Source organism: Acomys minous, assembly GCF_964271855.1.
Source record: "Acomys minous genome assembly, chromosome: 12".
In the NCBI taxonomy this organism is placed as follows: domain Eukaryota; kingdom Metazoa; phylum Chordata; class Mammalia; order Rodentia; family Muridae; genus Acomys; species Acomys minous.
The window spans coordinates 91,580,336-91,719,798 of record NC_140493.1 but is presented as its reverse complement, the minus strand read 5'-3'; the positions used below and the strand labels follow the sequence as shown (position 1 = coordinate 91,719,798).

The window sequence follows — 139,463 nt, the reverse complement described above, 5'->3', positions numbered from 1 at the left end:
GAAAGAAGTGACAGAGCATGGCCTCCAAGGACAACTGTAGTGGAAGTTTTGGTTTCTTTAAAAACCCAGTTATGTTATGTTTTTGTTTTAATCCCAAGTGTGGGATATGGGGCTGCCTTAGCTTATCCAGAGCTGATAATGGCCCCTCAAGGCTCAAAGAGGGGTGTGGTCTTCGCCAGCTACAGTCAGTTGAATTCTGAGGACTTGGAGTGGGAATAAATAACAGAGCAAAAGGGATGTTTTGAAGGAGGACGGTTTGAGGAGACACTCGGAGGAGGAGGAGGAGGAAGGCTGCCGGTTCATTTGCTGGTTTGCTGGTTTGCTGGTTAGCTGGACTGCTGGATATCCTGAGACTTGAGATTGGTACTACCCCCCAAAAAAACCTGATGGCCCTAACAAGCAGAAAGTAGCTAAAGAGATCTCCGCCCCCTGTCCTCACGAACCTTCTTTCTCTCCTACCAAGTATTGCTGGGGGTGCGGGGAGGGCTGGGATAGGCAGGTTGGTGGAAAGGAGGTAAAGGTATAAGAAAACCAAAATAAAATAGTTTTTTTTTAAGTAGCGCCTACAGACAACCCTAACTCCTAATATTACCCAACCTAACCCTAACTCTTTCCAAGGTTAAATCTAATCCTAACCCTGACTTAAACCCCGTGTGAAGCTAGCTCAGCAGCAGGAGGGAGGTGAAGATAGGAGAAGGCGATGGAAGTGAATGTGGGCAAGTACATAATATGTAGGTATCAAAATGCTGCTGTGCTACGCTTTAGTCTCAGGGAACGTCAGATGCTTACAAGGTTATACTATGAGGAAAGATGAGGGCTGTCTAAAAATTACCAGTGATTTCATAGATTCTCCTACTGAGGTTCCAATGGCTGGGATTGCAGGGACTAGCATCAAGTTCCAAATCACAGTCTTTCCCTCCCCCCCCCTCCCCCGCCACTGTCCCTGTGGGATATTCTCCAATCTCCACTTAGCAACGGAAGTCTAAAAGGCTTAGTGAAATCCCTCTTCTCACTGGCAAGAGATGCAGGTAGCACAGCATCCATCCTAGTCATTTGGACTGCTGTGACACACAATATTTAGGCCAGGGGCAGGGAGTATAAATGACAGAACTGTATTTTTCACAGTTCTGCCGGGTGTCTGTGCAGGGCCTGCTTTCTGGCCAGGTGGCAGAGGATGGAAGCCTCTCCCTGAGGCCTCTGTTCTATAGCACATGATGCTGTTTGCAAGGGCTCTGCCCTCAGCGCCTCCAAAACACCCCACCTCTCGATGCCACCACACTGGTGATTAGGTTTTAATATGCATGCTTGGGGAGAGCATGAACTTCCGGGCCACAATAATGACCTCGTGAGCCTCCAGCTTCTACCATGAGATCCTAATTCCCGACCCAGTACAGGTGAGACCCTCTCTCCTCAGCAAGACACAAGGTGAGAACGTATCCTTGAGGGACCTAAGGAGAGGCAGGGAGAAGAGACAATACAGGACACAGACATGGGATGGAGCTAAGAGATCAAAAAGCAAGAGAGAGACATATTGTTTACAGTTATGTCGAAGTCTAAACTTTTTCAAGTTTAAGTTCTTGCTGTATATGCAGTTGTTTTGTAGAAGCTAAGAGTTCAGGAAATGTGATATATGCTGAATTGTCCGAGCGCTCTCTTGGAGTTCCCAGAAGTGTGCTCTATTTTTCCTCCTGTGTATGTCTTAAAAGTTTAACAAGTACATGTGTTAGTCTAATAATCAAGTACTAAACGGATTTTAGTCACTTAAACAAATGTGTTTGATGCGCAGAGGAGTGGAAACCACCTAGAAAAACCCCCTTAAGGATGCAAAGCAAGGCTCCTTTTGGCTTGGTGAGAGCGCCACCTGCTGGAATCTCAGAGAGGGGATTTTTTTTTTTTAGAGTTTTGTTTTTTTTATTATTAATTTATTCTTGTTACATCTCAATGGTTATCCCATCCTTTGTATCCTCCCATTCTTCCCTCCCTCCCATTTTCCCCTTATTCCCCTCCCCTATGACTGTTCCTGAGGGGGATTACTTCCCCCTGTATATGCTCATAGGGAATCAAGTCTCTTCTTGGTAACCTGCTGTCCTTCCTCTGAGTGCCACCAGGTCTCCCCCAGAGAACTCAAATTTCAGAGAGGGGATTTTTAAAGGCTCCCTCCTTTGTTCCAGTCATTTGAGATTAGTATATTAGCTTATTTCAGGTCTAGAGAGGGGAAGAGTAGCAAGGGGAGGAGGAAGAAGGGGTTCTCTCCTTTATCAACTTAGTCACTTAAGATTGTCTTATTTAACTAGTAATCACTCCACAGCAGGCCTAGCAGACAGTTTCCTGTGACGTAAAATGATGTTAGTAATTAATGTTTAGAATGTCAGACAGGCAATCTGACCTTCTTGACCGCTTCAAAATGTACTAAAATATCAAATAAACTGAAAATGTATTCATATAGCTAAGTAAATGAACTTTTTTTGGAGTAAATGTTTCTTAAATGTTTGACATGAATATAAGATGAAATTTTAATTAAGATTAGTATCATGGGCTAGAGAGTTGGCTCAGTCAATAAAGTATTTGCCATTAAACATGAGGACCTGAGCCCAAATGCCAGAATTTCAGAGACTGAGACATGTGGGTTTTTGGGGCTCCCTGGTCAGCGATCCTACCATCAGAATCAGATAAGGCCATTTCCACACAAGAGTTCTGTGAGCAGTGAACCCTTTGAAAACTGTAGGATGACGGTCCTACGGCAGCTGTCCTCATACTGAAGGAGAGAGACACACACATAAATACCCTGTGACCAATAAAACAGGCTGAGGGCAACCTTAGTGCACTCAAGCACTTAGCTCTTGTGATATTAGGGCTCACAATATAACCCAAAGTCATGGATAAATCCCCAGCTTAACAGGCATAAAATGGTATGTCTGAACATTTCAGAATAGATATTAAACCTTCATAGAAAGCAGAAGCACAGGCATAAAGCATTTCAGAAATAATTTCTGTACTCGGGTCTTGCTTAAAATTCACTGTGAATTTTAGTTGCTAAAAGATGTCACTATTGGGGGGGGAGAAGGGGGGTGCTGGAGAGATGGCTCAGTGGTTAAGAGCACCACCTGCTCTTCCAAAGGTCCTGAGTTCAATTCCCAGCAACCACATCTTGGTTCACGACTAACGGGTGTGCATGCAGGCAGAACACTGTATTCATAATAATAAATAAATCTTTTTTTAATGGGTATATGATATTTTAAAAATGATGTCATTGTTGATGATGTTATGTTCCATATATGGTGTGTGTGTGTGTTTGTGTGTGCGTGTGTGTGTGTGTGTGTGTGTGTGTGTGTGTGTGTGTGTGTTGCTACACAGGTCAGAGGTTGGTGTCAGGCGTCTTCCTTTATCATTCTCTGTCTCCTGTGTACCATATGGAAGCATCACCTGCCAATAAGAAGCTGATGGCATATTATAGCTGAAGCAGGAAATAGGAGGTGAGCATTCCAACAGAGAGAGATGAACTCTGGGATAGAGCCAGAGGTGGGAGACTCATCCCAGACTCCGAGGAAGACAGATGCTTGAAGCTGAGGAAACGTAGCCAGCCATGTCACATGCATAGAATAAAAGGGCAATATTGGTTATGAGGTAGTCTGGGAATGAGCTAAAGCTTATGGCCTAGACACAATTCACAATAATAAAGTTTCAGAATTGCTATTTCAGGATCTTGGACAGGCAAGGAAAACCCAAGGTTACATCTGTCTGCCTTATTTATTTTTATATTTATTATTACTATTTTTTGAGACAAGGTCACTTCACTGAACCAGGAGCTAGCCATTTGGGCTTACAAATACATGATGCTACATCCAGCCTTGTTTTTTTGTTTGTTTGTTTGTTTGTTTTCATCATAGGTGCTGGGGACCAAATTCGGGTCCTCACACTTACGAAGCAAGCACTTGCTCACTAAGCCACCACCCCCCCCCCCAGCCCTCTGCATACATGCTTTCACCCTTGAAATCATGGAAACAAACACATGACTCAGAAGCAGACCTTTGTTTAATGAAAACAATTCACAAAGGGCAGCAGGCTCTGACCCGGAAAGTAGACGGTTCTTCAGACTGCCTTGAGTGAGTAATTGTTTTCCCGAGCAGCTACCCCACTTGGGATGGCTCACCATGAGTATGGTGGTATGCATACTCATAGGAGGTGAGCATTTTGGAGCTGTGGGAGAACACTATAAGCACAGGGCCATGAGCACAGGACACTATGACACTATGACAAGCTGGTCAGTCTGTTCATTGGGACTCACCTCCTACAGTTACATATGCATGAAGTTTCTACCGAGGAAAGTATATCTGTTTTGAAGAATTTCATTTACTGGGAATAATTATGAGCTCTTAGTAACTTAGGGGTACAATTTCACTCTTCAAGTGATCAGAGCTACAAATATAACTTCTAAGCCATTTCGAGTGGAAACTGTGGGGTTTGGGGGTTTTGTTTGGTTGGTTGGTTGGTTGGTTGGTTGGTTTTTTTGAGACATGGTTTCTCTATGTAGCCTTGCCTGTCCTGGACTCACCTTATAGACCAGGCTGGCCTCGAACTCACAGCAATTCGCCTGCCTCTGCCTCCCGAGTGCTGAGATTAAAGGTGTGCGCCACCACAGCCTGGCCCTGGAAACTGTACTTTTAAGCAACATCCAGTTGGTATGGTTTTTATGTAGTATTGTATATTCCTTTATCCGCATATTGATTCAACAGATTTATCTACCATCGCATATCTGTAAGTATGCACGTATTCTGTTGACGATGGTGTCGATCTGTATGACCCAAATGCAAATACAGGATGCAGCACCATCCATTGCTTTCCTTATCAAATTGGTCCAGATGGTGTAAGGCATCATTGTTGCTCATTGGCAGGTGTCACAGTTCCACACATAATACACACAGTCGCTTAACAAAGGTATGAGGAGGAGGAGGAGGAGGAGGCGCATCATATGGAAAGTCTGACATTCTTCACTCCTTTTTTTATTGGTTTCAAAAGGAGCAACTCATACTATTAAACAGATATTCCCCGGGGCATGTTTTTTTAATGGTGTAACACTCTTAAATGTTTTTTTTATTACAGTTTACATTATAGGTAAGTTCTTCCAGGACACTTTATGTCTGGGGCGGGGGGCATCTATTCTAAGCCACCTATGTCCTGATTCTGGATGACAGAGTGATTTTGATGTTAAAATGTCCTGCCTTATCTAAAAGCAGCTGGGTAAGCTGGCAGATAAATTTTTATCAGTTTGGGGGGGAAAAAAAACATAGGCAGTCAGCATCCAACCAAGAGATAACCCATGGACAAAGTCTGTGGAAGTCCATTCACATGAATGAGAATTCACCAGCCTGGTTAGATATATATAAAATAATAATAATAATAGTAATAATAATAATAATAATAATAATAATAATAATAATAATCAAAATGAAAACACAACAATGGCATCTAGCTTCCCTGTTTCTGGTTGTTCAGAGGTTGGGGGATCAGCGAAAGTCTTCCAGGGCAGTGTAACTGGAGGAAAAGTTGACTCAGTTTCCCACTGGAGTCCTCGGTGGCAGGGCTCTCCCCCTCACCCCCGCCCATGTGACCCCTGACGGTGTTTGTACAGCTTGTGGAGCTGAGGGCTCTGGAAAGCTGAAAGCTGGCCAACAGGAGGATGAGAGTCGCTCAGGGGGAAGGCACGGTTCAGCAGGGAGGAGAAGCCATGAGTGCTTGAGTCATCACTATCATGACTATCTGTCACCTTGAGGGTACACAGGGAGCAGTCGCATGACAGGGAACGTTTCTGATGAGTGAAGGGACAATACATGTCAGGTTGTATTTCCCAAGATACACTAAAATAGCAAGTTACACAATTACTTGCCAATTTGGACAGGAGCTATTTTATTGTCACGCTGTTACAGAAAGGAGCCTTGATTCAAAAACTCTGCATGAGTTTTCATCGTTTATATTTATTTATATATAAATCCCACAAATATGCCATTGGGTATATTTAAGCTGCTTTTTCCAAAATGTCGACACCATGAAAACCAAATCATGTAAAACTATATTCCAAAAATGTATGCCGTGTATCATAAAACATACGTGTGCTGTATGTCATGCGTTGTGGCACACACACATCTCCAAACCTTTTATGTTATCATGACAGTTGAATCACAGACATGACAGGACTTTTAAAGGTTATTAAGCTTATGTTTGATTTGCTCCGATGAAACAACACATGAGAAAGCATTATTTTAACAAACCCTCACAGTTCTGCGACACTGAATTTGAACTAAGTAATGCAGGGAAACGTCCTCTTCCACCAGTGTTGCTCTAAACGCCCTTCTGCCGAGGCTTTTTGCCTCGGTCGTGACCACACACCCTGAAGCTGTGGATTTCCAGACCCCTTCATCCCACCACACTAAGCTCACCGTGAACTTATCTGCCTCTGTCCCTCCAAAATAGCTTGAGTTGATTATTTTTCCCGACTCCCACAACCGCCACAACCCCCATCCAGGCTGGATGGCCAGCCACACAGCTGCCACTTGTGCTCACTCCTTCCGGTTCACACACACACACACACACACACACACACACTCACAGAGAGAGAGACAGACAGACAGACAGACAGAATTCATCTCATCACCACATTGCTCAAAACTCAAAAAGACTTCAAGTGTCTTTGGAATAAATAACCAAAAATCCAGCCAGTCAAGTCTGGCCTTTCTCAAACTGTGAGTCTCCTTTATCTTTGCCAGTCCCAATACATGCACATGTGTGTTTAAAGTGTACAACATGATATGATGGCACGCTTACACATAAACGCGCACATGACTACAGTTCAGGAAACCCTAACCCTTCAGCTTCCTTTCAGACATTGCCCTTTGCCTAGAGGGTATTTCCTTCCTAGTCATGGCCAAGTTAACCCCTGCTTCAGATTCAGGGAATGTCCACCCAATGCCTGGCCCAGCCTGGGACCCACCCCACGGGAGAGAGTCAACCCCTGACATTATTAAAGATACTCTGCTACGCTTGCAGACAGGAGCCTAGCATAGCTGTCTTCTGAGAGGCTCCACCGAGCAGCAGATCTAAAAAGAGACTCACAGCCAAACAATGAGCAAAGTGTAGGGAGTCTTGTGGAAAAGTGGGGGAAATTGATAGAAAGACCTGGAGGTAACAGGAGTTCCCCAAGAAAACCAACAGAGCCAATTAACCAGGACCCAGGGGGGTTTATGGAGCCTGAAGCACCAACCAAGGACCATGCATGAAAACTGGACCTAGGCCTCCTACACAGATGTAGCCGATGGGCATCCCAGGATTTATGTGGGTCCGCTAGTAAGGGGGCTGGGGCTGTCTCTGACATGGTCTCTGTTGCTTGCTTTTTGATTACTTCCCCCTGGCAGGGCTGCCTAAGGGGCCTGGTGTGACTTAATGTTGGGGGGGCTCCCCTTTTCTGAGGGGTAGGGGGTAGAGAAAGGAGGAAGGGACTAGGAGGAGAGGAGGGAGGGGGCTACAGTCAGAATTTAAAGTTAATTCATTAATTAATTAAAGAACTAACCCCTGCTCATCAGTCAGGCCCAACCCAAATATCATCTCTTCAGGAAAGACTTGATTAGCTTTGTCTTCTACCCTACCACCACCATTAACCAAATCAGCTTCTCTTGTTAAATACACACACACACACACACACACACACACACACACACACACACACACACACACACATCCTCTTCTGGCCTCCAAGGACACTTGCAGTCCTGTGCATATACACTCATATAACCATAACCAAAAATAAAAATAAGTCTTTAAAAGAAAAAAAAAACAGTTCCATCACTACCTCATGCCCAATAGGAAATCCTATCTCAAAAACCAAGATGGCCAAGTCATGGAGCAATTCCCATGTTGACCTCTAGCCTCCACATGTACACACACAAATCCATGTGCACACACTCACTTGTGTACACACACACACACACACACACATGAACATGCATATACACACATGTACAGACAGGCACACAGTACTGGCATCCAGAACAGTGACTAAACCAGCACGTGTAGCCCACAGCAGGAGGTGACCAACGCATGTTGGAGAGAGGTGCACGGAAGCATGTACAAGTGTCAAACCTTCTGAATAAAAGCTGTAGCACCTGTGTTGCTCTCTAGGCAACGCCACTGCTTAGCACGTGGCTACCATATTAAACGTGCCCAATAAACATTTGTCACATAAATATTGAGTACTAGAAATACCCGATCGGTTCATAGACTGGTGTGAGACCTGGGCTGCCCTCAGCCTTGGTCACAGAAGCTTCTTTTTGCGGTGAATGGCAGTCAATGCAGAGTTGCCCAAGTGGTCAGTGTGCTGAGAATAAAGAACTGAGTTTTAAGCCCCAGAAGGGACATCTATATGACCCCACCACCACCAAAGCTCAGGGACCACTACAGAAGAAGAGTCCTATGGGACGTAAGAGCTGGAGGAATGCTGTGATGTGCTCTCTGCCAAACACGCTATCCGGCTCGTGAACTCAGAGCAGCTGTGTCTATTTCTCAATTTGCCCCCACTCATCTACCGTAACGCTCAACGAGGAAGCCCGCGCTCACACACACACAACAGATAAGTGGTACCCCATACGGAGGAGGCATTAAGAGGATGCCTGAATATTTTCTACTTAGATCTGTTGTCTACAATTACACTATTTAAATATGCTTCAGTCCCCTGGGAATGAATTACTCTTACTTTGCTCTCCTTAATGCATAATAAAAAGGGGTTGGCTGGCTGTTGCAGACTAAAAAGCACTGAGAAAGGTGTTTCCCTGTTACTGAGGTAGTCATTGGGTTTGGTGAGCATTTGCTATGCTCTCTGTGAGGACAGAAAACTTACCTAAAGCATGCAAACCTGAGCTGGGTCCTTTCACAAGCTTACTGATAGGAATCACGTTGCTCAATACCTGGTGATTCAGTAGAAAGGGCTCTTCGGTTTCAACAAGCAGGCTTTTAACTCATGACATTTTCTGAGGAGATCAAGCTGAAGAGTTTTTCCCACACATATTAAGAATACCAGGAGTTGTTTTGACAACATAAAGTAACTTAGTTTCGATTCAGTATTTAGCAGATAAAAATATGCCCACGGTGGATCACCTAGAGAAGCCCTATTGCCATCCCCTGACCCATCCTGGGAGATGACAGTCAACCATGGGGATAAAGGAGAATTCTCCTAAAGCAACTGATGAAGGACTAGGTTTATAGGAAAGGGGAGAGAAACCTGATTTTAATATCAGACTGCTCATAACCTAGGTAAAATAACACATGCATCTCTCAGCCCCTGTCCTCAGGGGTGCTCTAACTTACTGTTCTCTCAAACTTGTATCTACCCAGCTTTACAGAAGCAACTGTGAACAAACATAGTCATCGATGCACGTAATCTTACCTTGAGGGCTAAAGTAACCTGGCCTAGGAGAGAGAGGTAGACAGGGATGCTACAGACCTTTGCAAGATGGATGCAAAAACACGTAGGGCTGAGTAAGGGAACCACTCCAGCAGAGCAGCAGCTGAGCGGAGCCTACATACCCAAGCAGGGGACTATAGAGCCCCATGCAACATCTCCCTGCACGGAGTCAAGAGCAAGATGATGGGCAGGAAAGAACCCCAAGTTCCTTGGCCATGACAATCTGGACTTCAGTCTTGGAAGATGAAATCTTTTTTTTTTTTTTAATTCTTTACACCACGTGTGTGCCTGGTACACATGGAGGCCAGAAGACAGCATCAGGTCTTCTGGGGCTGGAGTTGCACATGATTGTGAGACACCATATGGGTGCCAGGAATTGAACACTGATCCTCTGGAAGAACAGCCTGGGCTCTCTCTACTGCTGAGCCATCTCTCCAGCCCAAAGATGATTTTTTTTAAATGACTATGCTATCATTTACTTGGATAGTTTCTTATTTCGGGGAATCATAGCATTAGATGTGCAATGCCATCCCCATCAAAATTCCAATGATGTCTTCCAGGGGACTAGAGAAAACAATCTCAAAATTCATACAGATGCATAAAAGACTCAAGTGGCCAAAGCTATGTTCATCACCAAGAACAAAGCTGAAGCATCACACTGTCAAAGCCACTGTAACAAACAGCATGTCACAGCACAAAAACAGACATGTGGACAAGTGATTCAGAATGGCATTCCCAGAATCAAACCAAGCGATTATTTAAGAATTTTTATTGGCATATACCGTGCATGCAATAGACTTCATTATGAAATTTTCATACCTATATATGATGGTTTGGGTCATATTTGCATACCTGCCTCATGTTCTCTCATCTCTCTTCTACTCCTGTGGACCCTCATCCTCTTCTTAAATAAACCCTGTATTTATTTTTAATATAGATTCAGCATATGACAGAAACATACAATGCCTGTCCTACTTTGCTTGGCACGCTGACCTCCAGTACCACCCGTTTTCCTGCAAATGGCGTTACCCTGCTCTGGAAGACCAACACAAAGGCTATCGATGGCCATGCATCGTTAGCCATCCAGAAACAAAGCCCGTGTACTTAATGCCGCATCCAGCAGAAGGTGGGCACACCCCGTACAGATGAGTTGGAATGATGTGTAGAAACATCGCATTAGGTTGATGCATCATTCAAGGGCCACTGAAAAGCTCACAGCAAAGTGAATTGGGGACACAGTTCACTAAGAGAGCCCTTGCTTACCATGATCAATTCCCCCGAAATCAATCCACTAATCAAAAAAAAAAATTTTTTTTTTTTTGGTCAGAGGACAGGATTGGCTAAAGTCCAGTGAAAACTATTTAGTCTGTCATTTGGTATATTTTCCAATAAAAGCTTCTGCTGATTGAATTTTTCATCTTGGCACCAATTAGGCTGTCATATACATACGGCTCTAGAGCATGAGTCACCCAAAATTATAAAATCTGGGAACAATCATAATGTTTTAATCACTACTCTACAGCAGATGACTTAGAGCTCTCTGCTGCATAGACTAGGAAACTAACCAAGGACCTACTGGTCAACCATTATTGGGAAGAACGGCCTACCCAGGTGGGGGGGCAGGGGGGAGGGGGGCAGGGAGGGGACAGCGATGTCTAAGAGCTGAGCAACTCCAAAGACTGGAAATATGAAGGCTCAGGGAAAGTCTGTTTGGAGTGAAACAAAACAACCCAATATGTGTTGCTAGATTTTGCAATGGCTGTGTTGCAATAAAGAAATAAGAGTTTAATTGAAGAGGTAGATAATTACAGCTTCGGAGCCAACTACTTAATCAACACCCCAATCAGAAAAGTCTGAGTGACAGAAGTTGGCCCCGCACCCAAGAAAAAAAAGGGTGAACCCAGAAAGTGAGTAAAGCAAATTTCCATTACAAATATGTTCAAGACACGTGAGCCACCCTGGATCCACGCCCTGAAACCGACGAGGGGGGGTGTTGGGGGGGTGTTACATTTGTGTTCCTAACAATCATTACATTTTAAATAATCTCTATAAGTTTAGATAATAAGGAGAGAGAGTCTGTTTTGAATTGTATCTCAAAAGGACGCAGTGTTACTCTGGAGATGGGCACAATGGCATGAAACACAGCGCACATTTCTCCAAATGGTATTTTTTGAGCTAATACTATAAACAGAAAGGATTTACAAGTGATCGGGATAAAGATGGCTCCCATGATGCTGTGGGTGGAAGCCAGGTCATCTGAGGAACAGGTGAATGAGCAGGTGGGAAAGACTTTAGGAGATGCTTCAACCGCATGGCCATATCTGCCAACAGATTCTAAGCCAAGATTTAAAAAAAAAAAAAAAGGGTGATTTTTAGGAAATCATTTGTAACATGTCAAATAACATCGTAAGTCAATGAGTTCCCCTTCACCAGAAATATTCAAGCTCGGATTGCAGATAATTGATAAGGGGATCCTCTTAGTGTTGACTATTTAACAAGACAAAAAAAGGCGAATAACATTAGTGAATACAAGTACAGACGTTTTTTCTTATCTAAATTATTGATCTCAAATTTAAGAGTTAGACACTAAGCTGGAGGCACAGTTCTACACACACACACACACATACACACACACACACACACACACACACACACACACACACAACCAAAACATAAACTCACCTCTTTAAGATCATTAGAAAAATACATTTTTTTAAAAAAAGATGGAGGGCTGGAGAGATGGGTCAGCGGTTAAGAGCACTGGCTGCTCTTCCAGAGGACCCAGGTTCAATTCCCAGCACCCACACAGCAGCTCACAATTGTCTGTAACTCCAGTGCCAGGGGATCCGACGCCCTCACACAGACACACATGCAGCAAAACACCAATGCACATAAAATAAAAATACATCATTTTAAAAAGAATTGGGTAGCATTTCTTTTGCAGGGACTAAGAGAGAGTGCCCCATTTAGCACAGGCCCCAGAGAGACAGCTGGGATTAGAACCTGTGCTAACAGCCTCTGTGGTCCCTTGCAAACTCCATTATAGTCAGAGACACGGCAGTGAATGCGTTAGTGGTCAGGTCTGTCTGTCCACTCTGGTGTTCTTTCTGTTAAGCTACCCAGAAACAGCAGGGAGGAAAAGGTAATTTGCTTTCTCTGTGTCATTAAACTCAAAAGCTAGACACTGCCCTAGGTCCTTTCCAGCTGGTTCCACATATTTCCTAAACACATGGTCGCTGACAAGCCATCTAAGCTAGAGAGACAGTTTTAGTTCACACGGGTCAAATCTGGAAAACCAGCTGTGATTTCCTTGACTAACGTTACTAAGAACAATTCAGCGGCGGGTCTAGTTTTGTCAAGAAGCTGTGTCCTTATCAATTAGTAATGCCTGCTCTGTGTGCAGAGGAGTGGCAGCCAGGAGGCTGTGTGTAGGCTTTGTGTAGTCCCGGCACTCAGGAGTCTGAGGGGGCTGGAGCTGGATGCCAGCCTGGGCACATAGTGATGCTGTCTTGGAAGAAATGGCAAAGGGGAGGGAAGGAGGGAGGAGACTTTTGAGAAGGTTTTGCATTTGTAATCTCTGATCTACAAAGTCCTTAAAACTGCCTTTCTCTTTTTCATTATTAGTTCTTGAGTGTATGCAGAAAATAAATTATTTTACCAACAAACTAGCTAAAATTATGTTTATTAATATTATTCCTAAACCCACTAATAGGAATACAAAATAAAGCCACTCGAGAGAGTTTTATTAAGGTGCAAATTAGAATTGCTTTGGAAATGTTGTCGTGGCCCATAATCTGTTTCTTGGTTTTTGGGGTCTAGAGACTGAACATCGCCACACCTGGAGGCCACTTGACATTCAATGCCAGGCTGTGCCAACTCCATTCATATAATGCTGGTGTACAGATGCACTTCCAGGTTAACAGTGAAGGCTGCATTTTCCCAGTCACCCAAGAATACTTACCTGAGAACTCAGTTTCCCAACATTCACCACAGTTGGCTTTCCTAAAATGCAGGTTTAAAAAAAAAATGGCATGACACGTCTGTTTTTTATATTTAAATTCCATATGATAAATCTTAAATTATTCATCCAAAATTTTGTTCTATTGGGGTTCCAAGGACGCAGAGAGCGGTAAAATGCCAACCTAGCCACACAGGAAGCCATGCTTTCGAGGATTCGGAAGCCAGGAGACAAGACACATATAGTCATTTCGTGGGATGGGTAGGTACAGTCTTGTATTCTCAAACCCTCACCAAGGGCTTCTTGTCACTACTATTTTTAATATTATTCATTTTCCCTGTTGCTGTCTGTGCTACCTCCCTTCTGGGATCCTGGAGTCTTTTCCCGCCTTCTTGGAAGAAAACACTTCCTAAATGCCTTTGAAGACTCCAACATCCAACCACTTCCATTTGCCAGCGTGCCCCATACATTCTGGTCCTAATGACACCCGTTTTCTTCCTTGCCATTCCTTTGACTTGTACATTCACATGGAATGTTCTAGCAGCACAAGATGTAAGTGACTTCATTCTCTCCCCCACCCTCTCTTTCCCTAATGATAAATGGTCTGGCTTCCTTGCCTAAACTATCTGGGAAATTGTTCTGGATCTCCAAAGATCTCATGGCGGTAGCACAGGTGTTTTTCTCTGGCTCTCCTTCCCCACAGCCCCTCTCTGCAGACCGTGACACTCCCAACCTTGAAGAACCTTTGTCTGGAGGCTGCCAGGTGAATCACCGCGCTTCTGCCATCCACTCTGTGATTCCCTGAGCTTTTCCAAACCGCCCACCCCTTTACTCATTTCTCTTACTGGGTGCTTTTCTCTGAGCCAAACCTGACTTGGAGGGTTTCCTCCCCATTACGATTTCACCCTCAGCCGGCTCTTCTCTGGAGGATCCGGCTGTTCCTAAGGCTTTGACTGTCTCCTAAACTCCCATCAATCTTAGTGTTTTTTTTTACTTTGACACAAGCGGTCAGATTACATGATCTATAAATTATGAAGGCCAGGGCTGTGACTGTAATTTTAGTTAATACCTTCGAATGATTTACTCCCTAGTCACAGAAGACAATGGTATCTTATAGGATCTTTTCAACAACAGCCTTATTGAGACACTCGTTTGAATCTTGGATATGGTTGGCCAGCCTTAACATGTTACATGCTTACATGTAACATGTTACATGTTCCATGCTTACATGTAACATGTTACATGTTACATGCTTACATGTTACATGCTGTGATATCCTTGATCTTCTTTCTCTTTCTTTCTCCCCAGGGGATCTTTCACAATCCATGCTTTCTCTTCGCCAGTAACTTCCACACCCAGCCACACACACTTCTCTGAATCCCCAGACACACGCTGCCGTGGGATAGCTACACTTCAGTGTTCACTGGGCGCTTCATCTCCAGCCTTTCTATCCCAAATTCACCAGCTTGCCTCCAAGGCCTGGCCCCCCGCCTTTGTATTCATATCAATTAACGAGGCTCCTCAAAGCCCAAACCAAAAATCTCTTGTTCATCCTAGACCCTCTCACAATCAGGCTGTAGCCAGCCATGGTCAGACGCCACCTTCGCACACCATTGCTGCCTTCTCGGTGTCTCATTGTCTTTTTTTCTCATCTCAGTCTCTTGAAGATCCTATCTCCCTTTCCTACCTCCAGTTCCCCTAAAACCCTTCTAGTCCAGACCTAAGCTTATGAATGCCAAGGCAGTACTCAACTTCTACTTGACTTGATGGTCCCCACATGTCTGTGCTGTGACTCTGGAACAACGTCCAAACTCCTTAAAATGACAAGAAGGGACCCTCCCACTGTGGCCCCTACCTATTCTCGGGCTTATCACTTGGCACTTACGCACATCAGCCTTATGCCAAGCCAAACTTTTTGGTTCTTCGTCCTGGGTGCTTCCATCTCCCCCGTACACGGAGGCCTCTTTGTCTAGCGTGTTGTTTTATGCAATGACTTCCCACTCGCTATTTAAGGCGCAGTTCCCGAGGCGTCTCCTAAGTCCTCTAGAAACTCGTTTCAATCTGCCTGTAATTCACATGGTTTATATGAATCTCTCTTAGGAAACTCATCCAGCTGGTGTTTATTTGAGTCTCATTCAATGCACTCCCTCCTGGAAGAGCTGGCTTCCTTAAGGGTTGGGGACTCTGTCTCACTCACCTTTGCATCTACAGACCCAAGTCGAGGGTCTAACATAACATGTGTTGACAATAGAGAATAAATCAGAGCCAACTCCTGCCCCTTTCCTTTGGGACAAGGGACTGAAGACAACGGGATTTCTTTACCTTTCTTGTTACAGCAAACCTTACATCAAGTAAGTAATCAAAACAATACAGAAAAACCTCTTCTCCCAAGTTTTCACCCTGACAGGTGCCCAGATTCCTCTCAGATCAAAGGTGCATTTTCTTCTTCTTCTTCTTCTTCTTCTTCTTCTTCTTCTTCTTCTTCTTCTTCTTCTTCTTCTTCTTCTTCTTCTTCTTCTTCTTCTTCTTCTTTTAATCTGAACAGCTTCAGTGAATGGCTCTGCGCTCTTCCCACCTCTCCCATCGCTAAATCACCCCTTAGCCTGAGTCAGATTAGTCAGATGGTAATCCTGCTGTTGCTTAGTCTCAGGCCACTCTCTTCAGGGAATGAAGAGCAGACCGGGAAGTGGAGGCTGTGCTGAGAGGACAAACTACTGGGGTGTGGCTTTGGGGTGTCAACATCAAAACACAGGATTAAATGCTGACAGGCGGGGGGGGGGGGGGGGGGCAGGGGGGAGGGAGGGGGCGCACGGGGCGAGGAGGCTGAGAAAGGAAGAAGTCAGCAAAGCAAATATTTAAAATCAAGGATGGAGAGCGGGTAGGTGCTGGCTCCTTTCCTCGGCAGAGCAGGGAACACCCTCTCTCACACACTGAGCTCAGCCCCGCCCCTAAGCTCGGGCTTGGCTCTGCCGGGGGAAGAGCCCATTGTCCTCTGTTACTTAACTCCTGCAGCCTCACAGCAGTTTCCACCCTATGCCCCCGTTTATCTTTTCTTTCATCTGGTAAGGAGGCGAAGGAAAGAGGGTGAGCTGGTTTCTGCAGGGCCGAGACTTCAGCCACAGAGGCGATTGGATCTCAACCCCCACCCTACACCCCAGCCCTTGTGCCACCTGAGACACTCTCCTACCTCCCTCGCACCCCGACTGCACCAGGGAGCAGGCTTTTTCAAGGGGAGGAAAGAGTATAGGTCTCCTCCCAGCAAGCACACCACGCATCCAGGGCTGGCTTGTGAGACTGGCATCAGCACACCTTTAAGAAACTCGAGTCACGCCGCAGAAGAGGATGCGCCACCAACGACAACGAGAATGGAAGGCAGCGTATCTCGTGGCAGCCACGCTTTCTCCAGACTTTCCTAGTCTGCAGGCAGAGCACCGTGCTGCCCACTCCAGTACCATAGCAAGAGCGTAATTATTGCTTCTGTAAATTTGCCATTGGGTTTAGAGCTAGGGGCTAACTGTGTCCCTCCTACCCATTTCGCTCATCCTCAAAGTCACACCTTTTAACATGATTCCTTCCTCCCTCCCCGGAAATGCAAGAACTCCCCTCCCCCTACCCACAGTCCGCTGCTGGGAATCAGAGTTACTAAGGATTACTTCACAACATGAAACCTCCTGCTTCCTCTAAGCTCTATATGGAGCGACTCCCACTGCCTGGCAGTCCTCAACTCTACTTGTGGCCCAGTCTGTGTCGTCTGTCTATCATGTCATCTGTCTTTCGATGGTGTTAATAGCCACTCTAATAAACTTCCTCTCCGAAAGAACAACCCACCTCAGTGTCCCCTGGAACCCCCAAGCCTTTCAGATTTTCTTTCCCCGTGTTATAGGGAACCCATCAGAGATGAACACTCGGATACAGAGATAGCCAATTGAAAGTCTTTATTCCAGCTGGCTGGGACCACAACCAAGTGTTAGGTGAGCCCTAGGTATGGCCCCAAGTGTCCAGAGCTAGAAAATTAGGCTATGCTAGCAGGCTGCGGAGCCCCCAGGATCGACCTGCCTCTGCCTCCACAGCCCAGGACTTACAAGTGTGTGTCTCCATGCTTGGCTTTTTATACATGGCTCCTGGGGACCCAACTCGGGTCCTCACGCTTGTGGGACATGCACTTATGGACACCTCCAGGATGCAGCTTTCAATAACGGGATGTAATCAAGTCACAGAGGAGTGGGTGGGGGGTCGGGGGGGGGGGGGGGATAGGGTAGGGGGGAGGGGTCCTGTAACCGGTTCCTCTTCCATCTTAGTTTCCCAATGGGATCAACGAAGAGGCTCCATGTGCAGGCATTTCGGATGCTTGGGATACACTGGAAGACAGGAAAGAGGCAGAGAAATCTGAAGAGGAAGAAAAGGATAAAAAGAAGAGATGTCTGAGTGCTGCCTCTGGAGCCAGAAGCTATCCGTGTGGGGGTTGGGGGGATGGGGTGGAGGAAGTGGGGGGACCATGCATGAATTATGTGTCTGGTCCTCCACCGATACCACCATTTACATTCTGTTTTGTTTTTGTAGTTTTTTATTTGGATATAAGTGTGTGTGTGTGTGTGTGTGTGTGTGTGTGTGTGTGTGTGTGTGTACAAATACATATATGTATATGAGGGTGTCTTCCTCAATTACTTTCCTTTTTTTTTAACAAAGTAATCTGGAGATTCCCAATTTAGTAAACAATAAGCCTGAGAGATTCTTTGATCACCACCCTCCCACGGTTTAGATTATAGCCATGTACCAGGTCCTGATTTTTAAATTTTATTTATTTATTTATTTATTCACTTTACATCCTGGTTGTAGCCCCCTCCGTCTTCTCCTCTCAGCCCCACCCTCCCTCCATACCTCCTCCCCTATTCCTCGGAAAAGGGGAGTTCCCCTACCCACCCACCCCACCTCAAATAGTCACATCTGGACTGAGTTCATCTTCTTCCCCTGTGGCCTGACAAGGCAGTCCCATAAGGGGGACGTGATCAAAAAGGAAGCAACAGATTTCATGTCAGAGACAGCCCCTGCTCCCCTAACTAGCGGGCAGACATGAAGCTATGAGGCCCTGATTTTTATACCCAAACGTGGATCTTTATGTTAGCATGGCGAGTGCTTTTCAGACTGAGACACCCATATGGGGTCCTTAAAAACACGAAATATATATGTTTTGTTTATTTGTTTGTTTGTTTGTTTTTTCGAGACAGGGTTTCTCTATGTAGCCTTGGATGTCATGGACTCGCTTTGTAGACCAGGCTGGCCTCGAACTCACAGCAACCCGCCTGCCTCTGCCTCCCGAGTGCTGGGATTAAAGGCGTGTGCCACCACAGCCCGGCTCATATTTTTCTTTATAAAGTGTGGGAGTTCAATAGACTTCTGCCTAATATTTATCTTCTCCTTCTTAGCAAGATCTGAAGTTTCCGTCACAAGGATCAGTCTTTCATTTCATAATTAAAGGCGCTTGAGACACGGAGGCTGAAGTCCTGAAATGCATACAGCGAGCAGGCAGTGTTTTATCGGTGTCCATGAGCAGCATCGCCCCTTTAGACGAATGAGAAGTTAAATGACGAGAAAGCCCGCAGCATCCGATGAGGTGCAGAGAGAGCTCAGGAAGAGGAGGATGAAGAGAAGACCAGGATGAAGGGCCGAAGACCGAGCATAGCTTCACTGTTGGCCCAAAGACAACTCGACGCAGTTTTAAGTACGAATGGATACCTGGAATTGATACGTACTCAGATGTGGGCCCGGGAAGAGCATCGATAAAGAAGCGTCCACGCATGACTAATGCGCATGACCAGGGTCCAGAGCCACCCCTAAGACCGCGCTTCAGAAACCCGCTGAGCCGGTGGATGCAGAGTCAGCGACCATAACAAGGTTCTGTCTTCACCACAGCAATTTGCATCTTTAGGAGAGACTTTCAAAGCACAAAGCAAAGTTGCATTCAGTGTCTGGCAGTGAAAGGTCGGGCCTAAGACTATACAGATGACCTAGTGCGGGGCTTCATGTCCAGTCCAGCTGAGCCACTAACTCGTCACCTGTGTTCGCCCCCCCTAGCTTCCGTTTCCTCCTCTACGAGGAGAGACTACTTTCTGACTTCCAGGTTGCCGAGCGGGTTACATGAAAGAACGTACATAAAGCCCTAACACGGCGCCTAGCAAACTAAGCACCAGTGATGAAAGTTGATGCTTGTCTGAAACCCAGCCACGCCCACCAGAGCTGGGGTCCAGCCTGGGGCCTAGGGCACAACTGTTCTTATGCTTGCCTGTCTCCATGGAAGGGACTGTGACAACAGTCAACACTACAGGCTGTAAGGTCTTCATGTATAATAACTGAAGTAATAAACATCTTATGTAACTCTGCAACTATCCACTTATCTATCTAAACCAGAAAACTCCTCAGCCTTAGTCAGAGGAGCCTCTACTTACAGTGAACTGCAGTGAATGCAAAGACTCCTCAGGGTGCGGAGAGTAAGCGATGGTTGAGTGTTCAGTCCCCAATAAGGATATCCATGCCACCCCTCCCCTAGGGCTCAGGGGACACTGTGGAAGAAGGGTTGGGGGGAAATGAAAAGGCCAAGTGACTGGAAGAATGGCTGTGAAATGTCATCTTCTGGGCATGGCATGACACAGTCATTGCAAATATGAGCTCAGAGCAACTGCTGCTGTGTGTACTGGGCCTGTACCAACCTGGCCCTGTCAACAGTCAGTTATGCAAAGAACTCCTGGATGCCGATGCCGATGGAGTCTTGAGGAGCTGGGAGCCCCCTTCAGCTGTGCACTCACTGGTGAGCCCCAGGGCTCCAAAGGATAGCCACAGAGTTTCAAAGCCATAGCCACAGGGAGTCACAAAACTAAACAAAAGGACAAGAATGTGAGAAAGGGGACAGGGCAGTGACAGGGTGGAAAGGAGCCAACAGAGGACAGGGAAAGAGAAAGCTCAGAATGTACAATATACATGTAGGAGGGTGTCAAAGAACAAATTCAATTACCTTTTTTTAAAAGAAAGAAAAACCAGAAAATTCTACTGTGCCCCACCTTTCAGCCAAAATAAATTAACAGAAGCTGGGTAATTCCAAACCAGCGAGGCTCTGCCCTGGTTTGGTTCTGCTAGCACATTGAAGTCAGATTTGCACCCTGTGTTGCACTGTATTCCCCAAGACTTAAGAGTTAAAACCTGAAGAAAAGGGATTAGCCTCCAAATGGGAGCTAGCAGCTTCTGGAAAAACCAGCGGCATAAAAGGATTAGCACTACAATTATACACGGTGGCTAATTGCATCCATTTGATGACTGTACTGGGCTCAGCACAATCCTGGCAAAGGCCTGAGAACCTCCAGAAACCCAAACAGGAGAGGCCCCCAGGAAGTGCAGCCCAGACAGGAGAGGCCCCCAAGAAGTGCAGCCCAGATAGGAGAGGCCCCCAGGAAGTGCAGCCCAGACAGGAGAGGCCCCCAGGAAGTGCAGCCCAGACAGGAGAGGCCCCCAGGAAGTGCAGCCCAGACAGGAGAGGCCCCCAGGAAGTGCAGCCCAGACAGGAGAGGCCCCCAGGAAGTGCAGCCCAGACAGGAGAGGCCCCCAGGAAGTGCAGCCCAGACAGGAGAGGCCCCCAGGAAGTGCAGCCCAGAGGCACAGAGGAGACTTGCAAGTGTGACTTCTTCCGGGACAGTACTGCTCACCCATTCCTTCTTAAATCAGCCTACCACAGTGCCATTTTTTTTCTAGTAGCGGTAATAAAGAAAATTTGTCCAGTTTTAAAAAGTAAAATAAAACCCGTATGTACACATTAGTTTTCTAAGTCACAATACTAGAAAATATAATTTTAAATCATTTCAAGGGAGCCTGAAGAGTTGCTCAGAAAATAAATGTGGTGAAATCCCAACAAAAGCTTTTGTGGGAGACTTTCGGGCGAACTGCATAAAGTTGTTGTTAGTATTTGAAGAGACAAAGATGCCGGTGAAGTCCTTCACACAGGGCCTGGGGCTCTGAAACTCTCAAGCTGCATGGTTGTTAAATGGTTTAATCCCAGACATTCAGTAGTAGTCTTGGGATGTGATCAGTCTCCAGGCCTGTAGAGCAAGAATGGTCACAGTCAATTTCCCTGATACAAACAACTGCACTACACTTAAATAATTATTGAAGTCTAGTCCCCTGCGCTCTTCCCCACTCGAGAGAACATGTGACTCAGATAAAGAACTACATTTGTTATGAAGTTAGCCATTTGGTTTTTTTTTTTTTTAAGCCAGGCATCTAAGAGGTTTTTTTGAATAATAATATTAATCTTATGTAATATGATTTCCCTTCAATGTGCATGTTGGATACTTAATTAAGTAGCTAGAGAAGGTAATTACTACTGTGTAGCTTAACTTCTATGTCCCACATCTAAGCCAAAATCTTCAATATTTTATTTAGATTGGTATAAATTTCATAAGTAAGAAAGAGAGGTTATGCCCAGTAATACTATGGTTTACACACAACCATTCTTTAAATTATCAAGACAGATGAACAACAACAAATATTCCTAAACGAATTTTACAGATTTATGAGAGTGAAAAACAGCTGCTACATTTTGACAGTGTTCATCTTCAGCCTCTTAAGATTGGAGGTTGTGTAGGTTGCTTTATTTGGTTCTTCCAGCTTTTCTACATTCTTATGGAAATCAAAATGAATGTTACACTTCTACCTTCTGTTATGTGTCACTGTTTTCCTCTCCCAAAGCTTACTGACAGTCAGCAACTGTCTTTCACGGAACTGTGTTAGCTGGACCAAAAGAAGAAACCTGTGATACACAAAGGACATTTAAAAGCTAAACAAAAAAAAAAAACATAAATAAAAATTAAAATTAAAAAATAAGCTAAACCGTGCTATATTTAATCCTACTTTACTCCATATTCACAGGGGGCACTTAAGGAGAAGGCCAATTGGTGAGTAAATTCAAGTTTCATAATACAAGTTCTAGTATCAAGACAATCTCAGCAGATCCAACAAATGACCTGACTAAAGAGGGACAATGGGGTCTAAGGTCCGTCTAGTCTCAGATAAATATCACCCGAAAGGTATCCTGTGAGTGTTACACAGAATCTGAGATTTCTTATTCTTACAAAACATTTTCACATCCACGAGTGTCATTATTTTTTCCCCCAAGCAAAATCAACTTTTCACTAGCCTTTCAGTTTTCAATTTGCAAGATTGCCAACATGGCCGGGACAAATGTTCAGAGAAGAAAAGAGACTGGGGGAGGCACTGAAAACTCCTCTAAGAACACTGAGGTGTGGCAAGAGTCTAAGGCATCAACCCTTCTGCAGAGGAAGTCAAAGGGCCAATCTCCTCAGGGGTGGCGGTGAGGGAGTGGGGGGGGGGGGAATAATCAGGAGGCCCGCACTCCATGTCATAAAACTCGGCACAATGCAAAAACTAAGAGACAGCCATGAGAGATGGCCTGAAAGTGAAAGAAAAACTCATGAATAAGATGGCATCTCAGGCAGAGTCTGCAGCTGGGTGCCAACGACTTGAACAAGCCAGCCACGGGGAAGAAGAAGCAGCCAGGGCCTCCAGATGGAACCAAGCGCAGTGTTCCAGCTGAACGTGAAAAGAAAAGCCCTGCTTTCCTTTAATTAAGTAATATTTTAGGAAACGCTGACGTTTTTCATTGGCTTATACATAACTCGCACTTTAATCTTTAGTATCATTGGGCTCCATGTTTTGTGGGATAATAGCTTGAAACGCAGAAAAAGCTGAGTGCCTTGCCGGAGGCCACGGAATTACTTTATGAGGACAAAGCTTTCCTTCCACCTTGCCACCCTCACCGCAGGGGGCATGGGGTTGGCTGGACAGACAGGGGAGAGCCAGGTTCTAGAAAAGACTTAATCCATCACGGAAGCTTGAGCCTGCTGATGAGGTGGTGACAGCGCTGCTTCCACAGCATTAATCATGCCCCAGTGAACAGACGGGATCTCAGTTGACACAGCGAGGAGCCAAAAAAGAGAGAGAGAGAGAGAGAGAGAGAGAGAGAGAGAGAGAGAGAGAGAGAGAGAGACTTGAGAAGCTGGTGAAGCCACCCTGGGGCAAATACTGAAAAGCCAAATTTAGAGCACTGGCAGCAAAATATGACAAAATTCGTGAGTTTCTGAGTGGTAGAAAATGGATAAAAATGAGTTTTTTAAAAAAACACACAAATGGAAGCAAGTATCACTCACAGAAAACTGGATGGCCAGGTTCATCATAAAGTAAACAGGCTCAAAACTCTTTCTCCACCCTGCTCTCCTCTCTGGCCATTTTTACCCTCTAACCCTGTCCTTTCATTGTGTGTGTGTGTGTGTGTGTGTGTGTGTGTGTGTGTGTGTGTGTGTATACATGTATGTGTATGTACATGCCTGTGAAGATCAAAGGTCAAAATCAAGTGTCTTCCTTGCTGTCCACTTTACCTTTAATACAGGGTTTCTCACTGGACCTAGAGTTTACCACTAAACTAGACTGGTCAGCCAGCCTCAGGGGTCCTCTTGTCTCTGTCCCTTAGCACTGGGACTTCAGGCAAGGACCATCATGCTTGGCCTTTTCACACAGATTCTGAGGGGGTCAACTCAGCAAGTACAAGCACTAGCAGCTAAGCCATCTCCTGCGGCCCGCTGCTTTCATATTTTGCAGCCCTAGGTGGGTTAGGCTGTAAGAAGCAGAAATCAGTGATAACCAATGTACCTGCCGAGCTCTTCTTCCTTGCCTGCCATCTGCTGCCCTAATGCTGTATACTTACTACCTCATGAGTCTGCCAGGATAACTCCATAGGGTAAGCCAAAGCACCATCCCTACTGTAGAGAGAGAGGATGCAAGGAGCAAGCCGCACAGTGAGGCTGTCTCTAGAGCCTACGCACGCTGCAGCACCCTCCCAATCTCCCGGGGAAGTTTCCATCTCAGAAGGATACAGGATTATCTGCAGACTTAGGCTCACTGGATGTTACAAGTTTTCCAAGGAACAGGCACGGACCTTTACCGATACCTCGCCATAACTACTCAGCTACACAACTCTCCAACACAACTCTAGTATTCATGCTCTGCAGTCCCTTAAGCACTCTGTCCGTGTCCTCAAATGTAGCCTAGATTGTTCTCCGTGGTACATGGGTATGCTTGTTTGCCTGTCCAGGGACACTCTATACCCCTTGAGGAGCAGGAATGGTACCTTAGTCACCCATGTAAACTCGAGTCACATGGCAGGTGCTCAACTAAACCTGTTAAAGAAATGAATAAATTAATGAATGCGGACAACCTGTTCCAGCCAAACTGGTCCCACTTTGAGTCTCCACCTGCTTGGTACTTTTTCACTCCTCACTTCCCAAAACAGTCCTCTCTCTGCTGTTGCACACACCGAAAACTCCAGGCATCCCTCGCAGGTCTCAGCTCAGCTCCGCTTGTACCGCAAGATTCAGTCCAGCGGCCTCCGTCAGCCTTACAGTGTCTTGGAAGCTCAGTGTCATGGAAACTATCATCTCTGTTGCTATATCAAAACCAGACTCCAGCACAGCTAGCTGTGCTCTTCTGGGATAAGTCCTGCGAATCTCTAAGGTTTCGTGTTTTCCAGCTATAAAATCAGGTAAATAATTCCTATCTTAGAGAACTGGCGGGAGACCAGAAGTGAACCACTGAAGACCACGCACCCTCCCAGCCCCGACACTCCTGGACCACTTAGGTTACAGTACTTAGCGTTTCCCTTCAGTTAGACCACAATGACTAGAGAGGTCTTGCAGGACAGGAACTGAACATCACCCACATCCTTCTCAGCATCCCCCAGGTGCCTTACGCAGAAACACAACACACAGTGAGGCCAGAGCCATTATGAGGTGGGTTAACAGCAATCACACGCAAGTGGTGGCAGGGCTAAAACCATACATTTTCCTGCAGTTTTATGCTATAGAATTGCCACATGGCACCTCTGCGATTTGGCTCGTGCCAAAAGACTCATTTCAACCAGTAAGTGCAATGAAAAACAAAGGTTTGCTCCTGTACAATGGTGGGCACTTCTTCAGACTACTTTTTAAAATCAGTCTTCGGCTAGATGGAGGTTTCTACATTTTCGACTCCTGCAGAAAAGTAAAAGCTAACGCTAAAGCAAGCCTAGGAAAACTGAAGCGCCAAATCTGTGGAGGTTATCAGTGATGTCGAAAGCTCTTCGCTTTTTTCCATCGTAGCATGGGATTCACCTCTCTGAACCTGCCAGTCTTTCCCCACCCCCACCCCCTCCTGATTTGTCATGGCCTCCATTTATCATGTATTATCTTCACAAGAATCAATTCCCACGCTTAGGGCTTTTTTTTTTTCTTTCAGCCTCTGCCCTACTTGCAGGTGCTGACAAGTTGGAGGAGCTGCAGTCTGTTGGTAGTAACAGGTAAGATAACAAGCAGCTCTTCATTAATGCCTCTTCATTAATGCCTCGGCCACATTCCCTTTCCCTGCAGAGACAGTTTTCTAGCTCCCATCCTGTGGAACGTGCAGCTACAAATTTAATTTGAAAAAGCAATTACTAATGGAATCCTGCCGAGTCCCTGTGCTTTCAATATTCTCCTGCTTCTGTGTTCTTTTTTTTTTTTTTTTTTTTTTTTTTGCTTTGCTTCTTCCCGTGGGGAGAAGCCCGTAGTGAGAGCTGGAGCCTCAGTTTCTCCAACAACAGATCCACCCCAGGACGGAATGAATATGTGACGTGCAATAGTAGAAAAAGCCAAACCCAGGGCTCAGGCAGCTGTCATGAGGAAATGTCACCACTGTTCTCAGCTTCACCTTCCCGACATAGAACTGAGACAGCACCTGCCAACCCCATGTCAGTGGGCTAGGCTAGAGATTTTTAGATGGACCTACCACAAAACCCACTACGTCATTTTAAAACATGCGTGAATCTATATGCATAAATATATATGTAATATATTTTAACAAGAGCAATGTCATAGCCTATGGCTAGTCATAAAATAATTTTATATCATGTAAAGTCCCAATTAAATACTTCACTAGATACTGTCCCACTGGAATCTGTGCACAGTGTATCCAATAAAAAGCATTTTGCTTGTTTACTGAGAAGGGAAATCTAGCTTGGGAACAGAGGTGTATGTCTGGGTTAAAAGCCTTGAAGCAAGTGCCACTCTGTAGCCTGGATTTACATTGCTACAAGGAAACTTCTTCTTGCAAGTCAAAGCAGACCTAAATCCTTCCTCTGTAACCAGTCAGAGCCTAGAGCACTGCAGGTTAGGTCCTCCCTTCCTGTGCTTAGAGTTTCTGCACCATGGTCTTCACATGAACCTGAGCCAGGAGGTTAAAAGTCTGCAATTACTTCATGACTTCTCACTTAAAACAGCAGCATCATTGCATTTGAAGATTCCTTGGTCATTCTTTGTGTACAGTTTCCCAGGCAAAAATATGAATATACTCTCATTAGCCAAATCAACAATCCTCTACATAGGAGATTGTATGTGTGTAATATATATTTCATATACATATATTAATGAGTATACATTACATATCATATATGCATATATGTGAGATATATATATATATATATATTCCTAAATTGTGCTTCTTAACTGTGGCAACTTCTCAACACTAATAAAATAGTTTAGCATATCTATATTTTTGTTTGCTTAGTTTCACTCCAGCACACTTGCTACTCACTGCAACTCCTAAGGCTATCTGAAAACATGAATTTGAACAATTCTTATTTCAACTATAATCTGTAAGAAAACTTCTTTTACTTTTTCAAACTTAGCAAATACTGAGTGCAACCTAAATTAACATGAGGAAAAACTTAGGTTTTTTTTTTTAAATGCTTACTCAATGGTCTTCGAAAGGTAGAACGTACACTCATCTGAACTCCACCCGTCTTTAGTTTCAACACAACAAAGTTCCCATTTGTACTCAGGGCAAATTCAAAAGCATTGAAGAGGTATTGGTTATTCCTGGGGATAATTTATGCAATCATAAGCTGAAGATGCTACGCTGGCAAAAAGAAAACCATACAAGTAAGCAAAGCCTAGCACCTGAGAGCCACGCCCTCTCAGTATATAAAGGCTCAGTCACTGTCCTTGGAGGCAGGCTCCCTGAGCTACACTGTACCACCATGTCTGTTAGATTCAGCTCCAGCAAGCAGTTCTCTTCCTCCCGCAGTGGAGGAGGAGGAGGTGGAGGAGGAGGGTCATCCCTCAGAATTTCCAGCAGCAAAGGCTCCTATGGTGGAGGGTATAGCTCAGGGGGGTTCAGCGGTGGCTCTTTTAGCCATGGGAGCTCTGGTGGAGGCTGCTTTGGGGGCTCATCAGGTGGCTATGGAGGCTACGGAGGAGGCAGCTTTGGTGGAGGCTACGGAGGAGGCAGCTTTGGTGGAGGCTACGGAGGAGGCAGCTTTGGGGGCGGCAGCTTCGGTGGAGGTAGCTTTGGTGGAGGTAGCTACGGAGGAGGCTTTGGTGGTGGATTTGGAGGAGGAGATGGTGGCCTTCTCTCTGGGAATGAAAAGGTAACCATGCAGAATCTGAACGACCGTCTGGCTACCTACATGGACAAAGTCCGGGCTCTGGAAGAGTCCAACTATGAGCTGGAGGGTAAAATCAAAGAGTGGTATGAGAAACATGGTAACTCAAGCCAGCGGGAGCCCCGGGACTACAGCAAATTCTACCAAACCATCGAAGACCTTAAGAACCAGGTAAGGGGCCTTTTAAATTCCAGCTTTAACTCGACTCTAGCCATGTAATGCAAACAGATGACACTAAGCCAAGCAAAGTGCAGCTGTTCCCTGTCTCTACCTGTTAATTTTCCTATGTGTAATGTAACCAAGACTCATCAAAGGTATCTAGGATGGCATGGTGATGTCAATCTTCATCTGGTGTGTGTGTTTCCTGTCTTCCAGGGTGGCAGGCTACTGAGAACCTTTTAGGTTTTAACAAGCATACAGTGAGTTCACAGCTAAAATATGCTAGATCATGTACAAATGTAGGAACTAAGATATTTTAAGTGAATGTTATATATTCATATATATATATACACACATATATATACATATATATACATGTATGGCTTACTTATATCTATAAACAAGTAAGCCATATCTAGCACTAACGGTGCAGGAAACACCGACTCTCCAACACAGAAAAGAGATACCCCTTGTCTCTAGGGGCTATGTTAACTACATCTATAAATTCAGGGTATATACACTTAGAAGTATTTATAGCACATTAAACAAATACAGGTGTGAGTCACTCCAAAGTTGGCTGCAATACAAGGCAAGCACAGACTGTAAGGGAGAGAGGGTGACGGTGGCAGGAATAGACCTATACAATTCCAGCTAGTACTCACAAAGGAATCATGGCTATGAAAATACTGAAACCTCAAGAGGAAAAAAAAATGTACTCTACAGGCAAGTTTGTAAACCTCTACACTTAAATTAACCTCCCTCCAAGTTTTGGGAGAGAATTATATAAAAATGCAACACGCCCATGCAAATCTAAAAAGCCATATACCCACCTGATCTTTTCAATAACGTGTGTCTCTCCTTCCAGGTCCTCTCCCTGACAACTGACAATGCCAATGTCCTGCTGCAGATCGACAATGCCAGACTGGCTGCCGATGACTTCAGGCTGAAGTAAGCTAAGTGAATGTGGCACAAAGAACGCGGGTGTTTAAAACAATGACCTTGGGTGCCCCTGCACTCGCCCAGAACGAAACAGTTCTGAGCTGTTAAAGAAAATTTTAATTGTAATACTATCTTTCAGGTAATCTTTAAAGGAAGATGTGTTTTAAATAACAGCTAACTTTCTTTGCGTCGAACTACTAATATTCCTACATTCCAAACTATTAACATTCCTGTGAATCCCTGTGTTACAAATGCTGTCATGACATGAAAGCAAATCCGTAGCTGCATCTTAATCAGTCTTCGTCCAAGTAAACATTTGTTCTCCTGTATATCCAAGTGTTTGTACCCTGCTCATTTCAGGTATGAGAATGAGGTGGCCCTGCGCCAGAGCGTGGAGGCCGACATCAACGGGCTGCGCAAGGTGCTGGATGAGCTGACCCTTAGCAAGGCTGACCTGGAGATGCAGATCGAGAGTCTGACTGAAGAGCTAGCCTACCTAAAGAAGAACCACGAAGAGGTGACACAAAATTACACACACACACACACACACACACACTAAAGTCCATCTTGGTCATGGTGCAGTCATTAAATCAAACTGCTCCTCAAACAGGAAATGAGAGACCTTCAGAACGTGTCCACCGGTGATGTGAACGTGGAAATGAATGCTGCCCCAGGAGTCGACCTGACTCAGCTGCTGAACAACATGAGAAACCAGTATGAACAGCTTGCGGAAAAGAATCGCAAGGACGCAGAGGCCTGGTTCAATGAGAAGGTGAGTGAGTCGCCCTTCTCCGGGAAGCCCACGGAGGTTTTGTTATCATGCCCGAATAGTCTCATCTTTGCCCTTTTCAATCCTCTAGAGCAAAGAACTCACCACAGAAATCGACAGCAACATCGAACAAATGTCCAGCCATAAGAGTGAAATTACTGAATTGAGACGTACTGTTCAGGGTCTGGAGATCGAACTACAGTCCCAGCTGGCCCTGGTATGTTAAATCTTGTAGAGTGGTTTTTATTTTCACCTGCACTGTTTCGTGCTTAGAATGAGTTGGGGGCAAAAAAGGAGACTCAAAATCGAAGCTTTGTGCAGAAAAAAGAACTGTTAGGATTGAGGCAATCGCGCTTAAACTGCAGTGTTGCCATGAAGCACGCGTGTCCTATTTCCTTTCCTTCTCTGATGTCTTACTGAATAATTTCCGTCTTCCACTATACTTAATAAAAACCTTCTTCCCAGAAACAATCGCTGGAAGCCTCCTTGGCAGAAACAGAAGGTCGCTACTGCATGCAGCTCTCCCAGATTCAAAGCCAGATCTCCGCCCTGGAGGAACAGCTCCAACAGATTCGAGCTGAGACCGAGTGCCAGAACGCCGAGTACCAAAATCTCCTGGACATAAAGATCAGACTGGAAAATGAGATCCAAACCTACCGCAGCCTGCTAGAAGGAGAGGGAAGGTATAGTGGAAACCTGTCGATACCTTCTATTGTTTTCACTCAGTATTCCACATAGCAGAGCTTACCCAAACCCGAGGAAACGCCAGAGGGCATGGCAAAAGAGGCAGGATGGGGAGCAGTGATGCTTTCAGGAATTAGGGCTCTGTGTATAAATATTTATTACAAATGGGTGAATACTAATAGACAAGTTTGTCTGGGTTGTATTTTCTCAAAATATTACACTGGAGCGCAGCCTGGCGCTTTGAAATTCAAAGTGACCGCATTTGAGCCTCACACTCTGTTTAGTTCCGGAGGCGGATCCCACGGCGGCGGACGAGGCGGCGGAAGTTCCGGCGGAAGCCACGGCGGCAGCTACGGCGGCGGAAGCTCTGGAGGCGGCAGCTACGGCGGCGGAAGTTCCGGCGGTGGTGGTCACGGTGGCAGTTCCAGTGGTGGCTACGGCGGCGGAAGTTCCAGCGGTGGTGGTCACGGCGGCAGTTCCGGTGGTGGCTACGGCGGCGGAAGTTCCGGCGGTGGTGGTCACGGCGGCAGTTCCGGTGGTGGCTACGGCGGCGGAAGTGCCAGCGGTGGCGGAAGCCAGAGCGGAAGCGGAGGGTTCAAATCTTCCGGGTCCGGCGACCAATCATCTAAAGGACCAAGGTCAGCAGATCCTAACTGGGGTAATCTGATTTAGTTTTAACTTTCTCCAATGGTTTTGTTGCTCCTTAAACTTAAGAGCTGATTTTAAAACAATGAAAATCTCGAGTTAGGTTTTCATTTGTGTTCTTAATCATAGACACCAAATTTTGAAAATGCCGTCTACAGCTTGGATTTTTTTTTTCAGAACTTGAAAACGTTATGTTGTCTTCCCTTTGCAATATTAGCTTGTTAGTAGGATTCCCTACAAATAGCTTCCTTTAATTTTCTTCTTTATTATTATTATTATTCACAGATACTAACAAAACCAGAGTGATCAAGACGATAATTGAGGAGGTGACACCTGAGGGTCGAGTCCTTTCGTCTATGATTGAATCAGAAACCAAGAAACGCTTCTATTAAGCTGCATAGAAGAGTCTCTTTACACAAGCCACTGCACAGACCTATAGAAAGCAAAATGTCCAAGAAAACACCTCTGTCTTAATGGTCTATGGAAATAGGTTCACTCCTTGAAAATAAGGGTCTAAAAGGTGTTTTGTGGCTTCTGTATTTCTTCTTTTCATTTATCAGAAAATGTTCTTTTGTGGACAAAAAAGATAACTTTCTGATTTACTAATGAATTTCTCATTTACTAATGAATTTCAATAAACTTTCTTACTGATGCAAACTATATAAATTTGTCAGCATTATTATTTGCGTGGGTGTGCTCAGATAAATATGAGTAATCTGGGTTTGGTTTTGTTTTTAAAGTCCATAACACCACCACCACCACCACCCCACCCCTGCCCCGCCAAACTTACATTTTCTAAAGACACATAGAGTGGAGAACTCCTAGCTCTTTGGCTTTACATTGCTTCAATCTTGGACGTTTTTGTTTGTTGGTTTGTTTTTGTTTTTAAATTATCTCAAATAAGATTCCCAGTATAAAAGAAAGTTTCACATTCTTTAATATTTCTCATCTTTTCTGACTTTTATTTTCTTCCAATTATAATATCACTTCTCAAGTCTCATGTTACTTAAGTCTTCCAACAGAAGTCCAACAACAACAACAACAACAAAAATAACAGCCCAACAGAAACCATCAAAATTGTTATATATTCAATAAAATCATTTTATGTCTGCCAGGTGATACCATGGGGTCTGACCAGACATCTATTAAGTCTTCTGCTTCCCCCAACACTTGTTTTGTAATCAGTACTAAAGACCTTGTTCTTTCAGTATACACTGAATTATATCTCTCAACCAGTTAGGCCTCAACTGTGCTGGCTAGTTTTGTGTCAACTTGACACAAGCTAGAGTCCTCAGAGGGGAAGGGATCCTCAGAGGAGAAAATGCTACCTAAGATTAGGCTATAGGCAGACGTAGAGACATTTTCTTAATTAGTGATCGATGGGGAAGGACCCAGCTCATTATGATGGTTCTAGGTTCTGTAAGAAAGTAGGCTGAGTAAACCATGAGGAGCAAGTTAATAAGCAACACTCCCTCCTGGCCTCTATCAGCTCCTGACTCCAAGTTCCTGTCCTGCCCTCCTTCAGTGATGAACATTGATGAGGAAACATAAATAAAAATAAATAAATAAATAAAAACACTTTCTTCCCCAAGTTGCTTTGGTCAGGGTGTTTCATCACAGCAATAGTGATCCTAACTAAGACACCAATTGACATTACTTAGTACTCTGCTTAGGATAAAGATGGGAAGTCCTAGTATGCTTTTGGATTGCCTGTGTCCATTGGTAGCAACTTCAGCATCCTTCTTCACTTGAACTCCAGTGCTTTCCAAGAGCTGAACCATGATCCCTTGCCATTTCAGTGGGATACTACTAAATAAACCCTACCCTAATAAACAACACACTTTGGAGTGTGTCCTAAGGGACAGTGCCCCTCCTCAGACACTGAGAACCAGGGTCTCTTAATATCAAGAGTCCTTATTAGTAAAGGGAAAGAAGAAAAACAACAACAAAACCCTTTCTCAATCTCGATGGGTTGAGACTCCTTTGCCAACCTGTGTACTTTGAGACTCTTTTGGGATACTAAATTGTATCCCAGTGCAAAATTTAAGCTAGATTGTAATACCAGTGAGATGAGGGTTGGGTCTGCCTAACCTGGCACTGGAAGCCCCACCCTAACATGGTTTTCAGCACAAATTGTTAAAGCCCAATAAGGGACTGGTTGAGCAACAAAATTAGTGAGTCATATCCAAAGAAATATGTGCAGAACCTCACAAGATGAACCCGGAAATGCGGGGAACTAAGAACCAAGAAGGAAACGTATCCACGACAATGCAAACAAGACCAATTCCCTTGTACATTTAATATATGATTATTTGGGCTGGAGAGATGCCTCAGCCATTAAAGCCTGGGCTCACAGCCAAAAATATAATACATGATTATCTTAAATACTTTGCAATCAAAATGAAATGATTCAGTTGAGAAAAAAAAAAAGTAAAGAGTATTCAGGACATCCAGGGCCTTCCATGCACTAAAAGCTTTGCTAGCACTCTGATTTCAGTGCTTCCTTCTTTATCCTCCAGGAAGAGCAACCCCAGGGCTGGCAGACAACTGTAAAAGTTCAAGGGACTATAAAGTAACCAGCGAGGGTGCTTTGAATTGTAACTGTGGCAGGAAAGCCATTCAGATGCCAGACAATCAAGGCCCTGGAGCCATATTGCCCCCTTGTTCCTCTGGCATTGAGAGAGACGGTAAGGCGTGAAATGAACAGCTCCTTTAAGGAGGTTAAGAAATGCTGTAAGTGTTAGTGCATGAGCAAGCATGAAGAAAACATGGGAGCAGTGACAGAAGAAACAGCTGTTGGAGAAAGGGCAAGGCTGCAGAACCACGTCAAGGGTTTGGTGTACATTTGAGCATCGATGGTGAAATCTTTTCACAACAACCAATCCCAAGATCCTGCTAATGAAAAGAAGGACATGGCCACTCCTAGGTATGGTTGAGGAGAAAGTTTTTATTGTAGGGAGAGAGAGGGGGGGGGGAGGGAGGGAGGGAGGGAAAGGGAGAGAATCTGGAAGGGTCCAGACTGAACATGGCCAGCAGAATAGACAGGTCCATGACAGGTGAGAGATAGGGGAGAATGGGAGAGGAAGAGAAGAGAGAAGGCCAGGAGAGAGGTCTGGGAAAGGGAGAGGAGCAGTTGGACAAAGAGGCCAACAGCCAAGAGAGGACCAAGAAAGCAGATGGCTAAATGGCTGTGCTATATAGCAAAGAGAAGCTGGGGAAAGGAAAGAGAAGCTTGGGGTCTGGCAGAGTTTAGGCTAGGGGTCTGAGAGGGGAGCCAAGGGTGAGACGTGCTGAGAGGGGAGCCAGTACTCTGCAACTGGTACCTGGGATGCAGGAGCATCCACTTTGATACCCTAACAGGCACCTCAGTTACCAGACCTAACACCTACCAGGAGGAGAGTTCAGAGTGCCATAAAATGTAATTCAGTGGCTAAGAGGCACAGTTGTGCAACCCATGTCGCACACAGGCTAGATCTTGAAAGCAGTAAGAAAAAGAATCTACTCTATAGCCACTTCCTGCCTAAAATATAGCCGCTTCCTGTCATACGTGCCACACAGACGGTGTGTCCACCAGGGACTAAAGATCATAGACAAGATACCAAGGCATTCAAATCAGAATGTCACGTCAGGGAAGGGCCACTAGAAAGCATGACTCTTGAACTGCCCCTGGAGGATGGCAGAAACTGGCTAATGACTGTCGGCTCCAGGGCAGCCAGGGACACAGTGTAGCAGCGCCCCAGCCCTCCGCTGTTCCTACTCTAAGAAAGCGCCCTCGGAACCACGATGGCTTATCCTTGGTTCGATCATATCGATGAAGCCCGTTTCACCCTTTAAGGGAATACAGTCACAGTTCCTATTAACAGTGTTGATGCCTAGGAGGGACCATTGTTTTCACTACCACAAGAATAAACCTTGTTCCTCCTCGTTTCCGTTCACTCCTACCCTCACCTCGGCTAGTCATTGCTAGGCGCTATTGTAGCCTGTCTTCAAAATTCTCACAGTGCCATCTGGTTCTTACCTGACTCCGGTCACTTGAACACCCCCCCCCAAATTACTGTGCCTGGCTTTCTAATGGCTTCTCGTAGTACTGATTTTTATTCTGTGACCAGTCCCCCTCTACACACCAGCCAGTACAACAACAAAACAACCTGCTTACAGTTTTGAGGGAAAACTGGTCTCACACTTCTCAATGGTTACCCTTGATGCTCAGAATCTAATTTAAAGTCCCTCCCCCAGGCCAAGGCATCCTCTACCAGCTGTCATCTGACATACTGCCATCCATCCATCCCCAGGTTCCTTGAAGGCATATTCCTTCCTGCTACGGTTTGGTTATGGTTGGACTGTGTTCCCCAGAGTTTTATGTGCTGTCAGTTTGATCACTAGTATGGCCGTGCTCAGAAGTAGTGGGAACTTTTAAGAGTTGACTTCTAGCTGGGCGTGGTGGCGCACATCTGTAATCCCAGCACTCGGGAGGCAGAAGCAGATGGATCGCTGTGAGTTCGAGGCCAGCCAACTCTACAAAATGAGTCCAGGACAGCCAAGGCTACACAGAGAAGCCCTATCTCAGAAAAACAAAAAAACAAAAAGAGCTGACTCCTACCTGGAGTTGATTAGATCATTGTGGGCACCACCCTTGGAAGGAACTGACAGAATAACTTCTCATGTGATCTGGGTTAGTCCTCTGAAAGTGCTGTTGTAGACGTGATCCTGACACCTCTGTATTCTGGCTTTTCACCTACACTGTGTGACCTCTCCCTTTTACAGCACTCCCTCCACCACGCCACCAGCAGGAGGTTCTTACAGAAACAGAGGGCAATGCTTTGTTCTTGAACCTCTAGAGCTGTTAGTTAAGAGTATTCCCTTTGTTATAAAGTATTAAATTATCTTGAAGCTTGCTATATTAATATAAAATAAGCTAACAGCCCCTAGGGGTAAATATAAATATTTTATTTCTAATTATATTCTCTTCCCCTCTAAGACTGCCTCTCCATGTCCCTGCCTAGAAAATTGTTTTTCGCCTTTCTTCTATTTACTTATTGTCTTTCTTTAAAAGATTACCCCAGCCTAAACTAAGTCTATTTTAGTCATTTCTCTCCATAATTTTTAAGACAATTTCTATTTTATGGTTACTTACTTAGGACCAACACTCCACCAAAAAGAAAAAATCCATAAGAGTTGAGAATGTACCTGTTTTTCTCTCTGTATTACCTGCTGCAACCATAGGGGTTGGATAAATATCTCTTTAAGGCTTACTTTTATTTCTGTGTATGGGTGTCTTGCCTCCATGTATTTGAGCACTCCACCCTTGCAGTACCTGTGAAGGCCAGAAGAGGGTGTCTCTGACACTGCGACTGGAGTTACAGATGAGGGGTTATGTGGGGGTTCTGGGAACCACACCCAGGTCCACTGCAAGATAAACACTGCAACCAAAAGAAACTTGAGGGAAGAAAAAGGTTATTTCATCTTACACCTCCTGGTCATAGACTGTCAGTGAAGGAAGTCAAGGCAGGAACTCAAGCAGGGCAGGAACCTGGAGGCAGGAACTGAAGGCCAGACCGTGGAGGAGCTGCTGTCTGCTGGCTTGCCCTCAAGCTCGGGTTTAACCTATTTCTTATATCTCCCAGGACCACCTGCCTAGGGATGGCACCACCCACAGTGGGCTGGGCCCTCCCACATCAATCACAAATAAAGAAGATGCCCTCACAGACTTGCCTAGAGGCTAATCTGACAGAGGCATTTTTCTCAGTCTAGGATCCCTCTTCCTACGTGACACGAGTTTGGGTCAAATGGGAAAAGAAAGAAAGAAAGAAAGAAAGAAAGAAAGAAGGAAGGAAGGAAGGAAAAAAGCTAGCCTATACAAAAAAGAAATCTTTCCCTCACTTCCAGCTTTCTTGAGATTCACCTTAGATGATGAGAAAGAAGCTCCTTTGGAATCTGTACAGCACACTATCAACACAACGCAATCAAGTCTCACATAGCTTCCAGCTAAGAGTCAAGGTTTGCCCAAAACACAAGCTCCATTTGAAGACCAGCACTGCCCCCTGGTGGAAATAGTGCACAAGGGCAAGTATGGCCACCAACGTGGGGTCAGAACTTAACTTAAAACATACACTTTTGGCAGGAGTTTTTGTTTATATGTGTGCCATTATATTATTAACTAAGAAATATTGTCAGCACATATTTATTTTATATAATGTATTGTATTGAAATATGTATATTTGTGAAATGACTAATCTAAACTGACATATCACATACTTTTTTTTTTAATGATAAGGGCACTTAAAGTCTACTTGAATAAAAATGCACTGTTGTTTTCTCTCCTATTTTGACATAAAATTTTCTATTAGAAATACTTTTATTTACATATGAAAATGTGGTCATGTTACACTAATTAGTTTTCTGCCTGTTGCTTAATTATAATTTTAATTATAATTATTATAAGAAATAATTAGTAGTAACTAGAGTAGTAATAATAAGGAAGCCATTTATGCAGCAATAAAGCACTGGCAATTCTTTACATTCCTAATATATGCTAATGTGCTACTTTAGTGTTTCAATTTCAGCAGTTCAATCAGTGCAATGATTTTGCAGTGCATAAATATTTTAGACTGTGGATGACAATATGTAAAGTGGACGCGCAAATTAGCGCGCATCACAGAGTAACTATGCATAAGCAATCACCTGTCTTCAGTGGTGTGGCCCCCTGCCAGGTTGCCCATGCTCTAGTGGATGGCTCCACATCCATGGGGGACGGGCACTGATAACTCGGACCCACTGAATAAAAAGACATGAAGTTGGAGAAGGGGTGTGTGGACGTAGGTCTGGGAGGAGATGGAGAGGGGCATGGATGTGATCAAAATATGTCGCATTCATCTGCGAAATTCTCAAAGAATAAGTGAATCTCACAGGATGAGCATCTCAAGTCACCTTGAACACACAAGTTTTCACCCAGCATGTGCCTGATGATCCTGAATAAAATGTTTGGTGTTTCCGGGTCTTATTTGCCTAACCTGTCGATAAAGAACTGAATTAAGAGATAACTAGGGCTCTTAATAACTTGAAAATTATCTCACAGCCTTCCCCCAAGTCGTGCTATATTTAAAGACCATGCAATGTTGGCCACGGCGCCAGCTAGCCAGGCTTCTGGCAACTCAGGACCCAGGACCTAGCAACGCCGCTTACTATCCTGAAGATAATACCATCCCATACCATCTTCTCCACCTGAACCTAAGCCAGTCATTCCAAAGCAACACACACACACACACACACACACACACACACACACACTCGCTGCCGTTTACTGAAGATTTCTGCTTTCCAGGCACTGTGGTAAGCAATACTCTCAGGTAGTTACCTAAACAGCCTGATGAGATGGAAACTTTTTAAACTACATTTTGATGATTTTTTTTTTTTGGACTTTTGCTGAAAGTCTCTCTGAAAAAGAAAAGAAAGAGAAAGGAAAGATTTCATGGGGAAAAAATGCATGTCTTACAGCATTAATCATTTACTGCATCTTTCCTCTGAAATGTCCCGGCGATGTCATCTGTCAGAAGCCCCGGTCTGGTCTCTCTCCCTGCCGCATGCCTTCTCTCCTGCCGATTTTCATCTTCCATCTCTTTTTTTTATTATTATTAATTTATTCTTGTTACATCTCAATGGTTATCCCATCCCTTGTATCCTCCCATTCTTCCCTCCCTCCCATTTTCCCCTTATTCCCCTCCCCTATGACTGTGACTGAAGGGGATTACCTCCCCCTGTATATGCTCATAGGGTATCAAGTCTCTTCTCGGTAACCTGCTGTCCTTCCTCTGAGTGCCACCAGGTCTCCCCCTCCAGGGGACATGGTCAAATGTGAGGCACCAGAGTATGTGAGAAAGTCATAACCCACTCTCCACTCAAGTGTGGAGACTGTTCTGACCATTGGCTAGATCTGGGTAGGGGTTTAAAGTTTACCACCTGTATTGTCCTTGCCTCATTGTGACGTTGACAAAGGGACCCTCATCAGAAGCTGAAAAGATGGTGCTGGCCAACCCTGGACTCTCAACTTCTAACACGGTCAGTCAGATAGATCTCTTTTCTTTATAAAGCATTCAGCTTTGGGTATCAACACAATGGAAATCAGATTCAACTTTAACCGACCTTCCCTCAACTTCACCCACGCCACGTCATGTTCACTCTCGCCGCCGCAGTGCCATAAAGACATCCAATGACTCAAACTTTCCCCTCGGCTTATCTGTCCCTCTGATGTCATTTCTCCTTCCTGTATAATTATGTAATCAGTCGCCCCGGTCATCTTCTCTAGAGCACCAGGAATTCCTCTGGCACTCTTTCCTTCTGGTCCTGCCTTCTGACCACCCCCCCCCCCAAAACCCACACCATTCTTTCTACGCTGGCACAGGATTGCTTCCGAATACATAACTGAACGTGGACTAGATTAAGAACCTGGCTCTCAGTGCCTAGCAATCCCATTGCACCTTGCTGGCCAGGCATTTCCCCCAGAGCAGCGAGCTTACTCTAAACGCTGACTTGCCCTATCAGCAGCCATCTTTACCTGGAATAGCCCAGTAACCTCTCAAATTCAATTCGTGCTAAATTAAGCTTAGCGATCCCACCATAACACCAGCCCAGTCAACATTACAAAAGCCCCAGCGTCTGAGATCAATTATCAGTAGTACCAGCCCCAGCCACTGCAGTAGTAACAGCCCCAGTACCTGTTACTGCAGGATTTGGCCAGCTGAGGCAAGAGAATCACTAGTTAAAGGCCAGCCTGAACTACATAGCAAATTCCAGGCCTGGTCCATAGTAAGATCCCGTCAAGAAAAGAAAAGAAAAGAAAACCCTTGGGCTGGAGAGATGGCTCAGAGGTTAAGAACACCGACTGCTCTTCCAGAGGTCCTGAGTTCAATTCCCAGCAACATAGTAGCTCACAGCCATCTATAATGTGATATGATGCCATCTTCTGGCCTGCAGGAGGTACAGAAAGGCGGAGCACTGTATACATAATAAATAAGTAAATAAATATTTTAAAAAGAAAAGAAAAAAAGAAAACCCTCCCCACTCTTTCTTTACTATCAAATGTCAATCAACTACTTTTTCCTCTCAGCTCCGCCTTCTGTTCATCACCATCCTCATCTTTTCCACCTGGACCAACTCTTCTAACCCTGTAGTTTGCCATACCAACTCATTTCAACTCGAGTCTTTCGCTACAATTTTTAAATTAAAATATAGTTACATCATCATTTCCTTCCATTCTCCTCCTTTCCTCCAACTCCTCCCATGCCCCGACCCTTCACACACACCCCGGCTCCCTATTAAATTCCTGGCTTTCTCTTCTTTAATTATTATTGTTTTATATATATATGCATACATACATAAAATGCAACCCGCTGCTCCTCTCCAGTGTGGCTTGCACGGACATAATTCCAGGGCTAACCTACTTGGTATTGGGTCACCAAGCAGAGGGCCTCTTCCCTGGGAATAAACCACTTCCCCTACTCTCAGGATAACTTGATATTTCTCTCTGCTTTTTACTTAAGATGCATTCCAAATTCCTTGGTCTAGCACACAAAGCTTAAAAAAAAAAAAATCCAGCCCCTACCTGGAACTAACAGTTCCAGATTATAATATATATATTATATAATATATTATATATATTATATATAATATAAAGATTATAATAATCTTTTCATTTCTGTATTTATTTAGTGCCATGTCTTTCATTTCTGTGTTTAACATAGCACACTAGGCATGGTAGCCACACACCGCGTCACTAGCCGACACAATACATAGGTATTACAGCTATGGAAACAAGGGGAAATTACCAAGGATATATTTATTTAAATGACATGCTTTTTTTTTTTTGTTCTCATGGGATAAAATACCTGTTTCAGTAGCTAATAGTCCTTCATCCACCTGCACAGTGAGCCAAGGAGACAGGGCCCTATCTCTGTCTCTCTTAGCCTCTCACACTCACTTAGGCTCTGCACTAGATAATGACAGTCTGCTCATAGGGTCTCTAGATGAAAGAAAAGGATTACTCACTCCAAATTAAAAGCCCAAATAATGAACTTAAATATAGAACTAAACCCTACTTTATGTACGATAACAAATATCCTGAAGCAACACCGGGGGATGTTAGGCATTAATTATTTTTTAAATCATCCAATTATGCATCATTTCATGCTAATCTAAACGATGCTATTTCTCTCTCAGCAGACACTACTCAACTCGAGACAGCCCCCATTGCCCCTTATAAAAGCTCAAAGAGCCCACAAGCCGGTGACATTCTGTTCTCCTTTGAAATTACGGCTGCCCACAAGTGGGACGTTTGCCTTGGCGCCATGTCTCTCCGGTTCTCTGGTGGATCCAGGCACGTTGGCATTCAGTCCGGATCCCTCAAGCCACCCAGCGCAGGCGCAGGCGCAGGTGCAGGCTTTGCTGGGAGCAGTGCGGGTGGCAGTTCGGTTACTGGCAGCGGATTGTCTTGGGCCTTAGGAGGGGGGACACTGGGCAGTGCTCCTGGAGGCAGCCACGCCACCGGTGCCCCAGGAAATGCCACCACCGGTGTTGGCTTCGCTGGAAACGAAGGAGGTCTCCTCTCTGGCAACGAGAAGGTCACCATGCAGAATCTTAACAACCGCTTGGCCTCTTACCTGGATAACGTGAAAGCGCTGGAAGAGGCGAACACTGGGCTAGAGAGAAAGATCAAAGATTGGCATGAGAAATACGGACCGGGATCTTGCCGTGGACTTGACCGTGACTACAGCAGATATCAACTGACCATCGAGGACCTTAAAAGCAAGGTAAACTCGCAACCTTGAAACTAGCCAAGCGTTTAAAACGTAATAACTTCCATCAAAAGCACACAGAAGCACAAAAGGGAAGTGCTTTGGGCTGTTCCCTAATTTGCATTTAATTTTAATACATAATTATTCCCACTGCTCGAAATTAGGAGCCTTGATTTGCGAATTTCAGCGTAGCTGAAGTGTTAATTCCCCCATTTATTTGGAAAGACGTTTATAGATAATAATAAATTATATTCCAAAAGTAATGCAATTACACTGCTACTTTCTGGAAATTAAATTCTAAACATTAAGCTAAGAAACTGACACAAAGGCTTAATCCTTTTTAAAATAATAAATAACCAAAGCAGTTGTTTCTGTTGAACTCCTTTTAATTTCTTCTAGATTATCTCCTCCACGGCTGCTAATGCTAATATAATTCTGCAAATTGACAATGCCAGGCTGGCTGCTGATGACTTCCGACTAAAGTAAGTGACAGGTGGCAATCACGGTCCCAAAATTAGGTTCCTATCTGCTTATGTTGTTTAATTTTTTTTTCCATTTTCATCTCAAGTAAAATAAAGTATAAAAGAGTAAAGGAATCCAAGGGTTTTCTGTTACAAAATGAGAGTCAACTTGAGTCAGAGTGGTCCATAGTCATTACATCCAAGGGATAAACCATCCCTGTATCTCCGAGCTCACCTTAAGTAATGCCAAGCACAAAGCAAATGTCCAGTGACTATTGTCCACTCCCTAAGAATGTTAACTTAGGGTCTGGAGGGACGGCTCAGAGGTTAAGAGCACTGACTGTACTACCAGAGGTTCAGAGTTCGATTCCCAGAAACCACATGGTGGCTCACAACCATCTGGTGCCCTCTTCTGGCCTGTAGGTGTACGTGCAGGCATAATAAATGAATCTTTCTAATTTTTTATTTAAGTAATTTATTCAGATTACATCTCAATTGTTATCCCTTCACTTGTATCCTCCCATTCCCCCTCCCTCCCTCTTTCATCCTATTCCCCTCCCCTAGGTCTGTGACAGAAGGGGACCTCATCCCCCACTATAAGATCATAGCCTATCAGGTCTTCTTCCTGGTAGCCTGCTTACTCTTCCTCAGAGTGTCACCAGGTCTCCCTACCAAGGGGAAGTGGTCAAATAAGGGGCACCAGAGTTCATGTCTGAGTCAGTCCCTGCCCTCCACATGATTGTGGAGAATGTGCTGTCCGCTGGCCAGATCTGGATGGGGGGGGGGGTCTAGGTTTACTGCGACGTTAACTTAGATAAGACTACAAAACAGGCGCTTTCGCTTCCTTGTGATGGGTACCAGAATGACTCTGTGTGGCTGGAAAGCTGCTCACTGTCCTGCACAGAACAGGGGCAACAGTCTTTCTGTGAACAGCTGTCTTGTTGTTATGGTATGGTCTCACTGTGTAACCCAGCCTTGTCTAGTACCCACAATCCTCCTGCCTCAGCCTCCTGAGTTCTTGGATTACAGGTCTGGGCCACCCACCCAGGGCTTTTTCTGTAACTTTTGATAATACTTAGAGGCCTGATTTGGAAATTTCAGATTTCCAGCCGGCATCTGCCACTTCTTGAAGAGGCCTCTGGCTTGCAGTGAAATTCATTTAAATCCACCCCTCTCCCCTCAAGGTATGAAAATGAGCTCACCCTGCACCAAAACGTGGAGGCAGACATCAACGGGCTGCGGCGCGTCCTTGACGAGCTGACGCTCTGCAGGACGGACCAAGAGCTGCAGTATGAGTCCCTGAGTGAGGAGATGACATATCTCAAAAAGAACCACGAAGAGGTAGGAGAAGTTTCTCTCTGGTCCCAGCACAGCTCCACCCACGGAAATCTCACGGGGGGGGGGGGGGGGGGCGCGGGGGGAGGTATTGAAATCCCAGGACTAATGCAAGCTCACGGAAGTGACGCCTGAAGGGAATGTTGGCAGGAGAGTGACCCCAGTCAAAGCCCGGGGGCGGAGAAGAAATGACACCCGGAGGGCACTCCCTACATTCTCCGTGATGGGTGCTAGGAGGCTAACTGCACGTGTAGTTTGATTTCAAAACTCCACAGCAACAAGAAGTTTTCGTCATATGGAATCTTAAATAGAAATTCAAAACACAGAAATAAATTAATAGTAGCTTTGTATGGGCAATATATATTAGGACTATACATACATATATACATATATATGTGTGTGTGTATATATATATATTTGGACTGAGATGTAAATGAAATCAAAATACGATTTAAGAAACCAGAAGTAGGCCAGGCATGGTGGTACACACCTGAAATCTCAGCCCCTGGGAGGTGGAGGCAGGGAGAAGTATGTGAATTGGAGGCCAGCCTGGGCTCCAGCCTGTCAGAAGGGGCTGGGGGATTAAACTGGAGGCCAGCCTGGGCTCTAGCCCGTCAGAAAGGGCTGGGGGATTAAACTGGAGGCCAGCCTGGGCTACAAAGCAAGTCCCTGTCAGAAGGGGCTGTGTGGGGAAAGCTCAGATCTCAACCCTCTGAAATCAACCCACGTGAAAAGGCCAGCTAGTCAATGAACTGGTGCGGATCGTTGCTTTGCTTGGGGATCCCCGTTCTCAGACTGTACAGACTGAGAAGGCAAGCCCTTGGCAGGCTCAGGACCGCCGAAGCTGGAGCGGGTAGCCACTGAGAACAGGCATCAGGGGTCAGGCGCCCTGTGCATCCGCCCTTCTGACCACATCCCCAGCAGGCAACTTAGGCATGTTTCTTTTTCCCTCTGTGTTTCCGTGCTCTCTTCTGTGAAGGGACCGTTGCCCTCGTAAAGATGCTCAGACTTGTAGTGCACGCTCAGAGCAGCGTCCAGCATCCAATTGGCACTCAGTAAATGATAGCTCTACTGTCCCTCGGGTGAAAGGTTCCACAATGGCTGGGATTGGGGGTGGGGAGGGGGCGGGTTACCACTCTCTGGCCCCATCAACCTGATAGTTGGAAACTATTTCTTGAATAAACCCTCTGGTCTTTGTAATCCTTTCATATTATTTTTTTTTTCCCAAATGGTAGCTGTGGTTGTCTTTTTTAAAGTACATTTTGTTTGTGGGGGGAGAACCAAGCCCATGCCACGGTATTGTCTGTGGAGGTCAGAGTAGCTTTCAGGAGCTGTGTTTCTCCTTCCACCCCTGAGATCCGGGCATTGAACTCAGATTGTTTGGGCAGCAAATACCTTTACCAGTTGAGCCATCTCACTTCCCACTGGTATGCTTGGATTTGGCATAGAGGTTCAACTTTTTTCTTTCTTTCTTTCTTTCTTTTTAAGACAGGATTTCCCTGTGTAGCCTTGGCTGTGCTGGGATTTGCTCTTAGATCACCAGGCTGGCCTTGAACTCACAAAGATCCATCTGCCTCTGCCTCCCAAGTGCTGGGATTAAAGGGTGTGTGGCACTGCCACCCAGCTGGTGCTTCAACTTCATAAACCCAGCAATTGGGAGGCTGAGGCAGGATGGTTCTCAAGTTCAAGACCCAGCCTGGGTTACACGCTAAATTCCAGCTTAGTCTGAGCTACAGAGTGAGACCTTGTCTCATAAAAACAAGGAAGGAAGGAAGGGAGGAAGGAAGGAAGGGAGGGAGGGAGGGAGGGAGGGAGGGACAGAGGAAGGAAGAATGAATGGATGGATGGATGGAAAAGTGGATGACCAGCATGTGCACAGATTAAATAACACCCATAAATTATACATTACCCTGGGAACTTTGGGACCTCTAAAGCCTTCTCAGATGGCATGTGGAGAGTCACTTGCCTTTTGCTCCAGGAAATGAAGGTTCTGCAGTGCGCAGCCGGAGGCAACGTGAACGTGGAGATGAACGCAGCCCCCGGCGTGGACCTCACAGTCCTGCTGAACAACATGCGAGCTGAGTACGAGGCTCTGGCTGAGCAGAACCGCAGGGACGCCGAGGCCTGGTTCCAGGAGAAGGTGAGCAGAGCCAGACCTGCTCTGTCTATTCCACCCTAGCAGGCCAGAATGAATGTGACCCTGTGCCCCCTGCCTTCCAGAGCGCCACGCTGCAGCAGCAGATCTCCAATGACTTGGGCGCAGCCGCCTCAGCCAGGACAGAGCTGACAGAGCTGAAGCGCACGCTACAGACTCTGGAGATCGAGCTACAGTCACTCTCAGCTACGGTAGGTGCTGACGCCAGGCCAAGTTTCCTGGTTCCCAAAAACCTAAAAGAAGACCTTCTCTTCTTTCCGTTATAGAAAATGCGTACCGGAAGGGACTCTGGGCTGGGGAGGGGGAGCCAGAAGGAACAGCATGCCAGGCGACAGAAAGAGAGGCAGTGTCTTCCTCACAGACTTCTTGACACCTCCGATTCCTTCCTGGACGACACCCAGAGTTCATTGCGTTCAAAGAACCAGCCTGGCACCAAGTTCCGCTTTGAGCATTAGCTCATCCAACCCCCCACCCCCCGCAGAGCATGCTGGGTAGTCTTGTTCTGGTTAAAAATTAAGGGACAGTGCCAGTCATTGGTCCACACAGGCCAAGATGGGTCATCTCCTAACACGAAGTAAAGCATTGTAAGAGAGGGCACTCAGGGCTGGAGAGATAGCTCTGCAGTTAAGAGACCTTACTCTTCCGGGGCACCCAGCGTCAATCCCTAGCACAGGTGCGGAAGCTAACAACCACCTGTAGCTCCAGCCTCGGGGTATCCTGTACCCTAGCCTGCAGACGTTTTGTACATGGAGAGCACATGTATGTGCATACATGCAGGCAAAACACCCATACACATACAATATTCTTTAAAGAAAAGTACACACCAGCATGGACACTATCTGTCCCTTCACCCCCACATAGTAAAGCTCTCATCCCACAGCACACACCCCACAGAGCCTGGCATCCAGCCTCTTAGGAGCATCCGAACATCCAGGGCATCGGGAAGACTTCAGTCGTTACCATGGAAACAGCCTAGTTCTAAAATCTGCTTTCTGTCAAGACTGTGAGCTGGCAGCATCCAAAAGGCCTGACTTTGAGAACTGTGACAAGCATGTGGCCCAAGGATTCCCTTATTCATAAGAGGGTTTCTCATCTTTGAGGACACTGGGGTGTCACTTGGACAAAGAAATGGCTACTGTGCAAATCAAAACAGTGAGCCGGCCACAAAGGAAAACATGGCTCAGTAGACTAGAAAGATCTTTTGATTTAGCCATCCTAAATACGCAGATGAAGTGCCCTATCACTATGTAGTAGTATTCAGACAGAAGACGTCTTCTTACCATTGGCTGAGCCCCAGCTTTCCCAGCATGCCCCTCTTCTCCTCACCCTCAGCACAGCATGCTCTCTAGACCTTCCTCTGGCATATCCACTCTTCCATGAAACCACCAGAACCCCCATAATCTTCCCCTGCAGGGGTGCATTCTCCCTGTGTTTCTTTAAAAAAAAAAACAGGGTAAGAAATAATTTCTCAAATTCCATCATCAGAATTATAAACATTTTCACATAGAAGCAATGATATGAAGCAATTAGATTCAAGGCTCAGATCACCTATTTCTGGGAGTAATGTTTTGGGGGTCAGGAAATACCCCAACCTGGCATGCCCCACCCCCTTGAATCAATTCAACAGCCAGTGTAACCAAATTATAGAGTAATGCTTGTAACCTAGCTTCCGTACCTGAGACTCTTTGGTCAGGATAAATTCTAAGTTCAGTTTCCTGTAGGTAGAACACAAGTCAATTATAGGTTGGGGGTTATCTATAGAAACAACCACATGTTTGTTTCCCTTGTTATGCAAACTTCCAAGTTCATCTGCACCTAGCTTTCCCAGTGGAATGCAGTAAAGGGAGAAGCTGCATCCTCCAGCTTTCCCGGGCATTAGCCACTTTATAAAGGAAGACGCTAGGGAAGTAAGGCTTCGGGGCTTTTGAACTGGGGGGTACACTCCTCCCTGACACGTTGTTAGTTGTCACCTTTTCTTCCTCACTGCCATGCTTCTGGTTAAATGTTTCTGGAGAGCCAAGCAGCCTCTCGGGAATGCAGCAGCCAGCGTAAGTCAGTGTCCTGCGGGTCTCGGCCCCTTTAGACCCACGCCTGCCTGCCCCTAACTCCGTCACTCCTTCTTTGCAATCCTAGGATTGAGCCAATACATCATCTATTCGGCGACACACAAAATTATCCTTAAAAGTATAATGCTGCTGCCGTAAGAAAGAAGTAAGCTAGGGTGCTGAGAGTGAGCGCAGTTGGTAGCATGCCTGCCGGGCAAACACTACTAGATGAATTTGATCTCTAGGAAGTATGTTAAAAAAAAAAAAGCCAGGCATGGTGGCATGCGCCTGTAATCCCAGTCGTGGGAAGTAGAGACAGGATGATCACTGGGGCTCACTGACCAACCAGTCTAGCTGAAACAGTGAGCCTCGGGTTCCCTCAAAAATTAAAAATAAAAAGTAGATATCACCTGAGGAATGACACCCAAGAGTATCCTTTGGCCTACACACACACACACACACACACACACACACACACACACACACACACATACACACACACACGTACACACACACATACACACACACATACACACACACACACATACACACACACACATACACACACACATACACACATACACACACACACATACAAACACACACACACACACACATACACACACACACATACAAACACACACACACATACACACACACATACACACACACATACACACACACATACACACATACATACACACACACATACACACACACATACACACACACACATACACACACATACACACACACACACACACAAGAAAAGATAAAAAGAAAGCACTTAATAAAATGCGTTTATTATGTAAACACTTGAACTAACTACCTCCAAAAGTGCCAGCCGGAGCCTTGCAGCTCCTTCTAATAGAGACTTTAGTTCCTGTGACGTAAGAGCAGTAGTCACGCCACACGAGAAGAAAAAGAAAATGACAGAGTGGAAGGCGCAGTAGACATTCTGATAATGACTAATATCAGAAGTAATAACTGCCCAGACATATATATATATATATTTACACGTGATAAGACAAAGAGGGAAATTACCATAATTGAAGTAGGGATCATGTGGCAGGACAAATTACAGCCTATAGAAAAAGAGAGGAAGTAGGATCCTCAAAGGAGTGGTGTGGACACGTGACCTGCATGTTATGAGCGTGGGCCTTGAGAGCCCATCCTGCTAAAGGACTCATTCAGTCTTAACAGCCTTTAAAAGAAGACTCCAGTGAATAGGGTGAAACTGTTAAGGGGTAAGATTTTGCTATAACAGGCAACCCCCAAAACAATTTTAAAATATAAATGGTCCTGTGTAGATCTCCTTACTGCGCTGTCCCCCCAAAAGTGCTTATATATACATGTCGACCTTTTAAAACCTTGTTAGCAAAATCTTACCAGTCAGCTATCTTGCAGAGGGGCAGGGTGGCTGGAGGTTGATCTCAGGGACTCATACAGTGGAAGGAAAGAACCACTTCCTACAGGGCATCCCCTGACCTCCACGTGTTTATTATGGCAGATGCCTTCACTCCAGAGAGAGAGAGAAAGAGAGAGAGAGACAGAGACAGAGAGAGACAAAGAGACAGAGACAGACAGACAGAGACAGAAGTAAAGGTTAAAATTAAATAGTCTTGGGGCAAGGGTAAAGATCATTGATCCCTTGTCAGGTCACCTGGTTAGTGACAGGCCCCATCTCCTGTCCTATGATGGCAAGGCCCTGATTTTCCCCAGGAATAGTCCTGTAGGATGCTGAGAAGCCCGGGACTGGGCTGGGTACTCCTCTGGTGATTTCATTCCTCACTATGACCTTTTGATGTGTCAGAAACACTCCCTGGAGTGCTCCCTGGCGGAGACCGAGGGCAACTACTGCTCGCAGCTGGCTCAGATCCAGGCTCAGATCAGCGCCCTGGAGGAGCAGCTGCACCAGGTGAGGACGGAGACCGAGGGCCAGAAGCTGGAACATGAGCAGCTGCTGGACATCAAGGCGCACCTGGAGAAGGAGATCGAGACCTACTGCCGCCTCATAGACGGAGACGAAAAGTAAGATCACTGCAAAGTTCCCCAAGACAGCCACGCTCTGTCCCGGAGCCTTCCACACTTTCAGCCTGCTGTTCTTCTCCCACTGGACAAATGCATGTCCTTCTGCTTCTAGAACAATCTCCTCTACATTCTGTACATCACAGAGCCCTCCCCCCCACCTTTGTCTGCCTTGGGGTGACTCCCAGCATTCTTACACAAGTGCCTCATTATTATCCATGTTAAACATTGTGATTTCAAGATTCTCCTGACCCCTGCCCAGCCCAGCCCCCCCCATCCCCCCCATCCCTGCAGCCCATAAACAAGCCCCCAGGACACATTCTATACATATGCGTGCCTCCTAGGACATTGCATTTTTTTGTGTATATCTTTCTTAAGCTAATTCATATGTCCTTAGCTTTAAATTCTTGGATTTGAAAAATCAAATAGGAGGGTCTGGGAAGATGGCTCAGAGGGTAATATGCTTGTGCCATGACAACCTGACTGTGATCCCCAGCACCTATACAAATGCTGAGTGTAGTGGCTCGAGCCTGCGACTCCTTGCCTGGGGTTTGTGTAGAGACTGGATGTTGGCCAACCAGTCCAGCTGATATGTGAGCTGTAGGCTTGGTGAGAGAACACACACACACACACACACACACACACACACACACACACAGTGGAGAGGCTAGAGAGATGGCTGAGATGCTAAGAGCATTTGTTGCTCTTGCAGAGGACAGTGTTCCATTCCCAGCACCTGCACGATACACACCAGTCGGAAACCCCAGCTCCTGGGAGACTGTTGCCTTCTTTTAGCCTCTGAGGGCATGCAAGCATGTGGTATATGTATATACATACATGTAGGCAAAACACTCAGACATATGGAATAAAAATAAATAAATCTCTCTTTAAAATTAAGGTTGAGAGCAATAAAGGAAGATTTCTGAGGCCAACTTATACACACCCACACTCACAAGCAACTCAACACACACACACTCACATACATACATAGTCACACGTACACATATTTACACACACCATCGCCACCAAAAAGGAAAAGAAAATCAAATGGAGATACTACTTTGTTTTTAAACTCCTCTCTTTAGATAATGTGCTCACTTCTGCTCCTGCACACAAAAACCAAGATCTGTTAAGTCGTTATTTCTGTGAAAGTTTCCTAAGTGATACGTGATAATAAATACTAATGAAAATAATAAACTTTTCTTTCTCCCAGTTCCTGCCCCAGCTCAAAGGGCTTTGAATCTGGAAACTCAGGGAATTCACCCAAAGGTAACAAAACCCTCATTTTATTTCTATAGCAGAAAATCCCTTTGCATCAATGGCAAAGTCTACAGTTAGTTTTAATAAAAGTGCTTTGAAGTAGAAATGCTCTCCAGATACCCCCTAAATCTTATTATAAAGCCATAACTCGCCCTCCTCAATGTGTGCAATGTGCTGTGTGGACAATGGTGTCCTTCATCACGTGATCTTTGGGGGGGGGCAGAACATGTGCACTCACCTGTGTTTTCCTCTCTAGATGTATCCAAAACCACACTGGTAAAGACGGTGGTTGAAGAAATAGACCAGCGTGGTAAGGTGCTGTCATCGAGGATTCACTCCATCGAGGAGAAGATGTCGAAGATGAGCAATGGCAAGGCTGAGCAGAGGGTTCCCTTCTAGCTGCCCTGCGAGGGGCAGGATAGCGTAACTTGGGGGCGGAGCCTGCAACTTGGGGGCGGAGCCAGCACAGCTGCACTGTTCTTTAAAAAGCTCAGGGAGAATGGAAATGCTTTCCGCTGTTACAGATGAGTGGCCTTAGACAAAATACCTGTTTCTTAGTGATTTTTCAAAGGACTCTGGGTGTTTGCGTTCAAAAATAAAATAAAATAATTGATAGGCGTACACTTCTGTTTGCTGGTAATTAATAGTGAGTTGTAATTTCTCCCCTTAGGGAGACCTTTATGGAAAACTTTTTCATTGAATTTCACTCTGGTTTTTAATAACTATCAATAAGATCACACGGCATTTAAGTATTAGCTATTTACTAGGCATAATCTTCGAATCCCACTATGTCTTCGTAGGTAAACATGAGGGACATTCAGAAAATTGCAACTGACACACTCCACCACTAGATGGCGAGTGGCTGGTATTTTTGTTAAGAATCTTTATCACAAGCTCACCCACTATTCCCAACTAAACCAGAAAAATCTCTGGCGGCGAAGAAAAACAAAAAAAACAAAAAAAACAAAACCCTACCACAACCAAACACATGTTGACTTTTCCAAAACAGACTATAGAAGGTTTGAGGGTGGTTGTTGTTGTTGTTGTTGTTGTTGTTGTTGTGTTGTTGTTGTTGTTGTTTCCCCCATGAAGGCCCAGACAGAAGTATTTTAGGCATTGCACATCATGGGACTATTGCAACTACTCAGCTTTGTAGTTGCTGTTAACAGAAAAAGCCTTAGATTGATGGGCACAGCTCTATTCCAATAAAACTTTATTTAGGGGTGCTAAGATTTCTGAATTGCAAATAGTTTAACATTTCATGAAAAGTTTATTCTTTCCATGTAGTCAAGCATTTAAAAGGTTAAGGCCGCGGACTAGAGAGATGGCTCAGCAGTTAGGAGCATTGGCTGCTCTTCCCAGGGACTGGGGTTCAATTCCCAGCACACCCACAAGCGGCTCACCAACATCTGTAACTCAGCTTTCAGGGGATCTAGCATCCTCTTCGGCCTCCTTGGGTACCAGGCACTTATGTGGTACATAGACATGCATGCAGGCCAAACCTCCTATGCATACAATGTAAAAGCCATTCTTACCTTGGGGCTGTACAAAACCACGTGACAGATGGGCTTTCCATCCCTCCCCACAAGAAGACTCGTATTAAGGCTCAAAATCTCATGAAGCGTGTGGCCTAGGTCACTGCATCCTTCTTTCTGCCGTGGGGGGGTGGGGGGGGATACGCCTTTTATGTCTCAAGTATCTTCTGGTTTCATTGAGGAGCTCCGGGGAAGGCAAGGCATGGTAGCCACACACCGCGTCACTAGCCGACACAATACACCCAACAGCTCCATGGGAGTTCAAAGGAATGGAGGAAACAAAGACTTACAAATTCTCTGCCAAACTCACCACATGAAGCAAGTTCTAGAAGTTATGAGGAAATGATTTCTAAGCACATGGGGCCAGCTATATAACTTGAGAGGCAGTGTGAAATTAAAATGAAAGTATGAGATCCCCACGCTCAAAGCTCACAGTATTGAAGGTTCTGGAATATAATGCTCTTTTTCTTTCCTTCTTTTCTTTTTTTGAGGGGAGAGGGGTTGGTGTTTTGTCTAGTTTTGTTTGTCTTTTGAGACAGGGTTTTTCTGTGTAGCCCTGACTGCCCTGGAACCTTCACTGTAGACCAAGCTGGCCTCAAACTCAAGGATCTGCCTGCCTCTGTCTGTGATGGGATTAAAGCCATGCAGCACTGTGCCTGGCTCTTTCAATTGTGTTCTTGATTTACCCTGAATTTTTTATGATATTGCTTTCAAATTGTTTGTCTGTTTTTTGGTAGGACTTTCTTCTTCTTCTTCTTCTTCTTCTTCTTCTTCTTCTTCTTCTTCTTCTTCTTCTTTTGGCTTTTTTTTTTTCTGAAACAGGGTTTCTCTGTGTAGCCTTGGCTGTCCTGGACTCACTTTGTAGACCAGGCTGGCCTCAAACTCACAGTGATCCGCCTGCCTCTGCCTCCCAAGTGCTGGGATTAAAGGTATGTGCCACTATGCCCAGCCCTTGTTTTGACTCTTTAAAAAATGGCCTTTTACTATTTAATATTCTAAATAAAGAGAAAAAATAAATTTTAAATTATTGCATATTTTACTACCTGTTTTTAGGCCGTGCAGTCCCAATTTTAAAATCGAAACACTAAAATTATATAATCTGTATATTGTAGCTCACATATGCGTATGTATTTTGCTCTTACCAAACAAAGGAAACCCAAAACAACATAAGCTTAACTGTTTGTATTTCACTTTGTTGTTGTTGTTTGGTTTGGTTTCAGTTTGAGGTTTTTTTTTGTTTGTTTGTTTCGTTTTGGGGGGGAGGTGTTGTGGTGGTGGTGGTGTTTGTTTGGTGTTTTGTTTTGGGTTTTGTCTAGTTTTGTTTTTAGATACAGCCTTGGTTAGCCTAGACCTCACTATGTACAGCAGACTGGCCATGAACTCAAGAAAGTTCTACCTGCTTTTGCTTCTCCGGTGCGGGAATTAAAGTCAAGCCTCCCCACACCCAGCTATGGACTTCAAAAAAGTTCATATATACTGAATTTTTCAGTCATTCCATGAATGACATTTGAAGCAAATTCTGGCTTGCATGGGAAGCCTGGCTTCCTGGGATTGCCAGAGGCCAGCTTGCTTCACCTCGGAGGCTGTATCCCAAACACTTACCTACCTCAGGTATGGTGGGACTTCCATCATTGTCAACCAGAATCCAGTACGCGGGGGCGTTGCCTATGCTTTGTGCTGCAGAGGCAGTATAAACCGCTGCAGACAAGTGGTTCAAATACTCCCCTGCGCACCCGCGTGAAGCGTGGTCCGAAAAGCACAAGTTAGAAGTCGTAAATTACTGATTATTTCACATTAGCAACAGAGAGTGCTGAACCAAGTACAGGACTCTCCCGACAGAGTTTTTGTGTCTGGAGCCCTAGAAGAAACGCCTTCCTTGCAGGTATGCTCAGAGGCCGTCATCTCTGAAGACGCTGTCTGCTTGGAATTCCCTTTACGTAGGAAGGCTTGGCAAGTACAGGGGTGCATTCTGGAGTTAGAGTGCTGTTGGCACAGAAGGACTGACTCAAAGGAAAGCAAAACCCTCTAACTCTGCACCCTTCGCTGAAGAAATAACCCAGAATCCCCAGGTTCTATTCATAACGCAATAGAGAGAGAAACAAAGCCCCCCCCCCCCACACACACACACCCGTGAGTTTCCTTTAAGTTCTGTTGCATTCACAAGGTCGAAGGAAACACTCCGCGCTCCGACTTTAGACTCCTGGATCTGTTCTTCCTAGAAAATGGCTGTGCCATTCAGTTCTGTGGTTTCCTGTGCGCCACAGAAATTAGGGCACCTGGACTCTGAGGAAGTCCCGCTAATGAACACGTGCTCACCTCCGGTCCCTGAAGGTCCACTTCTTCCTGTAGTGGGTCTGTGTACCTCAAGGTTCTGAAGAATCAATACCCATGTGAAGAAGGAATATGACCCACTCTGCTTGGATAGTTAGTTGGTTGATTGGGGTGGGGGGTGATTTTTTGGGAGGAGTTGCTGCTGCTTCTGCTTCTGCTTCTGCTGCTTCTGCTTCTGCTGCTGCTGCTGCTAAGACAAGATCTCGTTGTGTACCCCAGGCCTGCCCGCAACTTACTGTATAACCCTAGACTGGCCTCAAACTCATAGCAATGCCCCTGCCTCAGTACTGGGGAGTAAAAGGCATGAACCATCACATCTGGCTTTCAGCAGCTTGTTGTTAACAATGGAAGCCACAGCCATCCGAGGTGTGTGGGAGCCCTTTGCAGGAAGGAAATTACCGCTGGCTTCCTGTAGGTAGCTCCCGAGGGCATTCTGTGCTATTTAATATGCTCAGGAGCCTCAGTTGTCCATACTTTGAGACTGTGTGCTTGCAGAATACAGTCTTCTTCTGGATTCTGGTTCTCCCTGGCCTTCACCTTTCCTGTGAATATGTCCTGTTTCTAGTAACTCATTTCTACCTTTCTCTAACTTTTTTCTGTCACTTTTAATACACTTTAGGTGATTTTGAAGTGGTAGATGACATCTTAATCTGTTTGCCCGCACAAAATATTTTCATTTTATACAGGAATATTATCGGTTTCCACATTGTCTTATTCATCTATATTAACATTTTGTGGGATTTTTTACCTCACTTGGTTTCTTTTGCTCATTTTTTTTTCCAGGCAACTTTTCCTTATTTTCTAAAATGAGGTACAATTCCAAATGACTTTTCTAACTTCTCAGAGTTTTCTTTTCTCTGGCTTTGATATAGGATTTGAGATTGTTGGCCTTGGGGTTGGAGAGGTGGTTCAGTGGTTTTTGGGTTTTGTTTGCTTGGCTAGTTGGGTTTCTTTTTCCATGTGTTTGTTTTGGGTGTTTTGGTTTGGTTTTGGGGGTTTTCAAGACAGGGTTTCTCTTTGTGTTGTGATCTTGTTTGTCCTAGGAACTCGCTCAACAGACCAGGCTGCCTTCAAACCCAAAGACTGCCTGCCTCTGCCTCCTGAGTGCTGGGATTAAAGCTGTGCACCACCACTGCCCACCGTGGCTCAGTGGTTCAAAACACATACTGTTCCTCCAGAGGGCCTGAGTTTGGTCCTCACGCCCATGTGGGGTGGTTTACAACCTCTATAACTCCAGCTCCTGAGGCCCCCATGCCCTCTTCTGACTTCCAAGAGCATCTTCACTCAAGTGTAAATACTCACACAGGCCTTTACAACAAACCTGTATAAAAGCAGACACATAGAGCAATGGAATACAAGGACCCAGAAATACACCTATTCGGCTATAGTCACATAATGTTTGACCGAGGTACCAACCACTCACATGGGAGAAAACACAGCCTTTTCAATGACTTGGGTTGAGAAAGCCGGATGGCTGCAAGTGGAACATAACTAGATTTCTATGTCTCACCCTGGGGGGAGAAACAATTCAAAATGAAACAAAGATCTGAATATTGGATTAAGACCTTGAAGTGTCCTGGGGAAGCACACTTAAAGTCTCAGTTTGGGGAAAGACTTTTTTTCTAGTATAATAAAATATTTCTTAAAATAACAAAATATGGTAATAGTAAACAGTGCTAACTGAACAGGAGGAAAAACTTAGAGACCCAAGCACTTTTCTAGTTTTCTCGAAACCCCCAAAGCTCATCGTCACTAGTGTCAGAATTTAGGAAGCTCAGTTGCTGACAATCAATCACCTGTATTGCTTTCTTCGCTATCTTCAGATATGATATTATCTTCAGTTCCATCTAAGGCATTGCTAATGCCACTTTTTTTTTTTAATGATCTACAGCAATGGGAAAGACTTTTTGATAAAACTCCAACAGCTCTGAAAATATTTGACAGACGGGATGTCATCAAAACCTCCTGATTAACATAGGAAAGAATCAGGGGAGGAAAAGCCTACAGAACTAGAGAAAACCTTTGCCAGTCATACATCTGACCGGGCACTAACATCCAGAATCTGTCACAACTCATAAAAACTGTCACAACTCAAAGCAGACATGGCGGTATACATTTTTAATCCCAGCACTCTGGACGCAGAGGCAGGCAGATCTCTGTGAGTTCAAGACCAGCCTGGTCTACAGAGCAAGTTTCAGGTAGCAAGAGCTGCATAGTGAGACACATATATGCATGTATACACACACATACACACGTGTGTGTGTGTGTGTGTGTGTGTGTGTGTGTGTCTAGGGAGAGAAATCCAATCAGTAAATGGGCACATGACTTGAACAGATAATCCTTTCTTTAAAAAAAAGAAGGAAAGAAAAGAATTTGACATCACAACTATATTTGAGCTCTTTCTCTTCAATGAGGTGGCCGAGCGGCAGACACCAACATGTAGATCTTCGTGAAGACCCTGACGGGCAAGACCATCACTCTTGAGGTTGAGCCCAGTGACACCATCAAGAATGTCAAAGCCAAGATCCAAGACAAGGAAGGCATTTCACCTGACCAGCAGAGGCTGATATTCCCTGGCAAGCAGCTGGAGGATGGCCACAACCTGTCAGACTACAACATCCAGAAAGAGTCCACCCTGTGCCTGGTGCTGCGCCTGCGCAGTGGCATCATCGAGCTGTCCCTTCTTCAGCTTGCCTAGAAGTATGACTGTGACAAGATGATCTGCCACAAGAGCTACGCACGTCTGTGTACACACACACACACACACACACACACACACACACACACACACACACACCATACCTGCCCCCGTGCCCGTGTAATCAACTGCCGCAAGAAGTGCAACCACACCAACAACCTGCACCCCAAGAAGATCAAATAAAGCTGGGACCATACCTAGCCCAGGACCCCAGGACCAAATAAAGTTCCCTTCCATCGACCGGAACAGTTAAAAAACAAAACAAAACACTACATTTGAGATTGTACTTCATTCCAGCCAGCATGGTTTTCACCAAGAAAACAAGCAACGGCAATGCTGCTGAGGGCGTGGGAGGCAGGAGCCTTCATACTGTGCAGGTGGAATGGAAACGAGCGCATTAGCACAGAATCAGCTTAGAGCATCTTCCAAACCCTGAACACTGAACTAGGGCCTGACCCACCCGAGTCAGCATAGTACAGAGACATGGGCGCAGTCGCGGTTGGTGAGGCACTGCTCTCAATAAGCAAGACAAAGAAGGAATCAACCCCTATGTCCATCAACAGATACCGGGTGTATTACGACTTATAAAAGGGAGAGTTTATTTGGAGCGTGTGGCTCCAGGCGGGAGAAGAGTCCATGGCCATCACGGCAGGAAGCACGGCAGCAGGCAGGCAGGCAGGCACAGTGCTCAAGCAGTAGCTGAGAGCTCTACATCTCTCTACACACAAACAGGAAGCAGAGAGAGATGACTCAAGCTGAGGGACATCTTCTGAAACCTCAAAGCCGGCCCCCAGTGATATACATACCCTGATCTGCCCCAAACAGACACCAACTGGGTACGAGGTACTCAAACGCCCATCCAAACCACCACAGATGACTAAAGAATGTGATAGTGGAGTATTAGTCATCCATAAATAAAAATCACGCATTAGCACAAACATGGATGGAACTTGAATCGTTATGGTAAGCAAAAAATACAAAAACAAAAGGATCACGGATTCAGAAAGACAAATAGTGTATGTTCCCTCATTTGCAGAAAGAGGGGGGCTATGTGATTGAAAGGGGCGTCCTGTTGGAGGGCCCAGCTGTTTGAAGTCGCTGTTCTCCCGGTCCGGATGGCCTTTCTAAGCTGCGTGCTAGATGGAGGAGTCCCTCTCCCCAGCAGGGCCTCCCACTCTCTGCCCGACCTCACCTGGAGAACGTCTTTAGGCACAGATGCCTCTAAGCATTTCTGATATACGGCCTTTGGCACAGTTCCCTGCTAGCTCTTCCCTTCCTGAGTCTATAGGATAATTAGGTACTGTGCCCCCACCCCCCACCCCCACCCTTTGGCTGCCCTGGACTCTTCTTTGTAGACCAGGCTGGCCTTGAACTCACAGAGATCCTCCTGCCTCTGCCTCCCAAGTGCTGGGATTAAAAACCTGTGCCACCTTGCCAGGCTCACAACCAGCTTTTTTAAAAAAGAACAATGCTTTTTTTTAAAAGACACTGCTAGGGAGAATAGAGGTCTGTGAACCACAGGTAATGAGTGGGAACGCATGCCAACCTGACCTACTACAGGCCCAACAGGTGCCAAAGATCTCTGGGTTGGAAAGACCCTCAATGAGCTAGCAGAATGGCTTGAGTGGGGCTAATGACAGCGAGATGCAAACTGAGAAGCCCCAAGCATCCTTTATTTTTATTTTTCATTATTAATATTTTTATTTTTTACATATACATTTATATTATTACACATACATACAATAAACCACCTACAACAAGAAGAACCATGAAACAATCAGGAATTATATAAATGTTACACTCTTAGTGTTGGGTCTACTCTTTTATTTAAATCATTTATTCAAATTACATCTCAATTGTTACCTCCTCACTTGTATCTTCCTGTTTTCCCTTCCCTCCCTCTTTTACTCTATTCTTGTCCCTTAGGCCTGTGACAGAAGGGGACCTCCTCTTCCCCACCCTGCCATCATGTGATCACAATCTATCAGGTCTCATCCAGATAGCCTGCTTACCCTTCCTCTGAGTGCCACCAGGCCTCCCCACCAAGGGGAAGTGGTCACCTGGGGGCACCAGAGTTTATGTCAAGGGTCAGTCTCCACTCTCCACACAACTGTAGAGAACGCGCTGTCCATTGGCTAGATCTTAATAGGGTTAGTTTTATTTTTCATGAATTTTTCAGATTTGCTTGGTTGTGTGTGTATACATATGTATATGTGTGTAAATGCATAAACGTAAAAGAGAGTATGCAGGTGCCATGGCACATGTGTAAGAGTCAGAGGACGACTTTGAGTGTCAGTCCATCAGTCCTATCTTGTTTGAGTCAGGATTTCTTTGTTGCTATGGCTACTGCACACACCAGGATAGTTGACCCAAGAGCTGATGGGATTTTTCTGTCTCACACACCATGCCCTACTATGAATACTGAAATTATAGATTCTCTCCCCTGCCCCCCCTCTTTCAAAGTCCTTGAAAATTTACAAGGTAGATGGTCCTAAAAGAAGCCAAAGGGCAGCAGACTGGACCTGCCAAAGATGGCACATCAAAATTCAGGGTGGGCCAAGGAGGCAGAAACAGATTTCTGTGAATTTGAAGTCAGCCTAGTCCACACTGAGTTCCTGGCCATCTAGGGCTAAACAGTGAGAGCCTATATAGATGGAGCTGGGGGGGAAAAAATCTAGGGCTTACAGTTCTTCAATTTAGAAGTTTGAGGGCTTGGCCTTGGGTTGGGGAGAAATTTTCACACATGCACGTATCTAATGAATTTTGGTCATTTCTGCCATCCTCTTATCATCCCGTTCCCACTCAAACCCTTCGCAAGTCTCCCTCCAACTTCAGTGTCTCGTGTCTGTGTGTGTGTGTGTGTGTGTGTGTGTGTGTGTGTGTGTGTGTGTAAGAGAAAGACAGAGACAGAGACAGAGAGACCCACTGAGTTTAATTTGGGTTACTTGCATGAGCAAGGAAGAAGGGGTATTTACCAAAGACTGACTGCACTACTGAATAAAATGTCATCACTGGTCTCCAGCAGCCACTAACTACCCATAGTCCCTTAGGAGGAACGGGGTCACGTGATCCCCTCCACCATCCATGGTGAAACACTGATAGGCACAGACTTATTCTCCTCTCGAGCGGGTAATCGGAACTGCAGTGACTTTGAGGACAATGTATTTATGTACAGGAGTCATGCACAGAAGACACTGTTCATATCACTTCTCCCTAATGTCTGGCTTACTCAGAACTTCTGCTCCATCTTCCAGGGTATTCCCTCAGTCGTGGAGGGGATGGTAGAGAGGTCCCATTTGGAGGGGATGGTACAGAGGTCCCATTTGGAGGGGATGGTAGAGAGGTCCCATTTGGAGGGGATGGTACAGAGGTCCCATTTGGAGGGGATGGTAGAGAGGTCCCATTTGGAGGGGATGGTAGAGAGGTCCCATTTGGAGGGGATGGTACAGAGGCCCCATTTGAATCTGAGCACTCACAGTCACTTGCTATCAGCACTTTGACCAGTTGTGAATCTCTGCATTAACTGTCACCCATTGTATAAATGAGCCTCACCATGAAGGCTGAGCACAACACTAACGTGTGGGTATAGGTAGAAGCATCTAGAAGGCAGTTTGACAATGTGGCCATTTAGCAAAACAACAGTAATAGGTTCCACCTTAGAGCCTGTGACCTCCCCAGCCACAGGCTCCTGACTGGGTTTACAAAAGCTGTGAAGTGACCTGAAATTTGATAACACTTCCAGTTCCTTTACTTCCTAAACATTAAAGCTGTGTGTGTGTGTGTGTGTGTGTGTGTGTGTGTGTGTGTGTGTGTGTGTGTCCGGTCCCTGTAATTTCATGATTGTTGGTCTTACATGTTCCACAAACTATAGTTAATATTGACTCTTGGTCATATGTCTCTGTTTCTTCATTTGTTTATTTAGTTTGGTTGAAACATAACTCTAGGGATGATGTGGGGCCTGCACTGAAACGGTTTCTCTTGGGTACTACAGAATATCCCTAACTTTGTTTTCTCTCCATGTGCATATATGTTCATACATGTGCAGGTAAACAGGTGTGTTCATGTGCTCCTTATGAACACTATCCACCTTTTTTCCCCTAGACATGGTTTCCTTGTGTAGCTCTGGCTGTCCTAGAACGCAGAGATCCAACTGCCTCTGCCTGTCAAGTGCTGGAATCAAAGGCATGAGCCACCCCTGCCTGGCTCTCCACATTATTTTTGGCACATAGTCTTTTTCTGACCTAGAACTCGCCCATTCAGCTAAGCTGTCTACCTAGCAAGCCCTATGGAATCCTCCTATCACTGTCAGTCATCCAGCACAGCAGTGCACGCCTGCCAGTCATCCAGCACTGCAGTGCACGCCTGTCAGCCATCCAGCACAGCAGTGCATGCCTGTCAGCCATCCAGCACAGCAGTGCATGCCTGTCAGTCATCCAGCACAGCAGTGCACGCCTGTCAGTCATCCAGCACAGCAGTGCACGCCTGCCAGTCATCCAGCACTGCAGTGCACACCTGTCAGTCATCCAGCACTGCAGTGCACGCCTGTCAGTCATCCAGCACAGCAGTGCACGCCTGTCAGTCATCCAGCACAGCAGTGCACGCCTGTCAGCCATCCAGCACAGCAGTGCACGCCTGTCAGTCATCCAGCACAGCAGTGCACGCCTGCCAGCCATCCAGCACAGCAGTGCACGCCTGTCAGTCATCCCAGTGAAATGGGATGAGAAACCAGTGAGGTGACATCTGTATCCGGAAAAACTATTAACAGGGCAAGCATGAAACTGCGAGCATACTGTGGCAAGATGTGGGGTGGACAAGGCATAAACAAAGAGAAAGGGGAGCAGCCTGATGTGGAGGGATTCTCAGAGCCCAGCTTTCTAAAACCCAGTCTACCAAGGTGATCGGCGACCTGTGGAGCCAAGAAGATATAGGAGAATAAACACTAGGAGCAGCGGTTGAACAGGCACTGTGACCCAGACCTATCACCCAGCACTCCAGAGGCTGGGACAGAAGGACCACAAGTCTGAGGCCAGCCTCGGCCACTTAGTGAGACCCAGTCAAAAGGAAGAAGGGAGGGGAGGGAAATGGAAAATGGGAGGGGAGGGGAGGGAATGAAAGAGGGGAGGAGAGAATGGAAAGGGGGAGAGAAGGGAAGGGGGAGGGGAGGGAAGAGGGGAGGGGAGGAGAAGAACGAGGGGTAGGGGGAGAGAAGGGAAGAGGGGAGGGAAGGGAACATGCTGGTATGGGAGGAAAAACAAGGGCTGGATTGGAGGTGTGGTAAACCCAAAATCTCTAAGATAATGGAACCAAAATTCAGAACCGTGTAAGGGGTAAAAAAGCAGAGAACACAAGTGCAGAAATATTCTAAGAAAAAGAAGATGCAGAGGAACACTGGAAGCCTACAGATAGAAAGGGAGCAAGAGGCTATAACCTAGAGCCTTCTCTTACTTACAGCTAGAGACACTGAGGGTCACAGAGGCTAACGGGTGCCCCCTGAGTGGCCTGCCAACCAACACAGCTCAGGCAAAAAACCTGTGCCAGTTAAACGGCAATTCAAGAAGGATACAATCAATGGAAAACTTCAAAGAACCTGTTTTTTTGTTTGTTTGTTTGTTTGCTTGCTTGCTTGCTTGCTTGCTTGTTTCATTTAAAGCTCAGCTTCCTTCCTCTGGAATCCAGGGCCCATGAGCTTGAAGCTATTTTCAGTGTACCTGATAGAAACCGACGCTGATGGCGTTTTGCTTGCCAGAGAGATGCAGACCTTGTTGGGCAAAGGAAAAAGAACTGTATCAATCACACTCTTTTTAATTCTTTAAGGAATGTTAGACTCCCAAAAGCCTAGAAGGCAGGAAGGGTTGCTCACACTAAATTGAAAGGCATCACTATAATAACCTTGATAATACTCCACCCTGCTGCCTCCCAGAGATAACAAACATCAAGGTAACTATCCACCTACGGAAGTGGACACAGCAGAGTAAAGACATTCATTAGGGGAAAATGTCACCCACTTACGGATAATTCTCAATGAGCTGGCAAACACCGTTTTGCTAAGAGAGACAGAGTTCGTCTAGCGACACCCCACCTACGTCTATATAAAGCGGTCCTCGCCCAGTAAGGCAGTCACTATCAGAGCAGCACTCCAAGAGTGAGCACCATGTCCGTCCGATTTTCCTCCGCGTCTAGAAGGCTGGGCTCCGTGAGGCTCTCCAGCCCGGGAGCAGCCTTGGGGGCTGGAAACGCATGCGGAGTGCCAGGCATCGGAAGTGGCTTCTCCTGCGCCTTCGGGGGCAGCTCATTGGCAGGAGGGCTCGGTGTGGGCAGCGCTTCTTGTGGGGCCTTCACTACGAGTGAGCACGGCCTCCTGTCCGGCAATGAGAAGGTCACCATGCAGAACCTCAATGACCGCCTGGCCTCCTACCTGGAGAACGTGCAAGCCCTGGAGGAGGCCAACGCTGACCTGGAGCAGAAGATCAAGGACTGGTACGAAAAATTTGGACCCGGGTCGTGCCGGGGTCTCGATCACGATTACAGTAGATACTTCCCAATCATCGATGACCTCAGGACCCAGGTAAGAAGTACAGTGACCGGGCGCATACAGACACAGCAAAGTAGAAGATCTCATAGCAGTGCATGAAGCTCAGCTTCAAGTGCTTCGTTATCAATATTCCAATTAATTTCCGGGCAGGAGAGATGGCTCGGCAGTTTAGAACACTGGCTGCTGGCTCTTTCCAGAAGAGCTGGGATCCGTTCCCAGCAGCCACAAGATGGCTCAAAACCATCTGTAACTCCAGTTCCGGGGGTACCCGAAGCCTTCTCCCAGCCTCCAGGGGCGCACACATGGTGCACAAACATACATGCAGGCAAGACACCGCCACACACAGAACGCGTGGATTTAAAGTAATAATAATAATGCTTTATATTACAATTAGCACCTCTGAGCATGACCCACCCATCATCCGAAATCAGGTATGCAGGTATGTTTTTAGTAATAGAAAAATATCGAAAACTGCCCAGTGTCTCCAAGTAGATTTTTATAAACTTAAAAGAGAAATTTTTTTTAATGACAAAGTGGGAATTAAAATACAAACTAAAACTGACTGTATCTCAATTCCCCATTTTCAAAACACTCATCACCAGCCCCAGGCACAGAAGTGTTCCTATGATCTCACGGGTAACTTAATTGCAAGGAAATTGGACTATTTGACCATGTCCTCACATTTCCCTAACTCTCCACTCATCAGATCATCTCTGCAACTGCAAGCAACGCCAACATCGTCCTGCAAAATGACAACGCAAGACTGACGGCCGATGACTTCAGAATGAAGTGAGTTGAGCTGAAAAAAAAAAAACAGGCCAGAAGTTATCCTGGCCCTTCTCTCTTTTCCTTGGGCCGTTTGGGGGGGGGAGGTCCTTCTCTGCTCTGTTTGCATCCATTTGTTCATTTTAAACCAAATCTGTACTGAGGGGACCAGAGGCATAACTTAACTTACTTAGAAAACTCGGAGCTAGCACAAGATGAATGGCAAGGCTGGAGAAGCATGTCTATTCCGTCATGGGGAGTCCTGTTGAAGCCTAACGTATTGGGTTGAGTTTTAGGGTGCCCTGAAAAGTGGGGGGGGGGTGACTCAAATCCAGTGGGAGATAATGAACCTTTCAAACCCATCTCTAAGGTACGAAAGTGAACTGGCGCTCCACCAGAGTGTCGACGCTGACATCAACGGCTTGCGAAGGGTCCTGGATGACCTGACCTTGTGCAGAACTGACCTTGAGGTCCAGCTGGAAACACTGACCGAGGAGCTGGCATACCTCAAGAAGAACCATGAAGAGGTAGGCGCTCAACCACCTCCACTGTATCCACAGCCTGCCTCCTTCCCAAAATCAAGACCTAATTTCCAGTGGTAAATAATGTATCTTAATATCAAGACAGTTTTTTCTTTCCCCTTACACCTTTGAAATGGTTCTATTGTCCCACCCCACCCTCCACCCCCCTACCCCACACCCCCCACACCCCGCAAATGAAACAAGCTAGCCCAGGACGGTAGCTCACAGCTATAATCCCAGATTGGCTCAAGCAAGACCATTGCTGAGCGTTCCAGAGCAGCCTGGCCTGTAGAATAAGACTCTCAAAAGAGGAAAAGAAACAGACCTCACAAAAAAGTTTTGAGCCTTATGGATCCTATCCACTTGTCTCTCTTAGAAACAATCAGAACCTAATGTGGTTGAACCGATCTGTTTCAGGAAATGCAGGCTCTGCAGTGCGCAGCCGGAGGCAACGTGAACGTGGAGATGAACGCAGCCCCCGGCGTGGACCTCACGGTCCTGCTGAACAACATGCGAGCCGAGTACGAGGCTCTGGCTGAGCAGAACCGCAGGGACGCCGAGGCCTGGTTCCAGGAGAAGGTAAAGCTAGGCTCGCTGGCACACGCCTTGGCACCAGGTGTGGATGCCGCCGCCCCCAAGCCTGACACCAGCTCCTGACTTTGCAGAGCGCTTCCCTGCAGCAGCAGATTTCAGACGATGCTGGCGCCACCACTTCAGCTAGGAATGAACTTACTGAGATGAAACGGACTCTCCAAACCCTGGAGATAGAACTGCAGTCCCTCTTAGCCATGGTAAGTACGAAGGACAGGTGGGTTTTCTTGAGAAAAATTCAAGAGAAAATGTCGTCTTCTTAGTGTAACATACTTGGGATTTTATCCATCGATTACTAGGTTGGCATCTGCTTCAAAAACATATGCCTAGGTGTTAACAAGCCCTGGAAAACAGTAAATACAACTATTTCAAAGCGCTCAAGAAAGTTAATTTTACTTTGATTCTTCCCTCCCAAGTCAAAAAATCAAAACACCCATCTGGGCAGAGCAAAAAATATCTTTCCTGGCTTCCCCGCCCGGCCTTAGCCTCGGTCAGTTAATTAAGAGCACTTAAGTTCCTTTTAAGTGGCATAAGTAAGAAGTAGAGGTGTGAAGGTTGAGTCGAAAGCGAACCGTGCCTAATGCCAATAATAATCACCCTTTCATCAAGGGTTTGCCCAGTCGCTTCACCCACAGGTTAGTCCACAAAGCTCCCTGAGGCATAGCCAGGCAGTCTTCAACTCCCATCATTATCTCCAAACGAAGAAGCAGACTCAAAGAGGAGAGGCCATTCCCAGAGTTTCGCAATTGGAGACAAAGAACGGGACTTCCTCTCCAACTTGCCTAACCTGAGTCTGTACCTTTCTGCCTATGGCTAAGAAACCTCCAGCGTTTACGTACAAAAGAACGCACTGCTGTATGTGCAGTTATGGAAAATCGGGGCTTATAGGAAAATATTCGGCTACAAAAGGGTCAAGAAGGTATTGTCATCTAGCCAGGCATGGTGGTGCATGCACTCGGGAAGCAGAGGCAGGTGGACCTCTGAGTTCAATGCCAGCCTGGTCTATGTTGCAAGTTCCAGGACAGCCAGGACCATGTAGCGAGATCCTGCCAAGAAAGGGAGGGGGGAGGGAAGGAAGAAGGAGGGAAGGAAGGAAGGAAGGAATGAAGGGAGGAAGGAGGAAGGAAGTTGGAAGGATGAAGGAAGAAAGGAGGAAGGAAGGAAAGAAGGAAGGAAGGAGGAAGGAAGGAAGGAAGGAAAGAGGAACTAAGGAAGGAAGGAAGGAAGGAAGGAAGGAAGGAACTTTATAACAGGTGATCCCTCCTGTTCTATACAGACTCATTTGACGTCACAAGCCAAGCAATTAGACAGATTAAAGGTTAAGAGAGTGGTGCTTTTCTTTGGGTCACTCCATATAGAAACTGTTTATACAACTGAAAAAGCAATGACAGGCAGGAGACAAAGACTTCATATGATTCGCACTGAGGGTGAAAACTGTGGGGAAACGTTACTGAATAAATTGAGAACTGTGCCACAGCCCACACGTGCAGCACATGGTCGGGATCTCTCACCTGCACCTGCTGAAGTTATTTTTGATGAAACAGTGTTTGTTTCTCTTAACTTATTTCTTAACCCGGCTATCACACAAATAATTGAGACATCTTTTACAATACAAGGCTTCACAGCAGAATCTGAGCAGTTTCAGTCTGCTCTTAACCCTCCATGCTATTTTGTCTTACTCCCAGCAAACATCCCAGAGATACTTGGACTTCGTAGCTTTCCTCGGCTTCAGTTCCTTCCTCCTGATCTTCCTTGGACCTCTCCCTCTGGCTCACTTCTCCCGAATGAATCCCCTCCTAACCCGCCTCCCCTGCTGGCAGGAAGTCCAGCCCTAGTCTCTCCCCTGCTCATTGATTGGCTGTAAGCTGCTTTATTGACATAACAGAGGGACAATTGGGGAGCAGACTCTATACACCATTTAGACAGGAAGTCAGAAGTTAAACTACACAATAACCTTATGCCTACATGCACCCTAGAGAGAAACAGTCAGCCTCACTTTTTCTAGCATTTCAGGGTTGACAAGGACCATTCGCCATCTGTGTCACTATCAAGTAGACTAGTATGGTGTCTGCCAGGAATACTGAACAAATGAAAACTTTTAGACGGGTACGATTGTTTGTGTATATGTGTAGTGTGTGTTCCTGTGTATGGTGCAGACGTGGGTGTGAGTGTGTGTACATGTGTGTCAAGTCCGGAGGTCAACTTCGGGTGCTGTACTTCTGGAGCTGTCTGCCAGAGTCTCTCAAGTGGGACCTAGGGCTCACACCATCATCAAGCCTCAGAAATGTTGTCTCCACTTACCCAGCACTGGCATTACAAGCGCACAGCCAGGCCTGCCTCTTTAATGTTGGGGCGTGGTCTCGGGCCCACATGCGTGCAAGGCAAGCAATTTGCCAACACGGCCCCGATACGATTGGTTGCCTTGTGTAAGGGTAACTCCCTCCTAAGAGACTTGGCTCATTCTGAATCACTACAGTGATGTGTTCTGCCGTACTGTCTTCCCAAACCACAGAAACACTCCCTGGAGTGCTCCCTGGCGGAGACCGAGGGCAACTACTGCTCGCAGCTGGCTCAGATCCAGGCTCAGATCAGCGCCCTGGAGGAGCAGCTGCACCAGGTGAGGACCGAGACCGAGGGCCAGAAGCTGGAACATGAGCAGCTGCTGGACATCAAGGCGCACCTGGAGAAGGAGATCGAGACCTACTGCCGCCTCATAGACGGAGACGAGGGGTAGGCACCGCTCCTTAAGATGCCTAAACGCCATTTGAAGCTAAGCCAAGTCCCTCCCTCCCCATGCCCCCCCGCCCCCCCCCCGCCCCACCAGCATTATTTCAGCATTCTGTAAGCTTGTGCTTCAAGGTGGCTTTAGCAGAACACACAGATGAAATTAATGTGATTTTTGTGTTTTGTTTTGTTTTGTTTTTACAGCTCCTGTGTTAAGTCAAAAGGTCAAGAAGGACCTGGAAATCAGACAAAGGGTAAATGAAAACCCTATGAGGCACTCGGTGGCTTCTCCTTCTCTCTTTTCTTCTTTCCTCTTCCTCCTCCTCTTCTCTCCCTGCCCCCCCCCATCCCTCTTTCTCCTGTATGCGCAAGTGTGTAGAGGACACCCTCAAGTTGTGTTCCTCAGCCATGGTCCACCTTTTTGTTTGAGAAAGGGTCTCTTACGAGCCTAAAGCCCGCCACGTGGACGATACTGGCTAGACAGGGATCCTCCTGCCTCCGCCTCTCCAGCCCTAGAACGACAAGTGACTTGTTTTATGTGGGTTCTGGAGAAGGACCTCAGGTCGTCATCAGTATAGAGCAAGCACTCTACACATCGAGCCATCTGCAGCTTCCCTTCTCTTCTCTTTTTTCATTGTATGTGTTTCTTTGTGTTTTTGGTTTTTTGTTTTTTTTTGGTTTTGGAGACATAATTTCTCTGTGAAGCCCTGACTGTTCTGGAACTCTCTGTAGACCAGGGTGGTCTCGAACTCAGAGATCCCCCTGCCTCTGTCTCTCAAGTGCTGGGACTAGAGGCATATGCCACTATACCCAGGACAAATATATATATAGTGTGTATATGTATATACGTATGTATGTATGTATATATGCACATATATAAATATATATGTATGTATATACATATATATATATTCAAATGATGAGTTATTTCCCATCTGTGACTTTGACACAATTTTAAAGGTGTGTTTGTGTCATTTTAGACTCAGCTAAAACTGCCATCGTTAAAACCGTTGTTGAAGAATTAGATCCCCGCGGGAAGGTCCTCTCCTCCCGAGTTCACACGCTGGAAGAGAAATCCACCAAAGTCAGCAAGAATGAGCAGAGGTTGCCTTCCTGAACTGTGCCCCCCTAAAAGCGAGGAGCCCTAACTTAAAATTACCAGGATCTAAATGGTTTTCCTTAAAACAGGGCCGGCTTATGTTCCTGCTTCTCTCCCAGTGAGCGAAGATGACTTCCTTTTAGACTAGTGACATCTCTTTGGCTTTCTCTCTGGTGGTGTTTCAATAAATGTCTTCCTGTCGCAAGCTATCCTCCCCAGTTCCGGTCCGTCTCTGCGCCCTCCCACGGAAACTAGACTCTACCTTTAACTTCCTCTGTTTAATCCACTGTTCCTTACAAGTTAGGAACCAGCTGGATGCGTAGGGGTTGTAGTCTTTGCCACAAGTCTATAAAATGTTGTCTTCCGTCTTTCCACACATGCCGGGCATACATATATGGAGTTCTAGGCAATGAAAATAAAACAACTAATAAAAAGTAAAAAGCCAGTTCCCGGAACTGCAGAGATGAGCCGGATCCAGTTCCCGGGGTTCAGTTTCCAGCGCCCACATGGTGACTCACAACTTCCTGTGACTCCAGTTTCAGGAGATCGGAATGCCCTCTTCTGGAACTCCTCAGGCACTGCACACATGTAGTACACATACATACATACATACAAACATGCATGCTTGCAAAAGCACATATGCAGAAAACTCAAATAAATGAATCATTTAAAAGAAAAACCTGATCTTGAGTATAACAGACTCACAGATGTAAAAATTTAAAAAAAAATTAAAGTCAGAGACATCCTAAACATAAAAGAAAAAAGAAGAAACATTTGGAATATTTTAAGAGAAGAGGGGGGAGGGAGGAAGGGAGGGAGGAAAGGAGAGAGATGGGGGGTGCAAACCAGTGTTTTCCACATGACATGACAGGGCAGTTACCCAGGAACCCACAGCAGCTTCACTAACTAAGCAGTGATAGGGAAGTGAGCGGCCAAGGCTCAGGGAACGTGGTGAAAGAGTGGGCGGAAAGGATGTAAGAGCCGAAGGATGGGACGCAGCGCTGTGAAATGCTGTCTTCCGACATGGATACTGCGTTGTGAACTCCCAGCTGTGAGTTGTGTAGGTAGCCATGGCTACCTACACAGGATCTGGTCAGCTGTATCCCTGCAGAGATGGGGTAGGTGACTCACTGAGGCTCACCCCTTACCAAGGAGCTACTGGCAGGGGATAGTTGCTGGAAAAGAGATAATGAATCTGTATTGAAGATGTGGCCTTTGGTAGGTTTCCGTGCTTTCGTGGATGGCCTTACACCCATGCACACGTGGACAGCAGTCACCAGAGTGTGTTATAACATGAAATTGGGAGGGGACTATATTGAGAATATATTAGTTAATTCTGTTACTGTGATATAATTCCATGACTAAGGCAACTTGCAGAAGAAAGAACTTCTTTTGGCTTAGAGGGTTAGCATCCATATTGGCAGGGCAAAGCTAGCAGGCAGGCATATAGAGGCTGGGGCAGAACGCTAAGAGCTTCCAGCTTGAACCACAAGCACAAAAGCCGAGAGAGTGAACTGAAAGTGATAAGCTTTGGGCTTTCAAATCCCACCCCCCCCAAAAAAAACCATACTTCCTCCAGCAGGGAGGACTCTTCAATGTCCCCAAACCACTGCCATCAACTGCCCAAGACTATGTCATTTTAGACTCCCCTAAAACTGCCATTTTTAGACAGGAAACATTTCTCATTCAAACCGACATGTGGGAGATCAATAGTTGGAAAGGGGAAAAATATGATTATAGTTCATTGTCCACCTGTATGAAACTCTCAAGAATAAGTAGAAATTAAAATTCACTAATTGATTGAAAGTAGGGGCTAGAAGGTAGCTTAGCTTGTAGAGTGCTTGCCAAGCATGCACAAAGCTCTCAGCTCCACCCCCAGCATCACGTAAGCCCTGGGTGTGGTGGCACACACCTGCACCCACACGCTGGGAGGTGGATGTAGGCGGTCCAGAGGCTCAAGGTCATTCTTGGCTACATAGAGAAGCCAGCCTGGACTACATGAGGCCCAGCTTCAAAAATATAAATAAAACAAGATGCCCAGGTGAACCTACAACAGACACACGCTCACTTAACTTTCTGAGTAACCCTTTTACGTCCTATGCTTTTATGTCAAAACCAAGAAAAAAGAATCTTTCCCTATAGCTCCATAGTCAAAACTACTTGGCCACTGTAGGAGACAGTTCAGCAGGTTCTTACAAAGCTGACTGTGCTCTGATCATTTGATCCAGCAATTACTGGGAACCACTGGATTCTCACTCCTCTATCCAAAGGAGATGAAAACATCTCCACACAAAAACCTGCACAGGACGGGCTGGAGAGATGGCCCCAGTGGTTAAGAGCACTTGCTGCTCTTCCAGAGGACTGGAGTCTGGCTCCAAGCACCCATGCCCACTGCCTCACAACCACCTGGAACTCCAGGAGATCTGGTGTCCTCTTTTGGCCTCTGTCACCATCAGCATACACATGTCATATATTCACAAAAACACATGTGTAAATAAAAATAAATCTTTTAAAAAACAGTACAAAGATGTGTACGGTGGCTTTATTCATTGATTGACAAAACCCAGAAGCAAACCAAATGCACTTCAGTGGGTGGATGAAAAAAAATAAATGATGGCAGATTTTTTTTTAAAGTCAATAACCAGAGCTATGAAGCCATGAAAAGACAGAGAGGAAACTTCAATGTGTATTGCTAAGTGGCAGAAGCTAATTTGGTAAGATTACATCATGTCGGAGTCTAAGTATCTGACATTCTGAAAAAACACAAAGCCATGGCAACAGGACATGGGTCAGTAACTACTCAGCCAAGGACTGAGAGGAGAGGATAAATGTGAAGCAAAGCAATTAATTCATAAGACAACTGCAAGTACTCTATGTGCTACCACGAGGGCAGGCATGGGTCAATATACAATCCTCCAGCCAACAGGGCTCACCAAAAGTGAACTCTAAAGTAGTGAGTTTGATGTGTCAGTGATCGTTGAAACAAATGCACTGCTCCTGCACTAATGTGGACCAGAGAGGGCTGTCGACGAGCAGGGAGGTGATGTACGATGGTGTGGATTGTATGACAATCTTCGTACCTTCCTCTGAATTTTGTTGTGAGTTGAAAACTATTCTTAAAAATTCTTTACAGCTTTTTTTTTTTTAATGACAAGATAGCTAGCTCGGATTCCTTCAGGGTTTGGACGTCTGATCAGCAACTCATCCAAACCAAAGAAATAAACTCTTCCTACTGGAACCAAATCGATCACATGGATGGGTGTATTTGGGACTTTTGAAAGTATAGCTTCTCAGGAAGAATCGGTGATAACAGAAAGCCAACGTTGGCTCTATGCTAAAGCATTGTCTGAAAGCCACTTGGTTCCCCGCAACAGGCCTATGAGGTAGGCGTTGTGGACATCGTCGTTTTATGAGTAAGGAAACTGAGTCAGAGAGTGGAGTCATTTTCCCAGAGTCAGACAATTAGTAACCCGAGGGGCTGGAATCCAGGCCGCCTGACTCACAGCCTGCGCCTAGACACAACTTAATACCAAGCCGGTGAGAACCCAGAACTCTATAGCTCCGCCCGCCTTTACCCTCTGATTGTCACCTCTTTCCCAAACCAGAGAAGCCATTTGGGGTGGAGCTAACAGCCACAATCTAATTCTCAGAAGAGACACAGGAACCTAGGAACAAAACAAACTTTACTCAGGTTCAAGAAAAGTTTTTGCTGGGCAGTGGTGGCGCACGCCTCTAATCCCAACACTTGGGAGGCAGAGGCAGGTGGATAGCTGTGAGTTCGAGGACAGCCTGGTCTACAAAGCGAGTCCAGGACAGTCAAGGCTAAACAGAGAAACCCTGTATTGAAAAAGGAAAAGAAAAAAAAAAGTGTTTTTCTGGGCAAGCAAAGTGGCTCTGTAGGTAAAGGTACTTGCCACCAAGTCTAATGACCTAAGTTGGATCCCCAGGGTCTGCATGACACCTGAATATTACCCTGTGATCTCCACATGCATATTGCAGCACACACATGTACACACTAAATACATACATATAAGCATACATATATATATTAAAAGTTTTTTAATAAAAATATTCTTCTAAAATAGCCAACAGGAATAAAAAGTGTTCATCTTTAAAATTTTTTAAATTTTTTATTCATTTTGTATGAGTGTAGGTGTGAATGTATAGACACAGCATACCATGGCACACATGTGAAAGCCAGAGGATAACTTGCTAGGCTTGCTGGTGTAAGTCCTTTCCTTCCACCATCTGGAATTGAACTTATGTCCTTGGACTTGGCATCAAGTGCCTTTACCTCCTGAGCCATCTTACCAGGCCCTAGAACTTGCATTTTAAACAATGAACTACTTGAAACTAAACAATACATTTACACACAGTGGGCTTAAGCATAAGACCTTTAGAGTAAGACAGCAATGAAAAAACTTCATCCTGAAATGAGATGTCGAAATAGCTATATAAGCTCAAGTTCACTTCAGTTTAATTCCTTTAAATGCCAGCAGCATGCATAGAATACCACACTTCAACACCTAGTAGGTTCTCAGGAACCGATGAATGATGTACCACTGCACACTGCTCTCTGACCGTAAATACAAAAAAAATCTGAAAAGACAAAGACACTGATAGAAGTGGCCCGGGAATTTGTTCAGATCATCTTTTACTTCCAGAAAAGCATAAACATAAATAAGTTATATTTATACTTTTTAAAGTTTTAGCTTGGAGAGGGATGAGGAGATGATGGCTCAGCAGTTTTGAGCGCTGGCTGATCTTGCAGAGGACCTGGCTTGGATTCCCAGCACCCACATGGCAGCTCACATCTGTAACTCCAGTGCCAAGGGGACCCAACACCCTCTTCTGACCTCTACCAGGCAGGCAAGTGGCACACAGACATCCGTGCATGCATTCATACACCCAAAAATTTCACACACACAAAAGACAAAAAGTTTTGGTTTACAGGAAATCTGTGATGAAAAGAAGTAAAGAGACGTGTCCTATGCGTAAACACCAACCCTGTTTGCTGGAGTCAAGCATCTTCCATTCTGCTTTGATAGAGAAGTCTGTGATCTGTGTGGCTGTGTTATTTCCAGAGCCAGCTCATCTCAAAATGGTCCTAATAATATATGCTTAACTTAGTCCACCAAAGATAAGTTAATTAGTATTTGTAAGCTCCCTGGAGATAAATAGATTGTGTTAATAACACTATGCAGTCTCATTAGAACTCTTATCTTACAAAAAAAAAAAAAGAATCAACTCTTACAAACTAATACTTTGCCAGCACACTGTTTTGGTTGTTTCACTCATGCATGGGAAACACCGGCAAAAAAAAAAAAAAAAAAAAAAAAAAAGTAAAAAAAATTTGACCCTGTCACCGCAAAATCACTAACAATTCTCTGAAGGTAATTTATAAATCTTATAGTACAATGATATGGTCTGAGTTACAACTTCCTGTTAATTATTTTTAAGTATTTGTGCTTTTTAAGTCATACATTCTGGCCCACTGAATACTTCCTGTCGTGTAGTGCCAAACATCTTCTCAGTATCCAATGGCCACAACACTGAAAAATCTCATCCGGGAAAGAATTCATGTTTTGAAACTAACCCTGCAATCAGTTGACCCGATCAATTTGTACCCATCATAAGTGATAGCGACGTGCCCCTGTCTGGCATGTCCACCTTATTATAATAGCACAAATAATTAACATGTATAAAGTGTCTGTGCCCTTTGGACCGTCTTACAGTCATTCATTATTGGGGGTGCCCACTGAAGTCTGACACTGACCCTGTTGGATGTGGTTACACGCATCTGTTCCTAGGGAAGGGAAGCACGGAGAGACTGAGGGCTTCATAGCAAAGAAGGAAGCATCTGCTTCCCCATGACAACCAGTCTCCTAGGTACCAGATTATCCAAGGTAGTGATGGGAACAGCCCTCCCCTCCATATATTTCATTCCTTACTGGTCACTGTGAAGCTTGTGACTCAAAGATGCTTTATGATGAAGACTATAGGACCGTGACTGAGTGAGGATGGTGTGTGCCTGAGATCTCAGCTTTTGGGAAGGCACAGGCATGAGGAGGATCAGACAAGGGCGTGGTCAGTTTGACCCATATAGTAAGTCCCAGGCCAGCCTGGCCTCTACAGTGAGATGCTGCTATCTCAAAACAAAAAAAAATTTTAAAGGAAAACAATTTGAAGTCTCAGTAGGTTAGTTGGGTTGGTGTTCTACTCCAAAAAAAAAAAAATCTCAGCAGGCACAGCAGCATTTATCTGAGGAACCAGCCTTCAGGTAGCTGAGGGAGGCGAACTGGAGTTCAAAAGCCGGCCTTGGCCACATGAGACCCGTTCCAAATGATCAACCAAAAAAGGAAGAAAATCTCGGTACAAACCCCCACACACACACCAACACCGCATGGTTATGAACTTTAGCAAAGCCGATAAGCAAGCTATTATAGAACTTCTGCCATTCATCATCGTCAACTTATTACAAAAAAAATAAATAAATAAAAGGGCATGGGACTGGAGAGACAGCTCCGTAAGTAAAGAGTTTGCCGTGCAAGTATGAAAACAGGAGTTAGGTTCCCCAGGGGCCTGGGCACATGCTTGCCCTCCCAGCACTGGGGAGGCAGAGACACGCAGCTCCTGGGGCTCCCTAGCCAGCAAGCCTAACGTACTACACAAGCTGCAAACCAAAAAGACCCTACTTCAAAAAACAAACAAGGTGGATGGGGGAACAACACCTAAAGCTGCCCTCTGGCATGCGCGCGCACACACACATCTGCACATGCAAACACCCATGAATATACATGTATGTGCACATGTTAAATTCAGGAATCCTTACTGGCATAAGATCATTACACATGGTGGGGGAGGGTCCTGTCAAGAAAGGAAATGCTTGATAAAAATGGGGTCCATTGAGATATTCCTATGCATTTCTACACCACAGGTAACAAACATTTTTAATGTGAATTCTTTGGTATGTGGGCTGGGGCCGGGGTGCTTCACCCTCCAACCTTTCAGGGGTCAAAAGGACATAAACTCTCATCTTGGTAACACAAGGGATCTTTCCTCTCTGTCATCTGTGGGGCTGTGATTTCGCGTTACTAACACTGCAAGGCTATGAATTAGGATCACTGTCTCTGGCACCTTTTTCATATATAAAATAATATCCTTGAGGCACCTTGCCACCTACTGGACACTGTTAAAAATCGCCCGATTATGAACAACAGCAATTAGCATACGGATAATGTTTTATTACAGATCGGCGTAGCTGAGATTGAACCCTATAAAAGCCAGTGGAGCTGTCACCCCGTGGTATACATAAACTTTGGCTTTGCGCCTCTCTGGGGGAAGAAGGTCGCTCGCTGGGCTGTGCTGTCGCCATGTCTTTTCGGTTCTCTGGGGGATCCAGGGTCTGTTCCCGGGCTGGATCTGTCAGGCTGTCCAGGGGAGGAGCAGGCTTTGTGGCCGGGAATGTGTGTGTGGGGCCTGGAGCAGAAGGCAGCTTTGCTTGCACCCTTGGTGGCCTCTCTTCTGGAGGAAGCTTTGGCAACGGCACTGAGGGGCCAGGACGGGGAAATAGCATTGGTTTCCTTAGCAACGAGCCCGGCCTCTTCTCTGGGAATGAGAAGGTGACCATGCAGAACCTCAATGACCGGCTGGCATCGTATCTGAACCACGTGAGTGCTCTGGAGGAGGCCAATGCTGACCTGGAGAAGAAGATCGAAGGCTGGTATGAGAAATACGGGCCCGGCCGGGGCCGTGGAGTTGAACATGACTACAGCAGGTATTTCTCAGTCATCGAGGATTTGAAACGACAGGTAAGAAATGCAGATTCCCATCCTGTGGTTAGAGGCATTGGGGGGCGGGGGTGGGCACAACTAAAAGCAAAGGGGAACCTTAAAAGTATTTAGCAGTGACGCGTGGTGGCACACGTCAGTCATCACAGCGACTCTAGAGGCTGAGACGGGAGGATCCACAAGGCCGAGGCTGGCCTGGGAACTTAGAAATCCTATCTCAATTAAAAAAATAAAAAAATAAAAAAAAGCTAGAAATATAATAGTAGATTTTTTTCCCAGCATGCCTGTGACTCTGTTTAATCTCCAATAACATAAACTATCTCAATTAGTTAATTAATTCATTTCAAATGTACTTAGCAAGTTTATGGGGCATGGAATTTGCTTACTCTTTGGTCTTGGAGTTGAGGGTGGCACTGGACAATTAAAGAAAAAAAAGTAAAGCCAAACAGCGAAAGAAAAGTAGCTTCAAAAATCAAGATAATTGAGCCAGGCAGGCGTGGCTGTACACTCCTGTAATCCCAGCCACTCCAGGGGCTGAAGTAAGGGGATGACAACTTGCAGGGCAGCCTGGGTAATGTAATGAGAGTCTGTCTCAGCTGGGATGTACTTCACTAGCAGAGAGTTGGCCCTGCATGTGCCAGGCTCTAGGCTCAATGCCCAGGCCCACAAGGATGTTGCATTAATTTTTTTATTTGATATTTGACTCATTCTTTTTGATGAGTAACAGTGAAGTTCTCTGTGGGCCTCCTTATTATCTGAATAAAATAATGGGGCTTTTTATTGTTTTTGTGTAATATGCTAGGCAAGAGCTCTACCGTTGAGTTACACCCCAAAACCAGCTTCTTTGAATATCCTAAGATCCTAATGCAAGTGCCTGAGACAGATTCACACTGACCTTGCAGTGTCCTTTGGCTGTCCCGTTTAGATTGTTTCCATGACCACCTGCAACGCCAACCTTATTCTTCAAAATGACAATGCCAGACTCACAGCTGACGACTTCAAGATGAAGTAGGTGAAAGCAAAGCAATTATTAACAATGCCTATCTTTTGCTTTTGAAACTGTGTGTGTGTGTGTGTGTGTGTGTGTGTGTGTGTGTGTGTTTTATGTGTGTGGCTGTTTTGCCTGCATATATGTCTGTGCATGACCTGTGCCTGGTACCTTTGGAGGCCTGAAGAGAGCATTGTATCCACTGAAACCAAAATCACAGACAGTTCTGAGCACCCCCCACCCCCCCCACACCCACCTCCCCGCATGTGGGTGCTGGGAATCAAACCCAGGTCCTCTGGAAGAGCAGCCCATGCTCTTAACCACTGAGCCATCTCTCCAGCCCTCCAACCTGAGCTGTTTTAATGATGCCATTCCATTCTAGATCAACAAAGTAGAGCTTAATACATCCTTATAAAAAGATCTGTCATATTATATTTTAAATCTGACTCATTTTGTTCTGACACATAGCTGGGTGGCAAAGATCAACTGTAAAGAAATAACACCTGTAAAATAATGCATTTAAAGGGGCTGTCATGGCAGCAAAGGGTTTGCCTCAAAAAGCAAAAGGATGAGGGCCTACCTGAGTTTAGACATCCATGTAAAAGAAGGGGACAGCAGTACACATCTGTCATTCCAGTGCTGGTGAGATGGAGACCACCACGTGGTGGTAGCCTGCACCTTTAATCCCAGCACTTGGGAGGCAGAGGCAGGAGGATCTCTATGAGTTGGAGGCCAGCCTGGTCTACAAAATGAGTTCCAGGACAACCAGAGCTACTCAGAGGGACCCTGTAACAAAAAAAACTACAGAGGAGGGAAGAGAGGGAGGGAGGGAGGGAGGGAGGGAGGGAGGGAGGGAGGGAGGGAGGGAGGGAGGGAGGAAAGGAGGGAGGAAGGGAGGGAGGGAGGGAGGGAGGGGAGCTTGCTGCCCAGCCAGTCTGGGCAATTGCTGAGCTCCAGGTTCAGTGAGAGATCCTGTCTCAAAAAAGAAGGTGAAGAGTTATTGAGAAAAGCACCCAGGATTGCCCTCTGACCTCCACATGTGACCACATGAACATGCAAACACATACACATAAAAAAATAATACTTATAAACTAATAGGTATCTCAAACTATCTTAATAGTTTGCCATTGCAAGAAGCCTCAGAAATACATACAGAACCCGAACACCCTTCCGGTCGGCATATAGCGTGCCTTTACAAACTGTGCCCGCCTGCAATCACAATTCCAAACCGCCTTCACACCCTTTAAGGTATGAAAATGAGCTTGCTCTGCACCAGAGTGTTGAGGCTGACACCAACGGTCTTCGAAGAGTGTTGGACGAGCTGACACTTTCTACAGCTGATCTGGAGATACAGCGTGAGGCTCTGAGCGAGGAGCTGACGTACCTCCAAAAGAACCATGAGGAGGTAAGGACGCCTGCAAAACAGCCTTGCCCGCCGATTTCCTTCTTCGGCTTCATATGAGAATGTGAACGTCAATCAAAACCCTCCCCTGGGTACTAATGCTTAGCCCTTTCCAGGAAATGGGAGCCCTGCAGAACGCGTCAGGGGGGAACATCAACGTGGAGATGAACGCCGCCCCAGGCGTGGATCTAACCGCCATGCTGAACAACATGAGGGCGGAATATGAAGATCTGGCTGAACAGAACCGAAAAGATGCAGAGGCCTGCTTTAGAGAGAAGGTGCATCTACGGCAGGTGACGTGGGAGGGGGGTCGTTTGGTAAACAGCCAAGCTGGGCTGCTGACCCTTCCCTTTTGGCAATTCCTCTTCAGAGCGCAGCGCTGCAGCAGCAGATTTCGGATGACGCGGGAGCAGCCACGGCGGCCAGAAACGAGCTAATGGAACTGAAACGCAATCTGCAGACCCTGGAGATAGAACTGCAATCCCTCATGGCGATGGTACGTGACAACTGAACCCCGAAGGTGTGCACCAGCATGCTTTGCACTACTGCGGCAAAACAGGCCAGGCAGGATATTTTGTAAAGAAAGGGGGCGTTGCTTACTCACGATTTTGGAGGCTGCAAACCCAAGTGGCCCGGTGTCAACTGTGGCAAAGCCCTCCCTGGCTACATCGTCGTCGTTTCATGGCAAGTGTCATCATGACAGAAGTTTGAGCTTCGTGAGACAGAGCACAGGAAGGCACCACGCTCACCAGTTTTAAAACAACTAGTGTCTGACTAGAACTTAAATCAATTTACTCCCAGAGCAGTGTCCTTGATGACTTAACCTCTCACTAGCCCGCCCTCCCCAGCTTCTCCTCCTCCTCCTTCTCCTCCTCCTCCTCCTCCTCTTCCTCCTCCTCCTCCTCCTCTTCCTCCTCCTCTTCTTCTTCCTCCTCTTCTTCTTCCTCCTCGTCCTCCTCCTTCCCTTCTTCCTCCTCCTCCTCTTCCTCCTCCTCCTCCTTCAAATGGGGAGGCAGGTTTCAAAACGGAGTTTCTGTGTAACAGCCCTGGCTGTCTTGGACCCGCTTTGTAGACCAGGCTGGCCTTGACCTCACAGAGAACTGGGATTAAAGGCATGCGCCTTTCTTGCTCATTGAAGGCCCTGCTTTTCTTTCAGAAACAGTCCTACGAGAGTTCGCTGGCTGAGACCGAAGGGAATTACTATGCTCAGCTACAGCACATCCAGGAGCAGATCGTGGCGCGAGAGGAGCGGCTGCAGCAGATCCGGACAGAGACGGAAGGCCAGAAGCTGGAGCACGAGCAGCTGCTCGGCATCAAGACGTGTCTCGAGAAGGAGATTGACACGTACTGCAACTTACTAGACGGAGAGGAACGGTGAGTACTAACGCGCGAGGCAGCTAGCTTCGTGGTGACCAGGTCCTTACGTGTGCTTGTTATACATGGTACATATTACATAAGTACATTATGTGCTTACTGCAGAAGCATAGCAAAGCAAACATGGCATATGTAGTACATGTTCTATTACGTTGTAGTATATAGCATACATAGTACATCCTAGATTTCTTCACATGTATGTGTATATATATATATATACATGTATATTCAGTTATATACACTATTGCATCCAATGAAATTAAAACAGAAACTTAAAAGTGAAAGCTCAAGGGTTTCTTTTAGCTTGAGCGTTGTGGTAGTTGTTGTTGTTGATGATGATGATAATGATGATGATGAAGAAGAGGAGGAGGAGGAAGATGATTTCTAAGACAGTATCTCATTATGTGGTCCAGACCCTGAACTCTGATTTTCCTGCCTCAACCTCCTGAGTACTGGGATTATAAACGTGGACCACACATGCAGCCTAGAAATCAAAGATCTAAGTATAGAAAAATTTGCATGAATAATGATATAAAGGGCAGTTAAATACAAAATACTTGGTCATTCTAGTACTCTGGTCCAAGGAAAAATTTGCTTTCTTTTATGTTTATGTTTAAGTGAATTTTTTTAATAACTCAACCTATTTTATTACTTCACTAGTTATCCCACACATACCCTCTGTCCAGGCTCAGAACGATAACTGAGAATACCTCACTGCATTAGTGGTAAAGCAGTGAGTGCAGCTACCTCCTGAGAAGAGGTCACTAGAGACATCAGAGTTACTTTGCCAAGACCCCAAAAGCCCCAAAACTGCAGTCGTGGGTGTGAATCACATCCTCAGTGAGTTTGAACACACAATTAAACCTCCTTGAACCACGGTTACCTTTTTGGTAAAGTTGTGACTACAGCAAAGCCACACACTGTTCTCAGCCACAGCACCTCACCATGCAGATGGAGCGCCTTGGCAGACGGAGGCTGACGCTCAAAACTCAGTCATCGGTGGCTGCTACTAAGTCCTTGCCCGTGTTCACACTGAATCGCTGTCTTCTGCAGTCTCCAAGGCCAGGGGAGCCCTTCTCAGCCTCTTCTTTTTATATTATGGTTGTTCTGTTTTGTTTTCAGTACATGCCAACCACAGTTCCCCTCCCTCCATTCCTCCCAGTCCCCCCGCCCCCACTCCGCACTTCCCTCTCTCCCAAAGATCCACTCCTTCTCCATTTCCTTTCAGAAAATAGCAGGCTTCCAAGGGATATCCATCAAGCACGGCGTAACAAGATACAATATCACCAGGCAGAAACCCCTCATATCAAGGCTGGTGGTATCGTGGTGAACATAGCTGCCTTCCAGACTATTCTAAGGAGAAGCCAACAGTGATGGCTCCCTCCTCAGTATTTGGAGGCCACTCATTCCTCACTTAATGTACCTTTCAGGCAATGTTAAACATGAGTTTTTACATGAGTGTGTTGTCTTTTCTTTTTTAAGGTTTATTTATTATGCATACAATGTTTTGCCAGCATGTACGCCCCCATGCCAGAAGACGGCACCAGATCTCACTATAGGTGGTTGTGAGCCACCATGTGGTGGCTGGGAATTGAACTCAGGACCTTTGGAAGAGCAGGCAGTGCTCTTAACCTCTGAGCCAATCTCTCCAGCCGCGTGTGTTGTCTTTCTAAAACTATAAACTGCTGTGTTTCTTAGGCCTCTGTTTTTGCACAGCACCTACTCCACCCCTCAGAGCAGGGACTGAACTGTTGAAAAGTCAGAAGACAAGCTTCGGGTGGCCACGTTGCTGGATGAAAGAGACGCTATTCAGCCATAAACACCCATTTCGTCTCTTTTCATTATGCTGACATCACAAAATGCTTATTAACGTCCCTTTAAAATAAAATAATTTAAAACTTACTGAAACTGGAACTCCAAAATGATTATTTCTGGAGCTAGAAAGATGGCGCAGAAGTTTTTTTTAAAAAACCAGTTCAATTCCCAACAGATGGTTGGCAATCATCTGGAACTCTAGACCCAGAAGATCTAATGCCCTCTTCTGACCTTCACTGGCACCTACATGTATGTGGAGATTCATACATGCACATAAATAAAACTAAAAGTAATTTTTAAAAACTTATTTCCAATTTACAATCATTCATGAGCTTCTAATTGAAAGAAAAATATAATAACGTGTTCTTCTCTTCACAGAAGAGGTGAATCCACAAGTTCTAAACCAAAGGACAGCAGACCTGTAAATGAAGTCAATGGTATGGAAGGGATTTTAACTAGTGTAATGTTGAGTGTGCGCACGCATGCTGTGTGTGTGTGTGTGTGTGTGTGTGTGTGTGTGTGTGTGTGTGTAGAACAAAGATCAACCTTAAGTGTCTTTCTCAGATGCTCCCCACCTTATTCTTTTGAGATAGTCTCTCACTAGTCTGGAATGTTTCAATCAGGTCAGGCTGGCTGGTCAGTGAACACCCAAGCATCCTCTTGTGTCTGCTTTCCCAGAGCTGGGATTACAAGTGTGCATTGCCATGCCTGGCTTTTGTGCACGGGTGCTGGGAATTGGACTCAGTTCCTCAGGATTCCACAGCAAGAACATCAGCCACTGAGCCATCTCCCCAGCCCTGGGGGGGGGGGGGTGAGCCAGAACCCTTCAGCTCTATTAAATGTGCTGCCTAAACCAGGAATGGTGGCGCGCTCCTTTAATCCCAGCACTTGGCAGGCAGAGGCAGGCAGATCGCTGTGAGTTCGAAGCCAGCCTGGTCTACAAAGTGAGTCCAGGACAGCCAAGGCTACACAGAGAAACCCTGTCTTGAAAAAAGAAATGAGCTGCTTGTTAACTGAAAATTTAAGTTTAGATCTAGTAAATGAACCAGTGAGGTCATTGTGGCTTTACTTACTTTTTGTTTATTTATTTATTTTACCTAAAGTTTTGCTATGTAACTGTCCCGGAACTCATAGTCTTTTTTCCTGGGGTTACAGGTGTGCACCACCATATCCACCTGACAGTTCCCTAATATTTATATCATATACCCTTGTATAACATAGATGTTCAAATTATAAAATGACTGTTGTGAAGAATGAATCTTCCAATGTCTTTACTGCACAGAATGCATTATTTTTCAATTTTACTATTTATATTTTTGGTTGTGAGCCTAGCCTTCAACAGATGAGCCATCTCTCCAGCCCCAGTTCTACTACTTAATGAAAGAGCTTATTTTAAATCAGTAAAATAAGACAGGCTGGTGTTTGAAGAAGGCAGTAGCCTGGCCTGGTACTTCAGGCCTATAATCCCAAGTACGCGGGAGGCTGTAGCAGGAGGTTAGCAAATTCTAGACTTGTCCGAATCACAAAGTGAGTTGAAAACCAGTTTGAGAGATGTAATGGGACTCTGTCTCAAAGGGTGAAATGAGGGATGGACAAGCAGGTAAGAAATAGAGCCCTAGTCTAGGATGCTTTGAGTGTCAGGGCTCAACCTCCAGTTCCAAAAGGGAAAGCAGAAAGTGGGGAGGATACGGGGAAGGGGGGAGGGAGGGAGGGAGAGAAGGAGGGGGGAGGGAGGAGGGGAGGGAGGGGAGAAAAGAAGAAAGGGGGGAGAGAGGGGGGGAAAGAGGGCAGTGGTTGTTCCCAGACTTACATTTCTTTACCTGATGTCTAGACTGTTTTAATATATGTTTCCTTTGTGCTCTCAAGCACCCACTGAGCAAAGAGAGAGAGAGAGAGAGAGAGAGAGAGAGAGAGAGAGAGAGAGAGATATCCTGAGTCTTGCTAAGCACTGACTCCAAACATAGCATTGTATCTCAATTTCCTCCAAACTTTCAAAAAAAAAAAAGCAGTTTTTAAATACACACCTACCATTGACAAAGTGCCTTTCCCCTGTTGAGACTGACCACTGTGCTTTCCGTAACTTCATTTTAGACTCCGCAGGAGAAACATTTGTCCGAACAATGGTTGAAGAGCTAGATCAGCTTGGCAACCTGCTTTCCCTGAGAGTGCACTCCGTAGAAGAAAAATCCTCCAAGATCAGCAACATCACCATGGAGCAGCGGGTGCCTTCCAAAGCCTCGTAATGACAGATCACTCACCAAACAAAATACTGCCTCTGCGAAAACCCCATTGGTCAAGAAACCCAACCACGTTATTCATGCATGTTCAAAAAAAGTCAAAGCACTAGATTCAGATTTCCTTTTCTTTCTCTTCTCACACTGTCATGAGCAACACAGACAGGGGAGGCGCCAGGACCCTTGACTTTGACAGAGAAAAAGAATTCCACAGATAGACGGTATGAAGTAGAGTTGGAGATTTGCTTTTTAAAAAAAAAGGGGGCCTTTTTAACCTCGATCTGAAGCATGGGGGTCCATAGCGAGGTATTCGGGGCACGGGCGAGATGGTACCTGAGCATCAGTGCGGGCTTCTCCAGAGAGAGTCAAGCTTAAATGTCTTTATGAAAGGTATATATAGAAAGCCAGTGCCTCTCAAGCTATGTCTCTTAACGTTTACAAGAAATGCCCCTTTCGTGTTTCTTTAATGTGGCTTGATAGGTGAAGCCTATAATGAGGTTAAACCTTTAAGAAAATTCCTTCGGTAAACAAGGCTGTAGGATGGATTGATGGGGGGTTATTGTTTAGATGTAGGAGTGAGGAGGGAGTGTCCCAAATGCAGGATGATATATGCTGCTGGTCCTCAGTATGATTTAACTTGACAGTATCTTTGGAGAAAGTTGGCATTTGGCTTCATCAGGATTTCTGAAGCTTCTAGCCTTTTCTCAGGAGAAGAGTCGGGTCAGATTCTGGGATCCTGTCCTTTCCATGTCACTGTAATGTCCCTACGTGTCTACCCTGCCCCAGTGCTTTTGTGGGCCCTTCCAAGGAATGGGACAATCTTGATAGCTTTTGGTTTTACTCTGTGAACCTTTGGCCGTTTCATAAAGAGCTCTTCTGTTGCAAATTATTTTATATATATATATATCTGCTTCTTTTCCATTTCCACAGCTGATCCCTCACATGACTATGCCAAGGACGCACTAAGAAAGCACTGTGCAGTTCACCTCACAGTCACATTTGCCTCAATAACAGTTGAAAACTGAAACAGCACTTAGCCCTAACCTCGGGCCACAGACCCCAGTTGACTATGGAAATGACCTATTTGGTCTTCTATGGGTGTCGAAGTGAATAGATCCATTGGTCACTATGGCTTGCTCACTCTTCTGATAGTTGGATGGATGCCTAGGGAATGGTTTTGAGTTGGAACCTGATTATCTCTTCTTCCACTTTGTAATGCATACATCTTCCCCTCCCCCCAACCCCATGGTGATGAGTAAAGCCAACCTAGACCTGCCCCACCCAAGCAGGACAGGGCTCCTGAAGCTTCCTGACATCCTCTGCACACAAGACCATGCTTGACACTGTGCAGTGGGCAGCCATTTACAAAGAAACCACAACTCTTGTCAAAGTGAGGAGAATAAACATCCACACAGTGCTCGGCCGTAAATGGAACATCTATATCTCCCGCGCACATGCGCGCGCGCGCGCGCACACACACACACACACACACACACACACACACACACACACACACTGACCCAAAGTTCAGGGAACATCTCAGAAGAGAGGAAAGGGCTCTAAGAGTCAAAGGTCATGGAGGACCAGACTGAAACAATGTCCTCTGGACATGACAGGACCACTATACCCATGAATTCACAGAAGCTATGGTTACCATCAAGCCAGTCAACAAACATAAACGAAACAGGAAGAGGCTCACAAGCCCCCACCCTCAGCTAAGGCGATACTGACAGTCTGTGGCTTCCAGGAGTAGGACAGTCAGATTTCTTTTGCAGGGGGTGTAAGCCCTCTTGGTAGACCATTCTCCCGTGGGTGGCTCCACACCCATGTGTATATGAGCAGCACAAATCGGATGGGGGAAGAGGGCATGAAGTGGGGAGGGGCTGGAACATGGATCTTGGAGGAGTTATGGGAAGAAGGGGGTGGGATATGAACAAAGTGTAGTGTGTGCGTGTAAAAAATTCTCAAAGAATTAAAAAATAATGAAAATAATTTAAAAATGATAATATTATGGCTGGCACGATATTCTTCTGGGGAAGTGCAGCCAGGGTTGAAAAACACTAGAATAGGGCCAGGCATGGTGGCGCACGCCTTTAATCTCAGCACTAGGCGGGCAGAGGCAGGTGGGTCACTGTGAGTTCGAGGCCAGCCTGGTCTACAAATCGAGTCCAGGATAGGTAAGGCTACACAGAGAAATCCTGTCTCAAAAAGAAAAAAAAGAAAAAGAAAAAGAAAAAGACTAGAATATTCATTTAAAGACATTTTCCCTCTTGTGGCCAAGTGAAGCAGACAGCAATGCAATATCCTGTTTCTTCAGCATGCGTGGCAGCCATCACTGAAGGGATTTTAGCAACCTGGAGTAGACGCAACATGGAATTCAGAACAGAAGTGCTCAGTCCTCCAAGGGTACAGTTCTGTCTTGACGGCTGGATTGTTTTGGTTTTGTTTGTTTGGTTGGTTGGTTGGTTGGTTGGTTGGTTTATTTTTTTTTTCTGGTTCCCATGTAACGTAATTGACTCCAACACGTAGACAGTTTCTTAGGATGTTGACATAGTTGATTGTTGCCTTGGCAGAATCTTTTGTCATGAATGGTGCCAACCATGATGGTCAAAGCTATAATTTCAGAGTATGGGTTACACTAAGTCAGGTTAGGAATGTTACTGAGTGCACAGCCACAGCGGCAACAGCTTGTGTCTATCAAGTGTGAGTAAGTATACTTCAAACACATTAACCAATTGGTTCTTGTTAAACATTACCGAGCTCAATGTTTTATCTTTAGTTTATATATATATGAGAAAACAGCTACTCAAAGAGATCAAGGAATTTCCCAAGAGCTACACAGGTAGTATGCAGTGGTTATTAGATTCAAATCCAAATCTTCTCCTCACCAGAGTGACCAGAGTCCTTGCATTTATCTCTAGAGGAGCAGAACTAACAGAATGAGCCCACGTTCAGAGAGAGTTTATTCGAAGAGGGTAAGAACCCAGTAGCTACTTAGTCCAAGACGCTGGGTGCCTCAGCAGTCCCAGGGTGCTGTTGCAAGACTGGAAGAATCCTAGAGAGATGCTGGTCTTCAATTCATGTCGGAGGGCCAAAAGAACTGGGTTCTGATATCAGCAAAGGACAGTGACAGCAGGAGGAGCAAACGCTGTAGGAGCAACAGGGAGAGAGATGCACTAGCCAGCAAGAGGCAAAGGCAAGCAGGCAAAAAGCAACAGTTTTTTGCAGAGCTTCTCCTCTTACTTCCCTTCTCGTCCACCATATTAGTTAACTCTTGCCGCTGGATGCCTGCCCCACTGAGGCTGCAGTGTCCCTCGTTATGTATGCTTTCTTACTCTCATTCTGACTATAAAGTCACATCGAGGCTGGGTCCTAGAAATTTGGAAAGTAGAGACACATGCTCGGCTCTCTCAAGGAACATGCTAAACTTAACTATTTTGAAATCACAGCACTGGACTCTTCTTTATCCTATGCCTGTCAGGAATCTCGTGATGCCTCCTTAATCTCAATAGTGTTTCTTTTCTTTCCAAGAATAATTACCGATTTCAAATGTGTTCAGCTTTTCTTTCCTAAGCAGACAGAGAAGCTTGCCTCTGTGGCACAAATTTATAACTAAAGCAAACATAAACTAGTACACCAAACTGCTTGCTTCTAAAGAATACACATTCTCCTTATGAAGACAAGAAAGTTTAACTAGTCTTCCTTGTTTCCAGAAAGTCATTATTGAGAGAGAGAGGAGAGAGAGAGAGAGAGAGAGAGAGAGAGAGAGAGAGAGAGAGAGAGAGAGAATAAGAAAAAAAAAAGTAAAAGTCTCACCAATACAAAATTTTCACTGGACATTCATTCTTCCAACTTTGTAATGTTTTTATTTATTCTTGGAGAATTTCATACCTTACAATTTTGTCATGTTATTACTCCAACCCCCAGATCTTCCCCCCACTCCCTGCCTTGCTAGTATTAACAGTGAATTAACAATAACATGACAGAGAATCCACAACAGGCAGATCAAAGTAAAGCCACAATACAGCAATAGATAAGTCTTACAGAGCATGGTGACACAAGCTTTCATTCCCAGAACTCAGGAGAGTTCTGGCCATCCATGGATACACAGTGAGACCCTGTATCAAAAATAAACTTCTTTAAAAGCCTGATACAGTTTTTTGTTTGTTTGTTTGTTTGTTTGTTTTAATGTATGAGTGCTCTATCTGCATATACACCTGCAGGCCAGAAGAGGGCATCAGATCACATTATAGATGGTCTTGAGCCACCATGTGGTTTCTGAGAATTGAACTCAGGACCTCTGGAAGAGCAACCTATGCTCTTAACCACTGAGCCATCTCTCCAACCCCTCTGATATGAGTTTTTAAAAAACCCCTTCAAATAAATAATAGTAAGAATGTATACCAAGTTCTCAACAAAGATGTATTCAATATGCTGAAACTCAAAATTGCAAGTAAATGCATTAAAAGAGTTCAGTTACACTAGTAATTTCTCTAAAAGTTAATTTATGCCATATGAGACACTATTACAGTCTCAACACACTGGAAACAGCTTTAGAATATCTGTCAAAAAGTTCTGCATGTTACTGTCAAATTGTTTCTGCTTTGGAAACACTATGAACCATGTTTTCTAAATATTCCTTATACATTGTATATGAAATTAGTCAACCAAGCAGAGGAACAAAAATAAAGGAAAATGAACCAAGGTGAGGTGACACATGCCTTTAATCCTAGCATTCAGGAAGCCAAGGCAAGAAAAACCATAAGTGTGAAGATAGCCTGCACTCCACAGCAAATTCTAGGCCAGCCTAGTATATGAAACACTGTCCAAGGAAGGAAAAGAATAAAGGAGAGAAAAAGAAGGAAAAGTGACTTGGAGCAACAGGTTGCTCACTCTTCAGCAACAGGTCCAGAGAAAGAGGACCAGGGCATAAGAAGACAAGGAAACAGCTAAGTTTGGAATCAGGAGGTCTGCTATGTCTTATGCCAAGCAAGTTTATTGAGGAGTACAGCACCTTATGTGCTATTTCCATGGGAGAGGTGGGACAGAGCCAAAAGAAGATATCATACAATTGGACAAAGTCAGTGTGAGGCTAATCAAACAATGCTGCACAAAGAGAACACAGCCCGTCGTTGCTATTCTTTTTTTAAAATCCTAAACTGAGTCAGGGAGGTGGCTCAGTGGGCAAACTTCTTGCTGTGCAGACATGAGGAGCAAAGTTTGGATTCCCGGCTCCCATGTAAAAGTAAGACTTGGAAACATGTCTGTAATGCCAGTTCTGGGGACACCGAGACAGGAGGATCCTAAGGGTTTAGGTGACCAGCCAGTCTAGAGAAAATGATGAACTCCAGATTCAATGAGTGGTCCTGTCTCAAAAACTACAGTAGAGGCAGGTAGCAAGATAGCTAAGTGGCTAAAGCACTTGCCGTGCAAGTCTGAGGGCCTGAGTTCAGTCCCTAGAATCCACGCTAAGTTAGAAGAGAGAAACAGCTCTACAGAGTCGGCCTCTCACTGCATTCACGTGCTGTGGAGTGCACACACATCATAAATACAATAAATATGCCTGTGCACACACATAATATATAACATTATAAAAGATGTAAGCAGAGAACAAGAGAGGAAGTTGACCTCTAATATGTTTATCTATCTTCTCTCTCTCCTCTCTCTCTCCTCTCTCTCTCCTCTCTCTTCTCACTCTCTTCTCTCTCTCTCTCTCTCTCTCTCTCTCTCTCTCTCTCTCTCTCTCTCTCTCTCTCACACACACACACACAGAGAGAGAGAGAGAGAGACAGAGAGAGAGAGAGAGAGAGAGAGAGAGAGAGAAAGAGATAATGCATAATGCTTTATCAAAAGTTGTTGGAATACATGAATTCAGTAAAGCTCTAGAAAACAATATTGACCCGTGACAGTCAACAGCATTTCCACTCAGTAATAATGGAGAAAGGACGGGATCCCTTTTCCATGGCACAACAGTACTGAAGGAGGCAAAGGGTCATTACACTAACAGCTCCCTAAATGAGGAGCAGCTGCAGACAGTTGATAGCGTCTCGGGGAGAGAGAACTTGTTTTCTTTTAAGGACATGGCTCCTAGCAGGCTATACAATGGGCAGTCTCTTCATACACCTGCCCCTAGCCCCACATCCAGGAGTATACAAGCAGCACAAATTGAAGGCAAAGGGTTGGTTTTGGTTTTGGTTTGGTTTTGGTTTTGGTTTTGGGTTTGGGTTTTTTTTTTTAAGAGAACACAAAACTGGGAAGGTAGAAGTTGGGGTGAATCTTGGAGGAACTTGGGGGTGGTAAATATCAAAGTATGTTGTATGAAATCCTCAAAAGAATAAATAAAAATAATTTTTAAAAATTACAAAGTAAATTGAAAAGGATGAAGATATATCTCACACTTATAGATAAGAAGAATCTAAATTATTAAAAATGTTTCTATACGTATTCAGTGAAATATCTATTTGAAACTGCAGGATACTTTCCACAGAGACAGAAAAGCAATCTTTAATTGGGACCACAGACATCTGGAACAGTTAGAATAATGAACACATATGGGGCTGGAGAGATGGCTCAGCACTTAAGCCCACTTGTTGCTTTTCCAGAGGTCCTGAGTTCAATTCCCAGCAACCACATGCTGGCTCACAACCATCTCTAATATGATCCATTGCCCCCTTCTGGTGTGCATGCAGGCAGTGTACTCATATATACAGAATAAATAAATCTTTTTTTAAAAAAAAGAATGAACAGATACCACTTCACTTGACCTCAGAACCTACTTCCAATGTCAATAATTTAAAATATCATGTTCCAACACAGAAGCACACCTATAGCCTAGTGGAAGAAAATAAAGAGCCCAGGAATAAACCATACATTTGTAATTAATTTATTTTTTAAGATTTCAAGAGTAGCTGGGCAGTGGTGGTGGATGCCTTTAATCCCAGCACTTGGGAGAAAGATGTAGGTGGATCTGAGTTCGAGGCCAGCCTGGTCTACAATCCAAGTCCAGGACATTAAGGGCTGTTACACAGAGAAACCCTACCTTGAAAAAACAAAAAAACTAAAAGTAAAAAAAAAAAGATTCCAAGAATACACAATGGGCAGTCTCTTCAACAGATAATGTGGAAACTGGAGAGGGAATAAAGACTTTAGGTCTTCATCCTATCCTATACACAAAACTCAACTTGGAATGGACTTAACGCTCAAAATTATGGCCTGAAAATATGATGTTACTACAGAAGACATAAAGAAAAATGTCCTGGCATGTCTGGACAAACTTTTTTTTTTAAGATTTATTTTAACTTTAAATATGTGTGTATATGTGTTTGGGAATCTGTGTGTGTATGTGTGTGTGTGTGTGTGTGTGTGTGTGTGTGTGTGTGTGTGTGTGCCACATATGTATGTTAGTTCCTATGGAAGCCAAAAAAGGGCATCAGATCGCGCGGACCTGGAGGTGTAGGCAATAGTGAGCTGCCTGATGTGGGTGCTGGCTGGAAACCAAACTTTGGTCCTCTGGAATGTGGCAAATGGAGAGAGAGAACAAAAACTAAACTAAAAATAGTCAACAAGCCAGGTGTGGTGGCGCAAGCCTCTAATCCCAGCACTCGGGGAGGCAGAGGCAAGGGAACCTCTGTGATTTCCAAGACAGCCTGTTCTACAAACTGAGTCCAGGACAGCCTAGGCTAGACAGGTTTTTTTCGAAACCCTGTCTCGAAAAAAAACAAAACAAATAATAGTCAACGAATGCAAAACTAGAAACATGGGCCTCCAAAACACTAAAAACTTCCTCAGAACAAAGGAACAGAGCAAAGAACTAACCCACACACTGTGAGAAAATACTGTGAACTCAAAATTTAATAAGACTGTTAGGATCCAAAATATATAAATATTAGTATCCTACATATATGTGAAATAACATACATCAATGTATATATGTTATGAATACATAAATTATAAATGTTATATATAAATTATAAATATATTAAAATTAGTATCCAAAATATATAAAAACCTTGACTCCATAAAATGCCAGTAACCTAATTTAAAAAAACATCCCTTTAAATAAACTGCCAGCAGATCTATGAAAAGGTATTCAGCCTCACGAATCACATGAAGGTCCAAGTGGGAAAGGTTGGTCAAGGGGCACAAAGTTTCAGTTAGGAGAAGTACGCTCAGGAGATGCATTAGACAATTAGGTGACGACATTAAAAAGCAATGTGTGTCTTGCTTGAAAGTTGCTGAGTGCATCCCAAGTGTTCTCACTGTGAAAATATGTGAGAGGATCAGTATGTTAATTAGTCATTCCACTGAGCGTGAGTAATGGACCAGCGTGTTCTATATGTATGTAGAGATATCCGTAATTTCAAATTGTCGTTTAAATGTGGGCTCTTCGTATTCAGGGTTTTCAATAAATGCATATATGAACCCATACCCAGTGAATAGTTACCTTCCCATGGCTTTCACCTGAGCTAAATAAGCCACCTAAAGAAAGATGAAATAGTTCCTTCCTAGTAGGCTTCGAATTTTGTGGGGTCAGGAAATAAACTGATGTCCTTCCAAACTCTCACAAGACATAACAGCAATTAGGGGTGTGTTCCTAATTACCAAAATGGATGAGAGGGGAAGACAACTATGCTCACCCGTAAGTGTCAACAAAGTATGTTGCACGTGTCAGCAGAATGGAGGCTAATTTCCCATCGGAAACCGTGACAAGAGGAATTCAGAACAAATGGGCCGGCCACAGCCCTACGGACTGAAGGACCAGGTCGGCAAATTATGGCTGCCGCTCTTCTCGTCCAATGTAGGAAGAATCGGAGCAACAAAAGCGAACTCTCAGAAACTTCAAAACCTGCCTTGGCGATCCCAAAGCCCTGCTCTGTGACAGAGCCACGAGCGTTATCTGCTTAGGCTGGAGGTAAAACATGACTCACTGGTAATTTTAAATTGTAATAACGAGCCTGACATTGCTCCACCCGGATCCATTTCTCAGATAAACACCAACCTAGGGGCAACTGCCCTTCTACAGAAATGAGCCCAACTAAGTTACTAATTAGAAAAAATCATCCAATTACGCTAACTTGCTGAGGCTGGCAAGCCAGGCTTTACCCTATGTAGGCAGAATTTCATAGAACACCCTCGAGAATTGTCTATAAAAAGGGCAAAGGAAGCCATCGGGGACAGAAGACACTCCCATTCTGACTTTCGGAGAGCACAGTTCTGTGACACGCTTGCCCTGAGATCATGTCTCTTCGCCTTTCCAGCGGATCCAGGAGGTCCTATGGCCGCCCCAGCACAGGATCGCTCAGGGGAGCCAGCTTTGGGGCTGGGAATGCTTGTGGAGTAGCAGGCATTGGAAGTGGCTTCTCCTGCGCCTTCGGGGGCAGCTCCACAGGAGGAAACACGGGAGCGGCCAACTCCTGTGCCGGCTTCACTGTGAATGAGGGAGGTCTCCTGTCCGGCAATGAGAAGGTCACCATGCAGAACCTCAATGACCGCCTGGCCTCCTACCTGGAGAACGTGCAAGCCCTGGAGGAGGCCAACGCTGACCTGGAGCAGAAGATCAAGGACTGGTACGAAAAGTTTGGACCTGGGTCGTGCCGGGGTCTCGATCACGATTACAGTAGATACTTCCCGATCATCGATGATCTTAAAAACCAGGTAAGAAATTATATTTTTGCAGTCACATGAACGTAGTTTATACTACCTGAAGCTCTTTTTATTGAGGGGGGGAAACACACTACGTCTTTATTTGTGATATTTTTAATGGCATTTCACTTTCACTTTGGAAATAATCCTGAAGTAGATTTAAGCGTTTAACCTCATGTTGAAAATGCCCTTGACTGAAAGCCTAGTTCATTTTTATCACTGGCATTTTCTAACCTTAAACAAAATCCAAACAAACAAAAAAACGTTGCCTTTTTAAATTACTGTGATAAGTGACCTTTTAAAAAGTCAAACTCCTGGTTTCCCAGATCATCACTTCCACCACCAGCAACGCCAACGCTGTTCTGCAGATTGACAATGCCAGGCTGACAGCCGACGACTTCAGGCTCAAGTAAGTCGTCAGAGAGCGCGGTCTTAATTTCCATTTTCTTTTTAATCTCTCCCTCGAATACTAGTCACTGTCATTCCTACATTGGTAGGCACCTGGATTTAAACTAACAGGATGAACACAGAGCGGGTGAAAAGGATGCAGGAGCCAGGGAACGGGAGGAGTGCTAGGAAATGCTCTGGACCCGTTCCAGCCGCTGCATTCACTTAGGATGCAGCAAGGTCTCCAGAACAAAGTCAGCCAATAAGATCAGTCAAGATCCTAACAGGCCGCACTGATTGGGCTCTAGGTTACAAAAGGCGAGGGGGGGGAGGGCGGTTGCCTGGGGGAGGGGTATCCAAGGGGAGGTGGAGTGGGGAGCTAGGGAGCTAGGGATGAGTATAACCAAGACACATTCTAGATTCTTTTATTAAAAAAAAAAAAGAGAAAGAAACCGACTGCTGTCACTTTTCTATACATTGGCTAGTTTTAGGATTATTTATAAAACTAATGTCCAGTAACATACCTCTTTTGCGTGTGTGTGTGTGTGTGTGTGTGTGTGTGTGAGAGAGAGAGAGAGAGAGAGAGAGAGAGAGAGAGAGAGAGAGAGAAATGCCTCTCACATTTTGAAAAAAAATAAAATAAACAGTAAGTGTATAATAAACTTCAAAGAAGTTACAAAAGTGCCTAGGTTTTGCCACTTCAGAAGTCCCGAGTGTACCCATGATTGGTGACTGTCTCCATCCATGTGACCACCTTGGGGAAAAAAAAAAATCACTGACACTTTTGAAGGTATGAAAATGAGCTGGCTCTCCACCAGAGCGTAGAGGCTGACGTCAATGGGCTGCGCAGAGTTCTGGATGAGATCACCCTGTGCCGCACTGACCTAGAGATTCAGTACGAAACCCTCAGTGAGGAGCTCACTTACCTCAAGAAGAACCACAAAGAGGTAAGAGCTGGCGCGCCGGCTCTGCGCTGCTTCTGCGGACAGCCTCCTCTCGGCAGAGACCACGCCCCCTCACCCCACCCCCACCCTCCCCACCCCCCCAGAGGCCAGCTTGTCTTTGCAGGTGTTAAGTTACCTGAATGTATTCACCCTTATTCTTGTGCCCATTTTCCCACGGCTGGGGGAAGATCGTGGTTTCCAGAACAATCAGGCTTCTAAGATCCGTCATAATAGCTAAGTTAAGTGGTCTGCTTAGACAATTATGCCCAATTAGATGAAATGAGTGTGTTTTAAAGGCCATTCTGAGAGAAATGGATCTGAGTTTCTACATAACAGCAGCACACACTAACCTTGTGCATTAAGTATATAGTCATAATATTGACGTATTCCCGTTTAATGATCTTTGCATTAATTCTATGAGAACTTCAAGTAATATGTGCTGATGATATTCACCCTTCCTCCTCCAACTTTTCCCAACTGTCCACCCCTCACCTCCCGCCCACCCAACTTTGAGTTTTCTTCTCCCCCCCCCTGCACCCCCACCCACCCACATCAAGTCTGGTTTGTGTTGCTTAATTGCTCTTGGAAATGGGGCCTGGAGTTCAGTCACTATCAGGGGTCACATCACGGGAGAAAATTGACTCTCCCTTCCCAGCAGCTACCAGGTAGGGATAGGATTTTGTGCCCGACTCTCCAGCTCCGTGCTTGGGTTTTTATCTGGCTTGAGCCTGTGCAAGTCTTGTGAATGTTGTCACTGCCGCCGTGAATTCATACGTGCAACTGCCCCACTGTGTCCAGAAAACACTGCTTCCTTGACACTATCTATTTACCGCCTCTGGGTCTTCCGGTCTTTCTTTCTTTCTTTTTTTTTTTTTTAACGACTTGTTTGTTTTTATTTTATGTGCATTGGTGTTTGGCCTGAGTACCTGCATGTCTCTGTGAGGGCACCAGATCCCTTCGAACTGAAGTTAAAGAGAGTTGGTGAGCTGCCATGTGGGTGCTGGGAATTGAACCCTGGTCCTCTGGAAGACTAGTCACCGCTCTTAACAGCCAAGCCAGCTCTCCAACCCTCTCCCAATCTTTCTGGCTCTTCTTCCACAGATATTCCTGAGCCTTGAGGGGAAGGACTATGGTATAGATGTCCCATTTAGCACTTAAAATATTCTTAATAGACACAGCGATAAAGGTGAAACTACAATTAAACTGTTACAGTAGAATTTACCCCTCCAAGCACATAATATCCTTCTGAAGTGATCATTTGACCACAAAGCCATTGGTTTTTTTTCAGCCTATATTTTCTGTTCTAAAAAAAAAAAAATGAGGGAAATGTCTTTGGTATTTTTAGCTGGTTGAAAATATCACAGGACAAAAGCGCAAGTTGGCAGCAAGAGCTAATAAGCTACTTGGTTAGTCATGAGGTTAGCTTGTAAATTAGGCTGTTGAACTGCAGCATTCTTTGCCCTACATGTTTACGTGCGGTTATAACGCATGACAGTTACTTAATGAATTAATAAATTAGGAACAATTGGGTTTTTTAAAAAAATATGTTGCTTATAGAAGGCCCCATAGATACACAGCTTGCCCTTTACTTTTATCTTTTTTCATTCTTTCTTTCTTTCTTTCCTTGAACTGGTGAAGTTTTCACAAAATCCTGTGGTCTTTAAAGCTGAGACAGAGATATAGTGTCTACCAGGAAGGAAATTATACAAGGACCACCTGGCCATTGGCTTGGTGGAGAAAAGAAAGGCCCTGATTCAGGAGTGGGAGGGAAGGCTTCTGCAGCAGCCAACTGACCTACGCTCTTCCAGTTTGCATAGACTTGGCAGGAACACCTGCTGTCTGTACCGCTTAGAACGGCCTCTGCCAACAGCTCACGCGCATGCGCATGTGCGCGCCCCGACACACGGAACACTGTAATCTTTGCCAGCAGACCAGATTTCTGCTCTCAAGATGTCCTGAAAACCAGCATTCACATGTCAGTAATGTTGCAAAGCCACAATGTCATTACTAATGTTTACTTCCACTTTTCTTAAAACCACCCAGAGAAATGTGGTTTGTTTGTGTTTTTTTTTAATTAGCTTCAATTTTCAGACAAATCATAACTTTCCTAAATTAACACAGCTACCACCGGCCAGAACCAGAAATCACACAGAGCTCCATCTGACTGGGAAATCCAAAAGGGCACTTTGTGATGCTTGTGTAAGCTTAACAAGCAGCTGATCCTTCCTTCCCTAGACACACACACACACACATATGCACAAGCACACACATGTTTATTTGTCCATTTATACAGTTTCAACTGTTCAGAATTATCCGAACTCAAGCTTCTGAGTATGCTCGGGCTGTGTTTCAGGGAGCAGCTGAGTTCAGAGAATGTTCAAGGTGGTCTCTACTTGATTGACAAAGACAGACCAAAGAGGGGTACTTATTTAAACAACCCGCATAAGAGCCAGAGGGCGATTCCATTAAATGGTTTAACCACTAACATTTGTGAAGGAATGAAGGCTTATTCTAGGCAGTAGAGCTAAACCAAGGACCTACCGCCCCGCCCCGGAGACAGCGTTTGACTCTGAATAATAAAGGACTCTGGAGCCTTTAAGATGCTTCCAGAACGAAGCAGGCTACTCAGTGAGGTAGTGTCTTCATCGGCCATGAGAGGTAAGTCTAATGGATAAGAGCTATCAAATGTGGAGAGATGATCAGGGCAGAGCCAAGTAGGGAAACCAAGACAAAAGCTACCAAAGCTAAGCATCTACATGCCCTCAAAGACCCGCTTGACTTCAGCCCAACACCTCTCTGCCTCCAGGAAATGCAGGCTCTGCAGTGCGCAGCCGGAGGCAACGTGAACGTGGAGATGAACGCAGCCCCCGGCGTGGACCTCACGGTCCTGCTGAACAACATGCGAGCCGAGTACGAGGCTCTGGCTGAGCAGAACCGCAGGGACGCCGAAGCCTGGTTCCAGGAGAAGGTAACTCTCACCGCATGACACGGTGCCCGTGTGTTTCAGTGTTGTTCCCAACGCTGAGACCTGCCGCCCCTCTTGGATGTCATTTTAGAGCGCTTCGCTGCAGCAGCAGATCACCGAGGACGTGGGCGCCACCACCTCAGCCAGGAACGAGCTGACCGAAATGAAGCGCACGCTGCAAACCCTGGAGATTGAACTTCAGTCTCTCCTAGCCACGGTACGGAAGGAATCTCCTACCGCTCCCTAAATTTGTTATAAATTTCCGCCCACTGGCTTAAAAGCCCCGTTTTGCTCCCGGAAAAAAAAAATGCCCACATATACTTTTGTTTTATTTGAGATAGGGTTTCGTGTGTGGCTCTGACTGGCCTGGAACTCGGTATGCAGATCAGGTTTGGCGGGGAACTCACAAAGATCTACCTGCCTCTGCCTCCTAAGTGATGACACTAAAGGCGTGTGTCATTACACGTGGCTAACAAATAGCTGACTGTGCCTCCTGCACATCCTCTGTGTTTCTTCCTAACAGAAACACTCCCTGGAGTGCTCCCTGGCGGAGACCGAGGGCAACTACTGCTCGCAGCTGGCTCAGATCCAGGCTCAGATCAGCGCCCTGGAGGAGCAGCTGCACCAGGTGAGGACCGAGACCGAGGGCCAGAAGCTGGAGTATGAGCAGCTGCTGAACGTCAAGGCGCACCTGGAGAAGGAGATCGAGACCTACTGCCGCCTCATAGACGGAGACGAGGGGTAGGTGAAGGGATTTATACGGGGAAACGCCACATGCATCCCACCTCCACATCAGCGGGTTCCAACACCCCCAGCAGAAAAATATCACACACACACACACAAACACTGAATCCTAAGTGTTCAGCATCCCACTCCATCGCCAAGAAAAGGAACCAGCAGCATTTGGCAAAATCCAACTCAAGGAATGAAGATTAGAACTATCATTTCTTTAATGCTGAAGTGGAGCTGCCTTCAGCTGCAAGCCGCTGAGTGTGTTCTCCAAAGAGCAAGAGAAATTCTAACGCTGGGTTTCGGCCAGAAAGGTTTCTCTCCATGTCACTCTCTTGTGGGGTTTTCACAGGGCTTGCAAGTCCGTGAGTTACAAGACTAAAGATTACGGATCTGGGAACGCCGGAAGTCAAATCAAAGGTAACAGAAATGAAATCCCAGTGTTAAGTCCTCCATTATGACATAGGTTGCTATGCACGTTAATCCCAGCACACAGTCTTATGCTACAGTAAGACTTGGAGTAGATACCATTGCAAGCCAAGTGGCTGCCTGTTGACACGGGCACTTATTTTAAATAAAGTCAGATGGCACCAAGATCTTGCCTAACCAAGTAATCAGAACGCACCAAAGATGAGTCGTGTTTGTGCTTTCTGCCTTATCTAACCTACATCAGAAAAAATAATTCTTATTAATCCTTTATGTGACGTTTTATTCGTTTCTTTCCCGCTCTCTAAAATCTTCTTTTAATTTGGACTTCTCAGATACAGCCAAAGCCATAGTCGTTAAGAAAGTTCTAGAGGAGGTGGACCAGCGCAGCAAGATATTAACCACTAGGCTCCACTCCCTGGAAGAGAAACCTCAAAGCAATTAACAAAGACCATAAGCGAAAGAAGAAGAAGAAACGCCTCCAAGAAGACAAGGCGTGAGATACATCTGGGAAATGAGCAAGCCTATGAAAAAATTTCTGTCCTGTTGTTTTCTGTCTGTCCCTTTCTCTTTCTGAGCCGGCAGCAGCAGAAATCCCTCTCCATCTGGAGAGCTGTTGTCACTTGCAGCCATGAGGGCTCACCTGATTACCCTCCAGCCATCTGTTAGCAGTTCTTTACAGTCAATAAACCTTCCTTGAGCAACTTAACCTCTAGTGGCTGACAGTGTCTTAACTTGGAAAGGTTCCTGGCAGTGCTGTAAAATATGAACACCTAACAGCTTTGGAGTTAAGTGAAGCTTAGAAACTAATTAAGAGGTTCCCCCCCCCTTAGGTTTCTCAAGGGCTTTCCAGACAAGGAGATAAAAATATTTCCATGCTTCACTTTGAGAATCAAAGTATCAGCCACACGTTGACATAAGAAACCTATTTCCTGTTGTAACTGGTTAATGTATACAGGAGGCATTCTTCATTGTAACAGGGAATAAAGAAAGCGTTTGTTTCAAAGTATTGTATAAGGATTAAACAGACTTCTCTAAAGTGTAAAGTGAGGTAGGCATTCAATAAGTGCTAACTTTAGTTCAATTTCAATACAGTGACTTAATTTTCAGAATCACTGCCCTCGTGAATATATATATATATATATATATATATATATATATATATATATATATTAAAACAATGTTCCAAATGTAAGGGAGAGTAGAGCAAAAGTTGGCTTAGAATTCAAACTATATTAACAGAGCCTTATGGCTTTGTTGTTGTTTATTAGCTTAAATTAACATTACCTGTTAATGTGCTTCCTTATGACATTTTCATGCTTGCATATATAGTGTATTTTGATTAAATTCACTCCCCAGTACGCTCTCTACACACACACACACACACACACACACACACACACACACACACACACTCCTACTGGTCCCCTTCCTCCTCCTTCTAGTTGTTTTGTATGTGTAATTGTGTGTGTGTACGTGTGTGTGTGTGTGTGTGTGTGTGTGTGTGTGTGTGTGTGTTCCAGTGAGTTTCATCATTAAAGCTGCTTACAGGGGAGTAGATCCTCTCGCAAATGGATACACACTGAAGAAAATACCTCTCATTTGCCCCAGCACCCTTTAACTGCTTTAGATTGTCAGGGATGGATGGCAGCCTCTCATCTATTTGTCTTTAAGGTTATATCATAGCAAAGATTTATAACTTTTTCACTCCCAATAAAGAGAAATATGTTGGTCAGGGGTGTTGAATGGTTTGACATTGTAGCATGATGCTGTCATCTACAAACGTGTTGGGCTGTATGCATGTCTGTCCTCAGACACAGGTTAGATATGCCTGTTCAATGAACTGTAAACTTGATTTTCCCAGATCAAATGTAGCCCCTCATACTTAGCTGAGCCTTGTCTCTCTGTGCATGAATTATCTACATTGTAATCCATTTGGGAATTTTTGCCTGGAGCTCTGTGTGAAAACATCAAACAGAAAAGATGATGATAGCGTTTAAGAACACAGTAATTACCCCCCTGAATTACTTTTGTCATCATCTGATACAATCTTAGCTACAGGCCATTAAAGCCAGAATACCAGGTTATATGAAACAAAAGTATTATAATCTCTGAGAAAAATTCCACTTCAAAAAAAAATCTCATAATTGTTTTTTTAAAATATGCTGAAAACAACCCACAGCCCTCCTCTCTGCCTACCATCCAATCCTCCCTCATTAACTACACTGATGCTCCCAGATGAAAATCTGTATACAGCTATACCTTTATTGCCACAAACCCATGTACTAAAAAAGAGAATTTTTAATAGATGTAAATAAATGATACACAGTGGTTTGCTGAAATGCTATCCCCATCTCCTGAGAGATTCCTGAATATCTATTTTCAACTCCTTTGATGCCATTACTCTTTAGCAAGGCATCAGCCATAGACACTGCAAAGTAAGATTTATATCTCCCTTAAACACACATGCAGAAATAATCACAGCCTTCTTAAGACACTCCCATGGGTTTCTACTGCAAATGACACAAAGCGTAAACATCCTTCAGGTCTTCCTTTTGACAACTCTGTTTTTTAAACATTTTTTCAAAGATTTGTTTATTTATTTTTATGTATATGAATGCTGTATCTTCACATACACCTGCAAGTCGGGAAGAGGGCATCAGATCCTAGTATAGATGGTTGTGAGCCACCATGTGTTTGCTGGGACTTGAACTCAGGACCTCTGGAAGAGCAGACAGTGCTCTTAACCGCTGAGCCATCTCTCCAGGCTCCTCGACAACTCATGAGAACATGGTTTGATGGGTTTTAGCTGCTTGGCTGTATAAAGAGCATGCTTGCTTCAAGGACAGCAAGATGGTTCCGTGAGTAAAGATGCTTGCCACCAAGCCTAATGATCTGAGCTCAATCCCTGAGACCCACAAGGCAGGAGAGAACCAACTTGAACCTCCACATGTGTGCAGTGGCACATGAAAGTGTACACACACACACACACACACACATCCACACACACCCCACAAACAAAAATAAAAATATATCATTTTAAAACATGTTAGGCTAGCATTTTTTTTTCCTATGCTTGCAATCTCCTAGTGGATCACATGTGATGTGTGTCACATTGTAGCTTAATGTTTATTGGCTGATAAAACTGTTTTCTTGCACTGGATAGATGGTTCGGTGGTTAAGAACACTGTTTGATCTTCCAGGGGACACACACACACATATCCAATTCACAAAAGTAAGTCTTTAAGACATAAAAGTAGAAGAGAATCAACAGAAAAGGGAGAAAGAATGAAAGCTGGAAATTGAAGGGATTAACTGAAAGTAATATATGAATATATATTCATATATACGCACAGAAACACCATTTTTAAATGCACCATTTTGAGTGATTAACAGACAACAATTTTTTAAAATTTGTCTTAGCTGCAGTTTAGTGCCACCTGCTGTCTCAAATATGTAATTACGTGAGTCCATCATCTCCTAGGCTAGATGCACAGTGGTCCTTAGAGCACTTTTGGGAATTTAAACCCACAGAAACTACTGCTGTGGGTTTAAATTCCCAAAAGTGCTCTAAGACACAAAGGGGTTTCATCACACGTGTCATATGTGGCTAACAAGCATGCTGAACTCCTCAGTGCATTAACTTGAGAACAGACCTATAAGCAAGTGATAACAGGGTCCCTAAGACATAAACCCATGATGCATGTGAACAATTCACGGACCATGAATGGCCACGCAGCATAGCGCCATGGCAAGGAATCAAAGCAAGGCAAATTTAAGCAAGAAATGCCATTTTCAATATCAAACGAGCCCTACTGGTTTAATACAATAAATATTCATTTTATCACGAGAGTAGGGAAAAGACACCGACCCCCTAGCCAGATGGTGGATGAGATCGCAAAATCACAGAAGACTAATGTAGCAACAGGCTCCAAGGACCGTTTCCTTAGAGCCAGTGAGTCCTTCTGGGGGACTCACTCATCTGTCTTTACGTAATCAACTGTTGGTAACTTTCTACTCTTCCCAGTGGCTTTATCATAGTGACACCTCAGCCACAATAAACTACCAGCCACACTCCATCTAGGGATCATTGTGCAGCCCTTGAGAATGTCTAAGTTCATTCATTAACCTGAAAAGATATCAGCCAATCACTGAGAAATGGCAAGTGGAGCTCCAGTATATGACCTAGCTTTATAAGAAAACAATTGGCCAGGAGGTGGTGGCGCACACCTTTAATCCCAGCACTTGGGAGGCAGGGGCAGGTGGATCTCTGTGAATCCGAGGCCAGCCTGGTCTACAGAGCAAGTTCCAGGACAGCCAGAGCTGTTACACAGAGAAACCCTGTTTCAAAAATTAAAAAAGAAAAAGAAAAAAATTGTACACATGTTACATGCCTGCTCATGAAATTAAAAGTAAAAATAAAAATAAAAGGTACCAGCCACCAAGCTTTCCAGTGTGAATTTGATTCCCAGGATCTACATGGTGGAAGGAGAAAACTGACTCCCACAAGATGTCCTCAAGCGTATACACACACACACACACACACACACACACATACACACACACACACACACACACACACACACACACACACACACACACGCTAAGCTGGTTTTGTTATTATTTTCTCATACAACATATCCTAACTATAGTTTCCCTTCCCCTCGACTCCCCCAATTCCTCCTCTGCCCTCTCCCCTCCAAAGCTCCTCCCTTTCTAGCTCTCATTAGAAAATAGCAGGCTTCCAAGAGATAACAACCAAACATGACAAAATAAGATAAAAGATGAAGCAAAAACTATCATAGCGAAGTTGGACCCAGCAACCCAACAGGAGGAAGAGAGACCCAAGAGCAGGCACAAGAGTGAGAGAGCACTCCTTCTCACGTTCAGGTGTCTCATTAAAAATACAAATCTAATAGTTACAGTGTATACACGCAGAGAACCTGGTGCAGACCCATGGGAGCCCTGTGCTTGCTGCTTCAGTCTCTCTGATTTCGTAAGCTCCTTGCTTAGTTGGTTCAGAGAGCCTTGTTCTCCTGGTGGCCTCTATGCCCTCTGGCTCTCGCAATCTTTCCATCTCTCCTTCTTCCAGATCCCCTGAGCTCAGGGGAGGAATTTGATGGAGACCTCCGACTTAGACTCTCTCTACACATAACGTCCGGCTGAGGGTCTCTGCATCTGTTCCCATCTGCTGCTGGAGGAAGCCTCTCTGATGATGTCAGGCTAAGGCCGAGGGTAGGGTAGGGTAGAGCAGCACGGAGCTCCCACAGGTCCTCCCCACTACCCACGCTCGCACGATCACCCTGACTCCGAGCAACAACAAGGTATCTGAGAGAAGGAATGGTCTGTTTTCTCGAGTCTCCTCAGAAGACCCCCGTGGTCCATGCTTCCACTGGAAACCATGCTAAAGTCCACAATCCGCAGCCACCGGAAACAATGTTGACGTCCATGGTCCATGCTGCCGGCCGCTAGATATTATAGGCAAGAGATCGGCTTTTGCCCTGCTAGGGGTGACTGCACACACTGATAACTGAGAATAAAGGACATTGAAGGTTTCTGTAACAACTCCCACCTCTACGCCACCCCCACACCAAGAAAAAGAAAAAGAGAAAAAAACAAGCAGTCCAGACAGGAGGCTATTAAAGAGAATCACAGAAACGCTGTGATAATGATGCTGATGTGTAGTGCTTCACGCTGACGGTTCTAGTGGGTGATGGGGAGTTTGATCATGCTCCAGTGAGTATATGAGCAACACAAATTGGACGTAGTGTGCGTTTTTTTGTTTGTTTGTTTGTTTGTTTGCTTGTTTTAGGGGTTCTCAGGGGGGAGGGTAAGCGGACAGATCTTGGAAAAATGGAGAACCAGCATTGTACAAAACTCCTAAATAATTAATAAAAAATACTATGTCCGGGGGAAAAATAAACATGTGAATAGTAACTGTGAAAATTATGTGGGTGGGGAGAAACTGGTAACTTCGAGGTTGGAATGGGGACGAGAAAGATGTGCTAAGCCAGCTGTGCTCCGTCTTTGTCCCCGTGCATTTTGTCGGCAGGAAAGTGTGGGTTAAAGGTTTTGTGGGTGGGTTGGTGTCCTTATCCCCCTACACTAGAAGTCCTGCCTGGCTACAGGAGATGGCTACTTCAGGCTTTATATCCCCCTCCCTACCCCCCCCCCCACCGCCTCTGCTAGGAATCTCAGCTAGGGTGACCGCCATAGACTTCCTGGGGCCTCCCTTGCAAATCCCAGAGATGCCTCCCACCTCCTGTTTCTGATCCAGCCCTCTCTCCCCTGTTCTCCCTACTCCCAGTCCACTCCCCATTCCCTCTCCTGCCCAGTCCCCTCCACCCATCCACCTCCAATGGCTTTTTCTTTCCCTTTCTGAGTCAAGCATCCTTCCTTGGGCCCTCCTTGTAACTTAGCTTCTTTGGGTCTGTGGATTGTAATGTGGTTATCCTGTACTTGATGGCTAATATGCACTTATAAGTGAATACATACCATGCACATCTTTTGGTGTTTGGGTTACCTCACTCAAGATGATTTTTTTTTCCTAGCTCCATCCATTTTATTGCAAATTTCAAGATGTCCTTGTTTTTAATAGCTTTTAGTGTTCCTGTTAGCCTTTGCTCCAGAATTCATCACGTCAAGCACTTGCAGAAACACCCTGTGACCCTGACTGCTTAGCTACTATCCAAGGCGATATCTGTGTCCACTCTGTAAAGGTGTGAACATTCAAGCTTTCTGCTGCTGCTGGTGGTGGCTGCAAGAAGGGCCCAAGATGTGTCTGTCACCCTCCAAACAAGATTTCTGGCTCCTTCCATGGGACTCGGAAGAAAGGAGAGCAGTTGCTTGTTGCAGGCTGATCTTCGCTCACTTGGCTCCACTTCGCCCAGATCAAAGCTAAATCTTGTTCCTTTTTGCTCTTCCTGGAGGGCTCTGACTCTCTGGCTAGTGTTTTTTCTGGTTCCTTTCACATTCTGGTTACCATACAGGTTAGCCCAGCATCCTAACCCAAGAGCCAGCTCCCAAGCCTGACAGAGGGCTGGTCTGAAGCCACACTCTCTCTATTCAGTCTCCTTTGGGTGAGTACAGCCATAGAAACACAGAGCTGGGTCACCAGGTTCTGTGTTCCCACATGGAGAACCCTTCATGAAGGTTTATAATAGCAGAGCAAAGAAGGTTATAAATCAAGGCAATTTAAAGTCATGTGGTAAGCCAGGTGTGGTGGTGCATGCCTTTAATCCCAGCACTCGGGAGGCAGAGGCAGGCAGATCATTGTGAGTCTGAGGCCGGCCTGGTCTACAAAGCAAGTCCAGGACAGCCAAGGTTACACAGAGAAACCCTGTCTCAAAAAACCCAAAAAAAATTAAAATTAAAAAAAATTTTTAAATAAAATTACATGGTGGGTACACCAGAAAGGAAGATGGGAGAATCTCTCCTAAAGGCCTCGGATACTGCCTGATGATATCCTTAGCTTTGGGTTTGATGGAAGCTAGTGGTCTGCTTAGCCAGTGGATTTCAAAGGGGTTTATCCATTAGTCGCAGGATGGCAATTCCTACAGAGAAGTGAGCAAGGAAATGCTGTGTGGTGAGCCTGTCTGGTGGGGACTAAAGCCATCCCAGGCTAAGGCAATTGGCCTCTGGATGGGTAACATCCAACCTGTCCACATGACTGCAGTTCTGAGCACCCATCAGTGTTTGCAGACACAGCCTCCATCCAAGAATTCACAGCATCCACACATGAAGAATACAAAGTTATTTCCCCCAGGATAAAATTTGTCAGAACAGTGTGGTCTGATTGGTGCTTGCAGCAGAGTAGAGAAGAATTCAAAGGGATAGGAAGCCCTGAAACTACCAAAGGAAATGACAGAACTGGAAGATGACCCAGTGATTTGTCGCCCAGGCCTGATGACTTGACCTGAGCTCAGTCCCCAGAACCCACATGGCTTAGTTAGAGTAACTCTTGATTTGACTCTTGCTTTGACACTGTGACCAAAGCAACTTAGGGAAGAAAGGGTTTATTCAGCTTACTCTTTTACAGCACTGTTCATCACTGAAGGAAGAAGTCAGGACAGGAGCTTAAACAGGGCACAGGAACCTGGAGGCCGGGGCTGATGCAGAAGCCATGGAGGGGTGCTGCTTACTAGCTTGTTCTCCGTGGCTTGCACAACCTGTTTTATAGAACCCAGGACCACCAATCCAGGGATAGCACCACCCACAATGGGCTGGGCCCTCCCCTATAGATTACTAATTAAGAAAATGCCCCATAGGCTTGCCTACATCCAATTCTTGTGAAAGTATTTTGTATATTGAGTTTCTCTCCTTTCGGTTGACTTAAGTTTGCGTCAAGTTGACATAGACTAGATCGGACATCATATAAAGAAGGAAGGTGAGAACCAACTACACAGGGTTGTCTCTGACCTCCAGAGATACACACACACACACACATACACACACACACACATGCGCGCGCGCACACACACACACACACACACACACACACACACACTATTAAGAAGAGGAGGAGGCGGAAGAAGAAGGAGAGGAAGAGAAGGTAGAACCAGAGATTGGACTTGGACGCCCCCCAAAATCATTTCAGAAACATTTCTTTTTATTTTTCTTTAGTTGGGAGGGCCTGTTTTTCCTACCTGCATGTCTGTGTATCACTTGCATTCCTGGAATCTAAGGAAGCTATAAAGGGCATCAGATCCCCTGGAACTGGAGTTACAGACAGTTGGGAGCTGCTTTGTGGGTGCTGGGAACTGAACCTGGGTCTTCAGAAAGAGCTCTGTCACATGGGGCTTGTAGCGTGTCCTAGCATTGCTCCAGGCACAAGAGCCATGGAGTCCTGGCCTATCACCAAGTTAGACAACAATGCCCTGAGATCAGGACACTCTGCTAATACTCCAAAGACCACAGTGGTCCCAGGCATAGGGACCATGACAAATGGCCTGCAGAGAAACCCTAGATGGACAGTTTGTTTTTTATTTAAACTAGTATGTCAGATGACTTGGGCCAGCTGGCTGAAGACTGGATGCCCTGACAATGGAGAAGAATTTGTGACTGTCCAGACAGTCAGCTCTCTGTCCTGTCAATACTTTTGGAAGTTGCTTGCCTGTACTTCCTTCATATTAGACAGTTTTTCCTTCTGGGGTCTCTGATGCGGTTAAAGACTAGATAGCCACGGTATTAATATAAGTTTAGTTAAAAAAAAAAAACAAAACTTTAGACATTAGGATAAGAATCAGTAGCATAGGATAGTGGGAATTTTTCTTTAAAATCGTTAACTGCAAATGGACTGGTCCTTGCAAATGTTGGCTTAATGGATAAGTCTTATTTTGTTGTATATAGCTTATTTTATTAAATAGAAAGGGGGAGATGAAGGAGAGGTAAACCTGTTTTTGTTATGCTCCCAAGGTTGGGATCGGAATGGTCTTGTGAGAGAACAGGTGAGGTTAATCCACTAGAAGACCAACCACCTCATGCGGGAGCCTGATTGTTGCCAGCTGAAAAGATCTGTGAACAGACTCTGGGAGGAGCTATATAAATGAGCCCTAAACTGGAGGCGGGGCCTGGGGAGACTTGGGATAGTTTTGGCTGTTCATTGCTGCACTTTGAGACACTCAAAGTGATATCCTTATGGTTTTGTTATTCTTTAACCCTCTTTTCCTATTGTTTCGGTTAGTCAGGTCATAAGGGGTGTATGCTGAGTTATTAAGTTCATAAAAAATATATTTGTTAAGAAATTTGAGCCAACACCAATAGGTCTCAGTTTTCCTAATGAATGCTGTGGCAATTTAATATAATTCCTTATGCTATAGTGATTCTCAACCATAAAATTATTTTTGTTGGTACTTCCATAATGGTAATTTTGCTACTGTTATGACTAGTAGTGCAAATTTCTGATATGCAGGATATCTGATATGCAACCCCTGTGAAAGGGTCATTTGATCCACCTGAGGTCATGACCCACAGCATGAGAACAGGGTTTTCTGAGATAAATCAAGTCTGCAGAGACTCCAATAAATGCATCTTCAAATGCAGAGGTGCCTCATGGCCACCAGGATGCAGAAGAATCCAGGAAAAGATTTTGCCAGAGAGACAAAAGGAAGTGCCAGAGACCTAAAGAGACAAGAATAAGTGAAAGTAACCGCCTCTGGGAGCTCAGCACACATCAGAAAAGCAATAAATGAAATGAATAATAAATGACTATAATGAGACAATTGACAGTAGATTGACTATTTTTTTTAAATCAAACCGAAAAAGGCAAGGAGCTGAAAAAGTCAATAAACAAGATGAATGAAAAAGCCAATATCCAAGGCCGTCCTGGTCTAGAGATCGATTTCCAGGACAGACAAGGCTACACAGAGAAACTCTGTCATGAAAAACCAAGGAAGGGAGGAGAGGAAGGAGGGGGAGGAAGAAGGGGGAAGAGGGAGGAGGAGGAGGAAGGAAGAGGAGGAAGAGGAAGGAGGAGGAAGAGGAAGGAGGAGGAAGAGGAAGGAGGAGGAAGAGGAAGGAGGAGGAAGAGGAAGGAGGAGGAAGAGGAAGGAGGAGGAGGAAGAGGAAGGAGGAGGAGGAAGAGGAAGGAGGAGGAGGAGAAAGGGGAGGGAGGAGGCCAATATCCAACACTGACAGCAGAATTGATTAAGTAGAAGAATCCATGAGCTCGAGAAGGGTTGCTTGACAATATGTAGTTGGAGAGAAAAGGAGGATGAAAAGAAATAAAGAATGTACTCAGAACTTAGCAGGCATGGCTGTGCACACCTGTAATCTCAGTTCCAGTGCGTGAAGATACATGCAAACCCTGGGGTAGCCTGGTCTACATAAGTGAGTTGCACACCACTCGGATCTACATGGTGAGATCCCACCCCAGAAAGAGAGAAGCAGGCGGAGAGGGGAGGGCAGAGACAGAGGCAGACTAAATAAATAAATAAATAAAACAGAGAAAATTAATGAGCAGGCAAGATTGCTCCATGAATAAAGGTTCTTGCCACCAAGAGTAATGACCAGGGTTCAATCCCTGAAAGGATCCACAAGATAGGAGACACCCACAGGTAGTCTTCCGACTTCCCCACCAGCGCCATGGCACACATGTACCCACCTTACACAAGCACGCGCGCGCGCGCACACACACACACACACACACACATACACACACACACACATACACACACACACACATACACACGCATGCACTCACATGCTTACCTAAAAGAAACAAATAAGAAGGAAAGAAGGAGGAAAACAGGAAGACAGAGAGGGAGAGAGGATTTAAAGAATTTATGTGGTAGCAGAAAAAGCAAATGTCTGAATCATTCAAGTTGGCATTCAATTGGGAGGAAAGAGACTCGAAGGAGTGGAGAACTTACTAAAGAATAATTTAAAAAAAAACAGGGCCGGAGAGATGGTTCAGTGGTTAAAAGCCATGGCTGCTGTTTCAGAGGTCCTGAGTTCAAATCCAAGGAACCACACGGAGGCCAACAACCATCTACAATGAGATCTGATGCTCTCTTCTGTCATGCAAGCATACATGCAAATAGAGCACTCATATACATAAAATAAATAAGTAAATCTTTTTTTTAAGGAGAATAATAGCAGGAAAATCAAAACCTAGAGAAAGATAAAAGCATTACTATCTCTTGAAAACCACTATCTTCCTCCACAGCATTAGAAGTTAAGTTACCCATGATATCCAAAGCATGTTGGGCGCCACTTGTAGGCTCAATTTACTTAACCAATATATTTTATTAACAACTTAGTGACTGAGCATACGTCACTTACAACCCGACTAACCAAAACAATAGGAACTGAGGATTAATGGACACAATAACAAAACCCTAAGGATATCAGTTCCAAGGAATGATTCTCCAGGCATGAGCCACAGGATTTCTTCTGCTGGAACCTGGGGTAACCAGAACCCAGAACCTCAGCAGGAGCCGGAGCCCCAAAGCGGTTTTCTCTAGGAACGTCTTGAAGTGCAGCAATGAACAACCAAATCTATCTGAAGTCTCCAAAAACACCCCCGCCTCCAGTCCTGGGCTCATTTATATATCTCCTCCCAGAGTCTGTTCACGGGATCTTTTCAGCTGGCAACAATTAAGCTCCTGCACAAGGTGGTTGCTCTTCTAGTGAATTAACCTCACCTGTTCTCTCATGAGACCGTTCCGATCCCACACTTGGAATCCTATAAAACAGGTTTATCTCTCCTTCAAAAGATCTATGTGGTAGTTTAAGTAGAAACAGTCCCCGTAGACACATGAGTGCGAATGCTTAACCACAGGGAGTAGCACAATTAAGAGATGTGGCCTTGTTGAAGGGTGTCACTGTGGGAGCAGGCTTTAGGGTCTCTTTATGTTCTGGCCACATCCAGTGTGATAGACAGTCTCCTGCTGCGGCCTTTGGATCAAGATGTAGAACTCTCAGCTCCTTCTCCATCACCATGTCTGCCTGCATGCCAAGATGCTTCCCGCCATGATGAAAATGAAACCGTCAGCCAGTCCCAATTAAATGTTTTCTGTATAACAGCCACCTTGGTCATGGTGTCTCTTCACATCAATAAAATCCTAACTGTGCTGGGCACGGTGTCACACCCCTGTAATCCCAGCACTAGGGGAGGCAGAGGCAGGCGGATCTCTGAGTTGGGGGCCAGCCTGGTCTACAAAGTGAGTGCAGGACAGCCAAGGCTAACACAGAGAAACCCTGTCTCAAAAAACCCAAAAAAGAAAAATTAACCCTAACTATGACAATATACATATTGCAAGTAATAAAAAAAAAATCAAAGGGCTCCAGCTAGGTTCAATGCAGAGAAACAAAGCAAATCGCATGTAAGGGGCCCAGTGTGGGACCCTGGCTGGCTTCTCTGCAGAACTCTCACCGACCACAGCAAAGCAGAATGATATATTCAGAGGGATGAGGGGGGGAGGGGGCGGGGCAGGGAGCTCCCCAGCGAGAATGCTGCACCCAGCAAAGATGCCCTTCTGGATGAAGGAGATGTGAGCACATCTCTAACAAACGAAAACCGAGCTGTTTTACAGCTCCACTGACCTGTCTTACAAGGAATGCTGGGGGGGGGGGGCGGGAGTGGTTCTGCAGTCTGAAAGAAAAGGACGCTAGTGAGAGCTCGAAGGCACTGAAAGTGAGCTCACTTGCAAAAGTCAGACCACAGTCAAGTGCCTAGGGCTCGAAAACTGTAACAGGGAGAGGAAGCCCGTTGCACCTTCGGTGTGAGGGGAAAAGACAAACGACTGGAAATAATAAGCAAATGATTAGTGGAGTGATGGGAACTATAAAAGCCATAAAGTGTGGCCTCCCAACCTCTAAAGGGAGCAAAGAGTCCAACTCCAGCACTCAGGGTTTCGGTTTCCTTCGCTGTCAAAGCTAAGTTGTTATCAGCACACAAGGTGTTATCACAGAGATAGTTCTCATAAGCCTCACGGTAACACCAAGTAGAAATCTATAGCTGAAAGACAAATCATCATCATCATCATCATCATCATCATCATCATCATCATCCAAAACTAAAAGCGAGAAATCAACGTACAACACAAAGGAAGACAGGGAGAGGAGAAAGGAACAAGGAAGCTACACACAGCATATTGAAAACAATAAACAAAAGAGCAGAGGCAAGTCCTGACCCAACAATGACATCCTCGAAGCCCAGTGGGCTCATCTCTCTTGTCCTCTCAATTCTCCAGTAGAACAGCCTCCAGCTTTAAGACACGTTGGTACATCCACAAGACCCAATATATGCTGTCTGCAGAGGTTCACTCAAGGATTTTATTTTCTTGTTAATTAAGTGTGTGCTTGTGTGTGCGTGCATGAGTGTGTGTGTGTGTGTGTGTGTGTGTGTGTGTGTGTGTGCACATGTGTGCAGTGCCTGGAGATGCCAGAAGAGGACATCAGATGCTCCGGAGCTGGAGTCCTAGGCAGTTGTGAACTGCCTGACATGAATACTGGGAACCAAACTCAGGTCCTCTGAAAGAGCAGCCTGTCCTCTTAACCACTGAGTGGTCACCTCTCCAGCACCAAGATTCACTGTAGAAATAAGAGCACACACATCAAGGGAAAGTGAAGGGCATGGGGGAAATTTCCCATGCAAAGGAAAGCCAAAAGAGAGCAGTTTAAGTATATGTAGATAAAAACCACCTTCAAGTCAAAAGACCTGGGGTGCGGGGCCAGGGGGGAGAAGATCACTATGTAAATATAAACGGAGCCATTCAGCAAAAAAGGTACAGCGATTATAAATACATATGTGCCCAACATCAGAAACCATAGAGTACAGTGGTATAAGAAAGACGAGACCCAGAGGAAGGATAGCAAGTTACCAAGAAGAGACTCGATACTCTAAGAGCATATATTGGGGAGGAGGTCTCCCTCAATCACAGACATAGGGGAGGGGAGAAGGGGGGAAGTGGGAGGGAGGGAGGAATAGGAGGAAACAAGGGAAGGGCTAACAATCTAGGTGTAATATGAATAAATTGATAAAAAAATTTAAAAAAAAGACGAGACTGACAATGCAGTGTTACTAAGAGACTTCAGCGCTTTGCTTTGAGAGCTCATCCAAACAGAAAATCAATGACAACACATTATAACAAACACATAAGAGCTTCCATCAGATAGGGGGATGACGCGCCTTCTCAACTGCACGTGGAATGCTTTCCAGGACAGCTCAGTCGCTGGGTCAGCAAATTCAAGAAGACTAAAACTGTACCAAGCACTTTTCTCATCCCAGTGGTGTAAAACTAGAAATCGGTAACAGGGGGAAACACTGGAACATTTACAAGAAGGTGAAAATTAAACCACATGTCCCTGAACAACCAATGGATTGGCAGCTAATTTAAAAGGGGAAAACTAACCATTTCTCAGGACAGACAAAAGTGGAAACACTATACTTTACACCCTTAGGAAGGTAAGAGAAACATTTACAAGAAGGTACCCACGTAAGAAGAGGTCGGCTTGAGCACACCAAATCTAAAGCTGCAGGAGACCCTTTCTCAAAAAAGTGAACTGATTAATTAAATTGTTAAAAGATGAATGAAATTTTGGAGTTTTGGTTGGTTGGTTGGTTGGTTAGTTGGTTTTGGTTATTTTTGGTTTTTCAAGACAAGGTTTCTCTGTGTAGCCCTGGCTGTTCTGGACTCACTTTGTAGACCAGGCTGGCGCCTTGGACTCACAGTGATCCACCTGCCTCTGCCTCCCAGAGTGCTGGGATTACAGGCGTGCGCTACCACTCCAGGCTAATAGCTCCATTTCTTAAAGGATAAAAATCAAGTTATCAAGGAAGACTTAAGTGAAAAGAAAGAAGGAATAAAAGTATAAGAAAGCGAGGAGATGAAGGAGGTGGAAGGCAGAATATCTGCTCTCACAGTTTTTTCTTTTTTCTTTCGTTCTTTTTTTCTTTCTTTCACTCTTTCTCCTTTTTGTTTTTGTTGTTGTTTGGCTTTGTTGTATGTGTATTGGTGTTTTGTCTACTTGTTCATCTGAGCACCACATGCCTGCACTGCCCACAGAGGCCAGGAGAGGGCATCAGATCCCGTGGAAAGGGAGTTAGAAATGGAGCCTGGAGTTATCCTAAGCAATGAATGACTCTGCACAGCAGCTGGCCCAGTGACCTTGCACAACCTCCCGCCCTACACTGCACTTTTCCTCTTTCCTGTACCATTTGCCACCAAAAGCTGTAGCAACGGTCATCAAATACTCCGCCTGCAGTTACTCCCCTTACCCACCTTGGTCATATGCCTTGTTTGACAAACACACACTAGAATAATTTCTGAGACAAGAAAATACAAGTTGAGTTCCTGTCTCAATTAATGTAAAGAGTCGTCATGAGTAATAAGCCATGTCCATCAGCCTGTCAGTTTCCTGTTGACCTAAAAACATGCAACATATTCAGCTGAAACTTTAAACAATTAAATTAAAATATAAGCACCCAGCATCTATTTAGCAACAATAACCAGAAAAATAATGGTTAGTATTTGCAAGTCATTCAGCAAAGATCATATCCAATAAGAAGTGTTACTGATACAATTTTTTTTGTTTGTTTTTGTTTGGGAGTTTTTTGAGACAGAGTTTCTCTGTGTAGCCTTAGCTGTCCTGGACTTGCTTTGTAGAACAGGCTGGCCTTGAACTCACAGCGATCCACCTGCGTCTGCTTCCCAAGTGCTGGGATTAAAGGTGTGCACCACCATGCCTAGCTTATTTATACAATTTTTTACTGGCCAAAGTAGCATATATCTAAGGGCAGAGCAGGTGCTGACAGCTGTGTCATTTGTGGTTTGGTCATTTCTTCTGAGCTCTCGGGTATCAGACAGCCCCTGGCTAGCTGCGGGACACCCAGAGTGTCACTTCTGGATGGTCTAGTCCAGTGGAGACTCTCTGTGTCCTTAAAGCTTCCACTTAGAGTTGAAGGCAGCGCCAAGCACTAATGTGTTCTCTTTGGCAAGACTTTATTGCAAACACATCTGAGGGTGTCTGGAAACCCTGGGGAGTCATGTTTACTAACCACGATGACACTTAAGTCCAGAGCAGGGTTCTAATTAAGTGTGTGATTGACTAATAGCCTTTGATGCAATAAATGCCCTATTTGCAAATCGCCGAATTAAGATTAGTCTCTGGATAGATTCGTTTGTAATAAGAAAAATGAAACAGATGCAGCTCAAAAAAAAGTGTGAAGATGCTTTTAAGGGAGACTAATAGAGCCGGGAATCCTGTAGATGGTCCTCTATTCATTTCTACACTGACTCATTACCCAAAGCGTTGGGAGTAGCAATGGCTGTTTTAATCATAAATGCCTGTCCCATTGGTCCACTCTAAAAAGGCCCAGGGAAGTATCTCCTACAAACTTAACTTGAGAGATGGGGCTAAGACTCTGTAGATAAAGACCTTGCTACACAAATATGAGGACCTGAGTTTAGATCCCCCAAACCCACAGAAAAGCCAGGCATACCTGTGCACACTTGTATGCCAGAACTGCTGGACAGAGACAGGTTGACCCCAGGGACTCAAAGGGTGTCCAATGTAGCTGAAATGGTGAACTCCAGGTTCAGTGAGAGACTCTGTAACTATTAATAATAATAATAATAATAATAGTAATAATAATAATAATAATAAAAGAAATGAAAGAGAATGACTTTCTGAGGTCAACCTCTGACCTTGACACACTTTTGGATAGGTGATTGCACACACACAAATAATAAAAGTAATTATCACCTAATTTAATAATAAACACACAGTAAAATGAGCTTAAGGAAGAAGTTTGGATAGAGCACATGATTTAAAAGATCACCAAGATAAGGGAGAAAGTTTCAAATATGAGAACTCAAAAGTTACTTCAGTATAAGGCTAGGTGTACCTTTGGAAAAGGACACCATCTTAAAATTGTGTTAAAATGTGCACGTACTCACCTGTTGTATACAGTTCAGCTGTGTTGAGTGTGCTCACATTGTCCATGCAGGTGATGTACTGTAGCCTTGCCACGTTGCCACCCTCAGTCTCTACTAATTCAAGAGCTACTGTAGCATCCCCCCTCCCCCCACAGCAAACACACCCAGCCCCTGGCACCACCCCTCTACTGTCTACACCTACGGATTTGACTCCTCTAAGAACTTAACACAAGTGGGGTCAAACCCCGGTGACATTTTTTTTTCCATTTACATTTGTCTATTGTGTCTGTGGATATGCTCGAGTGTGCACATGCCATGATGAACGGTGAAGGTCACGTGAAGACATGTGGGAATCAATTCTCCCCGTCCAAGTATCACATGGCCGCAAGGCCCGACACCTGCTGAGTCATCTCAACAGCCCCAGCGCTAAACCGGAGGACACTTTTAAACCAGAGGAACTAGTAGCCAACATAAAAGGAAGCATCTATGCCACAAAGGGACAGTGCCACCCAAAGCAGGAAGTGAACAGGGGAGGCTCCAGGACTGAGGATCCTAAGATGTAGTGACCCTAACCAGGGCATCAGTTATCAGAATTTAAGGTCCTCTTTTCTAAACAGTCTTCAGATGAAAATAGAAAAAGCTAAGCAAAGACTGAACAGACTTGAATAAACTCCATTTCCTCATGTGTAAAATGGCTGCTTTGCATATTAACAGTGGTCTCTGATTTCTCTTTTTTTTTTTCCCCAGTTGTCTTCAAAACAGAGGTGGGGGGGCAGTAAACACAGGTTCCTCTCCATATCTTAAGACTTGATTCTGAAGAGTGAAGTTGCTGTCTCTGCAAGACCAGAGCAGAGAGGGCTGGAGGTGCAGCTCTGTTGGCAGTTGGCTTACCTGGCGACACAAAGCCCTGGGTTCAGTTTCCAGGCCAGTATAATCCTGAGCGTGGTGGTACCTGCCTATCTCAGGAATTAGAGGCAGGAGGATCAGAAACACAGGGGCTTCCGTTCCAGGACTCTGCAAAACCTTACATCAAGGTGGGATGTGGAGCAGGAAGGACCAGAGTTGAATCAAAAAGAAAGGCACAGATGAAGCATTTGCAGCCTCACCCTGGTCCCATTCTGGGACAATCTGAAACCTTGTGTGATCATTCTCAGTCAATATCTGCCCAAATGAGCACGTCCCTGAGACCCAACGGTACTCGCAGGCAAGTATGTGATTAGCTTTTCTTTTTTACTACCTTTATTTTATGTGCATTGGTGTTTTGCCTGCATGTCTGTCTATGTGAAAGTATCAGATCTTGGGGTTACAGACAGTTGTGAGCTGCCGTGTGGGTGCTGGGAATTGAACTCAGGACCTCTGGAAGAGTAGTCAACGCCCTTAACTGATGAGCCATCTCTCCAGCCCAACTTTTCTTATGAACTATAAAAATGCATCAGTTCATCCTAAATTATAAAGAACGTACTACCCACACCAAAGAAGAGTTTCATTAAATACAAAGGCAGTGCCGGTGCTAACCCTACTTTTTGACTCTGACAATAATACAACTGAAAAGTTACATGCTGAAAAGTGTTCCCTCTCATCACAGTGAGGATTGTAATTACACTTGATAACCTGAGGATATGCTCTGCCATCGGGAAATCATGGAGCAAATTGAGTGGAATTATATTCTCTGAAGAAATTACCAGTCATTAAAACTTCTCAAAAATTAGAACAGTGGTTCTGATTTTTTTTTTTTTTTGGCTCCACCTTATTTTTTTTTCCCCCTCTGCGTCTGACCCAGCCTCATAAAAAGAGCCAGTAGGGTAGGTTCATGGAAAATAAATTATCCAATTAGGGATTAACAAAACTGTAACAGGGATTAGGAAATGCCAGGGAAAAGGAACACCCTACTGGTGTGTATATAAGAGCCAAAAAAGGCAGACCAGAACAGGCTGCTCACCCCACCTTTCCCTGTACCAGAGACAGCTCAGCACTTGAAGGAGCATCATGTTCTGCTCAACTCAGAGAGGGTCCTGCTCCTCCGCCGGGGCTGTGGGCAGCAGGGTGTGCGCGGGTGGAAGCACCTTCAGCAGTGGAAGTAGCTGTGGGCTCGGGGGAGGCTCTGCCTTGGGCCTCCAGGGATCTAAGGGTGGCCTTGGAAGCTGCTCAGTAAAGGGTGGATTTGGAGCAGCCTCTGGCTTTGGCGGGGTCTCCAGCTTTGGTGGAGGTTCCGGCTTTGGTGGGGTCTCCAGCTTTGGTGGAGGTTTCGGCTTTGGCGGGGGCTGTGGCTTTGGCGGGGGCTCTAGCGGAGGCTTCTATAGCTGTAGAAGTAGTGTGGGAGGTGGCCTTGGTGGTGTCAGCGGCAGTGATGGGGGTCTTCTCTCTGGAAGTGAAAAGCAAACGATGCAGGACCTCAATGACCGGCTGGCCAGATACCTAGACACGGTCAGAGCCCTGGAGGAAGCCAACACTAGTCTGGAGACTAAAATCGAGGAGTGGTATTGCAAGCATGGGTCCAGAAAAGCTGGACCAGCACGAGACTACAGCAAATATTGGACCATGATCGAAGAGCTGAAGAACCAGGTGGGACTCCCTAGCTGTGCTCCTATGACGTGCCTTTCACTTTTGTTCAGGTCATAAGCTTTGATGAAATGGTTTTTACGTGTGTGTGTGTGTGTGTGTGTGTCTGTGTGTGTGTGTGTCTGTGTGTGTGTGTGTGTGTGAGGGTGCACACGTGTGTACGTTCAGAAAAGGGGCATGCATGCATGCCATGGTACTAGTGTGGAAATGAGAGGACATTTTATGGGAATTGGTTCTTGCCTTCTCCCATGTGAGACCCGAGGATCAACTTTAGGTCTGCAAGTTTGGTCAGACCTGGCAGCCAGTGCCAGGGCCCTGTAATTAAAATGGAAGTCAATGAAATATTCATGTGTGCAAAACGGGTCCTGTTGTATCTTGATTGTGACCATCCTAAGTATGACACACAACGATTGTACTCTGTCTGAATCTCAGATTTGGGTATTGAATTCGTACAAGGCCAGACAGCCAACTGACAGGTACATATTAGCCGGATGGTACCAAGGGGATAATTAGGGTGACCTAATTATTCATGACTCATTCTCACAGGTCGGAACATTTTTTTTGTGTGTCTTTCTGGATTCATTAGGACTATTTTTCTTCCTAGAGAATCTGGTGAAGTGTTGCAAAACGCACTAAAGCTGAAGATTTTCAGGCACAGATGTGTGAGATGGGTAGTTTTTAGGGGAACTCTGTGCTCATGCTGAAACCCTGAACAGGGGAGGAAGTGATTGACCTGATCAGCAGAAATAGGCAGAGGACAGCATGCTATAAAACACTGTCCTACCCGGGTGATGGTGGCGCACGCCTTTAATCCCAGCACTCGGGAGGCAGAGGCAGACGGATCGCTGTGAGTTCGAGGTCAGCCTGGTCTACAAAGTGAGTCCAGGACAGCCAAGGCTACACAGAGAAACCCTGTCTCGAAAAACCAAAAAAAACAAACAAAACCCCCGCTATCCTGTGGCTACCCCAATAACTATGTGAGCTGTTTCCTGCTGCAGAGATATGTGGTATGCACCCCTGCTAAGTGAGTCTGCAGGTCAACCCACCTTTAAGAGTTCATGACATAGGAGGTGTCTGCCCTCACAGGTAGGAAGGAGTCCAGAGCAAAGGGGAAATCACCTTGCTAGTCAGTCTTCCCTCTTTCCTAGATCTCTTCAGCCACCTGTGAAAACGGCAGGAAAGCTCTGCAGCTTGACAACGCCAGACTGGCTGCCGACGACTTCAGAATGAAGTGAGTGCGAAACCCGAACACTTGAAAACAGTCATCACAGGGGATAAAACACAGTCCAATGGCTGAGGGGGAAAAAACCCTTTGGGGGACCATGAGCTAAATTCACAATTAAACCAGGAGCGAGCATGGTTGGTTTTATTCTATCGTTCTACTGTCTGTTTGGTTTGGGGTGTTTTGTTTTAAGACAGAAACTTGGGCCGGGCGTAGTGGCGCACACCTTTAATTCCAGCACACTTGGGAGGCAGAGGCAGGAGGATCATCAGTGTGATGAGAAATGCTTTTGTTTCTTATAACACTGTATGTTCTGCCGGGTGTGGTGGCGCAGGCCTTTATTCCCAGCACTTGGGAGGCAGAGGCAGGAGGATCGCTGTGAGTTCGAGGCCAGCCTGGTCTACAAAGCAAGTCCAGGACAGCCAAGGCTAACACAGAGAGACCTTGTCTCAAAATAAATAAATAAATAAATAGAAAGTAAATAAATAAACAAACAAATAAATAAGTAAATAAAACTTGTGTAGCGCAGACTGGACTCAAATTCACTATGTAACTGAGGCTGGCCTTGAACTCTGTGCCTTCCTGATTCCAGTTCCAGAGTGCTATGTCACAAGAGTGCACCCCCATGCCTGGCTCCCAGGAGTAAACTTTATAGAGACCATTGTTGGAAGAAAAGAAAAGCAAGAAAGGTTGGGAGAGAAGAAGGAAGGAAAGAAAATGGGGGGAGGGGGGAATTACAGTTGAGAACTATTATAAAAAAATATTGTACATGACTAGAGCTAATATTAGAAAATACTTTTCCTTATGAGATTCTTTTTTTTAAACTTCAGAGAAGCTTCCAGCAATTTCATTTATCAAAATAGTCAGGGGCGGGCTGGGAATGCAGCTCAGAGTTAGAGCACTTCCCAGCAAAGGCCCAGCACCCAGGGTTCCACACGGGAAGAAAAAACTGAGCAACAGTGCTTCAAGGTGAAAACTTTTCCAAGGGTATGAAAGAGAGGTCCCTCACCTGCCTTCCTGCCCGCCCCCCCCCCTCCAGGTATGAGCACGAACTGTGCCTCCGGGAGTGCATAGAGGGCGACATCAACGGCCTGCGGAAAGTGCTGGATGGCCTGACCATGACTCGCTCTGACCTGGAGATGCAGATCGAGGCTTTGACTGAGGAACTGGTCTGCCTGAGGAAGAACCATGAGGAGGTGGGAACCGGCTGCGCATGCACAAACGGCCCCAGACTTCCCACCGTGTCTAGTCTACAAGAGTGAACTCAGTGTGACTAAATGCGCTCCCCATATCCAATGGCCAGGAAAGCTTAGCAATGAGCACTTGTCTCATCTTGAAGATCCTCCGGGGTGTCGCGGTTTTGAATGTTTGCAGTGACGGATGCCTTAGGTGGTGGCAGCTTTCCATCCGAATCATTGTGGTCCCTTTTCCATCCCTGTACACTAGGAAATGAAGTGCCTGCGAGGAAGCTCTGGAGGGGACGTGACAGTAGAAATGAATGCTGCCCCAGGAACCGACCTGACCAAGCTACTGAATGACATGAGGGCTCAGTATGAGGCCATGGCTGAGCAGAACCGCCAGGAAGCTGAGAAACAATTCAATGAGCGGGTAGGGTGCGGAAGAGGGGGCCTCAACCTGCGGGTCGAGCTTAAGCCACCACCTCTGCTCCCATGACGACAGTGCTTTATTTCCATTTAGAGCGCATCCCTGCAAGCCCAAATCTCTACCGATGTAGGGGCAGCCGACTGCGCCAGGAACGAGATAATGGAACTGAAACGCACCGTGCAAGCCCTGGAAATCGAGCTTCAATCCCAGCTGGCCCTGGTATGCGCTGACGGTTGTCTGTGGGTTTGTTTTAAATCTCCAACAAGGAGTTGAGCAAATATGTTGCCCTCCATTACCCGTGATGCTCACTAAACACACAGGCACAAAAGACAGAGGAAGGAAAAGGTTTTGTCTGCTAGAGAACGTAAAGAGTGAGGCATGCCGCTCTCTGGGGCTGGGCAATAGCTCTGTGGGGGAAAATACCGCTTGCTATGTAAGTGTGAGTATCAGAGTTCAGATCCCCAGCACCCCTGTGAAAGACTGGGGAGGGGGTGCGTAGGAACAGGCGGCTCCGTGAGTAACCTGGCCAAATCAGTGAGCGCGCTTCAGTGAGAGACCCTGTCATGAAATATCGAGGACAACAGAGGGAGATAGACATGCCAACTTCTGGCCTACACATACACACGTACACATACACACGTACACACACACACACACACACACACATACACACACACACACACACACACACACACACACACACACACACACGTGCGTGCACAGGACAACTCTCTCCGTTTCCATTAAAGATTTAATTTGAATCCTGCCAGTGAAAGTTAAAGAGGCAAAGACAGCGTAGATTGTGCCCTAGCAGGGCAAAGCGTACACCTACTCATACAAAATCGGGCTTTTTTTTTTCTCCAAATCATCCATTGACTTATCTTCCACGTGAATTTTTGCTTTCTCTTTGTCTTAGAAATGCTCTCTGGAAGGGACCCTGGCTGACGTGGAAGCTGGCTACAGGGCCCGGCTGTGTGGAGTCCAGATGCAGATCAGCAGTCTGGAGGAAGAGCTCTGTCAGATTCGGGGTGAGACAGAGTGCCAGAAAGCAGAGTATGACTACCTGCTGAACATCAAGGTACGCCTGGAGGAGGAGATCGAGACCTACCGTCGCCTGCTCCATGGAGAAGGAGGGTGAGTGAGATGCAGGAGGTGGGCTTACGACATCAAAGAGGGAAGGGGAGGGGCCAGCCGTGTCCCCATAAAGCAGGAAAGTAACATAACAGACACAGCCCAATCAGAAGATACCCACAGCTGCAGCCTGGGCTCTCCCAAAGGCTGGAGGACCTCTCCCACCTTGGCAAACTGCAAAGGAAAATGCTGTTCTTTCTTCTTCCCTCCAGGGGATGTGATTATACAAACTTAGTATCCAAGCACATGGTGTTGAGTGACTCAAGATCTGGCCAAGGAAAAGGTATGCAGTTTCTAAATGCTGATAACAATGTTACCATCTCAAAGTACTTTTCTTTCTTTATTTTTTTTCCCTCCTCCCCAGACAAGGTTTCTCTATGTTATCTTGGCTGTCCTGCACTCCCTTTGTAGACCAGGCTGGCCTCGAACTCACAGCAGTCCACCTACCTCTGCCTCCCGAGTGCTGGGATTAAAGGCGTGCACCACCACGCCTGGCTTCAAACTACTTTTCAATGGATTGTCACAGAAAAGTATTTTAGAATGAAAGGCTTGCTTTCTTGTATGTTTTCACCATTGGGGTGGCCAAATGGCTAGGCAGCAATGCTTCGCTTGCAAGCACAGGCGGACCTGAGTTCAACACTGAGAACCTATGGTAGTGGCGGGGGACACAAAGCAAAACACACAGGCACTTAGGGGCTGGAAATTCCAAGGGTGGCACAGGTGAAGACAGGTAGACTTCTGATGCGCTTTAGTTCAGTTTGGCTTTGGTTTTTGAGACAGGGTTTCTCTGTATAACTCTGGCTGTCCTGGGATGTGCTCTGTAGACCAGGCTGGCCTCGAACTCATACAGACCCACCTGCCTCTGCCTCTGAGTGCTGGGATTAAAAGGTGTGCACCAACTCCACCCCTGCTCTTTTGAAGCTTTTTGATTGGCCAGTGTGACCCATTTTGGCAAATTCCAAGCTAGAGAGACAGAGAGACCCTGACTCAAAAAAAATAAAAATAAAAAATAATGAGGTAGCTATTGCCTGGGCAATCATGGCTGAGGTTGTCCTTTTACTTTCACACACACACACACACACACACACACACATACATGTGTGTGTACCCAGCTGCACAGGTGTACATACACACACAGTAAGAAGAAATGACAACGTGTCCACAGTTGCTGACAATATCTTAAGTGAAGAGAACACAGTCAGCAAGCGCCGAGTTTCTCCTGCTCTGGGTCTCAGTGGCTGACCTTGTGGTCCCATGATTTTCAGATCCCAACAAGAGGAGAGTGACGAAGACCATTATAGAGGACGTGGTAGACGGCAAAGTTGTCTCATCTCAAGTCAGCAACATTTCCGAAGTGAAAATAAAATAAGCAGTTTCCAGCTCCGCAGGGGCGTCCGTCAAAGGAAACAATTGACGAGGGAGCCAGTGAAGAGCCCGCCCCAGGCTGACGGTGATGCTGGCTCACCTCCCCCCACCTCCCCACCCCCACCCCCACCCCCACCCCCGGGAAAACCTGCTGTCCAAAATTAGCCAACCAGCCCATTTTCTGCATCCTCTTATTTTCTTCCTAGAACATTGTTTTTAAAGTAGGAAGGAGGGATTGGTTCTGAGTGTCTCTGTGCTTCAATAAATGTGCTTTTGCAAGCTAACGAAGTCATTCTGGGTTGTTGGTTTCCCACCCCCCCACCCCCACGAAGACGTTTAGTATCTTACTCAGGGCTGGAGTCACGATTGGCAGCTCATTACTGCATCACTAACATTAATTCATCACTTACCTGCCTTCTCTATTACGTGAAGATTTCAGCCATTTTACCTGTGGATTTTAACATCACACAAGAACAGAATGGCACCATAGCTGCTGAAAGTAGACCTCAGTGTCCCTCACACTATAGCCAACGGTCTGTGTCACCAGACAGGGATAAAAAGTATTACAGTGACCAACTTATAATTCATCGATACCTATTTCTTTATGTCAGTCGCTGAAAAGGTGTCTCATACATTTAGAAAAAGGCACAAAAGCTATGCCTCATACCTCAATAAGCTCACAGCTGTTCACAGGTGAGCACTTGGGTAGCTGAAACAGGGGAATTGACACAAGTTCCAGGTAAACCTAGATTACATAGTAAATTCCAGACTAGATAAGGCTACATAGTGAGACCCTCTCTGGATAACAATACAAAGTTTACTTTGCCAGTGAGGAGGAAAACCAAACATAAAGACAGCTGGGGCTAAAGGACTTCAGCTGGTGGCGGTACACACCTGGAATTCCAGCAGTTGAGAAGCAGAGACAGGCGGATCCAGAACTCAGTGCTGTCCTCAGCTACACAGCAAGTTTGAGGATAGCCTGAGTTACATAAGGCCCTGTCTCAAAAAAAAAAAAAATGAAGGACTTGATTGTACAGTATTTGCCAAACATACTACAGAAATGGGCCATGGCATAAGAGATGATCAAGCCAGGCAGTGGTGGCACACTTGGGAGGCAGAGGCAGGCAGATTTCTGAGTTTGAGGCCCAGCCTGGTCCACAGAGAAAGTTCTAGGACAGCCAGAGCTACACAGAGAAGCCTTATCTCAGAAAGAGAGAGAGAGAGAGAGAGAGAGAGAGAGAGAGAGAGAGAGAGAGAGAGAGAGAGAATAAATATCAAATATAGACTATAGGGAAAGAACATTGTACATACGACACAGGGTCTGATTTCTTAACAAGTTGAAAGCCCCGAAGAGGAGATATGTTTTTAGAACTTGTTCCTTTACCAATTCTAGCCACACCTCCAACCAAAAGTTGTCAATTGGCACATCTGGTGTTTCTTCTCGCCTCTCTCCATATTGGTGACCTTCTAACCCATGGGCAGTCACGGCCTCGTTCCCTCTTTTGAAAAGCATCTCCAAAGGCTCAGACTCTGTCTTGATGATAAAAACCAAAAAGGTCTGGTTGGAGGAGGGTTCAGGCCCTGGGAAGAACCAGACTGAAGATCTAGCCAGGCTGAGCAACAGTGCTTTACACAAACAGTTTTATATTGACCCAGTCAGAAGTTGGAGAACCAACTCCCATAAGCCAGTCCTCAAGGGAAAGAACTCACAAGACGTGACACAGAAAGCCAAACTTAAAAAATATTTAAAAAAAAAAGTCTGGGATAGAGCCACAGCTCAGTTGGCAAAGTCACCTGAGTACAGACCCTAGAATTCATTTTTTTTTTTTAAAAGCCAGGCATGGTGTGTGCACTTGTAATTCCAGTGCCAGGGTGACAGAAGCAGCCAGACGGATCCTTGGTGCTCCTGACCAGCCAGTGTAGACTACTCAATGCTCTCCAGGCCAATGAAGAGACCCTACCCTACATCCACACATACACACACACACACACACACACACACACGCACACGCACACGCACACGCACACGCACACGCACACATACACAGGAACCTGAACATAATTCATAAAACCTATACATTCACATATAAAACTAGTAAAACAAAAGTATCAAAAGCTTAATCATCAAAACAACCAAAAAATGTAGGATTTCATCATCTAAGCATATTGAATAAAACATTAAAAATGAGCATCATGGGACGAGAAAGATGGCTCGGAGGTTAAGAGCACATGCTATGCTCAGAGAGAGCCTCGGTTCAGTTTGCAGCACCCACACTAGGTGGCTCACAACCACCTGTGACTCCATCTCCAGGGGATCTGATGTCTTTGCCCTCCACAGGCACCTTACACTCACACAAACACAGCCACACATATGTATGAAAGTAAAATAAAATATAATAAAAATAAATCCTTTTAACATGAACGTCAGTACATCCCTCCTTTGGAGTCCCTCCTACTCTTGGGAGTTCTTACTCGATTTTCTTTATTGGATCTGTTCTCTGTGTTTAAAGGCGCCTGGGTAACCTGAAATTGTCCTGTCACCAACCCCAGAACAACGTGAAAAGACTTGAGCATAAGATGACAGCTCAAAAGAACGTGCAGTGTTTTGTTTTTGTTTGGTTTGCTTTGGTTTGGTTTTCGAGACAGGGTTTCTCTGTGTAGCCTTGGCTGTCCTGGACTCACTCTGTAGACCAGGCTAGCCTGGAACTCACAGAGATCCACCTGCCTCTGCCTCCCAAGTGCTGGGAATAAAGGCCTGCGCCACCACACCCGGCAGAACATACAGTGTTATAAGAAACAAAAGCATTTCTCATCACACTGATACAGTAAAGGAAACTCAAGGAAGTCCCGCGGGAAGCGTGTCCTATGTAGGCATCATCCAGACACCCCAAGTCAGCCATTGGCCAGGGGGTCTTCCCAGAGCTGGTTCTCTAGTTGTGGGTCCCGAAGACCTCTAGATCTATGTTTACAGCTGATGTGGCCCTGATGTGGTCTCTAGCACCCTCCAACCCTTGTGTCAAAGCTCACTTCAAATCTACTCAGAAGGGTCCCTGGAGCTGAGAGCCCTCTTCCTACGGCAGGTGTTAACATGATACATTCATATGGAAGAGTTAAGCGCAGCTTGTGTGCCTCGAGTGAGAGTGGTGCTGTGCAACCTGCTGCTAAAAATGTGCCGCGTTCTTAATAATGAGCTACTGAATCACGTTAGATCATGAAATTTCTTTAGAGGGCTAAATAAGTCCTTAGGAACAGAACATTTGCCCACTATTCCCTGTTCGTGCTTCGCAACAGGAACGTGTTTGTGTGGGGACTCTGAGGTTCAGCTCCCCCCCCCCCAGTGGCTTTTTAAGGGGGTGGGGCTTCCTCTTGGTGGGCTTACCCAGGAGGAAGAGGCACTGCTAACAGCAAATGGGTTTTCACCCGATGCCGACCTCTCTGATACAGAGATTCACAGAGCTGTTCTCTTTGTTGTGAGCTTAAGGGGCGATGGACAAAAAAGATGAGAATGCTTCAAGGGTCATCTGTCATCACAGAGATGACAGGCAAGGCGCATGGCAGCCAGCGGAGAAGCGTGCTAAAGGACTCCAGGCTCTGAAGAGCGAGGCTGAACTTGCCTGGTGATGTCATGGAATCAGAAGGTAGTTCAAACGGGAGGAAACAAAGGGGAGGGAATAAATCGTCTGAAATGTCGTTCAAGCACTGCTGCCCAAACCAGCTTGTGGAGTAACAGAATGCCACAAATAAAAACTCTCTTTAAATTATCTCTAAGTCAAACAGATAACAAAAAAATAGAAGGTCAGAACTTTTTAAAAGAAATTTACTGGCCAGGCGTGGTGGCACATGCCTTTAATCCCAGCACCCTGGAGGCAAAGGCAGGAGGATCGTTGTGAGTTCGAGGCCAGCCTGGTCTACAAAGTGAGTCTAGGACAGCCAAGGCTACACAGAGAGACCCTGTCTCAAAAAAAACAAAAAAAAAGAACGAAAGAAAGAAAGAAGTTTACTCATCTGTAACATCTTCCCCATCATTCCAGGTGGGGAAGAAAGAACATGATGAAATAGCACTTCAAGAACCCCTTTAAATTGTTTTAATCTGTTACAGTGTGTGTGTGTGTGTGTGTGTGTGTGTGTGTGTGTGTGTGTGTGTGTCTATATGCAGGTATATGCAATTGAGTGAAGGCGCTAAAGAGGTCAGAGATACTCAATCCCCCCAGGGCTAGAGCCACCAGATAGGTTCTGGGAATCAAACTTGTGTCCTCCTCAGGAGCACCCACCCCTCCCAACTGCTGAGCCATCTCCAGGCCCAATCACTTAATTTAAAAAAAGAAAAAGAAAAAGAAAAAGTACTTGCCTAGCATCCTAGAACTGTTACATGGCCCAAGCTGGGGCAGGTAGGCAGAGGGTGTGAACTGTTTTTCCAACAGAATCTCAAGGAACGTGGACGCACGGGGAGCTCTTGGCAAAGTGGCCACAGGATGTGTGTTGCTCGGCACCAGTTTTCTTCCTAATGGCAGAGTGGAGCTGGGCAGTGCTAAGGCTTAAGAGTACCCACAAAGGTCATGCATTGGAAGCGTGATGCTCAAAGTAAACATGTTGGGAGACGGTGTGAAACAATTAGGATTTTCTGTGCCTGCCTCAGCTCCGAATAACATCACAGAGACTAATATTTATTTATAATAGCTTCGGGCCATGGCTTACTGTTGTTCCCAACTAGCTCCTATAACCTATTTTAAATTTATGCTCTTCCACAGGGTTCTTTCCTTCTCCTCAGTTTCATGTTTCCAACTTCCTCTGTGTCTCAAAGGTGAATCCTTTCACATCTCTTCCTTTCCCAGAGTTCCTGTCTCTCCAGAAGTCCTGCCTATTCTCTCCTGCCTCAGCCATTGGCCGGTCAGCTTTTTAGTCAACCAATCAGAAGGTGGTGGAGAACAGTGTTTACAAAACATTGAGACAAGGATGCTTAATGATACCAAAGTCACCAAAGTCGCTCTGTACTCAGCTCTCTGCTGGTACGGAAGTCAGCACAAAAACATCACTCCAACAACTGTGCCTAACGGAAGGTTCTTAGGTTAGGTGAGGGCATGCATCCCTTTAAAAGGTCCTAGGGGACCCAAGTCTCTTGCTCTTTGGTTTCTGGTTTTGGATGTGATCCCTCCTCTCCTCCCATCATGACCTTCTGACTAGGAAGTGACACATCCAAGGTTAACCCTCAGCAGACTGTACACCATGCTCTCTGGACTTTCAGCAATCAAAACCTTAAGCTAAATAAACCTCTTGTCTATCTGTCTGTCTTTTTGTTTGGTTGGTTGGTTGGTTGGTTGGTTTTGGTTTTTTAAGACAGGGTTTCTCTGTGTAGCCTTGACTGTCCTGGACTCGCTTTGTAGACCAGGCTGGTCTCGAACTCACAGCGATCTACCTGCCTCTGCCTCCTCAGTGCTGGGATTAAAGGCGTGCGCCACCACTGCCCACCTGTCTGGTTCTTTATTTAGAAAATGTCTTCTGTAATTTAGGACAACCTTAAACTCACTGTATAGTTAAGGATGAACTTGACCTCCTGGTCCTCCTTCCTCACCTAGGATTATACCACCATCACACAGACTATCTTCTTTTCTTTATAAAGTTAGCCCATGGGCTGGAGATGTGGCTAAGGAATTAAGAGCACTGACTGCTCTTCTGAAGGACCCGGGTCCAAATCCCAGCACCCACATGGCAGTTCACAGATACCTGAAATTCCAGTTACAGGTGATCGGCCACCCTCGCACATCTACCCCTGGTGGCAGAACAGCAGTGTAAAAAAAATTTTAAAATAAATAAATAAATAAATAAATAAAAATAAAGTTAGCCTCTTACAGGTATTTTGTTAGGACCATGAATGACAGCCTAAAATAAGTATAAAAGTCATGTTGCTATAGCTATCAAAACAAAATGAAAAAAAAAACTGCAAAAAGTGCTAATATAATAAACGACAAATGTCTGTCTATTAAATATAACTTTAAAATTATATTGACTCCTAGATTGATTCATCAGGAGATTATCAGCAACTCTTAGAAATGTTTTGTCCTTCTCAAAATGAATATAGGGACCCCCCAAAGGTTTCAGAGTGGGAAAGAGGCAAAGCTCAGTCCCGCTATGGTGGGACAACCTGACATCCAAAGACAGATGCTTTCTCCTAACTTGTCCATCATCCCGGGAACCATTTTTAAGACACTTCAACAGGGAGCAAGGCAGAGGCAGGAAGATCTTTGTGAGTTTAAGGTCAGTTTGCTCTACATGGTGAATTCCAAACCAGCTAAGGATACACGGTGAGATGCTACCTTAAAAAAAAAAATAAATAAATAAATACAGTTTTGAAAAAGAAGCATCAGGAGTCAGGAATAACACGTGCCATAAAGTGTTATAAAATGAAGTACCGAGGCCAGTCTGGGAAGCTAGCCAACGTTTGTTGTCATTGCGGAGAAAGGAACTGTCTATCTCAGTGGCTGATCATTTCTGGTAGTCCACCAACTAAGACATGTTCAAAACTCCTTACGTCCCTTAGGCAAGGCTGAGGCGTGTGCAGGAGTGTTTGCTGGACAGGGCTGGGGAGACGGCCCTCTGAGTAACATGCTTCTGTGAGGACCTGCGTGTAGATCTGAAGCACTCAACATTCTGAGTTTGGAAGTGGCCGTGCCAGCCAGCAGATGGACGCAGGTGGATCTCAGGGACTCACCGGCCAGCCAGGGCAGCCAATTAGTGAGAGATAGTCTCTCATAAAGTAAGGTCGAGTCTGATAAAGAAGGACGTCTAGCTGGGCAGTGGTGGCGCATGCCTTTAATCCCAGCACTCCGGAGGCAGAGGCAGGTGGATCTTCGAGTTTGAGGCCAGCCTGGCCTACAGAGTAAGTTCCAGAGCAGCCAAGGCCACACAGAAAAAGCCTGTCTCTAAAAAACAAACAAACAAAAAAGACATCTAACATCAACCTGTGGCTTTCATGCAAACACATGTACACAGGCACACACACACACACACACACACACACACACACACACACATTTATTAGGGAGTTTTCCAAAACAACAAACACATATAAATAGTAAGAATATCTATCAACATAGAATAAACTATGCTCATCCTGACTGTGGGATTAATCTAATCTTTTAAAAACAAATTTACAGCCTATGTATTTGACCTGGTAATGCAGCCACGCTATGAAGTGAACGACGCCCATGCCTGTGCTGTGTGTGTGTACACACACAAGAACAAGTGCACACACACACCCACATTTTTAAAAAATGTCCTTTTAAACCTGTTGGAAGCAGCATAGGAAGTCAATGTCTGTAATTAGTCTAGCATGGTTTTATTTTTTTTTAACACATTTTTATTGAAAATTAAAAATAATTCCTATTACATCTCATTTTCTATCCCATCCCATGCATCCTCCCATTCCTCCCTCCCTCCCACTTTCACCCCAATCCCCTTTCCCTATGACTGTGGCTGTGGGGGACCTCCTCCCCCTGAATATGGTGCTAGGGTATCAAGTCTTTTCTTGGTAGTCCTTTATCCTTCTTCCGAGTGCCATTGGGCCTCCCCCACAAAGGGACATGGCCAAATATGGGGCACCAGAGATCCTGTGAAAGTCAGTCCCCAGTCTCCACTTAGCTGTGGAGAATGTTCTGTCTAGCATGGTTTTATAAGAAGTGATTTCAAGCATGTTTCTTGAGCAAATTTCTTTTAAAAAGGAGAAAATGTAAACACACACACACACACACACACACACACACACACACACACACACCCGGTAAGCATTGATTCTATTTGTAAACATTGCCTGTGTGTTTTGTATCGATTAATACGGACACCCTGTGACGTGGTTGGTAATTCTGTTCCCATTGTAAGGAGTCAGAAGCTGGGTTCCCAGTCAAGGCGGAAAGCAGAAGTGGGGCCCCAGCAAGGGAACCACAGCATCTTCGTGGTCTCACAGTGGCAGCGAGTGTGGGAGTGCCACGAGAGACTCGGGGTCCTGTCCCCATTGGGGGTCGGCAGTAAACGGAAGGAGGTCTTCTGGTAATGGTTCTTTGCACTCGTGGGCTGCAGAGATGGTTCATCTGCTCAGCAGCTTGGCTCCTCTATTCCCAGAACGCACGTGGCTGCTCACAAATGTCCGAGATTCCAGTTCCAGGAAATAGGACCTAGTCTCAGTGTGCACCATAGTGCACAGACATACATGCAGGCAAAGCACCCATGCACATACAAAATGAGTTTATTCATGTTTTGAGAAATAGAGTCACCAAGCATCCTCACTCGTCCTTGGAAAAGCTATCCTAGAACAGTGAACAACTTGGGTCATTAACAGTAGAAATTTCCAGACCTTATGGAAAGGGCACATTTTCAAAGCTAACATACCCACTGTCTATAAATTCTACTTTTTTTTTTTTTACTTTTTATTAGTTTCACATCATGACACTCAATCCCACTCATTTCCCCATTCCTTCATTATCCATCCTCTGCCCTTGCAACCTCCTCTTCCAAAAGAAAAGAAAACAAAACAAAACAAGAGAAAGCCTCTCTTCGTGGAAGCTGCAGGGTATCACAGTGTGTCATACAGTATCTGCATGACTGGCCCCTTCACTTACTTCAGCTGTTCATAGATCAGGAAGATTTTTAGGGAGGCCAACTCAAAAGTCCTGGAATTGGGCCTGGGAGGTATCTATCTCAGCTGGTCATCCCACTTGATAGCTCTTCTGCACCCACACCACCAGGGCCAGCTCTCCAGCACTGGCCCAGCTAGCTCACCCAATTGTCGCAGCCAACAAGGTCAGCTCCCCTGCTTTCATACCCTTGGAGCAAGCTCACTCACACCTACACCACCAAAGCCAGCTCTACTGTGCTGCCCAGTCCTTCGAGGATCCAGGCCCACACTCCCAAGTGCTGCAGCTGGCGAGGGGCTGGGACAGCTCTCCAGCTCCCTAATTCTCCGGGCTGGCTCATCCACGCCTTCACCATCAAGGGTAACTCTACTGTGTTGCCCAGGAGAGATAAAGGGCCCACTCTCCTGAGTGTAGCCAGTGAAGGGCAGGACCAGCTCTTTCCTCTGATGACCTGGGGGTGGGGGGCCAGCTTCCACAACTGCCTCACATGGCTAGGGGGAGGCATCACCTCTTTGCCAATACTACCTCACTTCCTATGAATTCTTAACACCCTCCACTTTAGAAACACTTGAGCATATACTGATTACAGTTTTTCTTGTTGCTTACACCTATCTGTTTTAGTTTGGCTTGGTTTTGGTTTTTCAAGACAGGGTTTCTCTGTGTAGCCCTGGCTCTCCTGGAACTCACTCTGTAGCCCAGGCTGGCCTGGAACTCACAGAGCTCCACCTGCGTCTGCCTACCAAGTGCTGGAACTAAAGGGCATGTGTCACTGCCACCTGTCCACTTATACTCGTCTGTAAGTAATTGTTTTTGAATGATTTTTTTTTCTTTACTTGGGCCTAAGAAATAAATTAAATAAATAAAACTTAGACGTCGGGGTTGTACCTTGGTGATTGCACAACATGTGTGCAAGTCTGGGTTCCCTGTCCTTAGCACCATAAAGAAGTGGGCATGGTAGACAGGAGATCAGCCTGAGATACACAGCCCTCTCTCTAAGAAAGGAAGGGACGAAGGAACAAACAGAGAAACAAAAATGGGAGGAAGGAGGATAGAAGAAAGGGTTCTTTTTTCTTTTTTTAATCTCACTATTGGTTTTAATGCAAATGAGGGCCTCGTTGCACATCGTCAAGATGAGGTAATTTTTTTTTCTTTCCCCAACGGGTGCTTCACACCCAAAACTTTCCATGAAGTTCTGATATCAAAGCTTTTCCTTTCTCTCACAATCATGACAATATAAGAATCAAAAGACTTTTAATGAGTTGGGTAGTGACTCTTACTCTGGTCTCCCATTCAAACAGAAGTTTCTCCTGGAAGACTATTCTAATCTAGATTACTCGGTAGGGCCAACGTGCCTGGAGCTCGGAAAGTTCTTCACTTGGTGGAGCAACCTAGTCAGGTTAAAACAAGAACTGTACTGAAAATGGATTTTTCTTTTCTTTTCTTTTCTTTTTTTTTTTTTGTATAGGGCCAGATCTGTCTCCCCATGAACTTTGGGCTCTTTGATCCTGGCCCTGGCTTTTGAAGCTGTTTACAAACAGCCAGTGTCATCTCTGTTCTAGACAAAGGGCTCGATTTCTTTAGTTGTATCTCATATAGTCTTTTACTTTTTAAGGCCACAAAATTTGGATACAATGATCATTTCCACATCAAAATTTCCCTCTGTAGGTGCACGGTGTTACATGGAAGGTGGAGCAGGGAAAGTCGGGTTAACATCATCTTTACACAAGGAATTGAAGACCACCAGGGGCCACATAAGACCTTGCCTCAAACACACAGCACAATACAAAACAAACAAGCAAATATACATATGTGTATATTTACGCACACATATACATATATGTATCCCTTCTGAAATATGGCACCCAGAATTAAGCACAGAGATTGCAGGCCATAGGAGACCAGCCTCTCCCTTGTAAGACACACATCACACTTACTGTGTCACCTGGAGTTTTCACAGAGAGACTTTATCCTATATTTGATGTTAGTTTCACTCTACATATTCTCATAAAGTCTTTTTCTTTCTCTTTCAGTTTTTCAAGACAGAGTTTCTCTGTGTAGCCTTGGCTATCCCGGATTCACTTTGTAAACCAGGCTGGCCTGGAACTCACAGCGATCAGCCTGCCTCTGCTTCCCAAGTGCTGGGATTAAAGGTGTGTGCTATCACACTCAGCTCTCATAAAGTCTTAATAAAAATTTAGGGGTTAGTGTTTCAGCTACACTTTCTTTTTTAATATTTTATTTAATTTTAGTTTATGTGCATTCGAGTCAGGGTGTCAGATCTCAGAGTTACAGACAGCTGTGAAGCTGCCTTGTGGGTGCTGGGAATTGAACCCTGGTCCTTCAGAAGAGCAGGCAGTGCTCTTAACCACTGAACCATCTCTCCAGTCCAAGCTACACTTTCTTAAACTAAGAAACTACTCACTTCAAAACTCCGAGCCAGGCTTCGAGACAGATTTCTAACTTTCCATTTCATTGACAAAATTATTTTAAAAGCAGGAAGATTAAGATGATTCTGACCATTTCTCTCTCTCTAGATTTCGTTCTTTAAGTATTTCCAATCCTGAACGCACCAGATGCATGCATGCAGTGAGAGCCTTCTACCACCTCCGGAAATCCCTAAAAATGGATAGTTCCACCAGAAGAGAAGGAGCTTTTATTATAGCATTCCAAAGGAATGTACATATTATAGGCATAGCCTTGAAAACATATTGAAAAAGCTATGAAGGCAGAAATTGTACGTGGGAAAGTCCAAGTTCCGTTACAGGATATCGGCAGTCCATCACTTGCAGTCATTTTGTTCTCAGAGGCAAAGATAAATTCTATAAAGAAATAATTAGGGGCTGGAGAGAAGGCTCAGCAGTGAACACTGCACACTGCTGTTGCAGAGGATCGGTATCCAGTGTCCGCTTTAAGGGTTCACAACTGCCTAGAATTCCAGCTCCAGGGGGATTTGCTCTGCTCTTCTGGTCTCTGTGGGTACATGCACACACATGCGCTTACCCATCACACAGGCACACACATATACACACATTTAATAAAGTAAATACTTTTTTAAAGAGTTAAACAACTGTTTAAAGTATCTGCCACTAAAGAAACTGCATATAAATGTATCTATATTGTAACAGTCTAACTTCTTTGAAAGACCTAAAGCTCATCAGCTTAGGGCTGGGGTGTGGCCTGGTGAAAGAGCACCTGTTTCTCACGCCCTGGACCCAGGTTGTCAGAAGACCTCCGAGAAGTGCCAGGCAGGGCCTCATCTCCATCACGGAGTGGGAATGGGGCTTGTGAGATCATCAAAATGTGAATTCAAGGTAGAGCATTTTCCTTTTGGGGGGAAAGATAAACTACTAAAACATTTGCACTGAAAACCTTGAAGCAACTCAGTTTTTTCTCTTGGTGGTGTTTTGAGATGGATTCTCATGTAACCCAGGCTGGTTTCAAACTTGTAGTTAAGGACATAGTTAAGGATGTAGTTAAAAATGGTGGACCTTGGACTCCTGATCCTCCTGCCTCTGTTTCCTGTGTGCTAGGCACAAGGCCCCGCTAGATCTCATCACTTACAGTCATGCTATGGCGATGCTGATTTGTATTTCACAAGTAATTTTTCCCCCTCATACTCAAGTCCCCAAGCGTGGACCACTGAGCTCCACGACCAGCCCCAGGGCTGTGAATTAGGTGAGTTCCAAGTGACGTGGGTGGGGTGAGCGGGACATGTTCTCAAGGAGTCTTTCCCTCCCTCTCCTTTGCATATGCAGAATGTCCTCAGCATCTAAGGGCCCAACAGAGTATGACCACCTTGTCAAAAAAAAAAAAATCATAGGGCTGGAATACTCTGTTCTGAGACTTCCAGCATTTTGTTGTATGCAACATGGAACCATCAACAGGCAATTAATTACATTAACCAATATTGAACTAGAGCTTAGCATTTCTCCACTATTCCTTTCATAAAATGTCCTAGCTAGATCATAATAATAATAGATAATGACCATTGAAAGTGCTGGAGAGCTTCCCTGCTCCCCCCACCCCCCGCCCAGTGTGAACTTGCCACCGTCTGTACCATGTCCCGGGCGACCCATCCTTGCCTGAGACCAGCGAGCCAACGCAGATGGAAACCCTGGAGCAGGTGTCAGCGTATCTCAGATGAACCACCACACAGTGCAGACACCCGAGACGCATCCTCTCCTGTCTTAGCTCCTGTCCTCTATTCAGTCCTTAAGGAAGTGACTTCTGCAACTGCGGTTAAGTTTCTTGGTCATTTGCAGCCCAGGAAATTAAACACCCACCCGCCAGTTGTCATAGGGTCTGACACGGGTGTGGAAACGGGCACCAGCACCAGATTTCAGGGACAGGAGAACTCAACCCAACCAAACATGGCCGAATCACCAAAAGGCGGAAATGAGGTAAGCTGAAACCACAGCTGCTGCTGACAAGTGTGGTGGGACGTGTCTTTTAACCCCAGCACTTGGGAGGCTGAAGTAGAAAGATCATAGGGGTTGGGGGTGGGAGTGGGGGTAACCTGGGCTACACAATAGGATCGTTAAACACACACACACACACACACACACACACACACACACACACACACACACAGCCAAGGTCAGGAAACCTAGGGTGATTTTCCTTCAGTGACTCTACTTTAAGCACGGTATTTATGGCCTGTTGGAGCAAGATGCTACTTCAGCAAACTGCCGCCTCAGACGCTGCTGCTCCTGCTGCTGCTGCAGCAATTCCGGGAAGACCGAGAAGAATGAGCTGGAGAGGGCTTTTCAGGCCCTGGGGACAGAACTACACAATCAACAGTAGCTCTGCTGCTGAACAGTCTCGCCCTGGGTGAACACACTATGAACTAAGGACCCTCACAGACGGCTTCAGAGTCTCACGTGAAATGTGTCTTTGCAAACA

The 139,463-nt window shown here is 45.3% G+C and overlaps 6 protein-coding genes across 10 annotated transcripts; all 6 read left to right on the top strand.

The window, feature by feature from the left end:
- The first annotated feature begins 27,470 nt into the window (after window positions 1–27,470).
- Window positions 27,471–31,777, top strand: KRT10 (keratin 10). 3 transcript variants are annotated; one of them, XM_084748806.1, is made up of 9 exons: window positions 27,471–28,086; window positions 28,940–29,022; window positions 29,374–29,530; window positions 29,624–29,785; window positions 29,874–29,999; window positions 30,248–30,465; window positions 30,751–30,809; window positions 30,840–31,124; window positions 31,397–31,777. In XM_084748806.1, exons 1-9 carry the CDS (start codon window positions 27,511–27,513, stop codon window positions 31,501–31,503), a joined length of 1,773 nt encoding a protein of 590 aa, XP_084604932.1. In that variant the 5' UTR covers window positions 27,471–27,510; the 3' UTR covers window positions 31,504–31,777. The 3 variants fall into 3 exon arrangements, with proteins under 3 accessions (XP_084604932.1, XP_084604931.1, XP_084604933.1); XM_084748805.1 differs by having other exon boundaries at window positions 30,751–31,124; XM_084748807.1 differs by having other exon boundaries at window positions 27,472–28,086; window positions 30,751–31,104.
- Window positions 31,778–40,986: 9,209 nt separating this feature from the next.
- On the top strand, window positions 40,987–51,803 carry LOC311578786 (keratin, type I cytoskeletal 28). The gene is made up of 8 exons (XM_084748836.1): window positions 40,987–41,913; window positions 42,298–42,380; window positions 43,544–43,700; window positions 45,673–45,834; window positions 45,915–46,040; window positions 49,708–49,925; window positions 51,136–51,191; window positions 51,439–51,803. Exons 1-8 carry the CDS (start codon window positions 41,452–41,454, stop codon window positions 51,579–51,581), a joined length of 1,407 nt encoding a protein of 468 aa, XP_084604962.1. The 5' UTR covers window positions 40,987–41,451; the 3' UTR covers window positions 51,582–51,803.
- Window positions 51,804–63,851: 12,048 nt separating this feature from the next.
- Window positions 63,852–70,187, top strand: LOC311578794 (keratin, type I cytoskeletal 27). The gene is made up of 8 exons (XM_084748845.1): window positions 63,852–64,311; window positions 64,985–65,067; window positions 65,414–65,570; window positions 65,982–66,143; window positions 66,230–66,355; window positions 68,668–68,885; window positions 69,084–69,133; window positions 69,860–70,187. Exons 1-8 carry the CDS (start codon window positions 63,898–63,900, stop codon window positions 69,994–69,996), a joined length of 1,347 nt encoding a protein of 448 aa, XP_084604971.1. The 5' UTR covers window positions 63,852–63,897; the 3' UTR covers window positions 69,997–70,187.
- A 7,084-nt stretch (window positions 70,188–77,271) lies between these two features.
- KRT26 (keratin 26) lies at window positions 77,272–86,470 on the top strand. Of its 2 annotated transcripts, none has more exons than XM_084748839.1 (8): window positions 77,272–77,789; window positions 78,694–78,776; window positions 80,005–80,161; window positions 80,275–80,436; window positions 80,529–80,654; window positions 81,315–81,532; window positions 83,729–83,784; window positions 85,439–86,470. In XM_084748839.1, the coding sequence occupies exons 1-8, from the start codon at window positions 77,352–77,354 to the stop codon at window positions 85,588–85,590; spliced, it is 1,392 nt and encodes a 463-aa protein (XP_084604965.1). In that variant the 5' UTR covers window positions 77,272–77,351; the 3' UTR covers window positions 85,591–86,470. The 2 variants fall into 2 exon arrangements, with proteins under 2 accessions (XP_084604965.1, XP_084604964.1); XM_084748838.1 differs by having other exon boundaries at window positions 83,726–83,784.
- Window positions 86,471–94,747: 8,277 nt separating this feature from the next.
- On the top strand, window positions 94,748–101,383 carry KRT25 (keratin 25). The gene is made up of 8 exons (XM_084748846.1): window positions 94,748–95,235; window positions 95,550–95,632; window positions 96,401–96,557; window positions 99,361–99,522; window positions 99,611–99,736; window positions 100,043–100,260; window positions 100,601–100,668; window positions 101,010–101,383. The coding sequence occupies exons 1-8, from the start codon at window positions 94,819–94,821 to the stop codon at window positions 101,117–101,119; spliced, it is 1,341 nt and encodes a 446-aa protein (XP_084604972.1). The 5' UTR covers window positions 94,748–94,818; the 3' UTR covers window positions 101,120–101,383.
- Window positions 101,384–119,972: 18,589 nt separating this feature from the next.
- KRT24 (keratin 24) lies at window positions 119,973–126,226 on the top strand. 2 transcript variants are annotated; one of them, XM_084748830.1, is made up of 9 exons: window positions 119,974–120,261; window positions 120,298–120,617; window positions 121,763–121,845; window positions 122,876–123,032; window positions 123,283–123,444; window positions 123,535–123,660; window positions 124,358–124,575; window positions 124,785–124,855; window positions 125,838–126,226. In XM_084748830.1, the coding sequence occupies exons 1-9, from the start codon at window positions 120,042–120,044 to the stop codon at window positions 125,939–125,941; spliced, it is 1,461 nt and encodes a 486-aa protein (XP_084604956.1). In that variant the 5' UTR covers window positions 119,974–120,041; the 3' UTR covers window positions 125,942–126,226. The 2 variants fall into 2 exon arrangements, with proteins under 2 accessions (XP_084604955.1, XP_084604956.1); XM_084748829.1 differs by having other exon boundaries at window positions 119,973–120,617.
- The last annotated feature ends 13,237 nt before the right edge of the window (window positions 126,227–139,463 follow it).

Excerpts from the sequence above, each read along its gene's own strand:
- KRT10 (XM_084748805.1), top strand. The coding sequence starts at position 27,511 with ATGTCTGTTAGATTCAGCTCCAGCAAGCAGTTCTCTTCCTCCCGCAGT. Across the intron at positions 29,786-29,873 it reads AGGCCTGGTTCAATGAGAAG|AGCAAAGAACTCACCACAGA; the intron begins GTGAGTGAGTCG and ends TCAATCCTCTAG. Across the intron at positions 31,125-31,396 it reads GTCAGCAGATCCTAACTGGG|ATACTAACAAAACCAGAGTG; the intron begins GTAATCTGATTT and ends TATTATTCACAG.
- LOC311578786 (XM_084748836.1), top strand. The coding sequence starts at position 41,452 with ATGTCTCTCCGGTTCTCTGGTGGATCCAGGCACGTTGGCATTCAGTCC. Across the intron at positions 41,914-42,297 it reads TCGAGGACCTTAAAAGCAAG|ATTATCTCCTCCACGGCTGC; the intron begins GTAAACTCGCAA and ends AATTTCTTCTAG. Across the intron at positions 49,926-51,135 it reads CTCATAGACGGAGACGAAAA|TTCCTGCCCCAGCTCAAAGG; the intron begins GTAAGATCACTG and ends TCTTTCTCCCAG.
- LOC311578794 (XM_084748845.1), top strand. The coding sequence starts at position 63,898 with ATGTCCGTCCGATTTTCCTCCGCGTCTAGAAGGCTGGGCTCCGTGAGG. Across the intron at positions 66,356-68,667 it reads TGCAGTCCCTCTTAGCCATG|AAACACTCCCTGGAGTGCTC; the intron begins GTAAGTACGAAG and ends CCCAAACCACAG. Across the intron at positions 69,134-69,859 it reads ACCTGGAAATCAGACAAAGG|ACTCAGCTAAAACTGCCATC; the intron begins GTAAATGAAAAC and ends GTGTCATTTTAG.
- KRT26 (XM_084748838.1), top strand. The coding sequence starts at position 77,352 with ATGTCTTTTCGGTTCTCTGGGGGATCCAGGGTCTGTTCCCGGGCTGGA. Across the intron at positions 78,777-80,004 it reads GCTGACGACTTCAAGATGAA|GTATGAAAATGAGCTTGCTC; the intron begins GTAGGTGAAAGC and ends ACACCCTTTAAG. Across the intron at positions 80,162-80,274 it reads TCCAAAAGAACCATGAGGAG|GAAATGGGAGCCCTGCAGAA; the intron begins GTAAGGACGCCT and ends AGCCCTTTCCAG.
- KRT25 (XM_084748846.1), top strand. The coding sequence starts at position 94,819 with ATGTCTCTTCGCCTTTCCAGCGGATCCAGGAGGTCCTATGGCCGCCCC. Across the intron at positions 95,236-95,549 it reads TCGATGATCTTAAAAACCAG|ATCATCACTTCCACCACCAG; the intron begins GTAAGAAATTAT and ends CTGGTTTCCCAG. Across the intron at positions 96,558-99,360 it reads TCAAGAAGAACCACAAAGAG|GAAATGCAGGCTCTGCAGTG; the intron begins GTAAGAGCTGGC and ends CTCTGCCTCCAG.
- KRT24 (XM_084748829.1), top strand. The coding sequence starts at position 120,042 with ATGTTCTGCTCAACTCAGAGAGGGTCCTGCTCCTCCGCCGGGGCTGTG. Across the intron at positions 123,033-123,282 it reads TGAGGAAGAACCATGAGGAG|GAAATGAAGTGCCTGCGAGG; the intron begins GTGGGAACCGGC and ends CCTGTACACTAG. Across the intron at positions 124,856-125,837 it reads AAGATCTGGCCAAGGAAAAG|ATCCCAACAAGAGGAGAGTG; the intron begins GTATGCAGTTTC and ends CATGATTTTCAG.